General features: G+C 44.6%; 1 protein-coding gene across 1 annotated transcript; it reads left to right on the top strand.

Moving 5' to 3' along the window:
* The first annotated feature begins 32185 nt into the window (after positions 1–32185).
* Positions 32186–111789, top strand: RAB2A (RAB2A, member RAS oncogene family). The gene is made up of 8 exons (XM_032768957.2): positions 32186–32527; positions 55286–55357; positions 58803–58870; positions 76665–76747; positions 81441–81533; positions 86719–86830; positions 101556–101624; positions 110544–111789. The coding sequence occupies exons 1-8, from the start codon at positions 32482–32484 to the stop codon at positions 110637–110639; spliced, it is 639 nt and encodes a 212-aa protein (XP_032624848.1). The 5' UTR covers positions 32186–32481; the 3' UTR covers positions 110640–111789.
* The last annotated feature ends 3858 nt before the right edge of the window (positions 111790–115647 follow it).

A 115647-nucleotide genomic window follows, 5' to 3' on the forward strand; every position in this document is an offset into this window, starting at 1 on the left:
CCTACTCTTAAATATCTGCCAGAATAGATTCCACATCCGCCCTTAGGCATATTATTCCATGTTAACTACCTGACAGAGGAACTTTCTATGTCCACAATCTCCTGCTGCTATTAAGCCAGTGCTTTTTGTCTATCTTAGAGCTAAGTGAATCAGTTTTCTCCTGCTCCTCGTGACCCTTAGATACCTAAATCGCTATATGTCCCTCTACTAGTCTTCTACTTTTCCAATATAACACTTCTTTCCGTCTTCTCAGTCTTCTCAAGCTTTAATACATATATTTGTGCTTTCTCTGGAACTCTCCATATTCTCCACATCGTTCTTGAATGCCGCCTGATGGACACACTGCTCGTTGAGGCCTACCGATGCAGAGATAGAGCGGTAGAATGCTTATGTCTTGTTACAACACACCTATTATGCATCCAGACGATCGTTGCTTAGTTTGCAACAGGTTAGATAAATGTCTATCAGGGATGGTCTAGACAGTATTTGGTCCTGCCATGAGGGCAGGGGACTGGACTCAATGACCTCTCGAGGTCCCTTCCAGTCCTAGAGTCTATGAATCTATGAATCTCTGATGTGCATTCCTCAGGAAATCTTTGGCAGCACACCAAATAACTAACATGATCATTCTAAGATTGGGCTCAATCCCTTACTGGAGACGGTGGGGAGTTGCCACCATTCTATAGCTCCCTTCTCAGACTTGCCCATGGCCTCAAAGGCCCAAGACTTCCCATGGGGGCACAACTCCCTCTCTGTCCCTGCACCGAATGGCCTATCCCCCCATTGTCTTGTCCTGCTACCTGCTATCATCTAAAGCAGTCTTTCTTGTACCTCATATGGTAGAACTCTGTTCTGTAATGAAGGTTTAGACTTCAAACCAAATGTAGGGGAAAATCTAGAAGTTTCATTTTGTTTAAGCACTTTGCCATTTTGTTTGTGAATAGTTGTTGTTTGTCTACCATGTTGGTGACCTTCTTCTTGAGACAATTGACACCATTTTCCCTGTGAGGAGAGAAAAGAGCAAAGGTCACATGGTATTTGTTCCGCCTAGTAACGGGAGAACATAAGACTGCTGCACCTAAGAGAAGGAGCTGTCCTTCCTGGTGGCAGCACAGTGCATGTTCTAGTCAAGACTATGAGGGATCTACAGAAGATCACAGAAGAAGATCCAAACTCCTGTTCCAGTTACCTGTTCTTGATTAGTTCCTATCTTAACTGTGTTCAAGAATCCTGTTGTACCTGGTCTATGAAGTCCATTGTCATTCCATTCCTCTGAACCTGGTGTAGTATGTCTGTACCTTACCTGCAGTAAACTCCCTTGTCTTGTGGGTTTGGGACCTTGACTTCAGGTACAGGTTGGCTTAACAAACTGACATGAATACCCTTTGTGTACTGTTGTATTTGGGGGTCTTACTAGTTACTATTTAAGTCTTTGTTAAATAAATCAAACTGTTTCATAGTTAGGCTTGTCTGTGATTTCTCGCTGATGATAGATGTGTTGGGGCAATGAGTCTGCTGGGTGGGGCTTTCAGGTGTGGAACCTAGGGCACATCAAGCTAACCACTGGCAAGATAAAAGCAGTGATTATTCCTGGTTAACACCAAGTGGTGATGATGGGGGACTGTTACAGTTGAACAGAATATGACCCTAACATGTAGAACAGAATAGGATTGTTTATCTTTTCTTTAAAAAAAACAACTCCCCTTCCCCACAACTACACACATTTAAGAATTACATTTTAAAACCCTATTTTAAAAGAATGGTATTTCGATTGCAAAGTCAATGTATTTAAATGGTAGCAAATGCCATATTTACAGTTGCCCATGCATTCTTAATTCTGCCCACTTGTATGTATTCAGTATATCTTCAATTAAATATTCACTTTTATGGCTCCATGGAGAGCTCTACCTTTGACACACCCCCCCTCAATTAATCTCAATGTGGGCACCCTGTCCAAATGATAAACCCACACATGAACTTCTCTTGGGGCAGAGTCTTGCAGTTCATCCCACTTTTAGACTGTGTCCTCGGGTCAGAGAACCCCTGTTCACCACCCAGGTCCTCAGCAAGTCAGAATAGACCAGATTGGAAATTTTCTAATGAAGCAATTTTCCATTGGAAAATACTGATTTGACAGAACTGAAATGTTTCACAGGAAAGTGTTTATTCTGCTGAACCTTTTGGCAGAAATCAGGCAGGCAGGCCAGCCCACCTCGCCACGCTGGTTTGCTGGGCAGCCCGATCTCCAGGTGGCCAGCTCCCTAGCTGCCTGCCTGGCAGGTGGACTGCTTGGCTTACTGCCTCCTCAAGCTATCCAACCAATGGGGGGGCAGCTGCCTGACTTGATGGCTGGTGAGCCAGCTAACTGGACAGCACCTCACTTGGCTCCCTGGCTGGCTTGCCAGAGAGCCAGCAAGCTGACCAACTGTCCTGCTCCCTGGCAGCTGGCTTAGGCAGGCTTCCCGGCTCCCCAGCCAGCATTCTGGCCTCTTGGCTGGCACGTGAGCTGCCTGGTTACCTTGCTGAGCAGCCAGTCAGCAGGCAAGATGGTTAGTTTCCCAGCTGGCAGACAGGCATATGCCAAAATGGATCCCTCTATTCTGTGGGAAATTCTCCTATGTTGATGTTTTGTTCTGATATAAAACAAAATGTTGAGAATCCAGAATTTCCAGTGAAATGGACATTCCCTTTTCCATCCAGCTCTAGTTCACAACCTTTGCCTGCATTTTGCCAAGTTTTTGCCCTAATGGTGTCATAAACAGATAGCTAAGGGTTAATGTTTCTTTCATCTGTAAAGGGTTAACAAAGGGAATCAAACACCTGACCAGAGGACCAATCAGGAAACCGGATTTTTAAAAGCTCAGGGAGGGAATGTTTGGGTCTGTGTCTTTTGTCTGTCTCTCGGCTATGAGAGGGATCTTTCTATAGTCAAGGATCTAACTTCCCGTTTCCAAGAGTAAGCTACAAAAGTAAAAAGACAATAGGTTTTATGTTTTGATGATACAGTGTAAATTCGAATTAAATGATATCTTTGATAAGGACTGATTCATTTCTTTTGAAAGAGACCCCTGTGTTGAGTCAAACTATATTCAGTTTTAATTTTCTTCTTTATATAAGCTATTTCTTTAAGATGTTTGAGTTTTACTCGGTAGTCTAGGAATGAAGGAGGGAATTCTCTTTGGTTAGATTTACCCGGAGGGTGATCCTGTGCACCAGCACTCCATGGGAAAGGAGGGGAATGAAATGCCCTCTCGTTTAGATAATTCAAGGAGTTAAAAGTCAGTAATTCTCCAGATAACCACGAGGGGAACCGGGAGGAAGAAAGAGAACAAAGGAGGGTTATTCCCTAAATCAGGGCTTCGAATCTTGGGTCCGCCCAAAAAGGTTTTGAGGAGACCAGAAGGGAGACCAAGCCCTGGAATCCGCTGGTGCAGCGAGAATCAGATCTAAGCCTGAAATAAGCCTTAGAGGTCCATGCAGAGCATCTCAGTGATAACGCAAGTCAAATCGAGTAGAAGCTACGCAAATGGCTTTCCTTTTCATATGTTGTGCCCGCTAGCCACGCTCTCCATGTGAAACCTATCCATTGAGAAGGCTGATACCAAGGCGCCATCGTTCCGTGAGGAACTGATAAACAGATAGCTAAGGAATGGCACTTTCACCGGTAAAGGGTAACAAACAAGACCCCAACACAGCCAGAGGACACAACAGGAAACAAGAATACTTCAATCTCTGGAAGGGAAGCCTGTTGTGGTTTTGGGGTTTGCTTGTTCTCTTCGGGTCCTGAAAGGACAACGAAACCAGTTTCCAATCCTCTGCACAGTCTCTTATATATTTAAAATAGGAATATAAGTAGAAGCGGTTACGTCTTTTAAATTTTTGTATTTGCAAAGTGTATGCGAATATTTTTAAATGATTTTTGCCTGGGGGAGCTTCTCACATGGTCTATAACGAAAGACCCTGAATATTACATTTAGTAATACAGAAAGATTTCCATTTTCTTTCTTTTTATAAACACCACTTAAATACCACTACATTGATTTTTCACTCTGATCAGGCCTAGTTTGAGTTAGTACTCACCAAAGACTGGTGGAGAAGAGAGAAGGAGTGGAAGCCACTGTTTTAAGATTCAAGAGTTTGAACCCACGTATCTTCCAGGTAACCCAGGAGGAAAGCCAGAGAGGCACTGAGGAGGAAAGAGTTTACTTTCCTTGTGTTAGGATCCAGGGGGTCTGGATCTTGGGGATCCCCAGGGAAGGTTTTGGGGAGACCAGAGTTTATCAGACACTCAAAGTCCTGATTGGTGGCAAAGTATCAAATCTAAGCTGGTAATTAAGCTTAAAGAAATTCATGCTAGTACCTCATTTTTTAAACTCTAAGGTTCAGATTGGGGAAAAAATACTATGACAGGAACCTATGTCCAAAATGGACCAGAGCACTTTCATTGTTCTGCCTAAGGGAGGGGTATATTGCCAATTGATGCTTCATGTCAGGCTTTCTCTAACCACACAAAGACCTTAAGAAGTCTGCCTCAAACTTCACCTGTTAGATATCACTATCAAGACTTCATTTCCCCCTTACCTATCATGTTGAATACTAAGATGTTTCAATGTCCAGATACTTACTTTGGTCCACTGAATATGGTGCTGGTAATTGGCAACTTTGTTGCTCTAAAAGGAGCATCATGCCTAAAGTACTCCCCAATGTCAACCAAGAAAACAAGCTCTGCAATGGAAGGTTGGCCTAAGCATCCCTTAAAGAAATCTTTGACTGAAAGTTTTTACTCCCCTATATCTGTAAATGCGAATCAGAATGGGTTATCTGCATTTCATCCTATGCATCACTAGCTCTCCTGTCCTACTGGCCAAAGTAGGCTCACTAGCCTGATGTACAGCGGCAGTTCCCAGGAAAGGCAACTAGGAGACCATTTCCATGTCAATTTCATCTTGCAGTCAAGCTCCCTTGAGAGCTGTCTCCTCATAACTATCTGGAGAATTAGGATGTTGATTTAATAGGCAGCAGGGTTAAAACAAACATAAGGAAGTCATTCTTCACAAAATACACAGTCAACCTGTGGAACTCATTGCCAGAGGATGTGGTGAAAGCCAAAAGTATAGCTAGGTTCAAAAAAGAATTAGATAAGTTCATGGAAGATAGCACCATCCATGGCTATTAGCCAAGATGATCAGGGGTGCAATCCCATGCTCTGAGTGTCCCTAAACCTCAGACTGCCAGAAGCTAGGTCTGGACAATAGTTGATAATTGTCCTATTCTGTTCATTCCCTGAAGCTTCTGGCACTGGCCACTGTTGGATGACAAGATACTGGGCTAGATAGACCATTGGTTTGACCCAGTATGGCCATTTTTATCGTCATATGATGTGGTGGAAGAGGACACAACACATGAGTCAGTGCCACCACCTTCCTCCCCAAAGGCTGTTACATGGTCTGAAATCTGTCCTGAAATACTTTTTTTAAAAGTCACGATCTTCAGAAAAGGCACATTCCAGGTTAGGAATTGTCAGTAGTGATTGAAAAATACTACTGACCCTTCAACATCCTGCAGTTCCAGCAGTTGGAAAGTGGTCCTTCCTATCAATTAGGGCATTTTATAAACAGCAAAGGACTTTTAGCTGACTCTGACACCCGTTACTCCCATTTCCAGGCTATTTCTATCAGGTCTCACAGAAGCAGTTTGAGTAATTTGTCACACACTTGTTGTCTGGTAGCTCATGAGAGGTCAAGACAAACTAGTCATCTTAGCTCACCACACTCAGCAAGGCAAAGTGCCTGGATCTCCTGGACAGGATGCTGTACTTTGAACCCTTCAGATTAACACAGCCAATTACTAAGCTGTCCTGAGCAAGTATGACTTAATGACTTGGAAAAAGCTGCCCTTTTTATATGATGAGCTGCTTAAGGAAGCCAAAGTTGTCATGATTGTAGGTCAACAGGTCAAGAAACATATACTCTGAGCCACTTATGATTAAGGCTGTGAGTCTGCCATGGAGGTCACAGATTTCATGACCTCCATGACTTCTGCAGCAGCTGGTGCTGGCTCAGGGGCTGCCAGAGCCAGGCAGCTCCTAGGCCAGCACCAGCAGTTTGGGTGTGTAGGAGGGGGCTAGGGACAGGGGGCTAAGGTGTGCAGGGGGGCACTAACCTCAGGGTGAGGCCCCCCTGGCTCCCACTGGTATGGCCCTGCAGCTCCTAGGCAGCAGAGGGCTGGAAGGATCCATGCCGCATTCTGCCCATGGCCACAGGTTCCACCCCCACTGCTCCCATTGGCTGCGGTTCCCAGCCAATGGGGATTGCGGCAGCTGACACTTGTGGTTTATTTTTTGTCTATACACTGGGAAATTCTTGTACCCATGGATCACTAATGGAGGCCATTCTCCCCCAAAGTTTGGAGGGTTTGCAGCTCAGCTTGTAAGAAGGGATGAGTTAATAGTCCCTTAATGACAGTGAGACCAATTCCCAGTGAAATGCGGGAAACCTCATTGTAGAGCTCAGGATAAGTATTAAAATGTTGTACAGTCCATATAGGTACAGTCAACTTAATATCACAACTAACCATGGTGTTTACATTACAGAAACAGTGAATAATGTAAGACACCATGGGTTGAATCCAATGTCCATTAATCAATATAGCATTACATCTCGTTCTCACACACACACCTGCTTGACCAACATAGACAATAACAGACCCAGCTTCCTGGGTAACATTGAAGGAATAGTGAGACTTATTCCCAGGTTGTGGGAAGAACCATTCATCATGTTCCTCCAGTGCTTGGTCTTCACAGATATAGCTCAAACTTTCTTGTCTCCTACATCCTTTTACATTTACTCTGTTCCACACATTAACTTTCTGCCAAATCCAAGCATTAGGATCTCTGGAGTACATTACTGAGTTATCATTAATCTGTAATCCCAGTGGGACTACTAGGTGGATTACTGTAATTTTTTGCCTACTAGTTATCAAGAATAACTGCAAGCTTTGCTGGTAGTGATTGTATGAAGTGTTAGTTCGTCTCCACCAGGGCTGGAGTACTAATTCTTCCTCTGTTAAATGGGGCTGAATCAAGTTGATTGCCTCCATGGGAACTTGTCCTGCTATGGCTTGCCAAATCATTCCCATGATTACGTTCTGGGTGAGAGCCTGAGCTTGCTCACACGCTGAGGTCAATGAGATTTATTCTGGAGGGATTGTACACCAGACATTAATAACTCTTGCTCTTTTTCTCTGAGTCTCTCCTACCCAGGAAATACCTTACTTATTAACTGCTGTTCCTCACTTAACTGTTTCAAAGATGCTGTTAATGGAGTTCCCATCTTTTTTATATTTTCAGTGGCATATGATAGTTTATTAGCCAGAACTTCTATGTTTGCAGCATCAGCAAAAGAGATTTCTGTTCCTACAGGTGCAATCCTTTCACTTAGTTCTCTTTTTACTCTATTTATATGGTCAGCCTCTTGCCACATTCTTATCCATTTATCCCAACCCTTATGGCTAGTTCCAATCAAGGGAGCACACAGAGGTGCAATGTGAAAGTTATTCATGCTTTCTTAGTCAATCTGAACCTCCTTCAGAGAAGTCTGAGGTTGAAGAACCCAATGTTCTTGTTGATCCAATTTCAGCACATGGGGCCCTGAAACAGGGTCTCTTAAACATCAGAGGGGAGCAAGGTTTGTGATCAGAGGGTCAAAATTTAAAACTGTTTTTTTTTGTTCTTGGCCCAATTCCATTCTGTACAATCTGGGCTCATGGAATCCCTCCAAAATGGCAGTGTGCCCATAGATTTAAAACCAAATTGTTGGCATGAGCTTCTCACAATGTGTGCCTTTTAATGGGACTGCCCAGTATGGGGGACCTTGCTGAATCAGGTCATGTCCGGCTAAAGTCCAGTTCAGCAGTTCCAAATTTATGAGGAATCGTGTGATATTCTTGCCTGCTGGTGTGATCAGAGGCAATTGCAGTTCATCTCCAGGTAATGGAGGTGTCTGGGTTCTGATGACAATGATGACATGTCGGGGCATGATTGCTCCCCAAACAGCAGAGAAAACCAGGATTATCCTGCACCTTCTGGTACCCAGGAGGCTGTCACTGGTTGTGTTTGATGGTATATGTCTGTAAGTATGTGCAGACTCACCCCTGCGGTGCCTCCTGCTGGTCATCTCTGGGAATTAGCTCTCCAGCCATTGGAGCGCCCTCTGCAGGCCGGTGATCTGCCTTACCTCACTCTGGCCCCCGTGTCCGTCTCAGGACCAGGTGCCCTGTTATCTGGAGTGCTGCCCCCTGGCAGTAACCCCACAGTTCTGGATATCCCCCTCCCAGGGTAACCCCCACCAACTATCCCCACTTCACCTCAGTCTTTGCTACTGCCAGTCATCACTTAGCCCCCATTCACTGGGGCAGAGTGCAGTGTATCAGCCACTCATCATAGGCAAAGAGGTTTGGACTTACTGTCTCTGCCTACCCATGGGCTGCCCCTTTGCAACCCCAGTAGCCAGTTGGCCTTACCCTAGGCCTGCAGTCTGGAGGGTTTCCAGGCCAGAGCTCCCCAGCTCCCTTGCTCCACTTAGGTACCCTGTGTAAACTCCCTGCAACCAGGCCCTTCTCCTTCTACAAGCAGAGGGAGACTGCCTGGGCCTCTGACTCACAGCCTTTCCTAGGGGCCAGCTGGGCCTGATTGGGGCATGGCCCCAGTTGAGCCTAATTTCCCCCAATCAGGCCAGGCTTCTTACCCCAGCCACAGCCCTCTCCTGGGCTGTTTCAAGTTCCTCAGGGCAGAGGTGGGTCACCACCCTGTCACTGTCTGGGCCGAGTCCTTGCAGGGCGGGGTCCTCCCTCTCTTGTGCAGGCGAGCCGTGCTCGCCTTACTGCCGAAGAAGGGGGACCTATGCAATTTATGGAATTGGAGTCCCGTCTCACTCCTCAGCACGGACTACAAAATCGTAGCCAGGCCATCTCGCTGCAGCTGGGGGCCGTGCTGGAGGACGTGATCCACCCAGACCAGACCTACACCGTCCCGGGCCGTAGCATCTTTGATAACCTCTATCTGGTCCGGGATCTCCTGGAGCTTGGGTGCAGGGATGGTCTGTCGTTCACCCTCCTGTTCCTGGATCACGAGAAGGCGTTCGACAGGGTGGACCACGGGTATCTCCTGGGCACTCTGCGAGCATAGGCTTCGGGTCCCATTTGTGGGTTTTCGGTGCGTACCACAGAGTTGTCGGTCAGGCTCAACTGGACCTGACTGAAGCCGGTCAGCTTCGGCGGGGAGTGCGGCAGGGGTGCCCCTCTCGGCCAGCTGTACGCTTCTGGCCATCGCCTTCCTTGCCTCCTGCCGGAGTTGATGGGTTGGTGCTTTGGAGCCGGGCGTGGCTGGTCTGTCGGCGTACACCGACGATGTGTTCTCGTGGTCAGGACTGGCGACTTGGCGCGGTGGAGGCTTGCCAGGCGTGTACTCGTGCCTCTCTCCGCCGGGTAACTGGGTCAAGACTCTGGCCTGGTGGTCGGGGTGGAGGCGACTCCCTTTCCGCGCTTAGGCATCGGTGAAGCGCGGGTCCGCTGCTCTATCTCGCATTTACCTTTCTGCCACACATCCCTCTCCAGCGAGAAAGGCAAGTTTGCAGGCAGAGGTGGCGGAGCGGCTCAGAAATGGACAGGATCCCTCGTGCCTTCCTTCGAGAAGGTACTGGGCTCAATCAACTGGTCCTGTCATGCTCTGTACGGGCAACACTGGGGGGTCCCGCCCCGGGCTTCCTGGCCGAGCTCTGGAAGGTGTTTCTGGAGTTCTTTTGGCCAGGACTGCACTTGGGTTCCGTGCAGGGTACTCCACCTGCCCCTGGAGGAGAGGGCAGGACTTGAAGGCCTGCGCACTCAGGTCACGTCTTCCGTCCGCACGGGGCCTCCTTGGGTGGGTAGTCCAGCGTGGAAAGTCCTGGCGCGCGCCTTCTTGTGCCGCTTCCGAGGGCTCCGATACGACCAGCAGCTCCTTTATCTTGAACCAAGGGGTCGTCCACGAGATCTCCTCCGGACTTGGAAGCTGTTCTCTGCGACCAGGTCCGTGGCAGCCACCGAGGGGGCAGATCTCCTCGCGGAGCCCCTGCTCCACAATCCCCAGCTCCGTGTGCAGGTGGCGGAGTCCCCCGCGGTGCGCCAGAGGTTGGTCCTGGCAGAAGCTACCAGGGTTGGAGACCTCTTGGACTACGACCGGGGAGACTGGCTGGATCCCCTGACGCTCGCTCAACATATGGGGCTCTCCAGACCTTGTACTCCCCGGCGCGTACTACAGGAGGTGGAGGCCGCTTTGCCTCCCGCTGCTCAGGCCTACCTCGACCAGGTCCTGCGGGAGGGCACTCCCTGCCCACCCCCCACCTCAAGCCCTCTGGACCTTTTCATCCGCCCCCTGCCCCGTAGACCCAACCGGACCCCCTGCCCCTTCTCCACAAGCCAGCTGCAAGATCTGCAGCCTGTCCGTTTTCAAACTGTGCCAAGGAAACAACTCTACATGCTCGTGCTCCATACCCTTCATTTCCTCACCCTCGTGTCCCACCCCGACACAAAGTGGCGGGTCCTCCTGCCACCCCTGGAGGGTGAGGACCCCCGGTGGGCCAACCTATGCTCCACCCTGGTCCCCAGGCCTGCCGGGGATATCAGTTGGCGGCTCCTCCATGGCGCTGTGAGCACGGGCGTGTACTTGGCGCGGTTTACCCCTGTCCCGGACACCTGCCCCTTCTGCAACGTGAGGGAGACCCTGGCACACGTCTACTTAGAGTGCGCCAGGTTGCAGCCCCTATACCGGCTCCTCACCAATCTCCTGTTGGGTTTCTGGCTGCACTTTTCCCCTCACCTCCTTCTCTACACACCCCCTATCCGTGGCCACACAAAGTCGCGGGATCTCCTGGTCAACCTCCTCCTCGCCCTGGCTAAAATGGCCATCTACACAACCAGGGAGAGGAGGTTGGCCGATGGAGACTCCGGTGACTGTGGGACTTGTTTCCGATCCATGATCCTTTCACGTATCCGGGTGGAGTTCCTTTGGGCGGCATCCACTGGCTCCCTTGACGCTCTCTGCTCGGTGTCCCCGTTCGGCTCCCTTCTTATGACCCTTTGACCGCACTCCTGTCCCTGTTCTTTTATTAGTTGTCCCTCACCTGTGAGGGGTCCTTCCTGCCTGGCCACCAGGGTTGCCAGAGGAGGAGGAGGAGCTGCCACTGCTGCTGCAGCTGTGTTCATCCTGGGGAGCTGCTGGAGCCTGGAGGAGGAAGAGGAGTGAGACAACCACCGGCTGCTAGGGGAGCGCATAGGACTCTGAAGACCACTGTGGAGGGGGCCATTAAGGACTAAGTAACTCTTTGACTGTGCTCTAGTGGTGGGGGTGTAGACTGTGTTTGTGGGGGCACAGAGGGTGTGGAGCCTGCTCCCTGGTCCATTTGTGTCCTGTCCCCCCCAACCCCCACCATCACCGCTGCCCCCTCCACCACCCCCACAGACCACTTACCATCTGCCTCGGTTCCTGCCTCTGGGACTCAGCTGCTCGCCTGGCCTGCCACAGTTTGGGCCTCCAATAGCAGCCAGCCAAACATTTGACCTTGCACAAGTGCTCGTGGGTGCACGCACCCCCGCATTCCCTGGACTGACCCCTTCCCCTCTGCAACAGGCCCCCTAGCTTTGCCCCTTGTTGCCTGCCCCATTTGCCCCTCGTAGCCTTTTGCCCCCCCGCCCGCCTAGCTTCAGTTTGCTTGCCTGCCCCACTCGTCTCCCTTTGCAGCCTTATTTGTCCTGTCCCAGCCCTGAAGCTAGCCCTTTGGTCCCTCTGCCCCGTTCCCAGCCTTGTTGCTCCCTTTCCCCTACAGCCCCCTCAGCTTGCTTAGCCCCTCCCCTCGTGCGCCCATGCCCCCTTCGGTGCGCTTGTGCTTTCCCCCCGTTTGAGTTTGCCCCATTGCACTGCACACACCCCCAATTGTTGTTGTACCCCTCCCCTCCCCTAGTGTAGCTAGAGGAGCCGGTTTCGATCCTGTCGGTGACTGACCCCCCCCCCTAAGTCCTTGATAGTCCCCTTCTCTGCCCCCTCCCCCATTTTGGCACCCTCCTCCCCTGCCTACTGCCTAGCAGGGAGGAGTGGTTGCCCTGCTTTCCCCTCTCGCCTTCCCTTTCTCTAGTATTTCCCCTCCCTCCCTATTTACCATGGTGGGAGACGCAGACAGTGGGACTCCTGGGACAACCCCTGTCCCCTGTGCCCCGCCTGCTCCCTCGACGACCCCGCTATTCCCCACCACTACCGCCGCTGCCGGACCACCTGCCACCACTCTCGCTGGGGCGCCGGCAGTGGCGGGCGCAGGGGTGACCTCCGCTGCTGCCACGTCCCTCGCCCCCTCCGATTCTGGGGGAGCTCCCCCCAGCCAGCAGAAGGGGCCAGGGCAATAAGAAGGGAAAGGGCCCTGCTCAGAATACTAAGCCATCCATGGCAGGGCCTACCACCTCTGCCGCGGCCCCGCCACCAGCTCTAGCGCCCCTCCCTGCTGTTCCCTCCACCAGCTCTGCGGGTGCCCCTCCCCCGCTCCCCAGGGCTTACGCCCAGGTGGCGGCGGCCCTCCCGCCTGCCGCTACGTCATTTCCCCCGACAGCCACCTCCGCTACCATCTACAGCGGCCGGGGCCCCTTCCCCACCTTGACCAGGAAGCACGGCGTCCGTTGCCTCCTGGTGCCCACCTTGCCCCACGTGGAGGCTTACGTGCGGGCGTTGGCGAGGGTGGTGGGGCCTACGGCCATCATGGCAGCCTCCAGGATGTACGGCAAGGTGGTCTTCTTCCTTGCATCGGAGGCCGCCGCCCAGGAGGCGGTGGAGAAGGACCTGGCGGTGGGGGGCATGTTTGTCCCCCTGGAGCAGCTGGAGGACCTGGGCGTCCGTGTTGTCCTGACGTCCGTCCCTCACTTCCTCCCCAATGCTGCCCTGTTACCCGCCCTCTCGACTCTGGGGAAGCCCATCTCTGTCGTGAGCCCTCTCCCCTTGGGCTGTAAGGACCCCGCCCTCCGTCACGTCCTCTCGTTCCACCGGCAGGTGCGGCTTCAACTGCTGCCAGCGGCAAGTGGCGGAGAGGCGCTCGAGGGGTCCTTCCTGGTCCCCTATCAGGGGGCCCATTACCGGGTGCACTATTCTACGAGGGAGGCCCGGTGTTACCTCTGCCGGGCGACAGGGCACGTCCAGAGGGACTGCCCCTTGGCCCAGCTCGGAGGAGCGCCCGGGACCCCCGAGCCCCAGCAGGGTGCTGCCCCCCCCATCACTATTCCCGCTCAGGTCACAGGGGGACCTCCTCCAGTGCGCCCGGCTGAGCGGGTGGGCCTCGCCTCCGCTGCCTGCGCTCTGGTGGGGCCTGTGGAGGAGGGTGCGGCGGGGTACCGCCGGGCGTGGGAGAGGGCCCTTCCCAGGGGGAATCTTCCCTTCCTCCGGCTGTCCCACCAGTGCCCCTCCAAGTCCACGAACCACTATCCCTGCCCTCCAACCCAACCCCTGTCAACCAGCCTGCAGGTGACGCCATGGAGGGCTGGACCCTAGTACAGGGTAGGCGGGGCAAGTGGAAGCCTCGGGCCCCGCTCGCGCCATCTGATGCGGAAGCCCCCCGTAAGACCAGGAAGGGGGCCATGGACGCCGAGCTTTCCGCCATGCCCACGGAATCGGTCCGTGTGCCGGTTCCAGCTGGGGAAGACGTGGCAGCACTGGAGAGTATCAGCATCCCTCCTCCATAGTCACTCTCAGTGGAAGCCCCGGATGAGGCCCCTCCTATCCCCGTGCCACCTGTGCCCCCTACAACACCCACGGTGAGCGTCACCTCGGGTGCGAATGAGGACAACCCCGGGGTGGTGGGAGGTGAGGTCCCACCATTTTTGAGGAGATTGAGGCCCTGGGTCTGACCCCGGTTACCCAGGGGGAGGACGACCCTCTGTCAGCGGGCCTCGACCTAGCCGATCTCCCCCCAGATTCCCCCTCCCCATGTTCCATCGCCCCGACTGCTGCGTCTGCTCCCGCCTCCGGGGGCCCCCTGGACTCTTCCATCTTCCCGGCCGCGGATGGCACCTCGTTGACGGCCGCCGAGCCTGTTGAGGCGACGGCTGGTCCCTCGCGGCCAGGAGGCAAGCCACCAGGGGTATCCCTCGGTGGCCCGGGGCAACCGGTTTCCTTCCCGGGCGGGGGCCCCATTGATGGTTCTGCATCCCTCACCGCTAAGGCTGCCCTGCCTGCGGTTGAGCCTGAGCCCGGTGTCACCGGGGACCCCCTCCCTACCCCTCAAACCCCTGTGCCTGATCGCGAGGAGCCGCCTCCTGACGATTCAGCTCCTGCGGTCCAGGGTCCCATCTCTGTCCCTCCTCCCAACCCTGTTCCTGACCCCAGCCCTGCCCTTACTCCTGACCTCATCCCTGTCCTCTCCACCTCCCACGATGTTTTTGCCGCCCCTGGGGCTGTCTCCTTCCCTTTCCCGGAGGGTGCCCCCGAGGGAGCGGCCTTTGTGTTTCACAGTCCCGACCCCCTAGGGGCTGCACTCTTCCCTCCGCCGCCCCCCATCAAGCCAGGGTCTGAGGCGGACCGTGTGGCGCCGGCCTATCGGGTGCCATGTCGAGGGTCCACCCCTTGCCTGCCTGTCTCAGTAGGCCACGGGGCTGTGTCAGAGGCCCCACCAGTGGATCACCGGAGGCCAGTGACCCCACCCCCCCATACACTGCGAGAGGAGCTGCAGGAGTTTCTAGAGGATGTTCGGGGCTCCTGAAACAAGGTAGCGCTTGCTCTCCAGCGATTGGGGGATTTCCACCAGATCCTCCGGGCCGCGAGGGCCCTCATGGGGGAGGGCAAAAGGACTGGGAAGCAGGGTGCCGCGGCTTACCACCGGGTCCGCAGCTTCCGTGACTCCTTGCTCACCTTCGGGGTAGGTCACGGTTTGCTGTGCAGCCCAAGGGGGGCCATGAGTGCCCCTGCCGGCAAGGATCCCCCCCAGCCCTCCTCATGGCACTCGTCACCTTTCCCACATGGAACACCCGGAGCTGTAGGGTGGGTTTCCGCAGGAGCCAGGTGCTCTCCTTCCTTTGGGAGCGGGGGTACTCTGTGGTTTTCCTGCAGGAGACCCACACGGATCCGGCCGCCGAAGCCAGCTGGCGGCTGGAGTGCGGGGACGGGGTCTTCTTCAGCCATCTCACAACCCGTAGGGCTGGAGTGGCTACCCTGTTCTCCCCTGACCTACAGCCCAAGGTGCTTGGGGTAGCCGAGGCTGTGCCGGGCCACCTGGTGCACCTCCGGGTCCACATGGAGGGGCTCGTGGTCAACCTCGTGAACGTCTATGCCCCGACATCAGCCCCGGAGCAGCTGCGGTTCTATTAGCAGGCGTCCACCTTCCTCGGCTCCTTGGATCCTCGTGAGTGCCTGGTCCTGGGCGGGGACTTTAACATGATCCTTGAGAAGCGGGACCACTCAGGGACCGAGCAGAGCCTGGCCGCGCGGACGTCCTCCGGGAGATCATCAACCATCTCTCCCTGGTGGATGTCTGGCGTGACCACCACCCAGACGATGTCTCTACGTTTACCTATGTCCGGGTGGAAGCCCATCGGTCGTGCCACTCCCAGTTGGACTGCATCTATTTGTCACGCTTCCATCTTTCATGGCCCCAGTCCTCCAGCATCCTGCCGGCCCCTTTTTCGGATCACCACCTCGTCACCATGACGTCCTCTCTCTGTGTGGAGAGGCCGGGGCCGGCCTATTGGTATTTTAACAACAGCTTGCTGAAAAACGCGGGCTTCGTGGCGTCCTTCCGGGAGTTCTGGCTGGCCTGGTGAGGGCAGCAGCATGCCTTTCCCTCGGCGCGCCGGTGGTGGGACGTGGGAAAAGTGCGCGCCCGGCTCTTCTGCTGTGACTACACCCGGGGCGCCAGCCGACGGAGGGATGTGGTGATAAAACAGCTGGATTGGGAGGTCTTAGAGCTGGAGAGGCTTCTGGCTGCCAGCCCCGAGGATCCATCCTTTTGCGGAGCGTGCCGGGAGAAGCGGGAGGAGCTCTGGGTCCTCGAGGACCATCAGGCCTGGGGCACCTTTGTTCGATCCCGCATCCGCCTCCTTCGGGAGATGAATCGCGGCTCCCGCTTCTTCTACTCCCTGGAGAAAAGGAGGGGGGCCAAGAAGCACGTCACCTGCCTTCTGGCAGAGGACGGCACTCCCCTCACGGATCTGGCGGAGATGTGCGAGAGGGCCTGGACCTTCTACGCGCACCTTTTCTCCCCGGATGCGACTGATTCTGCCACTAGCAGAGTGCTCTGGGACGGGCTCCCGACGGTCAGCGCAGGCGACCAGGACCGGCTAGAGCCGCCTCTCTCTCTGGCCGAGTTCTCGGAAGCCCTCTGTTGCATGCCCACTAACAAGTCTCCAGGCATGGACGGGCTGACCGTGGAGTTCTACTGCGTGTTCTGGGACGTCCTCGGCCTGGACCTGGCCAGTGTCTGGGCCGAGTCCTTGCAGAGTGGGGTCCTTCCTCTCTCATGCAGGTGAGCCGTGCTCGCCTTACTGCCGAAGAAGGGGGACCTCCGCGATTTACGGAATTGGCGTCCCATCTCGCTCCTCAACACGGACTACAAAATCGTAGCCAAGGCCACCTTGCTGCGGCTGGGGGCCATGCTGGAGGACGTGATCCACCCAGACCAGACCTACACCATCCCGGGCTGTAGCATCTTTGATAACCTCTGTCTGGTCCGGGATCTCCTGGAGCTTGGGTGCAGAGGTGGTCTATCGTTCACCCTCCTGTCCCTGGATCACGAGAAGGCGTTCGACAGGGTGGACCACGGGTATCTCCTGGGCACTCTGCGAGCGTTAGGCTTCAGGTACCAGTTTGTGGGTTTTCTCCAGGTGCTGTATGCTTCCGCAGAGTGTCTGGTCAGGCTCAACTGGACCCTGACTGAGCCGGTCAGCTTCGGGCGGGGAGAGTGGTAGGGGTGCCCCCTCTCAGGTCAGCTGTATGCTCTGGCCATCAAGCCCTTCCTCTGTCTCCTCCGCAGGAGGTTGATGGGGTTGGTGCTTTGGGAGCCGGAGCTGCGGCTGGTCCTGTCAGCATACGCCAACGATGTGCTTCTCGTGGTCCAGGACTCGGGCGACTTGGCGCGGGTGGAGGCTTGCCAGGCGGTGTACTCAGTGGCCTCCTCCGCCCGGGTCAACTGGGTCAAGAGCTCTGGCCTGGTGGTCGGGGATGGGTGGCAGGCGGGCCCCCTCCCACCCGCGCTTAAGGCCATCCGGTGGAGCGCAGGTCCGCTGCTCTATTTCGGCATTTACCTTTCCGCCATGCATCTGTCTCCGCCGGAGAACTGGCAAGGTTTGCAGGGCAGGGCAGCAGAGCAGCTCCAGAAATGGACAGGACTCCTCCGGTGCCTTTCCCTTCGAGGGAGGGCATTGGTGCTCAATCAACTGGTCCTGTCCATGCTCTGGTATCGGCTCAACACCCTGGTCCCAGCCCCGGGTTTCCTGGCCAAGCTCTGGAAGGTGGTTCTGGAGTTCTTTTGGCCAGGACTGCACTGAGTCCCTGCAGGGGTCCTCCACCTGTCCCGGAGGAGGGAGGGCAGGGCCTGAAGTGCCTGCACACTCAGGTCCATGTCTTCCGCCTCCAGGCACTGCAGAGGCTTCTTTATGGTGCGGGTAGTCCGGCATGGAGAGCACTGGTGCACACCTTTCTGAGCTGCTTCCGAGGGCTCCGATACGACTGGCAGCTCCTTTATCTCGAACCGAGGGGTCTTCCGCGAGACCTCTCCAGGCTGCCGGTCTTCTACCAGGACCTCCTCCGGACCTGGAAGCTGTTCTCTGCAACCAGGTCCATGGCAGCCACCGAGGGGGCAGATCTCCTTGCGGAGCCCCTGCTACACAATCCCCAGCTCCGTGTGCAGGTGGCTGAGTCCCCCACGATGCGCCAGAGGTTGGTCCTGGCAGAAGCTACCAGGGTCGGAGACCTCCTGGACTACAACCGGGGAGACGGGAACACTTGGCATATGGGGTCTCCAAACCTTGTACTCCTCAGCGCTTTGCCGCCCGCTTTGCCGCCTTGCCGCCCGCTGCTCAGGCCTACGTCGACCGGGTCCCGCGAGAGGGCACGCCCCGCCCACCCTCCACCCCGGGCCCCCTGGACCTTTTCATCAGGCCCCTGCCCCATGGACCTGACCGGCCCCCCTCTGCAGCCGGTCCACTTCCAGACCACGCCAAGGACACATCTCTACACACTCATGCTCCACACTCTTCAATTCCTCACACTTGTGTCCCACCCTGACTCAAAGTGGTGGGACCTCCTGCCACCCCTGGAGGGTGAGGAGCCCCGGTGGGCCAGCCTATGCTCCACCCTGGTCCCGAGGCCTGCCAGGGATATCAGTTGGTGGCTCCTTCATGGGGCTGTGAGCATGGGCATGTATTTGGCACGGTTTACCCCTGTCCCAGACTCCTGCCCCTTCTGCGGCGTGAGGGAGACCCTGGCACACGGTTACTTAGAGTCTCCCAGGTTGCAGACCCTATACCAGCTCCTCGCCAATATCCTGTTGCATTTCTGGCTGCACTTTTCCCCTCATCTCCTTCTCTATGCACTCCCTATCCGTGGCCCCACAAAGTCGCGGGACCTCCTGGTCAACCTACGTGTGAAAGTGTGGGACCGGGGCTCGACCCTCTTCGAGGGGTGAAAGGGAGCCACACAGGCTCGCTACACGTTTTCTGGCTGGGCAGGCCCCCTGGCCCCGGTCCTGAGGCAACAAACACAAAGTCACAGGTCTCGGGTCCCCGGGTTAAGGCAGAGCAACACTACAGAGTCAAAGCGGCTCAGGCCCTCTCCTTCAGGGCTGAGCAGCAGTACAGTCTAAAGGGGGCCCAGCCCTAAGTTCGGGTGGGGCACCAAACGCAGAGTCACAAAGTTCAGACCTTTTGGCTCAGGGCTGAGCAAAGCACAGGGTTAGGAAGCTCAGTAGAAAGGCCTCCTCAGGCCAGCGAGAGGGGGAGTCTGCCACCCTTGCAAGGGTGGCAGGGGGGTGCAGGCACTCCCACTCCACTTGTTCCAGCCCGAGGCCCTAGCAGCGGCCAAGACTTGCTGCTGTCAGTGGGGATCCTGGCCGCAACACATTGACATAGGCTCGGATATAGTTGCAGCCTGACCTGAGTTGGCTGCCCCCGGGCTACTTCCGACCTCCCCCTTAGGGCCTACCTGGTCCGTGGCGTCAGCCCCCAGGAAGTCCAGCAGCATGGGCTCCTCGTGGCCAGGGCTGGGTGGCAGGTCCGGCACTTCCTCAGGGAAGTCCGACCAGGCTTGCTCCGGTGGTTCCTCCGGGTAACAGCAGAGATGGGGAGGCCCCAGCGGCTCCTCCGGGTAGTAGACACGGGGAAGCTCTGGCAGCTCCCCCGGGTAATGGGCACGGGGAAGCTCCAGCAGCTCCTCCAGGTAGCGGGTGTGGGGAAGCTCTGGCCAGTCGCGGCGGGTGTCCTGGGTCCTAGAGGGTTCCCAGTCTCGAGCTCCCTGCGGCACATCTGCTCCCTGCGGCAGCTGGGGCCTGACTGAGCTCTGACGGCCGGCTTTTGCACTTCCGGGTCATCGCCTGATCCTCTGAGGGGCAGGCTCACCACACCTCAGCCCTGCCCGCTCAGGCTACTGGCTGGGCACTCCCACCCCTGGACCTGAGGGGAGCCACACCGGCTCGCTACACATACACCCCCTGAAGTCTGGCTCCCGCTCATCGGGGCCAAGCTCCTCCATGCCCCAGAGGCGGGATAGGAAGTCCGCGTTGGCATGGTCTTTACCCACCCGATGCTGAACGGCAAACGCATAGGGCTGTAAGGCCATGTACCAGCACATGAGACAGGTGTTGTTGTTCTTCATGTGCATCAACCATTGGAGGGGGGCATGGTCTGTGACCAGTGTGAACGGGGCACCGAGGAGGAAAAACCGGAGGGCCTCGCAGGCCCATTTCATGGTGAGGGCCTCTTTTTCTATCACGGCGTAGTTCCTCTCCCGGGGGAATAATTTCCGGCTGAGGTACAGCACTGTGTGATCTCCTCCATCCACCTCTTGGAACAGGACCGCGCCCAAACCCACCTCTGACACGTCCGTTTGAAGGATAAACCTCCGGCTGAACTCTGGGCTGTACAGGACTGGCTCCTGACACAGGCATCTCCGGAGCATCCTGAAGGCTGCTTCGCATTCCGGGGTCCACCGTACCTGTTGGGGACTGTTCTTAGTCAGCAGCTCGGTTAGGGGGGCTGTGATGGAGGTGAACTGTGGGATGAATCGCCGGTAGTATCCAACGAGGCCCAGAAACTGCCGAACGTGGCATTTCATCATTAGCATTGGGCAGTCCGCGAGGGCTTGCACCTTCCCCACAAGGGGTTTTACTTGTCCTCCCCCAACGGTATAGCTGAGGTACGTGGTCTCCTGCCAGGCTATACAGCATTTCTTGGGATTGGCCGTCAAACCCGCCTGCCAAAGGGATCTCAGGACTGCGGTGACCCGGTTTAGGTGGTCTTCCCAGTGGCGGCTGTAGATTACAAAGTAATCCAGGTAGGTGGCTGCGTAATCGTGATGAGACCGTAACAGGTGGAAGGTCGCGGGGGCTGGAAGGTCGCCGGGGCCCGATGGAGACCAAAAGGCATTTGGGTGAACTGGTAGAGTCCCGTCGGGGTGGCAAAGGCTGTTTTTTCCTTCGAGGCCTCATCAAGGGGGATCTGCCAGTAGCCTTTGCTGAGGTCAAGGGTGGTAATAAATTGGGCTTCCCCGAGGTGCCCCAGCAGCTCGTCCACGCGAGGCATCGGGTAGGCATCAAAGCGGGAGATGGCATTCACCCTGCGGAAGTCTATACAGAATAGGCGGGTGCCATCTGGTTTGGGCACCAAGACCACCAGACTGCGCCACTCGCTTCGGGACGGCTCGATGACTCTCAAGGCCAACATGGCCTGGACCTCCTCCTCGAACTCTTGGTGCATCCTGTACGGCAATGGCCAGGTTGTGTCTCAGATGACCTTCCCCAGCTTGGTCTGGATCGAGTGGCAGGCCAGAGATGTGTAGCCCGGTAGCACCTTAAAGGTTCTCCAGAAAGCCTGCAGAAGACAGTTGGCCTGCTTGCGCTGCTCCTCCATAAGTAAGCCCCCAAGGAGGGGGGCCGCGGGGTCTTCCGTCTGGGGCGCCTGGGGTCCTAGCTCCGGCTTGGGCGGGTAAGGGTTGATTAACAGACCTTCCCGGTCGCACCAGGATTTCAGCAAGTTGACATGGTAGCATTGTGTCTTTTTGCGTCTGTCCGGTTGGCGAACCTCGTAGGTGATGGGCCCCACCTTCCGGGTTACTTCGTAGGGTCCCTGCCAGCGGGCCAATAACTTTCACTTGCTAGAGAGCAGGAGGAATAGGACCCGATCCCCGGGAGCGAACTCCTGTACCTGTGCCTCCTGGTTATAGGTCCGCCCCTGTCGCTCCTGTGCTGTCCTTAAGTTATCATGCGCCAGGGCCCCCGCCTGAGCGAAATACTCCTGTAGTTGGAGGACATACTTCAGGAGGCCCTGGGTCGGGGAGGCAGACCACTCCCAGGTCTCCCGCATGAGGTCCAGGAGGCCTTGCGGCCTGTGCCCGTACAGCAGTTCAAAGGGGGAGAATTTCATCGATGACTGGGGACCTCCCGGACGGCTAACAGCAGGGGCAGAAGGAACTGATCCCAATGGCGTAGCTCCTCCGGGGGGAACTTCCGCAACATCTCCTTGAGGGTTCCGTTACACCGCTCCACCAACCCGTCTGTCTGCGGGTGGTACATAGAGATGCGGAGTTGTTTAATCCCCAGCAGTTCACAAGCTTGCCTCAGCAGCCGGGAGGTAAAATTGATACCTTGGTCGGTTAGGATCTCCCTGGGCAAACCCACCTACGCAAAGATTTTCACCAGCTCCCCCGCAATAGCCTGATCCATGATGCTCCGCAATGGGATGGCCTCTGGAAAGCGGGAGGCATAGTCTACCAGAACCAAGACATACTGGAAGCCGGTAGCGCTCTTCGGGAGCGGGCCCACTAGGTACATGGCCACCCATTCAAATGACGCCTCCATCAGGGGCATGGGGACCAGGGGCGCCTTCGGTACCCAGGGTGGAGCAGCTAGCTGATACTCCGAGCAGGAGTTGCAGTAGCTCTTCACATCCTGGTAGATCCCGGACCAAAAGAACCGTGCCAAGATCCAGATGAGGGTCTTCTCATGTCCCAGGTGCTCAGCGGCCAGCATGTCGTGGGCCAGTTTCATCACGGCCCGCCGGTGACACCATGGTACCAGCAGCTGGGTCTGAGGTTCCCACATGTGGGGGTCCTGGTCGACCCAGTAGAGACGGTCCTGACGCAGCTCAAAGTGGGGCCACTGAGTTGCTCGCTGAGGATCAATAATGGCCCCATCGACTGCAGCGAGTTGCTCATAGGCCCGGCTGAGGATAGGGTCCGCCCGCTGGTCCCGGCAGAAGTCGGTGTCAAGGCGGGACTTGGGTGTGGGCTCCCTCCGCGGCTCACCGGCTGCCTCCTTCTCTGCCTCAGTCCCCTCGTCCACCTCTGCGGCCTCTGGCGGGGGCTCCCAGGGGTTGGCTTCTAACGCCGGCATCAACCAGAGGACATCCTCAAAGGCGGGCCAGTCCCGCCCCTGGATTACTGGGTATGCTAGTCGAGGAGCTAAGCCGACCACCAGCTGTTGGGTGACGCCAGCTACCGTTAGCAGGATCCGGGGGCTTGGGTAGGGCCGAAAGTCCCCATGAAGACACTGCAAGTGGATCGGCCCCAAGCGGGGGTCGGCCAGGGGTCCCAATGCCTGGAGAACCAATGTTTGGCCGCAGCCAGAGTCAATCAAGGCCTGCGTGGCTTGGTCCCCAACGATCACCAGGACTGTGAGCTTGGGAGTCTGCAGCAGTCGGGCCCGAGTGTGCCCCACACAGACTTGCCCGAAGCTATAATCCATTTCTGGGCAGTCTCTCTGGAGGTGCCCCGTCTTTCCACAGCCGAAGCAGGGGCTGAGCTTGGGGCGCCCATCCTGGGAGGCTGCCGTCCTCGGGCTTCGGGGATGGCTCTGACGGGCCCTTGGGGGCCCCTGGCCGGGAAGCGTCGATGCAGGCCAAGGGGTCAAATCCGGGCGCCGGACCCGAGACCTCGGCCGGGTGTCTGGTCCGCGACCCGGGTGTGGTGGCCTGGTCAGGGTGTTCCCCTTCCTCTCACCGTCGGGACGTTCAGGTCCCGAGTTGGGTGGCCGGACGGTGAGCCCTATGGAGGCTTCTGCGGCGAGGAAGTCCTCCATAAGCACAACGTCTGCAGCCAACATCGCTGGCCGGTGGTGGAGCACCCAGGCCCTTCGCTGGGCAGGCAGAGTGTGGATGTACTGCTCCAGGACGACCTGTTCGGTTACCTCCTCGGCCGTCCTGGCTTCCGGCTGCAGCCATCGCCGACACGCCTCCTTCAAGGTTTGGGCCACCATCTGTGGTCGGGCGCCCGCAGGGTATGTCTGGCTCCAGAACCGCTGCCGAAAGGTCTCGGGGCTGACGTCCAAGGCGTCCAGAATCGCGGCTTTTACCTGGTCATAGTCTCTGGCTTCCTCTGCCGCCAGTCCGCAGTAGGCCGTCTGGGCCATTTCGGTCAAGTATGGGGCCAGAAGCGTGGCCCATTGGTCTCGGGCCCACCCCGCGATGAGGGTCACGCATTCAAAGGTGACCAAGAAGGCCTTGGGGTCATCATCTGGGTCCATCTTGGTAAGCCGTAGGGGGCGGCCGAGTGTGGCCCCCCAGCGCCATCCCCAGCTGGCTCATTGGCAGGGAGGGGTAAGGTGGCCACGAGCTGCTGCAGCTGGCTCCCAAGTTGCTGCACCAGCTGCTGCTGCTGCTCGAGCTGAGAAGCGTGCTGCTGCTGCTGCTGCTGCTGTAGGAGATGGGCGGCATTTCGCTGCTGCTGCTGCTGCTGCTTGAGTTGGGTGGCATGCTGCTGCTGCAGCTGGGCCGCCTGCTGCCGCTCCTGGCTTTCCGCCAGCAGCTGGAACAAGCGCTCCATGTCCATGCTCATGGTTGGGAGGCGGGTGGACAGCCGCCCTCCTTCTGGCCCCTTCTCACAGGGGCAGGGGTTCCTCTGTCCCTGGTCAGGTGCAAGTGTGAGACGACCATCTCCGAGGAGCGGAGGGGAGCCACACCAGCTCGCTAGATGTTCTCTGGCCGGGCAGGGCCCCTGGCCCCGGTCCTGGGACGACAAACACAAAGTCACAAGGCTCGAGTCCCCGGGTTCGGGGCAGAGCAACACTACAGAGTCAAAGGGGCACAGGCCCTCTGCTTCAGGGCTGAGCAGAAGTACAGTCTAAAGGGGGCCCAGCCCTAACTTTGGGCGGGGCACCAAACGCAGAGTCACAAAGTTCAGACCCTTTTGGCTCAGGGCCAAGCAAAGCACAAGGTTTAGGAAGCTCAAGCCCTCTGGTTCAGGGTTGAGCAGCGGTACAGTCTAAAGGGGCCCAGCCCTAAATTTGGGTGGGGCACTATCATAAGCATTCCCAAATCTGGACCTTAGTGTCCAGAAATCTGGGTGCCTGCATGAACCCTTCTAAGCTTAATTACCAGCTTAGATCTGATCTCGCCGCCACCAGCCAAGTGATTTCCAGACTGCGTCCCTTCTTGTCTCCCAAACACTTCTCTGGGGAACCCAAACCAGAACCCTGAGTTGTCAAAGGATAAACCTCCCCTGCTCCTCGTTTATCTAGCCAGCTCCCTCCTGGGTATCTTGGCGGATACGTGTACTTAATCCTGAATGCAAACAGAGACGGCAATTTACCTTCCCCCTGAGGCTATGCAATTCAAAACCTCGTCAGCTACCAAAGAGATTTCCCTCCTTCTTCCTTAGCTTACCAGAGAAAACTCAACAAGTTTAAAAAAAAACTTTAATAAAGAAAGAAAAGACATAAATTATGATCTCTGCATCAGTTAACAATACACAGGCTCTTGCTTAAAACCTAAGGCGGACGAGAGAAGCACTTAGAAAATATGAAAACAGCCTAATTCAAAAAGAGATACATTAAACAAACTACAACATGTAAAACAAAAAAACAATAAACAGCTTATTGTTTTTTTACTTTTTATTACAACTTTAACTGAGAGTAGAAGCTTACAGATAGAAAAGATCCCTCTATGTGAGAGCCAGACAAAGAAAGCCAAAAAGTCCTCCCCTGAGCTTTGAAAAATCCGGTTTCCTGATTGGTCCTCTGGTCAGGTGTTTGGTTCCCTTTGTTAATCCTTTACAGGTAAAAGAAACATTAACCCTTAGCTATCTGTTTATGGCAGGCACCAAACGCAGAGTCACAAAGCTCAGACCCTTTAGGCTCAGGGCTGAGCAAAGCACAGGGTTTAGGAAGGTCAGTATAAAGGCCTCCTCAGGCCAGCGAGAGGGGGAGTCTGCCACCCTTGCAAGGGTGGCAGGGGGGACGCAGGCACTCCCACTCCACTGCGTTCCAGCCCGGGACCCTAGCACTGGCCAAGACTCACTGCTGTCAGTGGGGATCCTGGCCACAACACAGTGACGTAGGCTCGGATATAGTTGCAGCCTGACCTGAGTTGGCTGCCCCCGGGCTACTTCCGACCTCCCTTAGGGCCTACCTGGTCGGTGGCGTCAGCCCCCGGGAAGTCCAGCAGCATGGGCTCCTCGTGGCCAGGGCTGGGTGGCAGGTCCGGCACTTCCTCAGGGAAGTCCGACCAGGCTTGCTCCGGTGGTTCCTCTGGATAACAGCAGGGATGGGGAGGCCCCAGCGGCTTCTCCGGGTAGTAGGCACGGGGAAGCTCCAGCAGCTTCTCCAGGTAGCGGGCGCGGGGAAGCTCTGGCCAGTCATGGCGGGTGTCCTGGTTCCTAAAGGGTTCCCAGACTCGAGCTCCCTGCAGCACATCTGCTCCCTGCGGTGGCTGGGGCCTGACTGAGCTCTGACGGCTGGCTTTTGTACTTCCCGGGTTGTCGCCTGATCCTCTGAAGGGCAGGCTCACTGCAACTTACCCCGCCCACTCAGGCTGCTGGCTGGGTACTCCTGCCCCTGGGCCGGAGAGGAGCCACACCAGCTCGCTACACTCCTCCTAGCCCTGGCTAAAATGGCGATCTATGCAACCAGGGAGAGGAGTTTGGCCAATGGAGACTCCGGTGACTATGGGGATTGTTTCCGGTCCTTAGTCCATTCACGTATCCGGGCAGAGTTCCTCTGGGCGGTGTCCACTGGCTCCCTTGATGCCTTCGAGGAGCAGTGGGTGCTGTCTGCAGTTCTCTGCTCGGTGTCCCCGTCAGCCTCCCTTCTTATGACCCTTTGACCTCACTCCTGTCCTTGTTCTTTTATTAGTTGTCCCCTGGAATCAGTTGGGTTCTGAGGTCCTGTAGATCCTCCCCTTAGGCTGGAGGGGGGATCCGTTAGCAATGGGTGGGGTTCCGCCCGCCCAATTCCCAGAACCCAATAGGTACAACATCCCTTTTGAGACCACAATGGCTTACAAAAGAATGGGACGGAGTCTGGTGTGGTCTTAGTTTCATAACAAAACTTGAGTGGTTTCCCGACGGCTCTCTGCATGCAATTGGCAATGCTTCTCCAGGGGCAATCCGAGGAGTTGCTGACAGCATAGAACTGATAGCTACGCTGCGGGGCCAGGGGGTTGCTCCCATTCCCATAGAATCCATGCATGTGGCACAGCAATTTTACTTCTTGGGCTCCAGCTGTCAAGCATCTCCTCCAGCAGTTCAGAGGGATTACAGGTTCAGCATAGAACCTGGACAGCATCAGACTCCAAACACTTACGAATAGCCGGGTGCTGGTGCAAGGGTGGCATGTCATGGCTTGTGTTCAGGACCTGTGAGGCAGCAGAGAAGAGCGAACATGAAGCAGTGACCTATGCGAGGGTGGCCATAATAAGCTGATGACTTCTTTGGCTTTATCCTGCCTCAACATCAGGGTAGGCACTGAAAAGCCCACCCAACATGTGTTTTCCAATGGCCCCAAGCGATTCCTGCTTGCTAGCCAAGACGGGTGGCTGGCAGAATGGAGAAGATAGTTATAATATTCCTTGTGGGTCAGGTGGTTTACCCTTCCACTCTTTGAGCTGTGATGAATGAAACCATTTCCGCCAGGGTTTCCCATTTTTTCCATTCAAGATTTTTCCCTGATAAACAATGGGGCTGGCTCGATTCACAATAAAGCAGGAGCCATCCCAGGTGTGTGTCAAAGAGTGCTCCTTCACTAAAAACCTTCTGTATATTACTGGTTGGTCTAATTCCCATATCAAAGAGGTTTTCCCCAGTCTAGTTTTTTGTCCGTGTTTTGCTGTACTATGCCCAGCTGTGCTGCCATTTGCTTGTGTAAAGCAGCTGTCGTCTCTGTTAAGGTTTGTACCCATTCATCTTTTACCACCTTCCCTTCCCAGGCACCAGGCAGTTCCACTCTCAACCACCAACTTTCAGGCATGCGCATTTGCCTTCCAGTCATAGCTTCAAAGGGAGTGTACCCATGTATCACCTTAGAGCCTCTTAGAGCCATTAAGATGATTGGTAGTTTTTCATCCCACTCCCTCCCTGAGCTCTTTACTTGTTCTCTCAAAGCTTCCTTTAGCGTGCAATTGGTTTGTTCAACTTGTCAGGAGGACTCAGGGTGTCCAGCTATGAGGAAACGTTGCTTAATGCCTAAAGCCTTACATAGCTCTTGCATAACATCTCCCACAAAATGGGATCCCACATCTGAAACAATTACTCTGGGAATTCCCATTCTTGAGAAAACCATGTTAAAGAGCTGCGTAGCAGTGACAGAGGTGGTGTTAGTTTTAGTAGGGATGGCTTCCACCCATTTGGAGAAGGAATCTACTATTATCAGGCAGTATTTATTCCCTCTACTGGTGGTGGGTAAAGAGCCTATGTAATCTATCTGAATCCAGGACCAGGGACCCTCTATTCTTTGGTGCCCCGATACATTTTTTTGAACCTGGTGATCAGCATTAACCATGGTGCACTGCAGACAATAATCACACCACTGATCTAAATCCGCTTTCATGCCTGGCGACCACCCTATATCTTTAACCCTATTTAAAGGATCCTGTTATCCTCTATGCCCTTGCTCATGCACAAACTGAATCAGGTCCCCCCTGGTACCTGGCTGGGGACTTTCAAGTGCCTTTGCCAATCTGCATCCACTGCCCACCAGACTTCTCCAACCTGCCCAGTCCTGTGGGATCTTTCCCTGTCTTGGCTAAGGACCTGATTTCTGTATCCCCATCTTGAAGGGTACTGCAGTCCAAGGTATCTATTCCTTTGCCTAAAGTTTTCCTCTGGGTAGCTACTGCCTCTATTTGCTCTACCTGGTCTGTGTCTCCAGTGTGGTTACTAGTAGCAGCAGCTTTGGCTAAGGCATCAGCCCTATTTTTCCAGTGTGCTTCTGAGTGATTTTTCCAATACTCCTTTGTGTGACTCACCCAGCTGCCTCCAGTTCTTCCCTTGATCAGATTTGCAATTTGTCTCCATTTGTCTGAATGAGAAAAGGAGCGCCCATCTGTGGCTACCGTTTCTCTACTCAACCAAAGGGGGAACCACACAGTGATGGCTCTGGCTGTTCAGTCAGAGTCAGTGTAAATAGTAACAGAAGTGTCCTGAGATTCATAAGCTAGGACAGTTCTCACTGCCTTCACCTCCGCAGCTTGTGCAGAATAGAGGCGAGCTGGTCTTTGGAGCATCTCTCCCTCATTTACACGGATGGCTCCATACCCTGTTCGGGGATGACCTGTATGGTAGAAGCTTGAGCTATCTGTAAACCAAACTGCAAACCCCTTCTGTTTAGTGTCTGCAAGCCTCATGCCTCCCTTGATTGGCCACTCAAGGTATTTTAAAAGGGGGGGCAGGTATACTCCTCTCCTTCTAGCCCATACGGGGCTGGCAAAACGACTTGCTCTTTTTCAAACTCAACTCTTCAGTTTACTAGGATGAGGTGCCACTGAGCAATGCGGGGGTTAGAGATTTTCCATGATATTATGTACTTGAGTGGAGAATGCAGTTTGAACAACGACCTTTGACCCTCCAATAATAAATTCCCAATGCGTGAGGCTCCAGACCAATGCAAGACACTCTTTCTCACAGGGGGTAAAGCCTTGCTCTGTTTGATCCAGGAGCCTGGAGGCATATGTGACGACTCTGAGCTTGTCACATTGCCTTTGGTTGAGAGCAGCTCCAACACTTGTCTCTCAGGAGACCAACTGAATCACAAAGAGCAGGGCAGAGTCCAGATAAGCCAGGGCAGGAGCACTAATCAAACCTTGTTTCAAGGTGGCCAGGGCAGTCTATTGGTCTGATTGGGGCCGGCTCCAGGCACCGTGGCAGCAAGCAGGTGCTTGGGGCGGCCAATGGGAAGAGGCGGCACATCTGGCTCTTTGGTGGTGAGTCCCTCAGTCCCTGCCAAAGAATGAAGCAGTAGCAGTAGAAGAGCCTATCGTGGCTTTTTTTTTCCTGCTTCTTGGGGCGGCAAAAAGGCTGGAGCTGGCCCTGGGTCTGGTCCCCTTTCCCAAATCCTGTCTTTCTTTAATAACTGGTTCAGAGGCTTGGCTTTGTCAGAGAACATTTCAATGAACTCTCTGGAGAAACTGAAAGTTCTCAAGAGAGCTCAGATGGTGTGTGTGTCGGTAGGAACAAGTAGCTTTCTTATCATTTCTACACTTTCTTGATCGGGAGTCCAGCCATCCTCCCCAAGACGCACACCCAGGTATTTCACTTGTTGCTGTACTGACTGAGCCTTTTCACGATTTACCTTAAATCCAGTTGCCTGCACTATAATGAACACCTCCCTGGTGATTTCCTTGTTCATTTCTGAAGTGGGAGTGCATATTAAAATGTCATCCACGAATGAAATTACCTGTGGGTGGTGGTCAGGGCACAAATGCTTCCACATTTTAGTGATGTGGGCATGACAAATACTAGGGGAAGAATGGAAACCTTGGGGAATCCAGCTGCAGGCATATTGTTATACCAACATGAAGAATGGAGGGGTATAGCCATGAAAGCATTAGCCAAATCCCACTGTGATGCTGGCAAGCCAGATGTCAGTTCTTGCCCGGGCTGCAGGCATTAAGAACTGACTTGTAGCTAGAGACCAGACCAGATCACTTGTTATGTTAGTTTTCCTCAAAATAGGTATTAGCCTTATAAGAATGTATTTAGTGTTTAGACTTTATGAAAAACTTGTATGTTGCTGCATGTATTAATCTCACATAATATCTATATCCCATGTTATAAGGTAATATTTAAGTGTTTGCTCTGAATCTGTAAACCTCCATAGTCAGGTGAGAACCATTACCAAATGTGAAATACTAGTTTGCCACAAGAGGTGTTATCTCCGGTTCAACAAAAGAAGGCCCATAAACATCAGACAAACCATTGTGGAACATCAGAGGACAAAAGATTTTGTTGATTGCTCTCCCCTCCCCCCCAATGCCCAATGAAGAGGAGATGGGCACATGAACTCATCCCATCAGCTTGAATTCTGGGGGAAGGGAATAAAAATTCTTGACAAGCAGGAACTGCCTCTCTTTTGGCTGTTGGAATTCTGAAGGGCCAGAGACTCTAAGCTGAAGCCAGAGATCCCCAGGGGTTGCCTCCCTGATCTGCCCTGAAAGCCACTTTGAATAGATAGACCACTACAACTCTGCCACTCTTAAGATTTAAATGGTAACTCATTTGTATTGATACGGTTATTTGATTTAACCTGTAAGTAACTCTCTTCTTCCTCTTTCCGCGTTAATAAGCCTTTAGATAGGTTATTACAGGATTTCCTATAGGCATTGTCTTTGGTATAGGATCTAGAAGAGGGGTTCTCTCTGGGGGTGGGGGGTCAGGATCCCTCAGGCGGTCACAGGATTCTTACATGGGGGTCACGAGCTGTCAGCCTCCACTGTAAACCCTGCTTTGCCTCCAGCATGTATAATGGTGTTAAATATATTTAAAAGCATTTTAATTGATGGGGGGGCACACTCAGGGGCTTGATATGTGAAAGGGGTCACCAGTAAAAAAGTTTGAGAATCACTGATCTAGAGTATTAGCTGATCTGGGGCAAGGGATTGGTCTCTTGGGACTGGAAGTAACCTAAATGTGGTGTGATTTTTGGTGTAAATGACCATTTATCACTAAATCCAGTTTTTGTGGGTGGCAAACTAGACAGGAGAGTATAACGACTGTCTGTGGTGGTAAGATTGTTATAGTGATTCAGGAGTTCACATTTATTACTGGCTTGGTGAAATCCAATCATAAAACACACTACCAGTTTGGGGTGTCTGCCCTGTTGTTGGCCGTCTGCCCTGATGTAGGCGCTCACATTTGTGAACAACTCCAGATAGCATGACACCTTCCTCCACATAAAAGCCATAGGAAAAAATCCAACTGCAAGACCAGGGTTCAACTCTTTACTTCCAGAAAGGAAAATTAAAAAGAATGGCCACTTAGGGTACACCTACACTACGTGTGCTATAGCAGCACAGATGCAGCTACGCCACCGTAGTGTAGTCCATTGCCACAGTGCCGGAATCGGTTTTTCCATCACTGTAGTAAATTCACACCCTTGAGGGGGGAAATTCACCCACCTACCTAGCTGTGTTGACAGTGGGTGGTCGATCGCCCACTTACATCACACAGGGCAGAGTTTTCACAGCCCTGAGTGCTGGAGCTAGGTTGATCTCAGTTTGAGGTGTTGACCAGGCCATAGCATGTAGCCCCTCTGGGGCAAGAACCAGCTGTTTGGTCTGTGTGGCCAGCGCCTAGCGCCTTGGGGTCCTGGCCCGTGCACAGTGTCCTAGGCCGCCGAAGCAATACACATAACAATATCTCATAACGGATCTTGGCCGTCAGACCAACCAGTGACATCCATGGCCCCTTCCCTCCGCTCACGGGCGGGGGCTGCCACGCTCGTCCCAGCCCCGGGTACGCGCAGGGCGGTAGGGCACCACAGCCAGGCTCCAGGCCCCGGGCGGGACAGCCAGACCCGGCACCTACTGCCTCAGTCACGGGGTCCCGCCTGAACGAGTCTCTCGCCCCTCAGGCACTGGGGGTGCAGCCGCACCAGGAACGTTTCCCTCCCAGCCTCAGGCAGGCGCAGAGATCCTCACGGGGGGGCCGGGGTAAGAGCTGCCCGTCACACGAGCCCTCCCCAAGCACCGGCTGCCTCAGCACTTCCGGGTCGGCGGGGGCGGGGCGAAGGAGGTTGCCTTGCGTGACGTTGCTGAAGGGTTCGTGCTGCTGCCGCCGCTGCCTGTTATTGTTCCTGCTCGTGCAGGGTTGTCGTCTGCGGACGCTGAGCAGCTCAAGACGAGGGAAAAGCGCTCAGAGCGCTTGAGAAGAGGGGAGAAGGGTTAGCTCGGTAGCCGCTAACGGTTTGGAACTCTCCGCAGCGCGAGCCCTGACAGCGGGGGTGGGGCGGAGCGCGCGGCACTGAGGAGCGAGAGAGACCGAGAGGCGGCGGCGGGGACTGGGCGGCCATGGCCTACGCGTATCTCTTCAAATATATCATCATTGGGGACACAGGTAAGAGGGCAGGGGAGCGGAGACCTTTACTGCGGAAATGGGGGAGGGTTGCGAGGCGGGGAGAGCGAGAGCGTCAGCGCTAAGCCCGACCTCGGCTGACCCATTTCCGCAGTGGTGGTGTCGCCGACGTGGTAACTTGCCCCGCCTTGCGCTCAGCAGAGGGCCCCGCCCGACGTGGCTTTGGCCTGTGCTGCTCAACCCCGCGCCCGGCTGTCCCAGCTCCGCAAGAGCTCGCGGTGCCCCTCGCTGGGGCCTGTTGTCTGTCCGAGGCGTGTGCGGGGCCTGAATGCTCCGGGCCCGGCCGGGGTCCAGCCCGCGGCTTTGGGGACCCGAGTGCTGGGGGCGGGAAGAGCGTCACGCCGGAACATACGAGACGGGAGCTGCCTTCCCGGGGCTCTGGTGGTGGCGGCTGATGCTGTGCGGCTCCCAGGGGCCTTGCAGAAGCGTGTGTCAAAGCCCCTGCCCCAACGAGCCTCCACGTGCGAGAGCTTTGGCGCTTAAGGTCACTAGCCCGCCGCATGCAGTGTAACCTCAGCACCAGGCCGCCGTGGAAACCAGCCATTTAACCAGGCATGTTGTTTTCTCCACCTGGCACCAATAAGGGCCTAGTCCAGCTACTTGAGGGCAACTAAAATGCACCTCTGCTTCTGTCACTAAATGTCCCTGTAAATAGACTTTAAATGTTGCCTTCTGCCAGGTCACCATCTGGCTTGGTCCCTTTCTCTTGGTTAGGCACATCCTTGCTCCTTCCCATAGCCCAGTGGCCAGTGTGGGTTCTTCTCTAGCTTTGAGAGGCCTTGAGGCTACTCTCTGTGGTAGGGCTGAAAACAGCTAGCCACAGGTGTTAAAATCAGGTTTCCCAAGTGAGTGTGCTTTCCTTCCCAGTGTGGGCAGGGCCTATAGCTAATCAAAATTCCACAAAATTATTTGATGTAAGGTATTATGTTTTGATTGTATTAAAATTGATTTCGCTATAGTCATGGCTAACTTTTTTTTTTAAAAATCTATGGTGTATCTACCTGGAAAGATTTTCTTTGATATTTTATCAAACATGTAAGTGCTCTAAAATACTTTACTAAATATAAAAAGGCATTTAGACCAGGGATTCTCAAACTTTATTGCACTGCAACCCCCTTCCGACAATTAAAATTACTACATGACCCCAGAAGCGGGGACTGAAGCCTGAGCTCACCCGAGCCTAAGTCTGTTTTAACTTTAAATGCTGAATGTGGCACAATATGACAAAACTCTAAGATGGAGGAAAATACATGTGTGACGGAAACAAGTTATTAATTTAAAACTATTTCTTGTAATTTGTTTCAGGATTCATAATTTCTGATGGAAGCTTATAAAGGACATAAAATCATGGCTAAAATAAATTTGCTTTTAAAGTGAGGCATTCTGCTTATAAAAGAAGGGGAGCCATATTTCTGTAAATGGCTAAAACAGGTTTATTGTGGACAATCTTTTGTGAATATGTGGTGTTTAGACCCCCTGTGAGCACTTCAAGAATACTAGTATGGCATCAAAGAACTGGCTTATCTGCACTAGTATTTTCATACTGATCCAGAGATTATTTCAAGGATTTCCATGTAGAGTCTTCAAAGTTGAATGGTGATTCAGCAATTATTTTTCAGTGTGTTGTAGAAAGAAAAGTTAAAGGGAGACATTGAACCCTATCAAAAGATTAAAATTAAGTTGCTCTCCACTGCTCATTACTTCATAACAGAAATCAGGTTATGCAAGTAGTAACAAAAATGGTATGCAGTTATACCAAAACTGCATGTCTCTGATCTGAATCACGATGCCGAATGCTTTTATTCACTTAAGTGCAGGTATCATAAGTGCTTTAAAAAAAAAAAAAATTAAATTGCAGCTACAGAAAATTGACTAAAACTGGCACTTCTTACTCAGCCGATCTCATCCTTTTGTGTTCTGCTTTCTCTAGTGGCTTCTTACTGTCTGAAGCTAACAGAAGCAACAGCTTTGGTAGAGTGATATGATCTAGAACAGAATCCATATCTTAGACAGAATTGTTAATGTCCAGTGGCAGAGTTTCTGTTGTGGGTGAAGCACATGCCAAAAATAATGTATCTTGGCTTTCAGATCCCAGATTGTGTTGGAAGGACTGTGAGCTAGGAAAAGAGAACGAATTTATAAAACTGAACAGATTTTATCTGGAATAAGAGAGGCAGCAAGCATGGAACCCTATGATGTAATTTTTAGATATTTTTCAAAAGAGATACTTAAAGTATCATTGCTTCTAAACAGCAATCACTAGAGGAAATGGGCCTCTCTTTTATGGCATTCTAGAAATACTTAGATTCAGTTTTCAGATACATTGAATTAGCTAGCTGTAGACCACGAACTGTGAAGCAAGTAGTAAACATTTAAGGTAAAATAACATTGTGCTTCTATATTAATAGATAACTAAGCGCTCTGTATAAGATCATTTCAATCAGACTTTTAAACTGGCAGGTGGTTATTGAATAGTGTTCTGTTTCAGTTGTTTTACATTTGAATCTGTGACACAGGATGCATCATGGACACATTAAACAGACTAGTTTCTAGTTTCTCTGCGCTCCATGTCAATGCACGAGGGGCCTGTTGTACTATTGAACATCTCCTTTTAAAGAGCACATATTAAATCAGACCCAATTAAGATGAAGAAACTCCTTTTAAGTTTACATGTAACACAAGCATCAAGTTCCTCACATAGAAAGGTTATATTCCTGATGGCAGTGACTTCATCTTATAGTGCATAATGTGTCGTAGTGATTGATCATCTTACACTAACTTTTCAAGGTTCTGTGGATACGTTGTGAATTCCTTCCAAATATGGTGATGGAGTCCCATCTTATAGAGTCATTCATCCTGGAAAGGTACTTCTCCCCTCCCCCACCATAAGCTTGAAGGTCCCTTCACTTTTATCAATAGGTTAATTGAAATCCTGGAGTCTACCCAGCTTTTTAACATCAAATACAAAAATTTGGATTTCCTGTTTCCAAGAGGAACATCTGTAAACAGCTGCTGATTGTATCTTTCTTTTTCAGCCTGACAGTCTTGTAACTTGACCATCATGTCAAGTCTGATTCCATTTGGGGCTGTGAGAGGTTATACTTTCTCTCTGCATTCCAGACAAGTGACCAGGTTAGAAAGTGTTGGGGGGCCTCCTGGTTTCTATGCAAGGAAGCAAGAGTTAGCTAGGAGGATCATGCAACACCTAGAGTGCATTAGCTTCACAGAAAGCCAGCATGGAGCATAGGAGAGGTAGTGCAAGCTAATAAGGAGGTTGGGAGTATGGGTATCTCAGGCTTCGTCTGCACTACAGAACCCATACTGGCATAGCTGTGCATGTGTAGCTCCTTAGTAAAGACGTGGCCCATGCCAACAAGAGTTTTCTGTTGGTGTAGAAATGTCATTGACTCCCTGGATGTCATTTGCTACATTGACAAAAGTCCTCTACCATCAACATGACTGTGTCTACACTAGAGGTTTTGTCGGCATAGCTATGTTGGTCCAGGGTGTGGTTTTTTCACACCACTGACAAATGTACCTGCTGACATAACTTTTAAGTGTAGACCAAGCTTCAGCAACTGTACTGGAAATCTACTTTTCATGAAGATAACACTACTAATCTGGTTTTGTTTAAAGTCAGTTTAATGTTTTTTATAAACTGTTTTGTTTGGTAGTCTTTGAAAGTTTTGTTTTCTCTCTTTCTAAAAGAGGCAGTACAAAGACTGTTTGTTGCCTGATTAAATACTTTTTACTTGTTCCGAAGAGGAAAAGAAATGTTGTTTCAGCACATTTGAAGTTACACATACTATGGGACAGAGACCAAGAGAAGCAGAGACTGAGGAGGAGGAGGTAGTTGTAGGCAGGCAGGAGAGTTCAGGAAACGAACAAAGACTGTTGCCTTGAATTCAGGGTCTGACTCTAGAACTGCAAGCTATAAGGTTAGTTCGAATTTCCTTCTGCTCTCATTATTGAGGGACTAATGGGAGACTACTCAAGAACATGACTGAATATGCTTTAGCTGCCAGCCTCAAGTCTGTTCAATAGATTTCAGTGATGCCAAGTAGTCGTCTCATAGTATGTAACCAAGCATTGTTTAGATTTGGCTTGTAAACGAGTTCAGGTTTGCTTTCTTTCTTCGCAAGGTGTGTCCAAACTGTTGGTCTCTATCTTGAATTAAGCAGGAACTCAGGCTATCTCAAATGTTGCCCCCTTCAAGATGTCTTAACCAAATATGTATAACAACATTAAAATAATGTTATGGCAACAAAGTGAAGAGCACACCAATTAGGAAATAACAGAGTTAAGGCCTGTGCCATTTTAAATTTGCCCCTTTGTTTTTATGTGTTATGATAGTAATTTATTACAAGATCACATACTGTTTTTCCCTGGGACTTCTGCTTCATTTCACATACTACAAAACAGTGCTGAATGAATGAGACAGCTGTTCAAAATTTTTTTTTGGTCCTCGTTGTTCTCTGTGCCCCATACATTATTATAGCATACCATCCAAACACTGCTGGGCCATATAGTTTGCTACCTCACAAACATTAATGAATCTATTCTCATGACACCCCTGTGAGGGGGAGGGATAGCTCAGTGGTTTGAGCATTGGCCTGCTAAACACAGGATTATGAGTTCAATCCTTGAGGGGACCACTTAAGGAACTGGGGTAAAAATCTGTCTGGGGATTGGTCCTGCCTCAAGTAGGGGGTTGGACTAGTTGACTTCCTGAGGTGCCTTTCAACCCTGTGATTCTAAGATCAGGTCATGAAATGCAATCATCATTTTACAGATGCTTAAATGAGGCACAGGAAAATTGACTCTCAAGTTGCATGGGGAGTCTGTTGCAGAAGCAGGGATAGAACATGTTTTTCCTGGGTTCCAGTCTAGCATATTATGTGTGGATTGTTCTCAACCTCTTGTATCCAGAATACAACTGCAACAAATGTGGCAGACATGCTGTGCGTCTTGGAACAATTCACTATGCAGCCCTGCCTAATTCTTGGTCTTATGTGATTATGTAATTTAAGATTGTGTCGTATATACATTCAAGAGGGCAGAGTTAAGTTTGAGCAGGCCACCTTATCTTTGTTATGTCCTGACTTTTGACTGCTTCGTTTTGCAAACTTAATGTTCATTTGAGGTCTTAGGGTAAACTCCACAAAATTTTATACCCAATCTAGCTGTGCAGTTAATAAGGCAAAAGATTTTATCTTGTTCCTTGCACACTTTTCTGCACCAATTCTCATTTGAGATCTGCCTTCTTCCCTGCATATCTTCATTCAAATTTGCTTAAACAATATTTGCGTAGAATGTTGACAAACCACTGGGAGGTGGTTTGTGAACAGGGGCCACTAACAGAGAGTTTTGAAGGGGAGTGGGACGGGGGCAAGGTATACTTGCCAATCTTTAAAGCCTTTAAACTAAACTATAATCAAAACTTCTTGATTTAAACAAAAACCTTATCATTAACCCAGATAACTGTAGGAGAGAATGCAGCCAGAAGCCCAGCAGCAGAGTGGGGGCTATCCTGTTTATTGCACTCAGTGTAACATGTATGATTACCTGCCCTGTAGTGTATGTGTGCATTTGGTGCAAAGAGCTCCTGACCCTCAGACACTGCATAGGGCAGTGGTCTCCAATGTGGTGCCCGCGCCCATGAGACATTTATGTGCGCCTGCCTAGTGCCCGACAGGGGAGAGCAGCCGTGGCCCCGCGTCTGCCGGGGACAGAGAACTCCGGGGCTGTAGGCTGCGGTCACCGGCGTTCTTTGTCCCTGGCAGGCGCGGGGCTGTGGCTTCTCTCTGGCTTTCCCGGGGCTGCTTTGAAGCCAGAGAGAAGCCATGGCCCGGCACCTGCCGAGGACAGAGAACCCCAGGGCTGCAGGCTTCATTCTGTGTTAAAGTAAGAATAATAAATGTATTTGGACCAGCAATTCAACAATGTTTAACTTTTTAAAAATAAATAAGATGAAAATTGTTTAATTATTTTGTAAAAACTCCTTAATTTTTCTTACAGGTAGATAAAAAAGAGCAAATTCACATGGTAAGGTGAAAGAGTAATTGCCTAATTATTTAATATCTTTTACCTGTAAAATTACCCTTTTTATCTAATGGATTCATATATTATGTATATTAAATATGATGATTTTCATATTATTTAATGTGCAAATACAAAATAAGCCTTGAAAAATTGTTGGCACCCACCACACTCTCTTCTGAAAACATGAATGTGCTACTGGCCACAAAAAAGTTGGGGACCAGTGGCGTAGGGGCTTTGGGAGCCAGGGTGGCGGAACTGGAGGCCCTAAGGGAGACAGAGAGAGATGTTGATGAGGCTTTCTGGAACACTGTAGATTTGTCCCAACTCCAGTCAGACAGCTCCTGCGCTGTTAAGAAGGATGACTCCTCTCCTTCCCTGAGCCTTTCAACAGGAGTAGAGGGAAACCTTCCCACAGTTGGGACCCTCCTTCCGGATGATGTTGGGGTATCATTTTGCCCTGAGGTTACCTCTCCGGGAGAGGGAACTCCAGTCATTCAGAAAAGGCAGGTGTTAGTAATGGAAGATTCGATCATTAGAAGCATAAATAACTGGGTTTGTGATGAGTGGGAGAACTGTGTGGTGACTTGCCTGCCTGGTTGAGAAGGTTGTGGATCTCTCGAGGCATCTGTATAGACTTGTATGTAATGCTGGGGAGGAGCCGGAGTTTGTGGTACATGTAAGTACCAGTGACATAGGAAAGGGTATGAGAGATGTCTTGGAGGCCAAATTTAGGTTGCTAGGAAAGAGACTGAAATCCAGGATCTGTACGGTAGCATTCTCAGAAATGTTTCCAGTTCCACGTGCAGGGCCAGATAGGCAGGCAGAGCTTCAGAGCCTCAATGCGTGGATGAGACAATGGTATAGAGAGGAGGGGTTTAGGTTTATTAGGAACTGGGGAAACTTTTGGGGGTTGGGGGAGCCTATACAGGAAGGATGGGTTCCACCTAAACCAAAGAGGATCCAGACTGCTGGCACTTAGTTTAAAAACTGCTCTGCAATCTTTTTAATATTAAGAGATGGGGGAAAACTGATTGCTGCAGAGGAGCACGTGGATCGGACACAGACTTCTCTTAAGAGGGGAGCCTACTGATAGAGATTTTCTAGGTTTTAGTCAGGAGAGGATGGAAGAGGATAAAGTCTGGGCTAGATCAGATGAGAAACATTCACATAAAAAAGAATCTGACACATCAGAAAAGGGCAAACAAATAAACAGTGACAGGTTTTTCAAGTGCTTGTACACGAATGCTAGAAGTCTAAATAATAAGATGGGTGAACTAGAGTGACTCGTGTTAAAGGAGGCTATTGATATAATAGGCATTACAGAAACCTGGTGGAGTGGGGACCATCAGTGGGACACAGTCATTCCGTGGCACAAAATATATCGGAAAGACAGAACAGGTTGTGTGGTGGGGTGGTGGATAAGTTGGGGTGAGAGTGGCATTATATGTGAAAGAAAATGTAAAATCAAATGAAGTAAAAATCTTAATCCACATGTTCCATAGAATCTCTATGGATAGTAATTCCATGCTTTAATAAGAATATGACAGTAGGGATCTACTGTTGACCACCTGACCAGGACAGTGATAGTGATGCTGAAATGCTAAGGGAGTTTAGAGAGGCTATTGAAATAAAGAACTCAGTAATGGCGGGGTGGGAGATTTCAATTATCCCCATATTGCCTAAGTACATGTCACCTCAGGACAAAATGCAGAAACAATATTTCTTGATACTTTAAATGACTGCTTCTTGGAGCAGCTTGTACAGGCACCCACAAGGGGTGAGGCAGTTCTCGTTTTAGATCTGAGTGGAGCGCAGGGTCTGGTCCAAGAGGTAACTATAACAGGACTGCTTGGAAATAGTGGCCATAATATAACAACATTTAACATTCCTGTGGTGGGAAGAACATCTGAACAGCCCAACATTGTGGCATTTAATTTCAGAAAGGGGAACTATGCAAAAATGAGGTTAGTTAAACAGAAATTAAAAGGTACAGTGACTAGAGTGAAATCTCTGCAAGCTGCATGGATGCTTTTCAAAGACACCATAATAAAGGCCCAACTTAAATGTATTCCTCAAATTAAAAAACACAGTAAAAGAACTAAAAAAGAGCCACCGTGGCTTGGCTTAACCATATGAAAAAAGCAGTGAGAGATAAAAAAGGCATCTTTTAAAAAGTGGAAGTCAGATCCTAGAGAGGTAAATAGAAAGGAGCATAAACACTGCCAAATAAAGTGTAAAAATATAATGAGAAGAGCCAAAAAGGAGTTTGAAGAACATCTAGCCAAAAACTCAAAAGGTAATAACAAAATGTTTAAGTACATCAGAAGCAGGAAGCTTGCTAAAGAACCAGTGGAGCCCCTGGACGATCGAGATGCAAAGGAGCACTTAAAGACAATAGTCATTGCGGAGAAACCTAATGAATTCTTTGCTTTGGTTTTCACGGCTTAGGGTGTTAGGGAGATTCCCAAAAGTAGCCGTCCTTTGTAGGTGGTCAATCTGTGACAGTTCCTCAGATGGAAGTGTCACTAGAGGAGGTATTGGAATTAATTGATAAACTTAACAGTAAAAAAAGTCACAGGGACCAGATGGCATTCACCCAAGCCTTCTGAAAGAATGTGAAATTGCAGAGATATTTCTATGGTTTGTAACCTGTCCTTCAAATCATCTTCTGTATCCAGTGACTGTAAGATAGCTAATGTAGTGCCAATATTTAAAAAGGCTCTAGAGGTGATCCTGGCAATTACAGACCGGTAAGTCTAACATCATTACTGGGCAAATTAGTTACAACAATAAAGAAAAAATTGTCAGACAAATAGAATGTAAATTGTTGGGCAAAGTCAACATGGTTTCTGCAAAGGCAAATCATGTCTTACTAATCTATTAGAGTTCTTTGAAGGGGTCAACAAACATGTGGACAAGGGGGAAAATGAAATGTAATGTGGATAAATGTAAAGTAATGCACATTGGAAAAAATAACCCCAACTATACATACAATATGATGGGGGCTAATTTAGCTACAAAAAATCAGGAAAAAAATCTTGAAGTCATCGTGGATAGTTCTCTGAAGACGTCTACACAGTGTGCAGCAGCAGTCAAAAAAGCAAACAGGATGTTAGGAATCATTCAAAAAGAGAGAGAGAATAAGACGGAGAATATCTTATTGCCCTTATAAATCCACGGTGTGCCCACATCTCGAATACTGTGTACAGATGTGGTCTCTGCATCTCAAAAAAGATGTACTGGCATTAGAAAAGGTTCAGAGAAGGGCAACTAAAATGATTGGGGGTTTGGAACAGGTCCCATAAGAGGAGAGATTAAAGAGGCTAGGACTTTTCAGCTTGCAAAAGAGGAGACTAAGGGTGTATAAGATAGAGGTATATAAAATCAGGAGTGATGTGGAGAAAGTGAATAAGGGACAGTTATTTACTTGTTCCCATAATATAAGAACTAGGGGGCACCAAATGAAATTAATGGGCAGCAGGTTTAAAACAAATAAAAGGAAGTTCTTTACACAGCGCACAGTCAACTTGTGGAACTCCTTGCCTGAGGAGGTTCTGAAGGCTAGGACTATAACAGGGTTTAAAAGAGAACTGGATAAATTCATGGAGGTTAAGTCCATTAATAGCTATTAGCCAGAATGGGTAAGGAGTGGTGTCCCTAGATCCTGTTTGTCAGAGGATGGAGATGGATGGCAGGAGAGAGATCATTTGATCATTACCTGTTAGGTTCACTCCCTCTAGGGCACCTGGCATTCGCCACTGTCGGAAGATAGGATACTGGGCTGGATGCACCTTTGGTCTGACCCAGTATGGCCATTCTTATGTTCTTATGTGTATTATAAAATCTAGTACAGTGGTGATCAACCAGTGGCCCATCAGGGTAATGTCATTGCGGGCCTCGAGACACTTTGCTGATGTTAACGATCCGCTGGCACGTCTCCCTGCAGCTCCCAGTGGCCACGGTTTGCCATTCCTGGCCAACAGGAGATGGAGGAAGCAGCGGCCAGCATGTCCCTGCCACTGGGAGCTGCGGGGGGCCGTGCCTGCGGACAGTCAACATCAGCAAAATGTCTCACGGCCCTCAGTGAGATTACCCTGATGGGCCACAGGTTACCCACCACTGGTCTAGTGAATATGTGCAACATCCTTCTTAAAAACCTTTATGATTTTCAAAAATCGCAGTTAACTTTTCCTGGACTACAGAAAGGCATATATGTCCCATAGACACTTATACAAATTGAAATTTTTTTCAAATTGCCAATTCACTATAGCTGTCCCACCCCAAAAGTAGCTATTGTATATTTTTACTCCACTTTTGTTCAAACTTTGATTTATTTTTTTAAATTATAAGCAGTGGAAAATGTAAGTGATCCCTCAGAATAGAAACGCTTGTGCAACTTTAATTATGTGTGTCACTTACTAGTATAAATGCTAATAATGAGTGGAAGGACTGTCTTGTAGTTAAGACTCTGGGCTGGGAATCGGGAGATCTGTGTTCAGTTCCTGGCTCTGCTACAGACTCAGTGTGTGACTTTGGATAAGTCACTCACATCTATGTCTGTTTCCTATCTATAAAGATACTTTTTTCCCCATCTTTTGTCTTGTCCATCTGTGGGGTAGAAACTGTTTTTTTTACTCTCTCTCAATAGTGCCTAGCATAATGGGACCTGATCTAAGCTGAGGCATCTAGACATTACTGTAGCAAAGTAATTATTAACATAGTGTAGACTTCAATCTTGAGGATGAGGAATCCACTGAAATTGGTTTATTTTCTTAAGAGAAGAGAATTACTTGTATATCTTTATAGAAGAAATGCCTCATTTCAGTGGATTTCCACTTGACCAGTGTCCTTTCCGTAGAATTGATGGTATTGTTCTCCTGGGGGAATTCTGCAGCACTGTGCATGTTCAGAAACTTCCCTTTCTTCCCCCTATAAATTCTCTTTGCTTCCCTGCAGAAAAATGGTTTCTGTGGGGAAGCAAAGAGAAGCTGCAACAGTGCTCATTCACCCCTCCCAAGTAGCACAGGCAGGGGAGAGAGAAGTCACTGTGGGGGAGGGAAGGAAGTGGGTTCTGTGGATGCCTCAGCTGCCCAGGAACATTAGTCCCAACTGGGGGGAGAGAGGGATGAGGAGGATGTCAGAAATGGAGTTCCCCCTCCCCTGCACAGAGCAGCTGGGCTGGGTCAGATCAACTCCAGAAACCTCCCCTGGCTGCAGGAAGCTGTGCATCATGGGGGAATGGTAGAATTTGGCAGGGAGGTCTGAGTGCTAGGGGTGAGACTCAGCGGTGCAGGGAGGTCCAGATGCGTAGGGGTTGAGTGGAGAGCGGGAGCAGCTCCCTATACAGTGACCCTTTCCCCCACTTCCTTGCCCTATTGCTCCTCAGCTATGGAAGGAGGGGTCACTGTATGGAGAGCTGCTCCTCCTGTCCACCCAACCCCCGAGCATCTGGACATCTCCCTCTGCACCCAACCCCTCCTGCTGAGCCTCACCTTCCCCCACAAGCGGAATTCCCCTGCCAAGCCTCATCCCTGCATCAGGAGCCTTTGATACCCAGAACCTCCTCCCCCAACAGAGCCTCACCCCCTGTATCAGGAGTCCTCCACCCCAGTTAGCCCCAACCAACTGCACCCTGACCCCCACCCCACCAAGCCCCACTCTCCCAGCAACCAGATCCCTTGCTGAGCCCCCTATCACCTCTGTACCAAAAATATAATATAATATATATATATATACACACACACACACACATATACACACACACTTTTGGTGGGGAACGGCGAACAGCAGCCACTGGGAGCTGCGGGTGGTCGGTATAAACAAACTATCTTGTGGCCACAGCAGTTTGCTCACCACTGATATCAATCATAAACAAAAAAGGGCAGACACCTAAAAGGCTGTGTTTTAAGTGTTTTCTGCTTGTTTCACATTGTAAATTTAGGTACAGTGTAGTCTAGAATACTCTGACTGGAGAGCTAGTCAGATGTCTCCACAAGAGCCAAGAGTAGAAACTGAGCAGTTGAGGGAAAGAGATTTTTAGTGAGACTTTTAACATTTTGGTGTTTTTAATTTTTTTAAACACCTACTTGATTGAATGACTAATATGATAAAAAAGGAAGTCTTGGCTGAAGATTCAGCACACTTGCCCTTTTAGTTGAGGTGGCAGAACAAATGATGTCTCCAAGTCTTCCATCAAAACAAGTAGGGCCCCCTCCTCCCACCAATCTTTCATGTTGTCTTTATACTTCAGAGAAACACATGGAATGGGGAGAGGATACATCACTTTTAAAATTTCCTGTTATTAAAATGGAATGTCTATGTTGAAAACTCATTTACTTTTCATTATCTATGCTGTTGGTGTTTTGCCTTTCAATCAGTTTGACAGTGAAAACGCACACTAGTTAGTGTCACTTTCTTGTCTTCGTGGGATAGATTACAGATACTCCCCGGGTTATGCAAACCCGATTTACACAAATCCGCACTTACGGAATAAGTTCCATAAGCTTTTTTTTTTTTGGGTGCATAATTGTTGGGTATATGTTCCCAAATTACGCAAAATTCGACTTATGCAAGGCATTCTGGAATGGAACGCTTGCATAAGTCAGGGAGCATCTGTAATGCTACGATGTTTAGGTTGCATTCAAGGCATGGCATTCTGATATTTTCTATCTTAGTTTCTCTTTCCTAATGGTTCCTAATATTGTTAGTTTTTTTGACTGCCACTGGATATTGAGCAGATGTTCTCAGAGAACTATCCATGATGACTCCAAGATCTTTCTTGAGTGGTAGCAGCTAATTTAGAACCCATCTTTTTGTGTGTATAGTTTGGATTGTTTTTCAGTGTGCAGTACTTTGCACTTATCAACACTGAATTTCATCTGCCATTTTGTTGCCCAGTCACCCGCTTTTGTGAGATGCCTTTGTAATTATTTGCAGTCAGCTTTGGACTTAATGATCTTGAATAAGTTATTGTCATCTGCACTGTTTACTCTTTTTCCAGATCATTTATGAACATGGTGAACAGCACTGATCCTAGTACAGATCCCATTTATCACTTTGTAGTTTGAACACTGACCATTTGTTCCTAACCTCCCTTTCCTATCTTTTAACCAGTTACCGACCCATGAGAGGAGCTTCTGTCTTCTCCCATGACTGCTTACTTTGCTTAAGAGCTTTTGATGTGGGACCTTATGACAGGCTTTCTGAAAGTCCAGGTACATTATATCAATTGAATCACACTTGTTGACACTCAAAGAATTCTAATAGATTGGCGAGGCATGATTTCCCTTTACAAGAACCATGTTGACTCTTCCTCAACATATCATGTTAATCTACGTGTCTGATAATTCTCTTGCTTACTACAGTTTCTGCTAATTTGCCTGTTACTGAAATTAGGCCTACTGGCCTGTGATTGCCAGAATTGCCTCTGGAGCCTTTTTTAAAAACCGGAATTGCATTAGTTATCTGCTGGTCATCTGGTACGGGAGCTGATTTAAACAATGGGTTATGTAACACAGTTAGTTTTGTGATTCCACATTTGAGTTCCTTCAGAACTCTCTGGTGGATACTATCTGGTCCTGCTGATTCATTACTATTTGTTTAATCATTTTGTTCCAAAATTTCCTGTATTGACACCTCAATTTGAGACAGCTCCTCAGGATTGTCACTTAAAAAGAATGGTTCAGGTATAGGAATCTTCCTCACATACTCTGCAATGAAGACCGATGCAAAGATTTCATTCAGCTTCTCAATGGCCTTGTCTTCCTTAAGTTCTCCGTTAGCAACTTTATTATCCAGTGCCCCCACTGATTGTTTGGCAGGCTTCCTGCTTCTGGTGTATTTTTTAAAAAACAACAAAAAAAATTTTTAGTTTTTGTGTGTCTTGCTATTTGCTCCTCATTCTTCTTTGGCCTGCCTAATTATACTTTTATGTTTGACTTACTAGAGTTTGTTCTCTTCTATTTTCCTCATAGTATTTAATTTCCAATTTTTAAGGGATGCTTTTTTGCCTTTAATCGCCTTGTTTACTCTGCTGTTTAGCTATGATTACATTTTTTGCTCCTCTTACTGTTTTTTTTGTTTGTTTGTTTTTTGTTTTTTATTTGGGGTATGTTTAGTTTGAGCCTATATTATGTGTTTTAAAATAGTTTCCTTGCAGGCATTTCATCTTGTGATTTTTTTTTTTATGTGATTTTTTGACAGTTTCACTGCTGTCCACAGGATTTTGAATAGCAAGTGTGGAACTAACTGGAGTTTTGTTAGGGCACGTCTACACCGGCAAAGTTACAGTGCCAGTCAGAGAGCACAGAAGGAAAATCGCTGTTAAGTCACTGACAGCTGCCTGCGCAATAGCGTGTTCACTCTTGCAGCGGTATTTGGAGTGGTGCACTCTGGGCAGCTATCCCACAGAGCACCTCTTTCTCTTTTGCTGCTAAGAGTTGGGGGAAGGTGGAGGGGGTCACGTGGCATTCTGGGTCCTGTCCCAATGCCCCGTGATGCATTGCTTCGCATCCCAGCAATCCCTGTGCTTCCATCTGCATTTGGCACCAGTTTTCAACAGTTTGTATGCTGCGCACCCTGGCTCTTTCGGGTTGCAGAAATAGATCCCAAACTACTGATCAGTATGCTGCTCGCTCTGATCAACATGTCACAAGTGGCAATGGAGTTATTCCTTAAACTACAAAAGCAAGAAGAGTGTGACATTGATCTCGCCACGTGTAGCAGCTATGACACAAGATTGCTTGTGGCATTTATGGAGGTGCTGACCACAGTGAAACGCCGCTCTGGGGCTTGGGGAAACAAGCACTGAATGGTAGGATCACATGGTGATGCACATCTGTGGCTGCAGAACTTTTGCATGATAAGCTCGCCCCAGCCCTGCGGCACTAGGACATAAGAACTGCCCTATCGCTGGAGAAGTACGTGGCGATTGCACTGTGGAAGCTGGCTACTCCAGACTGCTGCCGATCGGTCGCTAACCAGTTTGGAGTGGGAAAGTCGACCTCTGAAGTCATGTTGATGGAAATATGCAGGACCATTAATTGCATCCTGCTCCAAAAGACCTTGATTCTGGGCAGCGTGCATGACATTGTGGATGGCTTTATACAAATGGGCTTCCCTAACCGCGGAGGAGCAATAGATGGCATGCACATTCCAATTCTGGTACCAGCTCACCTAGCCACCAAGTACATTAATCACAAGGGGTATTTCTCAATGGTTCTCCAGGCACTTGTGGATCACCATGTGCATTTCACAGACATTTCCAGACCAGCCTGCGTTAAGGTGCATGACGAATGCATCTTTCAGAACAGTGGGCTGTTCAAGAAGCTGCAAGCGGGGACTTCCTTCACGGACGAGAAGATCACTGTAGGGCAGGGGTGGGCAAACTTTTTGGCCTGAGGGCCACATCGGGTTTCCGAAATTGTATAGAGGGCTGGTTAGGGGAGACTAAGCCTCCCCAAACAGCCAGGTGTGGCCCTGCCCTGCCCCCATCTGACTGATTCTTGCCCCCTGACACCCCTGCCCCATCCACATACAGATGCACCCCTGCTCCTGACTGCCCCCCTGGGACTTCTAGCCCCATTCAACACCCCTGTTCCCTGCCCTCGGACTGCCCTGACCCCCGACCACCACTCTGAAATCCCCTGCCCTGTATCCATCCCCCCTCCCCCCCCTGCCCCTTACTGCGCTGCCTGGAGCACCGGTGGCTGGTGGTGCTACAGCCTCACTGCGCGACTGGAGCCAGCCATGCCACCACGCAGCACAGAGCACTGGGTCAGGCCATGGCTCTGCAGCTGCACTGCCTGGCAAGGGGTCGCAGCCCCGCCTCCCAGAGCATTGCGCTGGCAGCGCAGTGAGCTGAAGCTGCAGGGGAGGGTCCAGGGGCTAGCCTCCCAGGCCAGAAGCTCAGGAGCCGGACAGGAGGGTCCCGTGGGCCGTAGTTTGCCCACCTCTGCAGTAGGGGAAGTTGAAATGCCCACTGTGATCCTGGGAGACCCCGCCTACCCCTTAATGCTGTGGCTTACGAAGCCATACATGAGGCAACTTGACAGCAGCAAGAATTGGTTCAACAGGTTGAGCATGTGCAGAATGACTGAGTGTGCATATGGCCATTTAAAAGCCCATTGGCAATGCCTGTATGGGAAGCTGGATGTGACCGATGACAGTATTCCTATGCTTATAGCCCCGTGCTGTACACTCCATAATATTTGTGAAGGGACGGGTGAAAGCTTCACTCAGGGCTCGACCGCAGATGCTCAGTGCCTGGAGGCTGAGTTTGAACAGCTAGAGACCAGGGCTATTAGAGGGGCACAGTGTGGGGCCATAAGGATCAGGGATGCCTTGAGGCAGCAATTTGAACCTGAAAGCCACTGATATTTGTTGCAGGGCTCGGGATTGCAGTGCTTGTAATGTTAGGAGGTGATTGGTGCCCCTGATGCAAGAAAAGGGCTTAACATTATTATATGTTGCTTTGCAGTGTTCCTTTTGCTTTCACTTAATAGAATAAAGATTGTTTTCAAAGAAACACAATTCTCTTATTGAAAGACAGCAACCAGAGGGGAGAGTTAAATGAAAAAAATGATCAGCAGTGAGGGGGATGCAGGAAGGGAAGGTCTCAGGAGGAGGAGGGGTCCTGGGACAGCTACAGATTTATGTATGTCCAGAGATCATACCTGACCTCCTTTGGAGTACAATGCAGTGGGTGCTGTACTTCAGCAGGGCCAAACTGCAGAGGGGTGGGCGTTGAGTGCAGTGGGTAGTGGGAGTCCGCAGTGCTGGGCTATGAGGAGGGAGGAGTGGAATGCTGCGGGTAGAGAGTGGAGCCAGGAGGTTGATAATAGTGTGTTGGCGGTGTGTGGGGGACACATGGGAAAGAGTTTTGGGACAGCAGCTGCAGGGGAGGGCAGGTGCGGAGCTGCTCGGTTTGAAGAGCTAGTATCATAGACTATCAGGATTGGAAGGGACATCAGGAGGTCATCTAGTCCAACCCCCTGCTCTGAGCAGGACCAATCCCCAACTAAAAAACTAAGGAAGGAGATTCCATCACTTCCCTAGGTAACCCATTCCAACGCTTCATCTTAATGAAAAAGTTTTTCCTAATATCCAACCTGAACCTCCCCTACTGCAACTCAAGACCATTACTCCTTGTTCTATCATCTGGTACCACTGAGAACAGTCTAGATCCATTCTCTTTGGAACCCCCTTTCAGGTAGTTGAAAGCAACTATCAAATCCCCCCTCATTCTTCTCTTCTGCAGACTAAACAATCCCAGTTCCCTCAGCATCTCCTCATAAGTCATGTGCTCCAGACCCCTAATCATTTTTGTTGCCCTCCGCTGGCCCTCATCTCCAATTTCCACATCTTCTTTTGTAGTGTGGGGCAAAAACTGGACACAGTATCTCGATGAGGGCCCAAATAGAGAATATGAGAGAATGATCACTCCCTCGATCTGCTGACAATGCCCCTACTTAATCAGCACAAAATGCGTCGTAGCTTCTTGCAACCAAGGGACACGGTTGACTCATATCCGCTTCTTTGTCCCACTATAACCCAGGTTCCTTTCTGCAGAACGTTGGCCAAGCCATTGGTCCTTCTGTGCAGCAATGCAGGGAATTCTTCCATCTGAGCACATCTGCAGTTTGCTTGTTGAACTCCGTCAGATTTTTTTGGGGGCTCCAATTCCTCTATTTTCTAAGTCCCTCTGTTGGCCTATCTCTACCTCCAGTGTATCTACCACTCTCCCCAGTTAGTGCATATGCAACTGCTAGAGGGTGCAGTCCCGCATCATCCTCCCAGGCACTTAATGAAGATATGAACAAACCAGCCCAGGACCACCCTCTGGCACTCCAACCTGATACCGGCTGCCAACTAGACATGGAGCCATTGATCACTACCCGTTGACTCTGACAATTTAACCAGCTTTCTATCCACCTTATAGTCCATTCATCCAACCTATACTACTTTAACTTGCTGGCAAGAATACTGTGGGAGACCCTATCAAAAGCATTGCTAAAGCCAAGGAATAACATGTCCACTGCTTTCCCCCTCATCCACAGAGCCAGTTATCTTGTCATAGAAGGCAATTAGATTAGTCAGGTATGACTTGCCTTTGGTGAATCCATGCTGACTGTTCCTGATCACTTTCCTCTAAGTGCTTCAGAATTGATTCCTTGAGGACCTTTTCCATGATTTTTCCAGGCATTGAGGTAAGGCTGACTAGTCTGTAGTTCCCTGGATCCTTCTCCTTCTCTTTTTTTAAAGATGGGCACTACATTAGCCTTTTTCCAGTCATCCAGGACCTCCCCCAATCACCATGAGTTTTCAAAGATAATGGCCAATGGCTCAGCAATCACATCCACCAACTCCTTTAGCACCCTCAGATACAGTGTATCTTGCCCCATGGACTTGTGCTCGTCCAGCTTTTCTAAATAGTCCTGAACCACTTCTTCTCCACAGAGGGCTGGTCACCCTTTCCCCATGCTGTGCTGCCCAGTGCAGCAGTGTGAGAGCTGACCTTATTCATGAAGATGGAGGCAAAAAAAAGCCTTGAGTACATTAGCTTTTGCCACATCTGCTGTCACTAGGTTGCCTCCCTCATTCAGTAAGGGGCCCATACTTTCCTTGACTTTCTTCTTGTTGCTAACATACCTAAAGCAACGTTTCTTGTTACTCTTAACATCTCTTGCTAGCTGCAACTCCAGGTGTGCTTTGGCCTTCCTGATTTCACTCCTGCATGCCTGAGCAATATTTTTATACTCCTCTCTGGTCATTAATCCAATCTTCCACTTCTTGTAAGCTTCTTTTTTGTGTTTAAGATCAGCAAGGATTTCACTATTAAGCCAAGCTGGTCGCCTGCCATATTTACTGTTCTTTCTACACATCGGGATAGTTTGTTCCTACAACCTCAGTAAGAATTCTTTAAAATACAGCCAGCTCTCCTGGACTCCTTTCCCACTCATGTTGTTCTCCCAGTCTCTACCCAGGCCTTTTCCTTCCACAGGGAGGATGGACGAGAACACCACTTGCCCCTCAAACTCCTTTATCCTTCTTCCCAGAGCCATGTAGTCTGCAGTGATCTGCTCAAGGTCATTCTTGGCAGTATCATTGGTGCCAACGTGGAGAAGCAGGAAGGGTTAGCAATCTGAGGGCTTGATGAGTCTCGGCAGTCTCTCCGTCACATCGTGAATCCTAGTTCCTGGCAAGCAGCACACTTCTTGGCCGAAGTGTGTCCACTTGGCGCTCCATAACGTTTAAGAGCCGCTCCCTTGCTTCTTTCTAGTGTTCCATGTTCTCCTTTTGGTCCCTCTTCTCTCTGTCCCACCACTCCTTCAATTTCTTTTTCTTGTCGGTGGAGTGCATCATAACCTCACAGAGAAAATCCTCCTTAATTCTTGGCGGTTTTCTAATTCTCCACAGCCATTCTGCCGCCCATTACAAAGAGGGAGGCTGGGCTCCCAAGATCATCTCTGTGAAGTTTAAATGTAACATTTTACAGAAGCAATATTGTTTGCAACACAGACAACACTGACTCAGTGCTTTAAAACAGCCAGTACACTCTCACTTGTCACTAACTGGCTGACCCCAGGCAAGCGCACACAAGCCACAGAACCCCCAAAATGGTGAGTAGCTGCTGGGGCAGTGTAAATCACTCTTCCCGGACCCTGCTGTGCATGGGGCTCGTGGGGACAGCCAACACTCTAGGGGGGGGCTAATAATCATTCCTGTTCACACACTTTCCACAGGAGGTGATCATTATGGAAGATATCTCACTGCTGAGGGCAAGCAGGAAATCAAGGGAGGGTCTTCTCCAAACCTCTGGCTTCTGCACTGGCACCTATGCAGCTCGCTTGTGTACAGCAACTGTTCTCCCATCCATCCCCCCCCGTGATGGCACAGTGATGTGGGAAAGTTACCATTAATGGGGCAAGAAACAAAGCAGCACTGCTGAGGAATATGGCAGTGGATTGCCCAGTACCTCCGCAAGAGTTTCCTGGAGATCTGAGGGAGATTCCCGTGAAGTGAGGGAGTCTGTCAACAGGCTGTTCTGCCACTCAGACTGTGCATGTGGTGGGATACAAGCCTTCTTTCTGCAACCCTCCTATCCCCAACAACTTGCTTCAGCAATTCACAAAAACAGATCCGCATATCAAGGGCCTCCTCTCCTGTTTGCACTTCATCAAGATCCGACTGCTGTGAGTGGCTAGGCTCCTCTGGGGTAGAAAAGAGCTCCTGGTTGCATGCACCTCTGGCCTGCAAGTCGTGCTCTGCCTCTGGATCCCCTTCCCTCTCTTGGTCCAAGATTTTCTCCTCCTGGCTCGGTCCATTCTCAACTGGCACATGAGCCAACAAAGTATCCACAGGGTCCTTCGCAGTGGAGGTGGGGTTGCCACTGAGTATCGCGTCCAGCTCTTTGTAGAGCCGTCAGCTCGTGGGCGCAGCACCGGAGCAGTGGTTTGCCTGCTGTGCCTTGTCAGTGGCATTCCACAGCTTCTTCACTTTTACCCTACTCTGCAATGTGTCCCAGTCATGGCCCCTTTCTGTCATGCATCATGAAATCTGTCTGTAGGTATCATAATTCCTACAGCTGGAGCGCAGCTGGGACTGCACAGCCTCCTCTCCCCAAATGCTGATGAGGTCCAGCAGCTTGGCATTGCTCCAAGTGGGGGATCGCCTGGTGCTTGGAGCAGGCATGATCACCTGGAGAGATGTGCTGAGACCACTGTACGCATTACAGAGCAAACAGGAAGGGGACTTTCAAATCTGCAAAGGAATGTACGGTGTAGGGCTGACGATTGGTCACCTGAGGGCTGGGCAGTAGCATTCAAACCGATGACCAGCGAGGTGAGAACTGGTATCATGGGATACTTCCCAGAGGCCAGTCACAGTGCTGTAAACACCACGGTGTCTACACTGGCACTGCAACGCTGTCGTCCTAGCGCAGAAAGCTGTACATCTCTCATTTGGGTGGCTTTTTAGAGCACCACAGCTGCGCAGTGTCTATGCACTAAGTGGCTTGGCAGTGTGTACACCTTGGGATTTACAGCGCAGAAAGCTGCTTTACTGCACAGAAACTTGCCAGTGTAGACAAGGCTTTAGTTTCATTCTCCTGCTACTTAGTAAATCTGAGCTTAGTAAGTAAGTAGCAGAGTGACCACAGCTGTCTGCAGTTTTAGAAGACAAAACTACATTGTTTTATATTAGATTCAATTTGGAAGGATATCTTAACCGTAAGTTCTAGAAATTTTATTTATTTCAAATGTAATCCCAAATTCAGCAGACATTGATGGCTTGAGCCTCCTGCGTTCTCCATGAAAAACTTCCCCCTTACCATAAATGATTTTTTTCAAGCTGTGGTTTAAACTGCCTAATAGTGTCACTTTGTTTAGCTAAGTCTGAATTAATTTTCAATTTAATTTACATTGCTACAAAGGAGCAAGGGCAAGACTTGTGTGAAAACTTGATCGGTGACACAGTTAGCAACTCAGACATTTGGAATTTTACATCTTAGACTTGCATTAACATCACAGAGTGGTTACATTTCCAACAAGGATCCTCTGTCAAAAGTCTTCCTGTGGCTTTAGTTAGACAAGCTACTTTTCTCTACCCTGATGTCCACAGTTGCTATGATTCCTACATGCAAAATGCTTGAAGGATTTCAGATGACTGTATAAATCTATTAATAAAAATTTGTCCCTAGCCAACTGCAAAGATTAACAACTGATTGAATGAAAAACTGCAACCAAGTATTAACTAAGGAATCTTGCCTCTTAACTGTCCCCCTCTATCCCTTTCTGAGAGACTTCACTCCTCTTACATTTAAATTTGCTTTAGTTTTTCACAAACCTATTTACATCCTCCTGATATTTTTGATTAAAACTAGCTGAATTATGTAACTGAAGCAAAATACCACATTTCCTAGAAGTGTGTAAAACTTAAAGAAAAGGAAGCTGAAAGATCAGTGTTCTACACTGTTAGCAGGCAGCAGCTGTGTCTGTGGATGAAGTTATGTCTTAAGTGCATTTTTTTTCCTGGCCCTTCTACTTTGTGGTGTCATTCTTATGGCTGCCTTCTGCCATAATGCAACAAAATCTTGTAAGGGTGCTAGTGATTTTTGCCTTCACATTCATGTAGGCTGTTCAATTATGTTCCCTCTGTTCTGCCCCCACCACCAGGGTCGCTGTCTCAGATACACTGAAAATCACTGTAGTTCCTGGTGTGCTCTGCTTTTTCTTTGTTTGGTAGGTTCATAATCAGATTATTCTGGCCACATTTTAAAGGTTGCAGGCATGTATCTGGCAATATGTGTGAAGGAAGGGATATGGAAGAGCGAAAGGTAAAAGTAGAAGTGGAAGTGATGATAAACTGTTGTAGGGTACTGAGAGGGCAAAATGCCATTCACATTACAGTATGAGGGAATGAAAGATAGATTGTATTATTTAACTGTTAATCTTAAAATTGTGGTTGTCACTTTCCAGACACTTGTGAATTTTTTTAAAAATATGTAAGACAAGGATATAATTATATTCTAATATAATATGACAAGGATAAACAAATGTCAGGTCCTGTATATCAAAATGGGTCTAATGATAAATTGGTTAATGATATATATTGTTTTAAATGAGTTATAAATTAGGTTTTAATTGCTGCAGCTTAAGTAAAGTTTTTTAATTTGCTTGAAGAAAATATTCTCTCTTTCAGGTGTTGGGAAATCATGTTTATTATTACAATTTACAGACAAGAGGTTTCAACCAGTGCATGACCTTACTATTGGTAAGTTCTTCCTATTAAATATTCTATTCAAAAGGTATTTAAAATAAGGATATATTTTTAAGGGTGATGGACAACTAGGTGCCTCAGCATGTTGGTTATGGGTTGTATATCCTTTTACTCAATTGCCATTTGTTTTATTGTGATACAAATCACATGTCTTTGCTGTTTGCTGGCTATATCATAACTGATGTGAAATAAGATGCTAATCCAGTTCCTAGTGGGTAAATATTCACATCACAAAAGTGCTCCACAATCATAATTTGCAGCCTCCTTTGCTGCCTCTGCAGGAAGGCCATAGAAACTGGTCAGGCTTGAAGCACATTAGTAGAATGTTGTGAGAGCTTGCATTTACTCATTGGGTCAGACTTCAGTCTCCAGGGCTCTCTGCCGTTTGCCACGAGCATAAAATTAAGATTAAAAACAAAGCAGACTTCAACAAATAAAAACCTTTGTGTTTACTAGATGAGCAACTGTATAGAGTTTCCTGATGGTGAAAGGTTGAATTGTGAATATAATTATCACCTGGAAGGGACAGGTTTGAGGCCTGGGCAGGCAGGATGGGGAGGCTGCACGTGTAAGAGGTGTGTCTGATGGTGGGAGAGGTAGATGCAATGAGTGAGCTGAGAGGGAATATATTAGCTGTGACTTGACTTTTATTTTTTCGTATGAAACAAATTTGCAATTTTTTACTTTCCACTGTGAAGGAGATGGATACTTCTGATGCATGGTATGGGAGGTAATTTTTCTCTTGTGGAGAAGGCTGGTCTTCAGATGAGTTTTACTTTGGCTAGTGCCTGTTCAAGCATAGCTTATGATAAAATTGCAGAACCTTTTAACTACAATTCAGGTTATTTCAAGGTCCCTGTTAAGGTACCATCCCCAATTATGCTCAGCCTTGCACAGGACAGACAACATGAGTCTGTACCCACTTTTGTTTTTCACTTTCTAGCATAGTTTCTCTTAGATTAAAGAAGCTCCTGTCCTGTGGGAGTACTTAAAATGGCCAAGCGCAAAACAACCAACCATTCCTCTTTTAGCAGAACAGTGCAAGATGAGCTGTCTCTTGACAGACCTCCAGTCATTGTATACAGCTGTCTCTGAAGTACTTCAAACTGTCAGCCTTAGCAGCAGCTTTGTTCCCCCTAGTTTTGGAACCAGGTAGATTGTTTGAATAAAGAACCAAAACTTGTCTTTGGAGGCAGACTTCTTGTCATCTTTCTTTCAAGACCAGGGCAGTTAAGTATGTCGAATCTTGAATAAGATTCATGCATTTGCCGCCTTGTCACACATTTCTGTAGCTAGCTGTATTCTCCTGCTTCTGTCTGGGTGATGGTAAAGAGCTGCAGTTCTCATGATGGCCACAGTGCCTGCTCTGCCTACCTCACCAGCAGCCAGCATTGGAGACCTGAAAGAAGGCAGCTGCTGACAGGAGGGGTGGCGGAGGGTTGAGATCTGGAGTTGTTAAAATGTCTGGGCCTACAGAAGGACAGTGGGGGATAGGAACAGAACTTAAGAGCCTGACAGAGAAAGGGAAGAATGGGAAGATTTTGCCCCAGGTCCCCTACCCACCCACCACAATTCTCTCAGGCTGTGCCACCCACGTGTACTTTCTCCCAGCATGCTTTTACTATGTTAACCAATTGTAGTTAATAAAATAGCAATACTTGGTCAGTCATTTTGCTGTGAGTGTAATATATTTATTAAAAACCTAAATGTTTCCACTGTCATACTATTTAAATATTAATATCTAGTACTATAGAAAATGAAACGATGACTTCACACTACTTGGCTGTTTCGGGTAAAGTTGATTGCTAATTTGGCTCCTGAACCACTGAGGTCTGAGTATCACTGCTATAGAAAGAGACTTAGGCTGGGATTTTCAAATGTACCTCTGGGTATTAAAGTTCCAACTTCCAATGGGATTTGGTGTATAACTTCCTTAAGCTCCTTTGACAATCCCACCCTTGCGTGTCTGCAGACACTAGCCAAAATTTTCAAATTGAGTGCCTAAAACTAAACTACGAAATCCTTATTTTCCAGTAGTAATGAGTACCTGCAGAACCCATTGACTTCGTTATGACAGTGAGAGTTCAGCAGCTTTAAAAGTAAGATCACTTCTGTTTAGGTGCCTGACCCTGAGTTGAGCATAATCTGACACCCAAGTTCAAAAACTTTGCCCACAGTAATTACCAGAACTGTTGAAGCATCTGTTCTTAAGAAATAGACCTGTGCTTATGTACTGAAGAAATGCCTGAGATCCCATCTTGTTGATGTGACATGTCCACTCAACTAGTCTCTTTCACATGTAAATAGTGCTGCTCAGATGGGCAGCATCAATCTTTTTGCTGTTATGATCTGTTAGTACTATTGGTACAGTTTATAATGTTTGTTAAACTGGCCTGTTAGTGAAATATAGCTCCTTGCTCGTCACTTGGTCACTTTCACGATCTCTTTCTCGCCAATAAACATTGTCAACTTAATCCAACCTTGAACAGAATTCATTTTTTTCAAACTAATCTCATTTTTACCACTGTCTCACCCAGGTTGTTTTTGTTTTTATTTTGGGTATTTAGCAGTTACAGTGGGGGAAGCTAGCAGGAGCCTTGAGATACTTTGATTAGTGCTCAAAAATTCTACAATTTTACTTTGATTCATCAAGCTGTTAAATTGTAATATAAGCACAGACTTCTCTAGTTAGAAATTGACCCTGTCCATCAAAAAAAAAAAGTACTATTTACAGGTGAGAAACTATGAAGTTCTTTACAAATATCGATTATACAGTGGTAGCAATATTTACTTCATGCTTTTATTGCTGTACTAACGACAAATGGTCAGAATTTTTACTTTCAGTCTTTGTTGTTACTGTTTGAATTTCTGTGGTTTAGCCTTGCTTATGTAAAATGCATATGAATCTATATTTTGAAAAAGTAATAAAAATCAACATTATAACATTCCAATAACAATCTTAGGTATAGAGAACAAAAATGAGTAGTGTTGTATGTTTATCTTTAATTTCCTCTGTTAGCCTAAACAGATACATGGGTGGTTTTTGTTTTTCACCCACTTGAACTAAGGAAACAAACACCTTTTTATTAAGACTATTGGAAGATTTAGAAGAAGATTTAGAAAAAGCAATGCACATTTAAAGCAGTAAAAGCAATATAGGAAACCAATTAGAGCAGTGGTTCTCAACCTGTTTAACACTGTGGGCTTCATATATATGCATTGTGTGGCCCTGAGAATGTCAGATGAGTTGTAGCTGTGTGCTGATTGGGCCATGTGTTGAGAACCTCTGAACTGGAGTATAATATAAAGTTAAAGTGCACTGCAAGATTGCTTCTTATGGTTAAAAGTTGAGTTAAGGCTACCCCACCTGTTCAATTTCATGTTGGATAGATTTTTTCCCTCTTGGGTAGTAACACTGTATCTCTTAAAATCTCTTCAGGTGTAGAATTTGGTGCTCGAATGATAACAATTGATGGAAAACAGATAAAACTTCAGATATGGGATACGGTAAGCATTATAAAAATGTGTTCTTTGTGTATATATATTTAAATGCATTTATTTTCTGTAAAGATTAAATATTCACTACGGTTCCTATAAATTTTTATATTCAAAGTACTTCTTAAAAATTGTGCAGTTTCTGCTGTTAAATGAATTTAGCACTCAGGAACAAAGACAAAACTCCATAAGAAGATGGGAAGGAATAGAGGCTCTCTGAGCTCAGATCAAGTGTAGTAACTCGCTAGGTATAAAATGTATCTCTAGCTGTACTTCTGAAGCATTTTGTGGCAGTGTGAACCTTTCATAGACATGAAATCATTTTTTCCTATGTATTTAAAGAGAGATGCTACATTTTTAATATTCAGTTTTGTTTCGTTATGAGGATAACCAATTTAATTACAGCTGAGTGTTTGTTTGCTTTTTAACTGTGGAGTTTCCTCCACTGCTTCTGATTCTGTCCAGGAGGCGCTCAAAAAGTTATTTATTTTTAAACTTACAAACTTGCTACTGACAGCGAATTTTTCTGTCTCCCCATTTTTCTGCCTCTCATATTTGTGATGGACAGACACGTGGCCCTTACGAAGTTCGTGTTCATGTTTCCTCATTTGGTTAAACTTTCTTAAATGTGAATATTTCCATCATTCATGTGTTTATTTTTTTATTTTCTATTTGAAATTTGTTAAAATATAACTTAAATTCAGGAACAAGTAATTGGTGTTGGTCAGGGGTTTATTTATGGTGACAGTGGCTTAAAAACTGCACTCAGTTTAAGGACCCATATTTTTCTAAGTCTAAGAAATAAGTGATTTGAGAAAATTTGTCACATAACATAGATAATGAGAAAAATATCTATCTCTCTTAATAAATACCCTCCTGTTCTTGGAGCTTGTGGCATCAAACTCAACATTTCCTGTATTTCCAAATAGAGACTCTCCAACTGAATAGTGTTATATGTATTTATTACCTTTTTTTAAAAAAAAGTGAATTTCTGCAAGAGAAAGCATAACGATCACAAATGTTTTCATTCATGGGACCCATAGTAGGATTTTTTTTCCTAATATACTTTGCAAATGCTCTGGGTTTGGATGGAAATGCCAGTGCTGGCTTTGGCAGGTCAATTATTCAAGTTCTAGTCTCTTAAAATCAATTACTAAAAATCAAAAGATGTTTACTAACACAAGATAAAGTTCATCAACAAAAACACTAAGTTAACACACACGAGAGTCTTCATTCTGTGAACCAGTTTTTGTGATCTTTCTGTAAATATCTTTTTACAATTCTTCACCTATTTTGTGGTATTTTCTTCCTATTTTGTTAGTAATATGCACTATCAGAAAGTGTTCTGCAGACCATAGTCTGAGAACTCCTACTCTGTTGCCTTGGACTTGCTTCTGAACTTGGGAACTGCAGGTTTATATCTAAATATTCTGGCCTAAGTTATGGCTGTGGAAGGCTCTGAATTTAGTTAGTGTAATTCTGCTTTATAGCTTGTACAGTTAATATAAAGAAGTTATGCTGAGAGTCTGAAGTGGGGCAGGCTCAGTCCAGGGGATAAGTTTGGTTGTGAACCTGCTGGCCATATCTTTGACCATAAGTAGGGCCCTTCCAAATTCACAGCCATGGAAAAATGTGTCCTGGACCATGAAATCTGGTCTTCTCTGTGCTTTTACCCTACACTATACAGATTTCAAGGGGGAGACAAGTGTTTATCAAATTGGGTCCTGACCCAAAAGGAAGTTGCAGGGGGATCAGAGAATTATTTTATGGGGGTTGTGGTATTGCCATCCTTACTTCTGCGCTGACTTCAGAGCTGGACAGCCAAAGAGTGGTGGCTGCTGACTGAGGGCCCAGCTCTACAGGCAGCAGCACAGAAGTATGGGTGACAATACCATACCGTGCCATCCTTCATTCTGTGCTGCTGCTGGCGGCAGCTCTGCCTTCAGAGCTGGGCTTCTGGGCAGCAGCTGCCACTCTGCAGCTGCCCAGCTCTGAAGGCAGCGCCAGCAGCAGTGCAGAAGTAAGGGTAGCAGTCTCTCCCCTTCTCTTCCCCTCCCCCCACGCGTGCATGTGTACACACACACACACACACACGCGCGCGCGCGCCTTGCAAACCTGGCCCCACAACTCCTTTTTGGGGCAGGACTCCTACAATTACAACACCATGAAATTTCAGATTCGAATAGCTGAAATTATGAAATTTACGATTTTAAAAATCCTATGACTGTAGAAATGGACCATGAATTTGATAGGGCCCTAACTGTAAGCTTATTTTGTCTTTAACCTGGGTTCGCAAGGGGAGTAGTCGATACTTTCAAATAGTTTTTTCCAATCCACTTTTTTCCTTGTGTGCAAGGACCAACATCTGAACCACAATGAGGGTTTATAGCTAAGTTATAATCTCTATTTCACCTATAAATACCTCCATCCCAGCTATCTTTTGAGGGATCCTCTAACTTTGCATTCACATATTTTTGGTTATACATTGGATTCCATCCTGATAAAGACAACTTTTGGTTATTAGCAACATTTTCCCAAGAACCAATTCTGTCCCATTGACTTGAATGTTAATAGAATTTGGATATTAGCAATTATCGTGCTGCTTATTGACAACTTCTTTGGAAGAGGTGTTCCCCTAGTAATTTAATTTATTGGCTCTGAGTCTGCAACCTGGAGATTACAAGAAGAGGAACTGTGCAGCCTTGTGGGGCTCCCTGCGTGCCCCCTTCCCCCCACCCCCCAGTGTCCCTGTTCCCCGTGGAAAGCCCCAGCTGCAGGCAGGTTTTCAGGGCTGCAGCCAACAAAGAAAGCACTGGGACATGCCACGCCTGGCCGCTCAGTGCCAGGGCAAGGTGCATTCCAGAGAGTGCAGGGAGAGAGACAATGGAAAGCCCTGGGAGCCCTTGCTAGCAGCCTCCTCTTCCAGCCTGTAGGGCTGGATCTCCATCAGAGGCTCTCCTGGCATTTGGACTGCAACCACCTTCTTTTCTGTTGCCCTGCCTCCACTTCACTTAATGGCAACTTCTAGAGAACGGCAACTTTTTGCTGGCAACTAGCATCCACGGTAGTTGTAATATAGGTTCAGTATCTGGGAGCACACTTGTTCCTGTTTCAGAAGCTGTCTGAACACCTCCACAATGGAAGAAGATTCTTTCTGATTCCTTCAGTGGTGGTGTATCTTCTTGTGTTCATCAGGAATTTCTCCAGAACTCTCCTGTATGTGTCAGCAACAGAAGTAAACTAGGTCCTTGCTTAAGATGTGGGCTTAGGTGGGAGAAGAGAGGAAAATGTTTCCTGTTGCCCTTACCAGGTTTTTATGACCTTGTTAAGGAAGCTAAAATTGCTTCTGCAGATAAGTGTAGGCTTTATTTAAAACCTGAAGACCTCAGCAGTGTTCATGTTTTCACACAGTGATCTCAGTCTATTTTACCAGTAGTAAACAGCAGAAGCTTTTGGTTTCTGTGACTTAAAGGAGATCTCTTTAATATGTTCAAAAGAATGGATTTTAATTTCACAACCTGAACATAATAGGCACAGATGTATCTAATTTAGGGTGGGAAGCACGGGCACTGGATTTTGCACTTGGATATCTTGTTCTCTCTAGAAATCCAAACTGTGTTTGAGATAAGGATCTCAGAATGCTGAGGATTATTCTGAACTCATATGTTACTTTCTAGGTACTAAAAAGTGTCCTAAAAAGATAACTTTATCTGTGCACAATTCGGCAGCTATTTGTTTTACAAATCTTTATGGAAAAGCTTACTCTTATGAAAAATGTGTGTCTTGAATAACTTTGCAGGTAAGTTACATTGCTTTTACATAGGTTTTACGAGAATACCCTGAATTAGTTGAAAGTGAACCAAATTTTTCTGGAATAAATTATTGCAGGGTGGATCTGTCATTTATTCCTGGTGGAATTCTGTGCCAAAAAATTAAAAATTTTGTTCACAATGTTTTAAAATTCTGCATATTGTCAAAATAACAACATAATATAATCACGCCAGTTTCAATTATTTTGGTAATTTATTTCAGAATACCTGTCAGCAAGTATGTCTGTAACAGTACAGACCAAAAAAAAAAGATTCAGGAAATGTTTTTTTTGACAAATAGATTCCTTACTAGGCAAATTGATACAGAACTTTGAGTAATTAATTTAAACTACAATACAGAGAGGTATTTCCCACACCCCTCAGAAGCAGTGCAAAGGCTTGAGAGGAGTTGGGGGTAACAGAGGACCAGAGGGAATGAACCTAGAGGACTATTGGGTGTGGGTGGGAAGTATGGAACAGGTTTTTTTTTGCAGAGGAGGGTGGGATTGGTAAGGAGTTGGGGAGCCTTGCCCATGCTGACCCTTACTGATTTCTAGCTTCTCCCATTCAGTCAAGCACATCTGCCTGTGTCCCTGTGTGGTCCTGCAGCCCCCCTCCCATTCAGCCCTTGGCTTAATGCTGTTATCCCACTAGCTCCTGAGTTCCACAGGCAGGTAGCTGTGATGGCCATAGCTGGCTGTTACTGACGGTTAACTGGCTGCTGGCTGTTCTGGCGCCACAGCAGCCTCTAATGGGGGAGAGGCAGAACTGCAGAACTTCTTGGGCAGAATCTATTTTCTGCACAGAAAAACGGTCTGCGCTGGACATGAATTCTGTGAGTGCGCAGAGGTGCAGAATTCCCCCAGGAGTAGTCATTGCATGAAAGTGAGGCTTGTGTGTGGTTGGCTTTGCTAATTTATTTACACATCTTGAGTGTAAAAATATTTCAGAACTACAGTTTAAGGGCACATATCCGTTTCCCCTTTCACTCCATCTAAAATATTTTATTCCATAGTGCAGTTGTGGGGAGCCAAAAATCCCTGCCATGTTATAGCTGAAACTCTGTTATATCGGGGTAAGGGAGGCAGGACTCTGGCAGTGATTTAAAGAGCTCCGAGCTCCAGGCGCTTTGGGGAGCCCCAGGCCCTTTAAAGCGCCGGTGGAGCCCTACTGCCACAGCTCCAGGGTAGGGGCGGCAGGGCTCCTGTGGTGATTTAAAGGTCCTGGGGCTCCCTGCAGCAACCGGAGCCCTAGGCCCTTTAAAGCGCTGCCAGAGCCCCGCTGCTATCACACTATACGTGAACCCATGTTATATCAGGGTAGAGGTGTATAAGGCCAGGCAATAAGATCCATTTATATGTCTCAAATGAAAACTGCAGGTGTGTATTATACACTGTACAGTGTGGTTGATAACAAGCATCTTTCTGGGGTAGTAGGAGGGGTAAGGTTCACCACTGTGCAGGGGGCCAGCATATGTCTAGTGCACCACTTATATCCCACTTTAAATCTTCAAAATAGAGCTTAGGTGGGATTTAGTGAAGGATTAGTGAATGACCATTTAGAATTGTTTAAGAATATTTTATAGATGTCCAAAAAGCCATAATCCCAAGATCAAAGAAGATAGCCATGTGTGATGGGGAAATGAAGGAATATTTAAAAAATATTTTAAAAAAAAGCACATGGAAGAAAGGGGGAGTTTATGATGATAAATATAAATCAGAAGCTAAAAATTGTGGGAAATTAATAAGGGAAGGAAAGGGGCAGAACGAGAAATCTATGGCCAGCAGCTTTGAGGACAGAAAGGAGGAGTTCCTTTAAGTGTAGTAGGAAAAAAAGAATCCTAACCATCATACTGGTTCATTGCCATAAGGATAAGGTAGAATTATCAATAGTAATGCAGAAAAGGCTAAAGTGTTCAATAAATATTTCTGTTCTGTGTTTGCAGGGGGGAGGGGGAAACCAGATCACGTCGTCCTATATGATAGCACTCGTTCTATTCCACTAGTATCTCAGGAGGATGTTAAACAGCAGATTCTAAAATTAGACATCTTGAAATCACTGAGTCCAGGTGGCTTGTATCTAAGTTCTAAAAGAGCTGGCGGAGGACCTTACTGGACTGTTACTGTTTATTTTTCAGTATGTCTAGGAATACCGGGGAAGCTCCAGAAGACTGGAAGAAAGCTAATGTATGCTATTACATAAGAAGGGTAAACAGAATAACCTGGGTAATTATATGCCTGTCAATCTGACGTCAATCCTGGGCAATATAAAGGAGTGACTGATATAGGACTTCTTTAATGAAGAATTAAAGGAAAGAAATATAATTTAATGCCAATCAACATGGCTTTATAGAAAATAGACCCTGTAAACTAACTTGATATCTTTTTTGTTTGAGGTTACAAGTTTGGTTGATAAAGGTAAGAGTGTTGATGTAATATACTTAGACTTCTGTGAGGCATTTGACATAGTACCGTAGGACATTTTGATTTAAAAAAAAATAAAAAAACCCTGGAAAAATATCAAATCAAGATGGCACATGTTAAATGGATAAAAGCTGGCTAACTGATAGGTCTCAAAATGTAAATGTAAATGGGGAATCATCATCAAATGAGCATGTTCCTAGAGGGGTCCTGCAGGGATTGTGGTTCTTGGTCCTATGCTATTTAACATCCTTATTAGTGACCTGGAATAAAACATTAAATCATCACTTGATAAAATTTGCAGATGACATACAAATTGGTGGAGTGGTAAAAAAATGAAGAGGACAGATCATTGATTCAAAGTGATCTGGATTTCTTGAAAACTGGATACAAGCAAACAATATGTGTTTTAACATGGCCAAATGTAAATGTATATATCTAGGAACAAAGAATGTAGGCCGTACTTACATGATGGAGGACTCTATCCTCAGAAGAAGTGATTCTGAAAAAGATTTGAATTGAGGTGGATAATCTGCTGAACGTGAGTTTGTAATGCAGCGCTATGGCCGAAAGGGCTAATCCAGTCCTTGGATGAATAAACGGGGGGAATCTTGTATAGGAGTAAAGAAGGTATTTTATCCATCTATTTGACACTGATGCAATTGCAGTTGGAATACTGATTCCTGTTCTGGTGTCCACAATTCAAGAAAGATGTTGATAATTTGAAGAGGGTTCAGAGAAGAGTCATGACAATGATTAAAGAATTAGGAAAATATGCCTTATAGTGCTCGACTCAAGGAGCTCAATCTATTTAACTTAATAAAGAGAAGGTTATGGGGTGACTTGATTATAGTCTGTAGATACCTACATGGGAACAAATATTTAATAATGGGGTCTTCAGTTTAGCAGATAAAGGTATACAGATCTGTCGCATCTTATGTGCATTTAACATGCGCAATTTCAGCTTTACGCAGTCAGGAAAAACAAAAAAAGAGAAAAATAACAATTTTAATACTGTACCTGTAGTGTGGGCGATTCCGCCCGCCGTTACACTCAGTGTAATTTTGACTATACGCAATTTTCGTTTTACACACTGACTGCGGAACGTAACCCAGCGTAAGATGTGCAAGACCTGTAACATGATCCAATGGCTAGGAGTTGAAGCTAGACAGATTCAGTCTGGAAAGAAGGCTTAATTTTTTTTTAAATTGTGAGTAATTAACCATTGGAACAATTCATCAAGGTTCATTGTGGATTCTCCATCACTGACAATTTTTAAATCAAGATTGGATGTTTTTCTGAAAGATATGCTCTTGGAATTATGTTGGGGAAGTTCACCTCCTGTATAGCACAGCCACTGAGACTAGATAATCACAGTGGTCCTCTCTGAGCTTGGAAGTTATGAGTAGGTGTTGTGCTGGCCTTCTGCATGGTGGTGAATTTAACCCTAAAAGTCTAACTATACTTTTGACACATAATAAACTTGTCGCAAAAAAAATTATTTTTTAGTTTTGTGGTAAGTTTAGAGCCTAATAGCTCTTGAAATCTTTAGTAAGGGCCCTACATTTCTAAGGTACTTTAATGACATTGGGTTGGTAGTAGTCTATGGAGCATCTTGCCTGAAGCATTTTGAAATTAAGATCCTATTTTGATCAGAAGTTACCATTCTACAGATATCCGTGGGTCTGTGTGAGGCAAACTGATGGCCTGTCTAGTTCATAAGAACAGATTGACAGTATTGCCAACTCCAACAGTTTTGAGTCTTTGGGCTTTTTGGACTATTGGAATACATAAAAATCTCCATCTTTCATTTTAAAAAGTCTCTAGTCTGCATGGTAGTTGGGTGACCAGCCAGCAAGTATGAAAAATCGGGACAGGGGTGGAGGGTAATAGGAGTTTATATAAGAGAAAGACCCAAAAGTCGGGACTGTCCCTATAAAATCAGGACATCTGGTCACCCTACATGGTAGCCTAGCAAAACTTAGGAACCTTAGGCAGAGGATTACAGAATACCTATGGGAAAGTTTCCTAGAGATCACTATAGAGGATTCCCAGGACATCCCAGTGTACATTAACAAACTTTTCCTCCAGGCCCCACATGCTGTTGTTATTTTCTGACCCTTATCCATCCCTTTTCCATGTAACAAAGTAAATGAGAGGTCAGTCTCCACACATCATGCCATATTAAAGCAGAATAAGCACTTACTGGAGCTCCCCTCTCCTGAATTGTGTGTATCAGAGCTGGAGTGCTGGGACTGGCTAGACTCCTCCAGAGTCAAAAAGAGGTCCTGATTTGCCATGCCACCAGACAACCTTAGTGACTTTTGTCGACAAAACCTGAGTCAGTGGGGCTGCGACAGCTGGGGTGCAAAGAGCTTCCTGTGCTGCCCCAGGAGCCTTTCAAAAGCAGAGTAGCTTCCCCCATGGCTGGGGGCTTATCATCGTTGTCCTCACAGCCCTAGCCAGGGGATTGCTGCTCTATCCGAACCTCTGTATTATTCAAATCCCTTCCTTGTCCTGTAGCATAAGAGACGTGCTGTGGAGGTTTGGATAATAGGGTTCTGGATAAATGGGAATATACTGTATTGGCTTTTACAGGGAGCCTGATTAATCCTATTTCTTTGTCTATTCCATATGAATGTATAATACAGTGTCAGACCCATTTTTAATTTTGTATTCAGCTTCCAGTCTGCTCTTTTTTCATAAATGTCGTTCTTGGCATCATAAGTATTAAACTCAAATTGGTCCCACCTGATCAGACTTGTAAAGTAGTAACATGAAGTCTTTTTATAAATGTGTGAATCAATGTATTTAATATAAGGTTATTGGACAACTGTAAAGCTTATTTTATGGCTGCTTAATAAACGTTGCTTTTCTCTCTTTTTTTTTTTTTGCTAGTATCAAGAAGCCTTAACGTGTACGTGTTTCAGATTAGCAGGGCTTAAAATTATGCATATTTAAAAATCCAATTGTAGGTGTGTATCTACCTGCTATTTTGGCCTTCTTTTTCAAATGTGTTTCTGCAGTATATTTGATACACACTTTTTTTTTAGAATAAAAGACACTACTCCATTAAAGAGCAAGATAATTTCATATAATTCTAAATTTATGGTCTTCTCTATAGAAACTTATTTATATACACTCATTCTGTTTAGGGTAAAAAGAAACTACATTTAGGTAGAGTGTTGAGAACATATATCTGTCTATCTGAGGGCATGCTTGATGTAGTGGCTGATGGTTGTGCCCTCAAACAAGTGTTAAGTACTGATCTGTAAATTCACTTAGCACCTCTGTCAGGTGGCGTTGGTAATAACTGAGGTTGATCATTTGTAGCAAAAAGTGGCAAAAGTGATGACTATTCTGGCAATGAAATAAAATTATAGACTTTTTTGTAGCTTTTTTTTCTAAGTGGAAGTCATGGCGCACAATATTTTTCATGAAGGGAAGTTGCAATATGACTTACAGCACATGGGTTTTGAAGTTATTGTATGTACATGGAGCCAAATTTGTAAAGCTTCATAGAACCACTTGCTCAGTAGCAGGCTAGACAGGGTGACAAAGACTACGACTTTTCATGGGGTAGAGGATGGAGAAACCTGTTGTTTTTTTGTGATGGCATTTATGATCGTGACAAACAAGCAACCTTAATGTAGAAGTATTTGTGGCAAATGCCTAACCATGTCAGACTAGCATAAATATGGTCTGATGTGATTTCAGCATATCACATAGTACTTTGGAACACTAATATTTCTGTTTGGGAGAAAAATTTCTTTGAGTAGATACATCCCTAAGTGAAATGTATGTCTGTATGTGCCCAGCATGCAGGAGCTGGAGATTTTTGCCTAGCACTACTTATAGAGGGTCAGCACTCGCACCTTGTGGCTTTGACTCTTCTCCTGGCTACATAAGGCAGTGCCACCCTGATCCTCCTCAGTTCCTTCTCACCACCTGTGGCTGGAGTTGGAGCTCTTTGTGGTTGTAGTCTCTCAACCTTGCATTTAGTCTTAGCCTAGTTTTATTGTAGTTAATGTTAGTTAACAGTGTTGCCCAGTGATACCCTCACTAGGGTTTAAACACTGTTCTTCCTATGTAGGGGTGATCCCCAATGGCTATCCCTACCTGCGGTGCTTGCTTTGTCTCAGCGAGGCCCACCTTTAAAGAGAGGTGTTCGATTTGTAAATCATTTTAAAAATGGACTCAGGTGGTGCAGGACCTTTGCCAGAAACAGCACCTGCCTGAACAGGCTATGCAGCCTGATCCAGTACTGAGGCCCTCCTTGGGCTGAATATCATCCTCTGGCTCAGAGTGCTGCCACCTCTTGTTCCGGAGTAGGCGCCTTGTCAAAGGGGCACAGGAGTCATTCTCTGTTGTCAGTGCTGAGGAAGAGGTTTCATTAAAAACAATCTGGGCTGCTCCAGGTTGCAATGTGACACCTCTGCCTTCCCCAGGAAAAGCACGGACTGGCACAGGGCTAGTTCCAGTGTATGGGATGGCATGGGTACCTCTGACCCTTCCCCAGCACCAGGTTGGAAGGGCAGAAACCCCATACCATTGACTCCAGTTCCAGCCTCCAGGGTCTGGGTCCGGTACCAATGAGGGAAATGTCAGTCATAATTGTGTCCATGTCATCAGTGTACCAGGCAGTCGCAGACCTCTGCCTTTCAGTCCCAGTGGCACCAATGGTCCAGGAATTCCCCAGGGCTGTGCCACCTATGGTCCCGCCAATGGAGTAATCCACTGAACCTCCGTGTCTGTTGACCCTGCATCCTGATACTCCCCTTCCTGTGATGGCGATGAAACCGGTACTGGAATCGGTGCTGGGGACCTATGGCACCAGGACTCTTTGGCCCCGCGGCGTTCGATGATGCAAATGCTCTCATGGCGGCTCTTGCCACCTTTGATGCATTTGGGCACTCCAATACTGCTGTTTCTGCAGGGATCAACACTACTTGTGTCCACCGGCATGCTTGATACTGACAGTACCACTTTCAGTGAGGGTGCCAATTCACACCTCATTCTGGGCGTCAGATTAATCAGGCCACTTGTTGGCTCCTTCAGGAGTTGCTCCACCCATGTTGCTGAGATTCTCAGGCTCTGAGTCCAAGTCAGAGTTGTCATCCTCGCACTCTGCATCACGCAGTGAACTTGAGGACCTATCAGTGGACCAGTATGGTTCCCCAGGTTGGCGTGTGCCCTGTGTCCAGGACAGAGGTCCCTGGCCTGGTCCCTACTGGCCACCAATATCAGTGGCCTTGAGCTCAGTGGGATGCTCCTCATTTGCAGAGATCCTGTTCTTTGTCCCATTTGAAGCCGAATTCTCTCACTAGGTTGATAGTGGTGACTTTGGACTGCAAGCCCAAGCATTGGTAGTCTTTCTATGCGGAGCCAATGGAGTCTTCCCTCCTGGGTAAATCTTCCCGGGAGCGAGAGCCAGTTTTGCCTGAGCCAAGACCTTCATTCTCGTAGGCAGCACAGCATTGTCTGCTTGGTTCATCCTCCCCTTCTATTCCGAAGGACATCTAAGGCATACCAGGACCACTTATACTGCATAGCTGCATCCCTGGGTAGAGTTTCTCCAAGACAAAACGCACAGACTGGTGGACATTTTACAACCCACTGTCCTCAGAAAGTGTCCCCTCCCAATCAATGATGCACTCCTTGAACCAGACCAGCGAGAGGTCTGTGGAGTACACCACCCTCTGTATCACCAGTGGCATAATGCATGGAAAAATGCTACTTTGTTCCCAGGGATTTGAGGGGTTCTGTTCCCTCCTGACCTCAAATTTCCTTGTCGTACTGGCAGTAAACAGGACAGGTGCAAGTCTATCCTCAAGGACAGAGACTCCACTTCATAGTCCTTACAGATAAGGATCAAAAATCACAAGCTTTGTTGGCCAAGTATAACTTCCTCAGTTGGTCAGCCATGGCTAAATTCTCATGTGAGAAGTTCCAGGCATCCCCTGCAGAAAGCTGTTTCATGGACAAAATGTCCTTGCAGTCCACCCTTATTGTTCCAGACATCTTGGCCAGAGTTATGGCTTCAGTGGTAACTAAGAGGGTGGGCTTCCTGGTTGACATCCGGAGCAATCCCAGTCTAGGGCTTGCTCTTTGACAGCCAAGTCTTGTTCTTGAACAAAACCGATGACACTTTGCACTCCTTCAGGGGTTCCAGGGCTAGCTTGAGGTTCTTGGGAGTATACATGCCATCCACGCAAAGATGCCAGTATGGAGTACAACAGCAACAGTATTGCCCACAGCACTGCTTTGTGCAACCTTTTCCCTCTGAAGCAACTTGACTACTCTAGAGAGAGAGAGATCCCACAAGAGGAAGCAGTCGGGCTTGGACTTTGGACATTTGCATGTCTTCCCTAGGCACAGGCCAAGCATCCATTTTAATTCTTTTTTGTCCGGAGCAATGGTCTAGTCATCACCCTGTCCCCTGTATTTTCTCCTGCCCCCTGTCCCTTTGGGGTCAGCCTGGCCTGCTTTTACAGTACTTGGGGCTGATTTACCTCGAACAGGTGGGATCTAGACATTGGCAGATTGTGCTGTGTAATCCACACCCCTTTCCTGACCCCTCTCATGAGACACTGCTCATCAAGCAGGTCAACTCTCTGTTGAAGTTGGGAGCGATGGAGGAATTTCCCCAGAAACACTGGGGCCATGGCTTTTACTCTGGGTACCTCCTGATACTGAAATCCAGGGCAGGATGAGACCCATTTTCAACAATTCTGGCCTCAACAAATTCATCAAGTACATGAGATTCCACATGGTCATGATTGGCTATCCTTCCACACTGTCTCAGAAAGACTGGTTCACGGCTCTCAACCTTCAGGATGCTTATTTTCACGTGATTCTACTGAGTCACTGGAAGTTCTTGCATTTTGCAATAGGCGAACGACACTTTCAGTATATGATTTGCTGTTCGGCCACATCTTTCTAATTGGTTGCTGAAGGATGGCTGCAAAAAGAAGGGTCTCGCCCATGTCAACACCACATTGTGTTGCTGAACTGTCCAACTCATTTTAAACTCCAGAAAGTCAACCTTGGCTGCCACTCAAAAACTTGAATTCAGTGGGGCCCTGTTATAGTCCCTGAGATTGAGGGCATTCCTGCTGACCAGCCGCTTCCAGGCAATTAACAGCTCTGCCTCAGTCTGCAGTCTCAGCCATCAACAACAGTCTGTGTGTGTCTGAGGCTGTTGTCCAAGCAGACATGTGGCACACAGATGGTCCAGTTTGCCAGGTTGCGCCTTTGCCCTCTTCAGATGTGGTTGAGGACAGTTTACCGCCCTCCCCAGCATTCTCTGGACAGGTTGGTTCACCTTCCTCCACTAGTCCTGGATTCCTTGCATTAGTGGGAGTCCCTACATAATGTTGCCAAGAAGTCCCTTTCACTCAGCTCTCTCCAACCAAGTCATTGATTACCAACGCTTCCCTTCTGGGTTTGGGGGAGATGGGGCACATCTGGACTCATTGAGAGTGCAGGGCCTGTGTTCAGAACAGGAAGCCTAAATCCATACCAACATGTTGGAACCTTGGGCCATCCACAGTGCATGTTGTGCCTTCTGAGACTTCATCATACACTCAGTGGTTCACATACTCACAATACAATGTACCATGTGAACAAGCAAGGGATAACATTCCATGTCACTGTTTCTGGAGGCAGTCAACCTATGTCAACGTTTTGCATCAAAGATGACAACATTCTGGTAGCAATCCATTTGCCAGGGATGTAAAATCATCTTTCAGACCCTCTCAGCCACAAGTGGTCCTTGAAGTGTTCTCTGGGTCGTCGTTGCAACATGGGGCATCCCTGTCATCAAGCTGTTTGTGACGGGGGAAAACAAAGTGTCACCTGTTCTGCTCCCGGAGAGGCCTCAGTCCAGGCTCCCTCTCCAACAGCTTTCACTGCAGCTGGAAGTAGCCTCTCTTGTCTGCCTTTCCACCTATTCTGCTCATTCCACAGGTCATCCTCAAGCTCAAGGTGGATCGGGCCAAAGGTCATTCTCATTGCTCAAGCTTGGCCGAGACAGTACTGGTTCTTAGACCTCCTTGCTCTATCAGTTCAGCCTCCCGTACTGCTTCCTCTCCATCCCAGCCTCCTCACTCAGGACCATGACTGCACCCTCCATCCTGCGATCAGCTCCCTGCACCTTATGGCATGTATGCTACATGGCTAAATGAAGAGGAGGAGCAGTGCTTGTTGGCTGTCTGACAAGTCCTCCTCAACAGTAGAAAGTGCTTCACTAGGACAACCTACTTAGCGAAGTGGAAGAGGTTCTTGGTGTGGTCCTTGACCTGTGGGATCTGACTGACAGGGCTCCCTTCTGGGACATCTTGGAGTACCTGCTATATCTTCGGAAATCAGGCCTTGCGCTCAGTTCATTGAGTGCATTTGACACAGATATCTGCATTCCACCCTCTGACTCAGGGGAAGTCAGTTTTTTCCAATGCCATGCTGACAAGATTTCTGAAGGGGCTTCTCTCCTCACATCCACCAGTCTAAGAACCAGTTCCCTTGTGGGACATAAATACAGTCCGGGCAGGTCTGATAGGCCCTTCATTCAGTCCCTCCTGTCTCAGAAAACCGTCTTCCTGATTGCCATCACTTTGGAAAGAAGCGTATGAGAGTTGCAAGCCCTAATGGCTGAGCTGCCTTATACTTAGTTCCCTAAGGACAAGATAATGTTACCACACCCAAAATTTTTATCCAAGGCAGTCTCTCAGTTGCATCTGAATCAAGCAATGTATTTACCTGTGTTTTTTCCCTGAGATGCACTCTTCCCCAGAAGAACAACGCCTTCATACTTTGGATGTCAGATGATATCTAGCCTTTTACCTAGACAGGACCAAACCATTTTTGTGTTTCTCCTTGCTTGTTTGTGTCAGATGCAAATCACATGAAGAGGCAAGCAATCTCTGCACAGACCACCTCTAGATGGATACCATCCTGTATCAAGGCTGGATATGAGATCGCTGAGGAGGCGTAGCCAAAGCTCACATGGGCTCACTCCACAAGAGCACAAGCGACATGGATAGCGTTCCTCAGTGACATTTTCATACTGGACACTTGGTGAGCAGCCACGTGGTCATCCATACATATGTTATGGGACCATTATGCTATTTCTGCATCTTCCAGGGTGATGCAGGCATAGGAATTGCAGGACTGCCCTTCTAATTGCAGTAAACTCCAAACCCCTCTGGATTGGGGGTACTGCTTGCAGCTCACCTAATTGGAATACATGCCTGCATCTATTCAAAGAAAAAGAATGTTGTGTTGGAGTCTCCTCTCAGGCTTTTGGTGTGAAGGAACTGAGGGGGGATCAGAGTGGCACCACCTCATATAGCCAGGGGAGGGGCTACAGTCATGCGGCGCAAGCACCAGCGCTCAAAGGGTACTGCTAGGCAAAAGTCTCTGACTTGGTGCACTGGCACAAACACACCTAAGTGGAATACACGTCTGCATCACATCTTGAAGAATCACAGTTACAGTAAGTAACCCATTTTTTGCTAGTGTTTTACTTTATGTGAGTTTGAGAACTATTCAGTCACTAGGAAAAATATATTTGTAGAGTTCATGAAGCTTCTGGGTTTAGGACTTAGGACAGAGTTGTAAAATCTTATTGGCATCCTGTCTGTGGTGCATATAAACTTTAACAGCAAACTGAGAGTAGCACTTTTTAACTTTGTAAAGATGTATGTGTGGGCATAGCACCTGAAGAGTGGCTAGAGTCCTGTTTGTTACAATTGTTCAAGAAAGCATTTTAAAAAATATAATTTTTAAAGTGTGTTTGTGTTACCCACAGTGTGGTTAGGGCATAAGCTTTCAGTAAACAGTTTAAGGTTACTGGTTAGCCTGGGAGGTCATAATGTTAGTTGAGGAAATCCATATACACCCGCAGCAAAACTCTGCTAACAAAGTATTCTTAACAATGTGTGTGTGTGTTTTGATTTTATTTTTTAATATTATGGATTCTTTTGTAGAATAGGTACGGCCTATGTCATTTTTGCTAGTGAACTCTTCTCCCTGATTCAAGAGGGCCTTTCTTGGAAGATAAGCTTATTCAGTGGGAGTAAGTTCCCTACATACCCAGTATGCATATCTGGCAGAAGCCTCTCTTTTGATAAAATAACAGATTAAGGATACATGATTTCCTTTTTCAAAAATCAGTCTTAATTTCAGCTGAGTAACAATATTTTACTACCTGTAGGGCCTTCTCCACATAAATGTTACTATGTCCTAATCCTGCTCAGTGGCATTTTCTGACATCACTAGAAGACATATTGTATGTGGCTTAGAATTGGAGGTGAACATTTCACATCTCAGCATTTATAACATGGTTGTCAGATGCTGGTGAGCCTTTCTCTTGGGAACTGGGGGAAGGGAGCTCAGGGTTTGCTCCTGTGCATTTCTGCATTTTCCAGGAGCTGAATCTTGATTAGGCCTACTCTTCTGTCCACTGAACCTGTTTAACTTTCTGTATATTGTTTTCTTACTGTACAGTTGACTAAATACATTCGTCATTAGTTCCCTTGCCCTGAAGAATTTAATACTGTTATGTATGCAGAAATGGATCTTTCCAAATAGAAATAGTACAGGTGAATCTTCTCTGAAAGCTGCATGATGACCCTCCCTGGGGGTTAGGGACATTTTGGACTGCACAGAGGGGTAAAAACAAACTGAAGAATCTTACAACTATGACTATATATATGAATCAGTGGGCCACATCCCTTGTGCTGAGAGACCTTTGTAACAGAAATTCTTATCTACAAAAAAGAAACTGCCTAATTTATGCAGGATCTCTGGTATTTGATTCACCAGTGGGTATGAAGATGACTGTTACATCTTGTTGCCTTTTGACAAGCATTATATATCAAATAGAAAGGAAACTGATTAAGTGTAGAGCAGAATGATATGAAATTAAATTCTGAACCATTTTCTGTTTTTCATAATAAAATGATTACTGAAAGAATTCCATCTGAAGACTGTTGAAAGCTGGCTGCAGTTTATGATATAACGGATAAAATCTGCATCCTTGGCCTTCCAACAACCTTTACACCAGCAGATGGTGGGCGTAAAGATGTCATTCATCATTTATTTACAATGGGCTTTATTTATTCTAGTGTCAACAGCTGCCCCAGGGAGCGGGTTATTGAATTCAAATGTGAAGCTCTGGGTTATTTGCTTCCTTTCAAATTTGTCTTCAGAGCTTAGTTGCTAGGAGTCCATTCTGTGTTCTAATAATGATTCATGTATTGTGAAGCCATTCAGTAAATTGGGTTGTCAGGGATTGCCAAAAAAGGTTTAGAGGTCTTGTTCCTGATCTTTCTTTCTTTCTTTCTTTCTTTTTTCTTTGTTTTAATTTTTTTTTATTTTATTAATGACATTCTGCTGTAGTCATCTTGTTATATGGGACTTTTCTTTCTAGAACTAGTGAAGTTTTGTTCACCAAGCTCTCCTCCCCCTAAAAACAAAACAAAAAAAAAAACCCCTCAATGTAATTTAATAAGTTGGTAGCTTTTGTCACAGATGGTAATTTAATAAATGAAATAACTGTACTTTGTTTTCCTACAGGCAGGGCAAGAGTCCTTCCGCTCCATCACAAGGTCATACTACAGAGGGGCAGCAGGGGCTTTACTAGTATATGACATTACAAGGTGAGAAACTTAATGAAGGACATCAGAAATATTTTAGAATGTACAATTAGATTTTTTTTTTTTTTTTTGGTCTGTAAAAATGTTATAGATATGTTTAGGTGTGAGTGAGTAAAATAAACTGAAATACAAGCCATGCAAAAACTGTAGTAAATGGTGTATTAACATCATCTGGTCTAAATCTTCAAAAGCTAAAATGCCAAGTGAAGGTTGAACCTTACCTCCGTACCATATGGTCTTTAATGTCATGATTTACTTTTTTTCCTCAATTATAATACATACGCACCTGAGATCCTGGGTGGGCTTGTACTTGGGTGGCTAACCTTTGTTGCCACCCGTGTTGCCACAACTTTACTCCTATTTTTAGTGAGCTAGCACAATCAAAACTAGCTCAGGTATACCTGTATGTGTTGTAATCATGTCTCCTATGCAGTATAGCTATACAGTAACTCCTCACTTAAAGTCATCCCAGTTAATGTTGTTACGTTGCTGATCAGTTAGGGAACATGCTTGTTTAAAGTTGTGCAATGCTCCCTTCTAATGTCGTTTGGCAGCCACCTGCCTTGTCCACTGCTTGCAGGAAGAGCAGCCCGTTGCAGCTAGCTGGTGGGGGCTTCTAAGCAAGGTGGACCAGCAGCCCCCCTATCAATCAGCTCCTCACTCCCCTAAGTTCCTTGTGCTGCAGCCGCCCAGCAGGCTGTTGCTGGCAGTTCAACTGTCCCTCCCCACACTGCCATGTGCTGCTCCTGCCCTATGCCTTGGAGCTGCTCCCAGAGACTCCTGCTTGCTGTGCAGGGAGGGAACGGGGGGGCTAACGTAAGTGTGTCCCCCTCCTCCCCTGCTCCTGCACCCCGCTTACCCCTTCTCCATATAGAGCAGGGAGGGGACACAGATGGAGAGAGACAGAGAGCGCCTGGGGCAGCAGCTGCTGTCTTAACTTCCTGATCCACTTAAAAAGACAATGCACTTAAGAGTGGGTCAGCTTACTTAAAGGGGCAGTATGCATCTCTCTCTCACACACAAGGTGTGTGTCTGTCTCTGTCTGCTATGCTGTCTCCCCTCCCTCATGTTCGTGCTCCCTTGTGTGAGAGGCTACATTAACAACAATATATTAACCCTTTAGAGCTCAGCCGAGTGCTAGTTCATCATTTAGCAGCAAGGCATTCCCTGGGAACTATCCCTCCCTTTTCCACCCTCTAACCTGACCACCTCAGCCAAGCTTTACAATCATCATAGCTGTGAACAGTATTAAATTGTTTGTTTTTGAAAATATACCGTGTGTATATTTATATAATATATAGTTTTTTGTCTGGTGGAAAAAAATTTTTATGGTACCTAACCTCCCCCTCCCTCCTATTTACATTAATTCTTATGGGAAAATTGGATTCACTTAACATCGTTTCACTTAAAGTTGCATTTTTTCAGGAACATAACTACAACGTTAAGCAAGGTGTTCCTGTATCCTTAGAAGGCCTGCAGGATGTATAATCAAATTTCCAATTATGGAATTTACATATGGTATTTACTCATTTATTGTAAACCAATGGAGCTTCCAAGTTAAGGAGAGTAAAGTGCTCATCAGTAGCTTTCTTTTGCCTGTTTCTTTTAAACCCAGAAAACTAGAAAATTAGGACTGTCAGTCACAGTTAACGCAAGTGATTAACTCAAAACAAATTAACTAGATTAAAAAAAGTGATTAATCAGTTTTAATCACACTGTTAATAGAATACCAATTTAAGTTTTATGATAAATATTTTTGGATGTTTTACTACATTTTCAAATATATTGATTTTGATTACAACACAGAATGCAAAGTGTACAGTGCTTACTTTATATTTTTTCTTACAAATATTTGCATTGTAAAAAGGATAAAATAAATAGTATATTTAATTCACCTCATACAAGTGCTGTAGTGCAATCTCTTTATCGTGAAAGTGCAACTTTCAAATGTAGAATTATTTTTTTACATAACTGCACTCAAAACAACATAAAACTTTTAGAGCCTACAAGTGCACTCAGTCCTCCTCCTTGTTCAGCCAATTGATACGACAAACAAGTCTGTTTGTATTTATGGAAGATAATGCTGCCCACTTCTTATTTACAAGGTCATCTGAAAGTGAGAACAGGCATTCACATGGCACTGTTGTAGCTGGCATTGCAAGTTATTTACATACTAGATATGCTAAACATTCGTATACTCCTTCATGCTTCCACTTGTAGATGCTAAAGTTTTATATTGTTTTGTTTCTGAGTGCAGTTGTAGAATTATTATTTTATATACTTGTAAGCTGCACTTTAACAATAGAGATTGCACTATAGTACTTGTATGAGGTGAACTGAAAAATATTATTTATTTTATCTTTTTACAGTACAAATATTTGTAATTAAAAATAATATAAAATGAGCACTGTACACTTGTATTCTGTGTTGTAATTGGTATCAGTATATTTGAAAATGTATAAAAATATCCAAAAATATTTAATAAATATTTGTAATTGGTGTTGTTTAATGGTATGATTAAAGCTTCGATTAATTGCGATTTTTTTTTTAATAATATGACAGCCCTATAGGAAATTCCATACAAGATCTTTTAAAAGTTGTTACAGCTTCATGGGTAAGCACTAAGAAAATATCAGAGTTTGTGCTGAAAGCAGAATGCTGCTCTCTGTATGTGTCCATTATAAAGTCAGCCTAAATACCTCCCAGTTGCATTTTAGATATACCCTAAGACACATAGCAGGCTTGTGAACTGCTTACTGCTTGAAAACTATGTAGGTAGACATGAGGTTCTGAATTCAGGATTAAAGCATTAGTGTAGGGGTCGGCAACCTGTCAGAAGTGGTGTGCTGAGTCTTCATTTATTCACTCTAATTTAAGGTTTTGCCAGTAATACATTGTAACGTTTTTACAAGGTCTCTTTCTATAAGTCTATAATATATAACTAAATTTGTTGTATGTGAAGTAAATAAGGTTTTTTAAATGTTTAAGAAACTTTTATTTAAAATTAAAATGCAGAGCCCCCCGGACCAGTGGCCAGAACCCAGGCAGTGTGAGTGCTACTGAAAATCAGCTCATGTTCCGCCTTCGGCACATGTGCCATAGGTTGCCTACTCCTGCAGTAGTGTTTTCAAAGTGTGCCGCAGACCTCCCTTTGCACCTTACAACCTTTGCAGAATCCTTGCTGTGGTTCATGCATGTTTTCATTACACTTTTTTCACTACATATCTAACTTACTCACATTTACAAGCTAATAGTTGAAAAGTGCAGTATGTAATTTTTTTCAAGGTTCATAACTACTGAATTGAAACAAATTTCATCACAACGGGTAGCAGCTTTTTCAGTAAGGGCTATTTCCGTGCTAAGTTTCATCTTTTGCAGCGTCAGTTGTACATCTGTTGTAAGTGTTTTTTTTTTTGTGATTTTGCTTATATTGGAACAAGCATCTTTGTGCAAAAACTGTTTTTGTGGGGGCAGGTTGTACAAGGAGAGTGAAGACTATATTTTTTTTTTCATTTTTCTTAAAAAACTTTTTTTCTTAAACTTCCTAAAATATGTATTCTTTTAGGCAGAGACTGAACCTGGAAATCTTGACTGTAGCAGTTGCTATTGTATCCACTGTATTAGTGTGTTGTGGTGTTTTTTGTTTTTGAAGTTGGAATTATTTAGGTCGTTTAGAAGAATTCTTTACAATGTGTGGGGCCTTTTAGTGATTACTCTTAATGAAAGTTATGGTCATGAAATCTACAGTTATATTGCCGAAAGCATCCTGTGTGAACTTGCTGATTTTTAGGTGAAGACAGCCACCATTTTGTTCTTGGTTCCCTGTTTACTACTACTTGTCTGCCTGTTCCTTTCCCCCAGGGGGAATTCTAACTGTTTTCAGCAGACGTGTTTCAGAGCTTAATGAGTTTACTGTTTGAGTCATGAGGTGGAGCTTCGGAGGCAGCAGTCTTCTAACTGGCACTCTGAACCTTGCATGCTGACGCTCTCTGCCAATAACGAAACAACAACAAACCTTTGATCGTTGAACTTTAGGTGTCTTTGAACTTGATGAGCTTTCCTTTCCATCATCCACCTCCTTTATCCATCCCTTTACCCCTGGTTCCCTTAAGCTAATAGCTAGAATGTTATCAGAAAGAAGGAAAGATGCAGTTAAAACCTCCCATGCTCCTTATTGCTGAGAAAAGGGAAAGGTAGGTATGGAAAATAGTGGATCTTGCAGCAGAATGGAGCAGCAGCCTGTGGCATAGCTCAAACTGGAAATCTTCATTAAAACTACATAAATGAATAACAAAATTAATATATATATATTAGTTCAACAAATCTTCATTTTCTGCATTCTTTTCAATGCATTTCATGCTAATATAAAAGTGTTTTGTTTTTTTTGTCGTGTCCCTCCCCTTCGAATGCCAGGGTGTACTTGCCACAGAATGAGTGAAATCTTGGCTCCATTGAAGTCAGTGGAAGCTTTGCCATTGACTTCATCGGGGCCAAGATTTCACCCTTTGTCTTATGTGTCTCAGAGTATATTGAACTTTGATTATGCTTACAGTATATTGGCTTGTGTGTGAAATTAATGTAAGAAATCTTGTCATTGAAGTAAATTACTAAAGAAAAATCTGTGGGTAATAGCATTTGGACAAATACTTTTTTTCTTGAAGCATCACTCTTAATTTTCGTTCTTGTTCAAATTCAGGAGAGACACTTTTAATCACTTGACAACCTGGTTAGAAGATGCTCGCCAGCATTCCAATTCCAACATGGTCATTATGCTTATTGGAAATAAAAGGTAAAAATAATCCTTTATGAAATAGAAGCTAACGAGTTCGCAGGTAATAAAGCTTTATGACCTGGTTGTTTAGGTAATAGTTCTCCTCTGATATTTGTGATTCTTTGTAATCAATGTGCTAATTTTAGATTATTTTCATTAAAGTTTAAAAATTAAGATTTTTCAGTGCACAAAAAAAAGTAGTTTTCTAAATAGTCTGGATGTAATAACCTCATTCATGGATGAGCTGTATGCACTCCTGCTCTGTCTAGATCATTCAGAAGTGATTTTAATTTAAAAAGACAAAGTCCAGTAATTTTTGTTTAGGTTTAGTTTTTGATGCTGTTAATTAATTAACTGAGCTTATTTGCATTTCTTTCTAATACTACTTGAAATGTAAATTTTTGCATGTGTATGCCAGAGTGGTTACAGTTTTTCCCCAAATTTGACAAAAATCTGTCTTTTCCTGAAAGAATGGTGAGGAGGGGGAGAAAAAGCATTTTTATATATAAAACTCGAAACTCATACTATGCGGTTCACTTCATAAGCACATTTACGCTGCAAAAATTAAAAAGACACACTCACTGTCCAAAATGGAAATTGTGTTCAGTAAGTGAAACTAAAGTAGATCTGGTTACACTTTTAAAAAACATGTAGGTTTCTATAAGCTGGTTGGAAAAATAGAAATGTTTGTAACAAACTGATATAGTATCTGATTATCTAGACCTATTTTTCTTGTGTCTGGCATTAAATGAAAATGCAAGTAAGTAGGATAAAAAGTATATCGCAACACCTAGCCTATTAATTTTCAGTCAAAGCAATCCAAATGTGCTAAAAATGCTCTCTTGATTCTGAAATGGTTGAACAGGAACGTAGATCTTCAGAAAAATAATTATTAAATCAGCACGCTTCTTGAGTTTTCTACCATTTTAATTCAGCAAACTGTGACAGCATATTGGCAAACAGATTTTTTGGTAAAAATCTGGAACTTCAATTTCAAATACTAAAGGAGAAGATAGAAGTTCAGGATTTATGTGATCTGTCAGCTATGTTACAGCTGCCTTTTCCTGATCTGAGATCAACCCATCTCTGTGCCTGAGAAATTCTACAAAGGTGTCAGTTGTAATGGTAACTTTTATAATGTGGATACGTGTCCACTCAGTTGAACTGACTACCAGCTCATTTCACAATCTGGCTCATTCATCTAATATTTTTCCATGAAATCTTATTTCCGTGTAAAATTAACTTTTAACATGCTCTGAAGTCAAGTAATTGTGAAAGCTGCCTAAAAATTTTATATTGCATATAATCTGGAAAAAGAACTGTATGGCTAACTGACAATTTTCCATTAGCCAGTGAAATGGATTGAGTAGTCAAACTGGCAAACGCTAACTTTTCTGACTTAAATGTACAAACTACACCTATTTTACTTAAATGAGTGGTCACACATTCTTCTGGTCATGTGAGCTAAAATATGGCAGTGGGGGAATTAGCATATCGTGTGGCAAATTAGATCTGCATTGTATGTATGTGAGAGATAAATACCACATCAGTTTGCATAATATAACTTCTCTTTGTTCAGCCATGTTAGAAGAAAGACAAACAATGATAAATGTGGCAGGCTGCAATTTCATTCACTTAAAATATCCAGGAGTACCTGACAATAAATTGTACAGTGCAGGTCATCATGTTCTTAATAATTTCCACGTAATCCCCAGCCATCCCATTGCTGGGACTCTGCTTCCATCACCTCATATAAGATGAAATGGAGGCTATAAAAGATCAGCGCCCTGCTGTTCAAATCATTAGGAGCCCCCAAACCCCCTTTCTCAGGTCCCATAAGGGATGCTTTCCTTCAAATCCTTTTTTCCAGTCCATTTTGTCAGATAACCATATCCCTTGCATACCAAAGACCTGCACTAAACGTCTGCCATGAGTTTTATGTACAGTGTTGCAATATTGTACCATAAATCCCCTGCTCTACCTCACTGGGTCCCAGACCTGCTGGTGGGAAAGGCAAAAGAAAACGTCCTGTCCCAGCCAGTCTGGCAGTGAGGAAAAAATTCATTTCCAACCTTCAAAGAAATGGGTGACTATTGTAATACCCACAGCGGGTCGTGAGAAAAACACCTGATCCTTTTTCATAATTGTGGATGGGTGCTACAAGCTCAATCCTGGTAAAAAATGCTTTTCTGGAGCTGCCTATGGTATAAATATCCCCCATATACACTTCATCTCATCAGCAGGAAAATCAGTGACCAAACGCTGACTTGGCCCCAGATGCTTCCTGCCCATCATGTAAACTTTCCGCCTCCTTCCCACCCATTGTAGGGGGGGATCCCTTAAAGGGGCAGCATCCCTTTTCCACCGACCAGCAAGATAAAGACCTCTTGCATGAAGGCTACCATGAGCATGTTTTCCCAAGCTGCTAGGGGACTCATCTGTTTGTGTTTCTCCTGCTAAAATATACTGCATATTTTGAATGTATTCTTTTCCAGTTAATTGCTAATATGTTTACTAACACATAACTGGGAGTGTGATGATCCATTAGTTTGTGTGCCACAATCATTAATATCACACTTAAAACTCCTATTGCTTAAACATAATCTGTTAATGTACAGATATCTCATAACTTTGTTACTTTACAATGTGGTGAGATTTTTTAAATGCCTTTAGAAAGCTACAATCCTAAAGCAAAAGGAGCAGTAATCTTCAAGAAACAACCTTTCTAATTTTTCTTTAGATTTCACTAGGCTTTAAAGGAAAAAATACACCCAGCTGAAATGTATGTACTACAACAATGGTTTTTTTCTTTAATTCTGGTAATGGAGAAGATTACTTAAATTATGTATGTATCCTTAACACCATAATCCAAGATATTGCTTAAACTGATGTTTCATTGTAAACGTTTGATAAAGCATAGGCAAATAATATAATCAGAATAAGACTGTACAGTGCAAACTGCATTGTTACATCTGCACAGTAACAAAGCACCAAAACAATACAGGTCCTATCACTTAATCCTTTCAAAAGAAGAAATAATGGCAAACCTTTACAGCTGTACTAGTCTGACAAGACCAAATACTTTAAATCACTGGAATGGGTGGGTAGGGATAGGATTGCGACCTGGCGTACCAGAAGATACAGATAAGACTTCTCTTCCAAAAAAAAGTTGAGAAATAGTGGGTTTGGACTGGATTCACCCGTCGGCTTACTCCAGTTTTAAACTGGTGCAACTGCATTGAAATTAATGGAGGAGTTGTACTAGTTTAAAACTGGCATAACGCTGCTGTGGGTTAATCTTATATTATAGTGGCTGAGACTTAATACCTAGCATTTCTTTTCTTTACCCCTTTCTCCTCCCCATTCCTCAGGTTTTAGGAAATATTCCTTTACTTTAGCCTTTAAAAAAAGGGAATAAATAGAATTTTGGGGAGTAACTCTGACATCTCCTTAGGAAGATTAAGTTGGAAACAAAGAAGCCTAACTCATTGAGTTAAGAAGATAAAGTACAGGAGAATTTTCAGTCTTTATAATTTTTATAATGATGCACACATGCGCACACACAGGGGTGTGTGTGGGTGGGTATGTAATATCAAGGCAGCAACCTTTTCTATCAGATATTTGCATGAATATTTGAAATCGTTACTTACATTTAGAGCTTTGTTCTGCATATGTGTTTTAACATTAATTGTAAGGACATTTTAAAATATCCTACAAATTCTAAACCACTTTTGAAACTTGCAGATCTCAACTGACTGTCAGACACTGCATGTACATATTAGCTCAAGCCTCAAAGTCATTATCAGGGCTGGTATCCCAGGACTTCCAGAACCATGCTAACTTGCCCCAAACTTTGAGTCAAATGTTTAATATGATGAAATTGTTGTTGTTTTTTTCATGTCATATTAATTACACAGCATCTCTTAGTATCTTTATAAATGCAGCTAGTCTTAGTACATGTACTTAGCCAAAGAATACAATCAAAATTGTTCTATTAACACAAGACAGTCAAAATACCAGATACGTATCTTGTAATGCAAAATATAAGTGCAGTGGGCGAGATTAAAAAGTAAACATGAAAATAAAATATTATATAGATACTTCACTCTTGTATACATTATGTTCATCAAAATTGTCATTATAAAGTCAATATGGCACTAGTATTATCCGTGGCTGACCACTACAAGATTTTATCTTTTTAAATGGGTGTTCAGTTTACAGTTAGCTATTTTACTTGGAACACTGTTTGCAAACATATTTTACATGAACAGTTTAGGTACAACTTTAAAAAAGTGTAATCCCTCCTGTCCAAAATGAAGGTAAGCAGAATAGACAGGAAGTAAATATATCACTCTGCATACTAACAAAATCAGAACTCTTAAGAATGAAATAGCCACAGCTATTAAAATTACCTTATGTAACTCACAACATGTGATGTCATTTTTTTAGTTGTCCAATCCAAGTACGCTATTTCCTAACCTAGAATAATAAATTTTCACTTAGACTTCTTCAGAAGTAGAAAATGAGTAGTTTTGTGTATCAGTCACTCAATTTCACCTGTCTGTTGTAAAGGAGTCTTTATGAGTATGCAGCTTCGAGACCAAAAATTAGGTTTTGTCAGAAACAAGTTTTAACGCAACATAGAATCATTTAGAAATGTTTCTCTTTATGATTTGTAATACGTTTTTTGTCTGAATATAAGATTTCTTTTGTTGCATTTGCAATCCCTACATCCCAATGTTGTGTTATTGCATGTGAACTCCAGAAAATGAAGCTGTCTGGTCCCTTTTTATTTCACAAATTTTTTTTTGTATAAATACATGCTTTTTACCAGTTTAAATTTCTGGAGGGTGGATCAATTGATGAGGAGAGATACTTGCCTCTAACAATAGTTCTCTAAAGTTAGTGTCTATGCATGCATGCTCCCCTATATTTTCCTTCTGGAAGCTGGTTCATCATAAATTTCATGCTATGTCTAGGTAAAAAATAACTTATTACTTCAAACAGATGTGGTATGACTATCCCTTATGGTACCACTGTGGCCTATTTGACTTGAGGTAAAGATTTCTAACTAATAGATGTGAATAGTTCCTTTGATGAGAAGCACATGAAAGCCATGTGAGGTACATCTCTAAAGAAACTGCTTTTGGAGTCTTCTTACATGTCCAGGTAAGTAACTCTGTCTCTTGTTTGGTCATCTTAGTGACTTAGAATCTAGAAGAGAAGTGAAAAAAGAAGAAGGTGAAGCATTTGCACGAGAGCATGGACTTATTTTTATGGAGACATCTGCCAAAACTGCTTCTAATGTCGAGGAGGTAACTGCACTTACAATTGTTCTTGATAAGGTTTTAATTAAACGGTTGGTTTTAAGCTTTTAATCTTTTAACATACGTTCCTACTGCTTTATACTGAAAGTTTTTTTTATCTCATTTTACTCTCCCTTTTAGAAATATAACTTGAACCCTACTCTTCATTTTTCTATTTTGTTTTTTTAAAATATTCTGAGACGATGTTCAGTAAAACGTAGTGAACACATCAGACTGAGTAAATTGGTGAGGTTGCAGTGTTTAACTTCCCTGCTATACTACCTTTCTACAAGAATTTTCAGATATTGATCAGTTTAAGAAAGCTAAGATGTACATTTACAGCATTTCAAATATAGTGTCAAAACACTGAGTGTTGTAATACTGTGCCTCTTCCTTGAGTTTTTGTTAGCAAAAATCATGGGTCACCCGATGAAATTAATAGACAGAAGGTTTAATACAAAGAGAGGAAGTACTTTTTCCACACAACTCACAGCTAATCTTTGGAACTCATTGCCCTGGGATGTAGTGATGGCCAAGAGTATAATTGGGTTAAAAAAAGAATTGGATAAGTTGATGGAGGATAGATCCATCAATGGCTAGTAGCCAAGATGGTCAGGAATGACCCTAAACCTCTGATTACCAGAATCTAGGAGTGGAAGCTAGGAATGGATCACTCTCTACTTGTCCTGATCAGTATGCTCCCCCTGAAATTCCGATATAGGCCATTGTTGGAGACAGGATACTGGGACGTGCTCAGACTCTTCTGTTCTAGTATGTATTTCTGACTGTTTAGTCTGATTTTGGTACTTTTCATATTGTGTTCACTTTTGATGTGTGTTTGTTGCCCATTAGTTGTCTGATATCAAAAGGAAAAACAAGGTAAAACTTCTTTCCGTGGAAGGAAGCTGGAAATAGAACCCACAGCTGCCTTACTCCCAGTTGAGGCGTAGGACTTTCATGTCCTGCAATCAGAAGTAGTACAGTCCTGTCTAGGGAAGTTGAATACAAACTTCCTAAACTATGTAAGATATAAATTCTCTCTGCCTGCTGAAGGGATCCATACCTTGTGTGAATCAAGCTCACATCTAGAGCCACTAAACAGGATCCTATTTATATTTTCCCGGATTGGTCAATGTTTCCTGTGGTCTAAGGCAAATGTTTCCTGTGTTCACCAAAATAAACTTTTTCACAATGGTGCAAATTCAATGCCTGTGAAGTTTCAGGTGAATTTGGTTTCACAATGGCAAAATTGAGGTGAAAGTGTGAGGGTGAATGTTAAATCAGGTTTATAAGTGAAGACTTGCTTCAGCTTTAACTAACCCGGCATGTCTTCATAATATGCAGATATAGAGGATGTGCATCCCAAGGTAAACAAATTTTGAAATATATTTACCTCATCAGTGGCAAGAATTTCTGAAAATGGGGAGGCACTAGAAGAATGTGAGGGAAGCAGTGTGACACTGATAATTCTTCTCCACCCCCACATAATCCCTCAAAAGAATTTTGGGGTAGTGAGCCTGATGATGATTATCCAGGAAATCCGATTTCAGTTGCTAGTAACATAATGGAAGAAATATTGAGATCAATAAGCCTCTAGGGAATAATAGTGCCATGAACAATAAACAGCATGCATTCATAAAATAAACATTTTAAAAACAGAATTAGGCTATTAATGGTCCCTAGTGAATTTAGTAGCGCTGTTGATTAATCGCAGTTAACTCACACGATTAACTCAAAAAAAAATTGTGATTAATCGCAGTTTTAATTACACTGTTAAATAATAGAATACCAGTTGAAATTTATTAAAGATTTTGGATGTTCTTCTACATTTTGACATATATTGTATTCTGTGTTGTAATTGAAATCAGAGTGTGTGTTTTTTATTACAAATATTTGCACTTAAAAATGATAAACAGTATTTTTCAATTCACTTCATACAAGTACCATAGTGCAATCTCTGTCGTGAAAGTGCAATTTACAAATGTAGGACTTTTTTTTGGTTAAATAACTGCACTCAAAAATAAAACAGTGTAAAACTTCAGCGCCTACAAGTCCACTCAATCCTACTTCTTGTTCAGCCAATCGCTAAGACCAACAAGTTTGTTTACATTTACAGGAGATAATGCTGCCCTTTTCTTATTTACAATGTCACCAAGAAAGTGAGAACAGACATTTGCATGGCACTTCTATGACGAGCATTGCAAGGTATTTACGTGCCAGATATGCTAAACATTTGTATGCCCCTTCATGCTTCAGCCACCATTCCAGAGGACATGCTTCCATGCTGATGACGCTTGTTTAAAAAGTGTTAATTAAATTAACTGTACACTTTGTATTCTGCGTGGTAATTGAAATCAATATATTTGAAAATGTAGAAAACATCCAAAAATATTTAAATAAATGCTATTCTATTGTCTGTCAGTGCGATTAATCACGATTAATGGTTTTAATCGCTTGACACCCCTAGAATTTAGTAAATGGTCTCAAAAATCATACCAGAAATATTTTCATTGTGACTTGGATGTGAGCAAGAATACATAGAGTGAAAACTATCTAAAGGGTAAATTATTATAGTTGTAAGCTGTAATGTATCAAATTGAGAGGAGGAATCTAGTTGGGCATCAGGGTTGGGCCCAATCTTTATTGATGGACTCAATCAACCCCTGTGGGAGAGGAACTGCACAAGAAACTCAGTGAGCTCCCAATTATCCTTCTGTGGGTCAAAAATAGAGAAGAGAGGTGTCAAGGAGTGAGCACATCCTTCCCTCATTCTATTCCCTTACCACAACCACATTTGGTAGATTAGGGTTCCTTCCATTTATAGATACTCTAGAAGAGTGAGTATCTCCATCTGTCTATCGTAATGTTGCACCTCACTATAGCATCTTAATGCCTTCCACATAAAATAGATTGGCAATGCAAAGTCTCTAGAGGACTTTGTGGACTCCTTTACAGATGTCCTTCGGAGTTCTGAAATCTCTGTCTGGGTCAGGATGTCTGTCTTCAAGAGTCAGGAGGATGAACAGGGTTATAATTAGGTCTATCGATTAATCACAGTTAACTAAAAAAAAAAAAAAAAGGAATTAAAAAAATTAATCGTAACTAAATGCAGTTTTAATCGCACTGTTAAACAATAGAATACCAATTAAAACGTATTAAATATTTTAGATGGTTTTTCTACATTTTCAAATATATTGATTTCAGTTACAACACAGAATACAAAGTGTACAGTGCTCACTTTATCATTTTTACAGTGCAGATATTTGTAATAAAAATAGAAACAAAAGAAATAGTATTTTTCAATTCATCTCATACAAGTACCATAGTGCTCACTCTTTATTGTGAAAGTGCAACTTACAAATGTGTGTTTGTTTTTTGTTACATAACTGCACTCAAACAAAACAATATAAATCTTTACAGTCTACGAGTCCACTTGGCTGAACAAGAAGTAGGACCAATCACTAAGACAAACAAGTTTCTTTACATTTATGAGAGACAGTGCTGCTGGCTTCTTATTTACAATGTCACCTGAAAGTAAGAACAGGCGTTCACATGGCACTTTTGTAGCTGACATTGAAAGCTATTTACCTGCCAGATATGCTAAACATTAGTGTGCCCCTTTATGCTTCTGCCACCATTCCAGAGGACATGCTTCCATGCTGATGTTACTGAAATATCGGGTCTGCCTAGCTGAGAGCCAATTAACATTCTGACAGGGATAAGGAAAAATGCTTCATTCTGCAGAAAAAGGAGAGCCTGTACCTTGGTACAAAAGACTCTGTCTTACATAAATTTCACAAACCTTTTATACACATTCAGACAAAGACCCTTGCGTATTAATACTTGATAAGTGTAAAATCTCATGTTCCCATTATCTGGGTAGTACTGACTGGTTTGGAGCAGGATTTTCCTGCTTTGATGCAGAGGAAAAGAGAGAATGCAAGAGTTCAGGCGACTGTGTCCATGAGCAGTACTTACCCCCTTCCCTACTGGCCGCTTGTAATCTATTAAGGAGGGTCAGCCAGCTTTCACACTGATACTCTTTAAGAAAAAATGTGTTGTTTAAATTTGTGACTGAACTCCTTGGGGGAGAATAGTATGTTTCCTGCTCTGTTTTACGTGCATTCTGCCATATATTTCATGACCTAGCACATGTTCATTTTAAGAACACTTTCACTGCAGATTTGACAAAACGCAAAGAAGGTACCAATGTGAAATTTCTAAACATAGCTACAGCAGTCGACCCAGAGTTTAAGAATTTGAAGTGCCTTCCAAAATCTGAGAAGGATGAGTTGTGGAGCATGCTTTCCAAAGTCTTAAAAGAACAACACTCCTGTGTGTAAACTGCAGAACCCAAACCACCAAAAAAGAAAATCAGCCTTCTGCTGGTGGCATCTGACTCAGATGATGAAAGCGAACATGTATTGGTCTTCACTGATTTGGATTGTTATCAAGCAGAGCTCCTTATTAGCATGGATGCATGTCTCCTGGACTGGTGATTGAAACATGAAGGGACATATGAATCTTTAATGCATCTGGCATGTAAATATTTTGTGATGCCGCCTACAGCAGTGCCATGTTAACACCTGTTCTCACTTTCAAGTGACATTATAAACAAGAAGCGAGCAACATTATCTCCTGCAAATGTAAACAAACTTGTTTGTCTGAGCAACTGGCTGATTAAGAAGTAGGACTGAGTGGACATGTAGGTTTTACATTATTTTGGTTTTGAGTGCAGTTACTTAACTTAGATTGCACTGTGGTACTTGTATGGGGTGAATTGCAAAATACTGTTTCTTTTGTTTATCATTTTTACAGTGAAAATATTTGTAATAAAACATATATACTTTGATTTCAGGTACAACACACACATCTATATATGTCAAAATGTAGAAAAACATCCCAAATCTTTAATAAATTTCAATTGGTAGGACTGAGTGGACTTGTAGGCTGTAAAGTTTTACTTTTTTTTTTTTTTAAATGCAGGGTATTTTGGTACATAATTCTACATTTGTAAGTTCAATTTTTTAATAGTATTACAGGACTTTTATGAGGTGAATTGAGAAATACTATTTCTTTTGTTTTTATAGCACAAATATTTGTAATAAAAATGAATATAAAGTGAGCACTGTACACTTTGTGTTCTGTGTTGTGATTGAAATCAATATATTTGAAAATTTATAAAGCATCCAAAAATATTTAAATAAGTGGTATTCTGTTATTGTTTAACAGTGTGATTAATCGCAATTAATTTTTTAAAATTGCTTGACACTACTAGTTCTAATAGGAATGCTTTATGAAATAGGAAAGCTTTGCAGAGTTTCCTAAAGGAGGTAAAGAGCACTTTTTAATTATCTTTTCATGCAGTACTAAATTAAGAGGTGGCATGAACAGGAAATAATCAAAAGGATCTAGAGAAGTTAAAACTGTAAGCAGGAAATAATGAGCTTTGGCTTATAACACACAAGATAATGGATATGGGAAAAATTAGGGAAATACTTAAGAAAGCATGATGCTAAAAGAAGTCTAGATGAGATGGTGAACACAAGTAAAATTAGATTTTACGTTGAAGGATGGGCTGGCAGTGCTGTTTTGAGCTGCATAGGCAAAAGGTGTCACATTATGAAGAAGTGAGGTGAATAATGGCTTTCCATAAAACATTGTTGAGGCTGCACTTATCTGCATTCAATTCTAGATACCAGTCAGTAACAAAAAGATGTCAAGAAATTGAAGGGTGTCCAGAAAGGTGGTGTTTCTGGCCTGGAGGGATTAAATTATGAGGAAGGAATTATAAAGAACTAGAGGGACAAGGTCTTGCAAGCCCTCTTTATTCAGAGCTCCCATTGACTTCAGTTGACTTCACAACTAAAAGGTGGTGAAATGATAGTTTAATTCTAGTTGGATCATCTTCAAATACACGTAATGAGATGAAATGAAGCAAAAGTCATGTGGGCCAGATATCAGGAATGTTTATCTTTAATGGTGACCTCTAGATTATTTTTCCAAAGGGAATAGTGAAAACATCATTGCTTGAAAAATAAATTTGGACTGTAAAATGCCTTAGTATATGTACTGTTTGGAACAGTTCTGCATTGACAGGGAGATGGATGTGATGACCTAACAGATTTTCCATATTTAACTTCCTTAAGGATCTGAATTGTTACAGTAATATCTAATTTCCAAATTAACTCACATCAAATAACTGTCAAAACAGATTTACACTACTCTTTCCACTTTTTATGTCTATCAGAGACATTGTCAAAATGACTATTGAACCAAGATATGTTTTTACCTAATTAACCATAACTATGCCAAGAGCTATTGTAGCCCCTACAGAGGTGGTTCACCATCTTTTCCACATTGGTTTGGAAATGCACAGTTAGTCCACTATACTAATGCACTAGTTATTCTTTGTCTGGTCATAGATCTAGAGAGTTTTTTCTGTTTTTCCCCTTTTTTTAAAAAAATAAAATTGCACTAATGCCACATTAAGGTCATACAGTTGTGTTAAAATGTAATGTTAATCCTTAAATTTTTTCCTCCCTCACATATGCATTACAACTGGATCTTTCAATTCTTGATCACATTACCTTAGATATGTGTTGTTGTCTTTGATGTGTGTGAACGTGTATATAATGCACAAGTATAAAGGGGTAAAATTTAACTTCAAACCTTCTTGAGTGTGCACTGTACAGCTGTAATCTTGAATTAGCACGGCATTATGCATTTAACAGGTGACATAAAAACATTTTGGATAAAGGGAGTACCAGGTTGAGTTCTTGGTGTTCGCTGTAAGCAGCATGGTCCATTAGACTAGGAATCAGGAGACTCTGGTTATATTTCCTGGTCTGCTACTGAGCTGCTGTGTGATCTTGGGCAAGTTGCTTCACCTCTTGTGCTTCAGTTTCCTCATACATAAAAAGGAGATAATGCTTTACCCTGCTTTGAAACTCTTTGAGAGCTATAGGTGAAAAGTGTTTTATAAGAACTAAATATCCTCTCTTTTTAAAAAGTGAAGTAACAAATTCCTCCTAGCATCTAATGGAGAGAGAAATGTTTAGTCCTGAACCTACTGAGTCTCTCACACCAACTGAACCTTGAACTTTCAAGAGACTGGGTCTCTGCTCCCAAGAGTGTTGGTTAGTGTACTGGGTAATCCCAAGTAATGATGAACGATATGTTCTGTCTCATGCCATTGTCTCTTCATGTTACCATGATCAGGTAGTAAGGAAGAAGGGGGGCAAAGTTAGCAGAGCCCAAGAAGGGATAGAGTTTTACAGCAGTTATTGACATATTGAATGGTGGAATAGTATCTGGAAATGAGGGATCAGCAGATGATTCATTGAGAGACAAATAGCAGAGCTATGAGGGAGGAATGGATAGTTCAGTGGCCCAGTAACACCTACAAAATCTTGGTTGTTAGTTTGAACACAACCCAATTCATTAATGTCCAAAAGCTGCTAGTATCTTACTTCTGCACAGTGGCTACTGTGAAACAAATCAGTGGTCAGTACTTCCTGTTAAGGTCATCACAAGAATTGCAGTCACCACCTACTAGTACAGAGGGGTAGCCATGTTAGTCTGGCACCCACGAAAGCTCATGCTCCAATACGTCTGTTAGTCTATAAGGTGCCACAGAACTCTTTGCTGCTTCTCTTAATACAGTACACTTGTGGACAGTGCAGGGAGATAGGGCACAGTCATGAGGTCACAGTCTTGGGGACTGAACTGTCTTTCACTCTGGTGAAGTATACGAGGACAGAGTTGATGCACATTGACAGGGTGAAATAGGGATGTTTATTGAAGATTTGTCCTATGCTGGTCATATTTTATGGGTACTTCTGGCTCCAGAGCTGCTGCTCCAACTGTCTTCACAAGTACTAAATTCATATTTAGAAAATTATGGAGATGTCAGGTTCTAAGTTCCGTTATTTTATGGGATAATAAAGGGACTGTTCATCCTAAGCTAGTACCCTTCTTCCTTCCTTCCTTTTTCCCTCCCCCCAAGTTAAATGAGTGAGTTGCAAGTGAGATGGGCAAGATGAGAGTAACATTTGATATTAGATGGAATATATTCCTCCTAGAGTAGATAGGGGAGATGGAGATGAACTATAAGGAACCAGATGTCCAGTGGGAATAGACTTCAAAGGCAAAGTGGTTTGTCAATATGGATATTGAAGTCTCCTAAGGTAAAGGATTGTGTCTCTCGGGGGTGTCAATAAGTTAATATTAAGGAGTTGTTTAAGGGAAAGAGACCTTGAGTTCCAGGCTGGGTCAGTCAAATATAACTCTAGCTTTTCAGAGGTGGTTTTGTATCAGTAACATCTTCTTATTAGTGGATTCGTTGTCTAGGATCAAGTGCATGGTATGTCTGCATTTTAGTCTTAGCCTGTGCTCCTTCATGGATTTGCATAAACCTTCCTTCTGTCTACACACACAACTTTTGAGTATGTGCTCATTTGTGCTTTGAACCCATGCTTGCTTTCATGGCTGGGGGTAAAAGCCTAAACTGCACTTTTTAGCTTTGGCCAGAATGCGCCTACGTTGCAGTGAGAATGCAGGCAAGTGCCAGTCCTCCAGTGCCCTTCATACTGTTTCCCCTCCCCCAGGAGCTCAGGCAAGTTCTCCTGCAACTAATAATTGACTGGAAAGAATCCTAAACTATCTCAACACAGAGAACCATGGCATATGCCCCCAGACACACACAAACAAGTGTAGAAACAGTAAGGACACAGAAACATGGAGAGGGCTTTAATGTGGGAATGCTCATACTCAGGCTGTGCTAACCCAGGTACTCAGATCTTGGCACCAATCACCTGGGTAATTATCAGATTGATAGTGGAGAACTGACTGGTCACATGATGCTGGTTCTCCTTGTTTCCAGCTTTTAAATTGCACTAAAGGAAGCTTAAAAAAAACTTACTCTTTTCTAATATTAATTATCCATGTAAGTAATTAGTGTAGCTTCCACATGGATAATATCTGATAACAGATGGGTTGGAAGGTGGCCCTAGAAACTCTCCATTAAGAAGTGATGCATATTATTTAAAAAGAGGGGGAAATTGACAACCGCTGAACAAGACTGAACTGCTCTCAGAAATGAGTCTTTTTCCAAAATAAATTTATTTTTTAAAAGCATGCTATATTCCACTTCTGCCAGTTAAGCTTGCTTGGTTGGGTGATAGGATACGTGTTTTAAACTTTATTCATAGAGTAATAAACAGCTGTTAAACATTTTGATTTGGCTAGCAGAGATTCTAGTTAATGTAACTTGCAGAACCTCATGCTAACATTAGGGGTCTTAAACCTCATAGCTGGACATACTAAATTCCCTTTTTACAGAATAGGGGACACTTAAGATTTGCAGTGACAGTGCATATGCATGTTCACTGACAAGTTATCTCGATTTCCAATATGAAGATATATGGCTTCACTTCTTCCGCACACACCCTTTTGTTCTAGAATTAATGTATGACAATCTGTGCTTAATTGCATCTTATTATTTAATGGTGGAAAATAAGAATGAAACTTTTTAATTCCAGGAATTGGCTGAATAGAGATGAATACCATATTTCACATTTATTGCTGGCTGACTAAAATTCCGACTTTATTTTTAAATTTTCTTGATTATATATTCTCAAATTTTATAGCACATTACCTATACATTTTTGACAGTATATCAGATTGTTGACCCGGTCAGCTGAAAATTTGAATTAACAATTGATTCCTTTAATGTAGCCACCAGATGGCAGCATGTTACATAAACAGAAAACAGGTTGATGTATTTCAGTTTTAAGCAAAAGAAGAGTTTGATTCCTTTTTATTGCTGTATTTCTGTTTAATTTTTCCACTACTTTTGTGTTCATGAAGCTTCAAAGATCAGCAGTGATTGATTCATGTGTTTATAGGCTTTTCTGTAGCTCTCATCTTAGCATCTGAGACTCTCACAAACACTAAGCAGGATTTTTCCTTGCCATGAACTTCTAGGGTAGAGAGATGATATTATCTCCACTTTACAAATTGGAAAACCAAGGCACTGTTTTAAGTGACTTGCCCAATGTCTCTCTCAGTTGCAGCAAAGTTAGGAATAGAATCCAGATTTCCTGAGTCCCAGTCAGTGCCTTAACCTCAAGATCTCTCAATTAATGGATTCTTCTTTATTTGTGGACTCATGAAGTATTAAGACAGCTGCAGGCAAGCTGTTTACTTACTCCAGATCTAGACTCCCACTAGTAATAGGCAGAGCGAGTTCATGCTTCCTGCTTGTTAGTGGTAGGGTCCAGTGAGCAAAGGCTACCTATCTTGCTTGCGTGTGATAGACAAAGTGTAGATACTTATTGCACTTGATGTCCTAGATGATTATTAAGGTGAGTTGGATTGTTGGAAATATTGATCTCACATTGCTTATCCAGTAAGCATTTGTGTGTGTTTTGCTTTAAGGGAATCAGAAGGTCAGTGTGCTCCAGAAATTCATGAAATATCATGTTGTTTTTTTTTCACCCCGAGATAGTTTTCCAGTACAGACTGATCTAACACCGTTCAAATAATCTCACTGATGACTTCATGCTTAATTATGAAGATGAAAAACTGAGGCTTAAACTTGCACATGGAGATCCCTGGTTGTAATTATTTTTGTAATAGTTGTGGGACATTTTAGTCAAATGGAGGCTACATAAATACATGACATTTCAAAATATATATTAACTGTTCCACATAGTACAATCAGCATATAAATGACTTTTGGTAGAAAGTCAGTTATGCGAGTTCACCCACTTTTCCTTGCTAATTGGGGCACTATAGAATACTGAAATTGGTATAGAGTTCTTAATGTGAGTCAACTACAATTTTTAGTTAGTTTTCTTAAGACTCATATTTTTAAGTCAACCTATGGTTTGAACCATGGGCTGACTTTAAAGTATGATTTTCTAGGAAACTAACTGAAAATTGTAGGTTTCTTTATTTTATTTATTTTTAGTGGTAGATATGAAGTGTTTTACTTCCATACCTGACTAGTTCTTTCAGAATCAGTGCCACTGAAGAACATTTTAAAAAGTAAACTTACAAACTATTGTTATAGTACATGAAAAAAAAAAAAGTTGTTTTTTCAAATCAGGATTAAAGTTAATATATAACTTCATAGAAGTGGTTATTTCCCAATGTGCATTAGCCTGCTGCAATATATTACCACTAATAGTTGGTGCTGCAGAACCACCAGTGCCAAGTGGTTAATCTGTTAATTTTTTCTAAAGATAACCAGTTGAATTAGAATATTTTTATTACTTTTTCCTACCATTGTTAATCACACATTGTTGTAGGCCTCAGTTCAGCAAGTGTGTGCCTAACGTGAAGCACATGAGTAGTCACATTGAAGTCAAAAGGACTACTCACATTCTTAATGTTAGGCACATGCTTAAGTACCTTGCTGAGTAGGAGACCTGGTTGTGATCCGGATTGCAAGGTCACTGAACAAAAATGTTTTATATTTGATTATTTCATATGAGTGACAAAAAAGTACTCCTAAAACAGTTATCTGCTGAATGTTAAGTTTGAAATATCTGTATTTTCTTTAGAGAGACTTACCCCACTGTATCTTGTAACTTTTATGCTCATAAATTATAATGCAGTTTTCTTTGTCTAAAATAAACTAATCCCTTGGAACTTAATTTTGATAGATTACCTTTTATTTTAATAGAGTTAACAGTAAGAGGTAGGCATGCTCAGATAGTGACTTCTAGGACTAGTCGTCTTGTATGTTCCAATTGTTAAGTGCTTGTTTACATGAAGTTATCATAACACATTTTCAGGACTTCATGGTTCTGTTTAATGTTCTAGTTTAATGGGAACAAGTGAATATCCGCATAAGAGCTTCCAGCTGTGTGAATTTCTCAAGCTTTGACAATTCTTTTCAATTAGTCCAGTGTATGTGGCCATTGCAATAATTGGTCCATTATCGGAAACAAATATAAGTTTCTTCTTTATATTGAAAACTTCAATTTCTGAGGAATGTGAATCAGTTCATAGTTGGCTGAAAGCCAGTTTCTTCTCCTCCTCAACTCTTACACACGTTTGAAAAACGTACTCTCTTCCTAAGTGCCTTGTGAATCTGCAATGATTAATTCTTCTCATTATTTTGCTGCAAATTCTCATGACCCTCTGTGATGATTCGATCACCCACTTAGAGTTTATGCATATTCATATCTTTCTGCTCCTGCTGCAGTCGTTCAAGTCTCCTTCCCTCGCTGTGGTGTGTGCTTGGTGCAGTAATTGAGCTGCAGTAGATTGATTACTCTGGGGAGCTGTAAGGCCTTTAAAGGTGAAAACATATCAGTCCTGTTAATTAGGAAACAAAGCTCTGGTGGCAAGTTCAGCAGTCAAATGCTTCCAGTGTAGAAATGAGGAAAGGTATGATTTGTTCCTCTCCATGAACCCTGTTTACTTTTTTATATTTGAATTAGATCCACATCAGCTGTGGTGGGCTTGTGCAGAAGATAGAATCCCTTTTATGATTGAAACACCATCGCTGTACAATCTGAAGAGAATTTGATTTGTAATATTGATTGTAGATATTATCATCAATCAAACCTTAAATTATACATTGTCTTTCAGGAGTTACTTGCCCTATAAAGCTAAGCAGGGCAAGATTACATTTTGTATCTCAATACTAATGCTAATCTTTCTCCAGTAACTCCCTTTCATTTGACTAATGTGTTAGTTCTGACCTTAACTGTAGTATAACTAAGTCATTACTTTGAATTCAAAGATACATTTTCTGAAGACGGTATAAAAAGCCCAAGTTTTTAGCTTTTTAATATTCAAATGACTGCCTATAGCCTCCCAAGTACAAGATTAATTAAGAGAAAAAAGTTAAAATTGGATGAATATTAAATGATAGTATAAGATTTTGTACAACAGACAGAAAGCATCCTTACAACATATTGTAAGCACCCTGTAGTTTTACATTGCTAAGCACTCTAATCTAGAGTGGAATATTACAAAGATATTAAGGGTGGGAGAACCATCTGCCACATTATCTGTGCATAAGGGTCAAATAAATTATTTAAGAGTAACTTATATATATTTTAATAACAACCTTTCTCAGTAATTATTGGATGCCCAGGTTTTGGGCTACACGTGCTACTACAAAAACCACTGTTTTTGTAAGTTGTGTGTGATACATGCTATTTCGGATGGGTAATGGACATGATCTTCATTAGGGCTGTCTGTTAATCACAGTTTTATTCATACTGTTAAACAATAGAATACCAATTGAAATTTATTAAAGATTTTGGATGGTTTTTCTATACTTTCATATATACTGTATTCTGTGTTGTAATTGAAATCAAGGTACATGTTTTTCATTACAAATATTTGTAAAAATGATTATTTTTTACTTCACCTCATACAAGTACTGTAGTGCAGTCTTTGTTGTGAACATGTAACTTATAAATGTAGATCTTTTTGTTATATAACTGCACTCAAAAACAAAACAATGTAAACTTCAGAGCCTACAAGTCCACTCAGTCCTACTTCTTGTTCAATTAATCTCTAAGACAAACAAGTTTGTTTCCATTTACAGGAGGTAATGCTGCCTGCTGCTTGTTGACAATGTCACCTGAAAGTGAGAACAGGTGTTCACATGACACTGTTGTAGGTAGCATCACAAAATATTTACATTGCCGTCTCGGATGATGACCCAGCACGTTATTCATTTTAACATTTTCACTGCAGATTTGACAAAACACAAAGACGGTACCAATGTGAAATTTCTAAAAATAGCTACAGCAGTCGACCCAAGGTTTAAGAATCTGAAGTGCCTTTCAAAATCTGAGGGATGAGGTATGGAGCATGCTTTCAGAAGTCTTAAAAGAGCAACACTCCAATGCATAAAGTACAGAACTCGAACCACCAAAAAAGAAAATCAACCTTCTGCGGGTGGTATCGGACCCCGATAATGAAAATGAACATGCATCAGTCCTTACTACTTTGGATTGTTATTGAGCAGAACCAGTCACCAGCATGGACGCATGTCTTCTGGAATGGTGGTTGAGGCAGGAAGGGACATATGAATCGTTAGCGCATCTGTCACATAAATATCTTGTGACGCCAGCTACAACACTGCCAAGAGAACACCTGTTCTCACTTTCAAGTGACGTAAAGAAGAAGCAGGCAGCGTTATCTCCTGCAAATGTAAATAAACTTGTTTAAGCAATTGGCTGAACAAGAAGTAGGACTGAGTGAACTTGCATGCTCTAAAATTTTATATTTTTATTTTTGAATGCATTTTTTGTACATAATTCTACATTTGTAAGTTCAACTTTCATGATAGAGATTGCATTGCACTTGTATTAGGCGAATTGAAAAATACTATTTCTTTGGTTTTTTTACAGTGCAAATACTTGTAATCAAAAATAAATAAAAAGTGAGCATTGTACACTTTGTATTCTGTGTTGTAACTGAAATTACTATATTTGAAAATGTAGAAAACATCAAAAAAATTAAATAAATGATATTCTGTTATTGTTTAACAGTGAGATTAATTATGATTAATTTTTTTAATCACTTCACAGCCCAAATCTTCATACGTTATTGAGGTCTGTGGTAAAATTCCCACTGAATTTAGTGGGAGCAGAATTTGACCTTTCATGAGAGTATTGGGATTTGTAGAGTATCTTATTATGTCCATATTTGTTTTGTCTCATTAATATGATCTAATTTTATATTGTTTCCATTTCAGGCATTTATTAATACAGCAAAAGAAATCTATGAGAAAATCCAAGAAGGAGTCTTTGATATTAATAATGAGGTAACATTTATAGTATTCTGATAGCATGCTCTAGTGAGTTATTTTTTATTTTTTTTTTAAAAAGCACAAAATTACAAGACCTTGGATCGCTTTTTAAAACACGTATATTACAGTATTCTGCACACACTGCAGTAAAACATTTGTACATCCCGTTTTTACACAGATTCACTATTGTGATGAAAACAGATTAGAATTAAGTGACCCTATCCATTCATGAAGCATCACAAAATCATGTAAATCCCCAAAAGAGAGAAGAAAATCCACTTTCATTCACTTCCCCATATGGTGTCATCTGCTTTCAGAGATAATTTTCCAGTATGCAAACGGGGAGACCATGTTAATGTGCCAGACATACTAAATGAGCTGTCCAGTGTGAAAGAGCTGGTGTGGAAGCATAATGTAGTAAAATCTCATTCCGTGGGCAAATTAGTGTTTGGAAAAATAAAGGAGAGATGTCGTCATTTGATTTGTAAAAATCTTACAGAATCATATTTTCAATAATGAGGACTCGCTGCCCTCCCAGCTCCAGGTCCTCCGATTTGTGGAAATTTTGATAGTACAGTGTCATCAGAAATAGGTCAAGTTGTCTATCATTCGAAAGCCATTTCTCCAATGAAAACAGTGGTACCACACATGACAAACCTAGAACAATTTATGTTGGTATATATTCGAGAAAATGTTTAAACATCATTTTTTTTGTTAATTCTATGTTAATATGGAGATGCATTGTTCACGTAAAAGGCATTGATCTTTGTTAATTCTAGGGAAGTTAGTCTTGACATGTAGGACTGAAAACATTTATTCTTCAGTCATTATCAGTATTTCTATCTAGGACATCACTGCTAGACACAGGTCACACTGATCATCATCCACACTACACTTGCACGTCTCTGTGCAAGGCAAGCTGCTGGCCAAACACGTGCAGCATGATGAGCATCTGGTCTTTTACACAATCATTTGATAGCTGAAGAATTGATTCATGAGCACGTGGTATTTCACACATAACTGGTGTGACTAGTCCATCCTCCAAGACCCATCCAGGAGTAATAGGGAGAGTAGTTTTGGATGTGCTCAATTTTCCCTTGGCCATTCTATTACTTGACAGTTTGCTCTCTTCATAGCAGGTATAAATACACCCTTGGTCAGTTTGTCTGCTTCTTGGAAAACATTCAACCACATAGCTCTGCAAGGTGTCATAATGTTGGTCTTCAAATGGAAAACTTGGTACATGAACACCTCCAGTCCATTTATGACCTCACCAATGACTGCTCAGCCATTCTGAACACCTTCACAATGAGGAGAGAGTCTTCAGGGGCTGAATCAAATGCCTTTCATTAAGAGAATTTCCTCTTTCCAGCCAACCTTCCAGTAGTGTCACATCCTTCCTTTTGTTGAATAATTTTTCACATAATGGAGCATTTTTCTGCAAGGTATTTGGTTAACTCATCCTTCATGTGAAGAAGCTAGTGTCTCACACTCATTGTGACATTGGAGATGTTTGTGGAGTCACGGATTTTGTACAAAGCAGTGCAATACCTTGAAGTCTCTTCTTTCTAGTAATATTTTCAGTTGACTCCTCTGCAAATGTGTCAAACATGAGGTGAACTTCATCATAGGTACAGTATTTTTCTTTGTAGCCTCATAATGAGGTGTTCAGCCAAGTCTCAGCAAGTACTAACAGTTTCTGGTTTATCTAGAGCTTGTACCTCAACCATACCATCTATGAATCTGAAAGGTTTCTGCTAGCATAAGCTGTCAGTCACATTGTCAGTAGATGCTGGCTTAGGAAGACCATGCAAAATGTTTGTTCATTTGCTTTTTTCTTGATGCACATGCATTGTTCTGTGACCTTATACATCCATCATGCTGCCACAGAGAACTCGTACTTTCCAAAGTCTGACACAGATCAACATCTTGCTACAATCTGGACATAAGCAAACAGTGACCTGTCTGTAGTTAGCTCTGTAATAGTCCCTGCCACCTTCACTCTGACTTTCTTTGCATTAAAGCACAGCTTTAGTCTGTTCTCCTTGATTGGATCCCATAGATTGACAGAGCCTTGGATAATTCTTTGGGGTTTGAAGGCCACATTCAAGTCATGACCCAAAGTATCCATTCAACTGAAATCTTGGATATGTCTGAGGAAGTCATCCTAGCCATGCTTAATGTGTCATTTTAAATTTGATGGAGCTCTGGGGTGGTCAGGAAAAACTGGGAAGGAGTAATTGGAAGCTGTGTTATGCCCATCAGCCTCCCCAACCGCCCAATTATTTTCATTGCTCTATTTTCGCATTCCAGTGCTTCATCTGAACCAAGTGCACAGAAGCAACTCTGAAGCACCTGGCATTGGCCACTGTCAGAAGACAGGATAATGACCTAGGTGGACCTTTTGGTCTGACATGGTATGGCCGTTCCTATGTTCTTAAGGGTACTGGCAACCTTTTTACAACCCAATTTCCTTTTCAAAATTCCTCCCATATGTCAGACGTTTTTCTACACCTTTTATTTCAGCAAGGTACCAAGAACATCACAGAATAGTTGGTTAGATCAAAGCAAAAAAGTATTTCACAACATCTTGGAATGCTTCAAGGTGAACATTCTAATTAGAAGTCCTGAGATATTGAATAGAGCAGCAAAGATTCAATCATCTACATGTATTGCTGCACCATCCTGAAAGTTGGCTTTGTCATCAGTTCAACCTCATTGAATTGCTTCATCTGTTCTGTGATGATGTTGCAGCTCTCCATTGTGCTCAACAGACCATTATGAGTAGAATGTGTACTGGATTTGTGGAACTGGTCTTGCAAGTCCTGTACCCATTGGGAAATGACTTCAGGCATATCAGTATGCTTTTCAAAGAAGACATGTAGGTAGCATTTTTGAAGGGCAACAAGCATTTGGGTGTGTGCTTCCGTAGCGCGTCACATCATTTGCCTTGCAAAAATTTGGTTTACAGTACTGTCACTGTTCAAAATCCCCCCCCGATCTCAGGAATACCAGTGCCATCAACAAAGGATCCAATTATATGTATCACTGTAAAGAATATGTACGATTCACCAGGACAGACCCCACCATCCTCGAAGATCATCACAGGACATTATTTGATGTCGAACAGGCCTGTAAAGGCCCATGTCTAGTGTCATGACACATTTGATTCAGTTATGCAAATATTTGTTCATGTGTTCCAGCTGCATAAAGAATGTTACCTGCTGGCCCACTGATTGCTCAGTTATGATTGGCAGGATGCATACATGGGTCTTTCTCTGACCCCATTTGTAATGTCGTATTAAAGGCTGACCTTGTTGGAGAATGTATCTTTCTCCTGAAATGTTGTAGTATGCTGTCCTGGGTTTCCAACTCATTTGAGGGTGCATGTTCTAGCTCTTCAGCCGAAGCTGTACTCAATGATTTTTTGCCTTTGAAGTGCATCTGACTTTAGCACAAACCAAGCAAGGTCAAGGTTAGTCAATGTAGAAAACTCTGCTATAGCCTATTTAACTGCTACTTCATTGAAAACTGGACTCCTTGGCTTCAGAATTTTTGGATCTTGATAGGAAAGTGAGTGAGTTATGAAGTTAGTATGCTCCTTCAAGGACCCAGTTTTTTGCTGGTTCCTATAGCACTCAAGGAGGGGACTGATCCCCATTAATTCACTTCTAATAGCAGACCATCACAGTAGCATAAAGAGTACCTTTGCCATCTGCTGTATCTTCAAGAAAGTCCAAGTTCTCAACAGCACTAAATATAAAACTATCCTAAACAGGGTTTGGAGGAAGAGACAATTCTTCATTCAGTTCCATGTGGCAAAGAACCTCATTTTCAATTGCAGTCTCCAGGGGAAGTACTCTGTTTTGGAATGAATTGATAAACCAATAGCTACTTATGTGTAATCTACCACAATGTCTCAAAGTTGTCGTGCATGTGTTGGAAACCTGCCTTTCACTCAAACACATGTACATGAGGCTTGTGCTATGCTTGCTTATTAATATACTTGTGCTGAAGTCATTGAAACTACTGATGCACTTCTTAAAGAAGTAGAACAGGGCACACTATTTTTTTATAGGCTTGTCATCCACTACGGATCTCTGAAACTTCCATACACTCTAGGACAGAATAGTTTTCCACATAAATTTAGCAGCTGAAAACAGTTTTCATATTACAATTAACATCAGTGATTTCTTCTGCTTTTGGTATCCTTAAAAGCTGCAAAAGATATGGTGTTATGTGCTATGATTCATTTCGCCGGATAGGATTGCAAAAACTACGTCCATATCCCACAGCTCATCTTCAATAAGTTTTTAAGAGCCTTTCTGCTAAGCACTTGTACCTCTTCAATCCCATTCAAAGCACGCTCTGTGCTTAGCTCTGCGTTGGCCATCAGCACCACTTTCCCATCCATTAGAGCCCTTTTGAGGCAATTTATGAACTCCAGCTGAGTCGCACAGTTTGCAGTAGTAAAATCAGTATTGGTTTCTGTTGCTTCGCCCTTTTGACATAACATTGTATACATTACTGGTGTAGGGCTTGGTGTAACACATTGCATATCACATCCTACGCCAGAAATATATGTAATGTCATGTGCGTGGTTGTCTTTTGGGTCAATGTACCCACTTTACTTTCCCTGCAGTGGTCTTACTAAGAGTGACTCCTTCATGTAGTTTCTCATCTGTTGAAACACGCTTAAGGGATGCCTTTGAGCTTACTGCAGAAGAAGTAGTTCTTTTCAAAATGTACTGTATATGCTCATTCATAAGCTGAATATTTTTGGTGAAAAAATGACCCATCAAAGAGTAGGGGTTGGTTTATAAATGGGTCTACACCAAAATTTGATTATTTTAAACTCTATGGAATCATTGAATTGAACATCTAATACATTGTTGTTTTGTTTACCTGGAGCGTCTGCAGGCATGGAGCCCCTCAGTTCCCTGTGGCTGCGGTTTGCCATTACCAGCCAATGGGAGCTGTGGGAAGTGGTTCCTGCAGCTCCCATTGGCTGGGAATGGCGAACTGCGGCCACAGGGAGGTGAGGGGCTCCATGCCTGCAGACGCTCCAGGTAAACAAAACATCCCGACCTGCCAGCAGCTTACCCCGATGGGCTGGGAGCCAAAGTTTTCCACCCACTGAAATATAGGGTCAGCTTATGAAAGGGTCATACAGTTTTTGCTATTTTTACTTACCATCTTGGGGAGTCTGCTTATAAATGAATGGGCTAATCAATGAGTATATACGGTATATCTTGGGACCTGCTATTAGGTGTCTCGCCCACAAGTAGCACTTGTCCCAGCATCCTCAACTTTTTCCTGATGCTCAACGTACTTCCTCCTAACATTATCAGATTCACTTTATGGGTGCCCTTAAAGCATGTAAGGTGCCAATGAGCATTGTGTTTACCACTGCAGAGGAACTAGTTATTCTCCAAAGAGTCAGCTACTCTTCTTCATCTCCCCATTGATGCCTAAAAATGATCAAGACCAAAGTAAAAACAAGGATTTTGTAATAAATTACTTCGGGATTGTAATTAATTATGTTATATAATTATGTGCATACTGTTTGCAGATGGATTCCAGTAATTTCTGTCTGGATGCTGACATCTTAACTGGTGTCTCATTACTGAGGCTACGTTTTAGTCACGGGTATTTTTTGTAAAAGTCATGGACAGGTCACGGCCAGGAAACAAAAATTCATGGCCCATGACCTGTCCATGACTTCTGCTATATACCCCTAACTAAAACTTGGGAGGCAGGGGGAGGTGCCGTGGGTGCTGGGGGGGCAGAGGGAGATGCCGCAGGTGCTGGGAGGGCGTGATTGGGGGGGGGGCCGGAGGCGTGCTGCCTCCGCCCTAAGCCTCGGTTCTACAGCTCCCATTGGCTGGGAACTGCGGCCAATGGGAACTGTGGGGGCAGTGCCTGCAGGTGGAAGATGCATGTGGAGCTAGGAGCTGAAGATGAGGAGTTCCTATCACCCTTCTGGTGAGACACCACCACCACCCAGGTAAGCACTGGCCCGCACCCTAGCTCCCAGCCCTGAGACCCCCCAAACCCAAACTCCTGCTGCTGGGGGGCAGGGGAGCCTGAGACTGCCCCAGCAGTGGCCAGTGTGCCTGGCACAGGGGCTGCTCAAGCTGGCCAGGCAGCCCCTGGAGCAGGTGCACCAGCTTCTGCAGAAATCACGGAGGTCATGGAAAGTCACAGAATCAGTGACAAACATGAAGCCTTACTCATTACAACTCTGTTGGCATAATAAACCAAGCTGATAATCAATACCACTGAACGGCTTCTTTTTTTAACAATGATAGCAAATAAACTTGAGATGCTTCTTCCATTTCTAGTAATCTGCAACATTAAAAAATATAATCAGTTATCATGTTCTGAGCGTTATCTGATTAAGAGTACCGTTAGTCCAGGACCACAATTTGACTTTGAGAGGACTGCATGTTTGACATGCCTCTGTTAAAGTATAATTTAAGAAGTGTTGATTTTTTTTAACATTTTTTCAAATGTATATCTACAGAATTGTTCTAGGATTGTCATGTTTGGTACCATTGTGTTCATGGGAGACAGGGCTTTTGAATGTTACCAAGCTTGACCCATTTCTGCTGACATATTATCAAAATTTCCACCAACCGGGGGATTAGCAAATACACCCATTCACTCCAGATAGGGTGATACCACTGAAATTATGATTCTCTAGATTTTTTTTTAAATCAAATGACACCTTCCTATAATTTGTCCAGTAATTACATGTACTTCTAGACTGAGAGAGGAAGAACTAACTTTGAGAATTACATGAAATATGACTAAATAATCCAGATTTAGGTAGCTGGATATTATAAGGAGTAAAATACTGCCCACTGTTAGGAATTTGTGTAGGCAAAGTAAAGATTATGGCTTGTTCTTTTTCTGTAGTGAAGAAATTCTTAGAGCCAAAAAAAAAACATTTTGTGTCTTGGAACAACTGAAAATTTCTGCTCTGGATCAATGTGTACTGTCTCAGAGTAGATCTTTGTGATGTATGTCCTTAAATTCTCAAATACATCATATGCCTTTACGTTGAAAATGACTATGTGAGAGTGCTCTGAGTAGCTTAGGGAGATAGAGGGCCTTTCATGTCTGATCACTGGTTCAAATTCAGTACAGGTTAGTAATCAAAGTTATCATCTAATATAACTCTGCATTCGTCTTTTGAAGTAAGTTGGTGGGATCAGTCATGTTCTTGGTGGACTAATGTCCATATCACAAAGCAACAGCACAATCAGCACTAATGGGGCACCTTGTTGGCAGTCTGAGATGTCCTTTTAGTCCTTGGCACGTAGCCTTTTCTTTCTCTATAGAGGTGTCCCTTGATATCAGTGCAAAGGCCAGTTGGTTGGAACCACACAGAGGATTGTGCACTGCCACCAGCCATTCTGTATCTGTTCTGTGAATAGGGCTTTCATTTTCTAGCAGTGTCAATCTGACTGCTTTTAATAGACATGAAAGTCACTGAATTGTTGGGGAAGATGGGGCAAAGGAATTAGCAGAACTGCATTAAGTTGTCTCAGCTTAAAAAGTAAAATGGAAACTTAAAAAGTAAAAAGTTACTTCTAGTTATAGTAATAGATGTTATTAGTAAGGCATTAGCGAGAAGCTTCACTACCACTCCAGCTGCTTAAACTATGTGACCTGTAGCTAAGACCTTCAGTCTTAAGCATGGGATCTTTGTTTTAAGAACCTAACTTCTCAGATTATTTATAAATTGTAATTAATATTTCATTGTTAATATCCTTTTTTTCATCCAGCTTCTTCAGTTTTTCAAAATTCTTCAGGGGTAATATAACAAAGTCTTGAGTTGGTTTAAAGGAGATGCCATTCAGTTAGAAACTGATGCTTTATAAACTGGACAGTAATCAGGGCCTCTGAAGAGGCGTGCTCATTGTATCTGTCGAGTTTCATATACTAGCTGACTGCTTTAGTGTGCCTTATGGAGCTTTGATTGCAATATGCTGTCAAGAGCCAACAGTCCGTGCTGTTTATTTGGCTTAATGCCAAGTCTGGCTCCTTGATTCTTCAAGAAGTTGCTACCAGCCCAGAGGGGGCAAAACCAATGAGCCATAGGGCATGCTTTTTATTAAAGAGGAGTCAAAGAGCGAAAATAAACCACATCAGCTGCTGTCAATACTGAGCTAGTGCCAGAAACCCCAAGGCTACTACTGTTGCAGAACAACTGCCAAGCACTATAAATCTGAGATTTACTGTGACGCAAAGTTTCCTTAAGAGCTTAATTTCTGAAGCTACTGTATTACTTTTCTCAAAGTGCTGTATTTTTAGGTAAAATCCACTTGAGGGAGTGAGGGTTAAGATATAAGTGTGAGTTTGATGAATGAAAGAGCTACGCTGTGTGTGGGTTCTTGGCAAGTTGCCATGTCTTTGGGGATCATAGAAATTATTGATGACACAGAACACTCATATGCCCTTAGCCTGTACAGCTGATTCAACATGGAAATAAATGCTGTCTAGAGAGAAAAGTTTTTACATTGTATTAAACCAGTGCAGGTTTTGAATCTCTCTTAAGTGTGTATTAGAAATGTGTATATATATTTTTAAAAGTTTGCTACTTTATGTGGAATAGCATTTAAATACTATTCTTCCTGTGTGTTTATGTTAACAGTTTGAGAACAGGCAGAGTTCTGTTTATAGCAATGAAATGGAGAAAAACTGAAACGAGAAGGAAAGCATCTTTCCCTTAATTTTATTTCCTTATTTGCATCCAGGCACAGTTTTAAATAGGATTTTTTTCTGTGGTTTATTGTATGTGAAACTAAAAGGAGAACTACTTTTAGACATGTGCATAAAGAAAAATTAATGGACTAATTTTAGTATTTTCCAGCATATTGAAATGTTTTTTAAATAATAATTGCTGTGTATTCAACTTTATTTCAGGCAAATGGTATTAAAATTGGCCCTCAGCATGCTGCTAGTAATGCAACACTTGCAGGCAATCAGGGAGGACAACAAGCTGGTGGAGGCTGCTGTTGAACCTATTTTTACTTTCTAGCTTCCCAAATGGGGCCCACTAACTTGTTCTTTCACCCCCCCCCCACCGCAGCTCAACTGAGACATGAAACTATTGTAAGTTGGTTTCATGTGGCAGAAGAAGACTTTATCCTTCAACTTCTTGTATAACTTTGAATAAATGGTTAATGTTCACTTAAAGACAGATTTTGGAGATTGTATTCATATCTATTTACATTTGATTTCTAGCTCAATTGATGTGATTATTTTTGTTAAATGTTGTCTTGTGCCCTTGACTACAAACTGAATTGTATTAAACACTACAAAGTCATCTGAGTATTTTAATCAGTTTGTGTAGTTAGGTTTCCCAGCTACTGTGGTTACCTAATGTTTAATATTGTAGAGCTGTCCAAGTTTTTTGTCAATTTTCAAGGCTATAAAGAAAAGCAGAAGGACTCTTTTAATTCTGTATTTATCATTTACTTTCTGTATATATAGTTTAATAACCTGCTTGGGTGTATTTGCCAAGCTATAATTCTTTAATGCATTTGCATAAATTCTATACTATTTAGAGCTTGAAAACTACAGAAACATTATTAGAAATCGCTTGGATGCTGAATTTTAAACCTTTTTGACATTATTAGCATGTTCATCCTCTCTGCCATTATCCTCAAGTCCAAGAAAAATGCTTAATGTATATTACTGGAAGCTACATATGTGTTAACTATTTTAATGCCAAATGTTCGCTGTTTTGTCCACAATTTCCACAGCACCTCTTCAGAAATGGATAGTTGTTTGCCTTAATGAATACTGTAGGTAAAAACACAGTATAATGAATGAAAAATACAGGCGGAATTGATGCCCTTTTAAAATGACACATTATGAAGACTGATGTTTTTCTTTTTTTTCTTGTTTACTGCTTGATTTCTCAGTATATTTTTCATGCAGGACAGTTTTTCAACCTAGTTGTACAGTGACTGTGTAAAGTTTTCTTTCAGTGGCAACTTGTAATCCTAAATATATGGTAAGCATCTTGTCTGTTGTGAAAGGGGTGTGATAAAAGCCAAAACTGGAAATGCTTTGGTACTTTACTCAATGTGGTGGTTTATTTTATTTTTTCTCACAATGAAATAGTTAACAGTGCAAAATAAAATTTTGTGTTTAAGTATTTAAACTGGTTAAGGTGCAGAATATTAATGTTGGTCTGACTGTAAATGCGGAAACAACTTCCCATTATTTTTCATATATATATATACACATTCAGAAATAAAGGGGTGACACCGATGCTAGCTCATGCTTCATATACCTCCCTAAAGAGAAGAATTTCAGCTACAAGTTTTGTTTTAATGGACCAGGAGAGACTGAGGCATAAATTGGGGGGGGGCACGGAGTCGCCCTCAATTCACCTACACTTACTGTCAAGCTACAAAAGGGAACATTAACATCAGAAGTGATAATGCTCAATCTGAGAAGCGTAACATAGCAATGGTTCTGAGATTAAATAAAGTTTAAAAGTATGTGGGGTCTTTTGCAATTTTTATAAGGGGGGGTGTTATTAATGAGCAAATGATCATCACTGATTCTAATTTTAGACCCCTTTCTATCCAATTATGGTTGTAGAAGTATTGGAATCTGTCTGTAATACATTGTTCTTCACCTATATTTTCTACTAGTGAACATTGTGAGACCATTATGTCATTCATACTTATCTCAGTTATGAATATTAATTATTTGTAATATAACATCATTTGAAACCAAAATTGTGTACAACTTGAAGCATTTATAAAGCACACAAGAAAAGATTTCCCTTGTGCTGACTCAGAGGTGCTACAGTGATTGAATCCATTCTAATCAGTTATATGGGTAATGGTGGTAAACAATGTGATGATTGGGTAGCTACAGAAGAAATCTAAGAATAAAAATCTCCCTTGGATCTGATTGGTAGTCTAGCAGTACAACTTGCTACCTAATGGGAGCCAAGAGTCTTTTGCTCCCAGGATATTGGGGGCTGCCGGTGCTGCAAAGATAAAATGCTTGATCCTGGAGATGTGAGAAAGGAATACAGTGCTCCATAGTAACCTCAGGCCATTTTGGAAATTGAAGCCAGCCGTCCTTGGCCATAGCAATTGTTAGTATAATAAGTGTTATGGACAAGTGATTCCCCTTCTCCAATACAGCCTTACCCCCAGGAAAAGGGCAGGGGGTGATAGGTTTTGGGTAGAACTAAAGAAGCATCTGGCATCCATTTTACCTGCTGAAGGCTTAGTGGACTCTCCATTTTATAGGATTGGAAATCAGCCTCTCTTGCAGAGCACCAACCTTAGTCTTCAGACTATAGTAGTAGTATTCAGAAGTCTGCAGATTGGAATAAAATCTTCACTTCGATCATGCTGCTAATACTACTCTAGTAGAAGGATGTAGTAGAAGTTCTGCTACAGAATCCACTCCTCTCCTAGTCCTGTTACTGGTCATAATCTGGTACTTTCAAGGAGGCGCTAGAAAAGGCCTAATGTTAGTTCGTGGGGGGTGTCTTGCTGCCCTGCTTTGGCTACCAGTTTCGTGTGAAACTTATCCTTAAAACAAATACTCTGTACTGTAATACACCATCTGCAGCCTTTTGTTGCTTTTCTGTTTTGAGGAATTACCCATTTTTTTTTTTGTGGCTATTCAACACTCCCACGTATAGCTACTGGAGTGAAACACCAGCAGGAAGCTGGACTAGGGTGGTTGTAATTCCACAGTACACTTTACCAAGGTTTTGACAACTCTGTGGCAAATTTTACAACTTTATTTACACCATATTGGCTGTGATAATTTGTCTAATTTCCTAGTTGCATTCAAGAAACCCATTGCCTTTTTATAGCCAAGAAATTGCTTGGATGACAATAGAATTTAAATATTTCATTGTACACCAGGGACTTGAACAGCTGCTGTAATCTAGTGGAAAAATCACTACTAGCAATGGAAAAGTCCTATCAAGGTACACTATTATGCAACTTGCTAACTATTTCTGTTCCTCTCCTAACTTACAGTATGGAGTAGAAATACTGCTGACTACAGAAATGGTAAATTCAGGATGGCAAATTTCCTCAAGCAACTTCTAGGCTCTTCTATATCATTCCTAATACAAATAGTAACCAACCTCCTGGAATTTAGGAACACTCACTCATAAATCCTGATCTTGCCCACAATGGTTTTATGCCAGTGTAATTCTAACAACTTCAATAGTTAGCTTTGATTTTACACCACGGTGAGATCAGACTCAGGCCCTTTGTTAGTTAAAGGTAGCAGTGTTCCCTCAACACTGTTAAATACACCAAATTGTTGGGCTTATTTGTTACAGAGAATAGTGTTATAGATGTGTATGAATAGACCATCTGCTGAATAATTACTAGGAAAAGAAAATAACTCTTAAGTAATTTATTCCACATATATACTTTTACATTTACCTCCAAAAGTTTGACCTCTAGATAGTCTATACATTGGGGGAGAGAAGGGGGTCTTAGGACAACAAATTAAGGAAGTTGGAGGTTATGAGGCCACAAGGATGCTGAAAGCCAGTTCGCTCTGGATGTTCTAGAATAGCAAGGCCTGTTTCAAAAACACTTCAGGTATGACTCTGCCAGGGATTGGCATCAAGTTTTATAGAAACTTTGTGTAGCTTCACACAGTGACTGGGCATTACATTTTGGTTCCATATTGGTATACTGGTTTTTATGCTCTTTTGTTAGTGCCATGGAGTTTTTCAGTAGATACCATTGTAGAATTTAGTGATAGACACCACTTTTTAATGGCTTTTGGTTCTACTAATTAGTACAAAATGTTTTAGAGGGAGTCTTTTATGGGTTATGTGATGGGGCAGCCCTGCCCGGCACTAGCCCCAGCAGTATAAGATCAGTAGCTCTGGCAGTGGAAGTCCCACCCTGCTTGTACTAGGTATGCTCCAAGTGCTCTGGGAGTATAAAAGGAGGGAACTCAGTTCAGTCTGGGCTGGCGGCTGTTGGGGAAGGACCAGCCACCACTCTTGAAGTTGCTGAGACCTGAAGCATCTCCTTGCTGGCGCAAAGACCTATTCCAGGAGGAGCCAGACAAGGCGTGTACCTGGAGATGTGTAGGGGGCCTGGGGATTCATGGGAGCCCCCAGCTCCCAACCCAGTAGGAAGGGTTCCAGGGAGGGGAGTGATGGACTGGTACCTAGTCCCTGATAAGCCATGCCACCCTGTAACCAGGGGCAATTCTATGGACTCTGGCCATTAGGCTGTGCTGCCCTGTAACCTGGGCCAATCCTATGGACTCTGGCTGCTGGGCTGTGCTGCCTCGCAACAAGGGGTAACTCTATAGACCCTGGCCACTAGCCCATATTGCCCTTCAATGAGGAGCATGAACCCTCACAGGTGTCTTTTAAACAGTGCTGTTGTACAAAACATGGCTTGTACAATAGATGAAGAAACTTGTGATCTGTCAAATAATTTTCTCGGAGTTGCTTAGAAATGATTTAATATTGCAAACATTTATTTAAACGGTGGTGCTTTTGTCAATTTCATCCAACAAAAGCTCTTCACAAAATTAGTCTTTTTTTTTTTTTTTTTCCTCATACAGTTTAGTAACTTAATTTTGGTTAGAGGAGCATTCTGTGTCATTCCTTTCTTTGTCTTCAGCCCCCACCCTTTTTGGTAGATGTTGATAATATATTAAGTGATATTTTAAAATACTACTTCTAAGAAAAATACTGTTCTCCTGATTTTTTTGGTTATTAGGATGGGGTGTACCTACCTCACCCTGTCCCAGAAAGGGTTAACTGTGCATTGCAGGCTGAGGAGGCCACGCCCCTCCACCCCTCCAGGGCATGCTCAGGCTGGAGATAGGCTATAAAAGGAAGCAGCCCAGGTCACTCTGGGCAGGTTGCTGAAGGGGAAGCATGCAGATTACAAGTTCTCTCCCAAGAGCTGATACAGCCTCTGGACTACAGAACCGAAGAAGGCCTAGCCCCAGAGAAATCCTAGCCTGCCTGCAGAACCCAGAGTGGGAACCA

Source organism: Chelonoidis abingdonii, chromosome 2 (assembly GCF_003597395.2).
Source record: "Chelonoidis abingdonii isolate Lonesome George chromosome 2, CheloAbing_2.0, whole genome shotgun sequence".
NCBI classification, from domain to species: Eukaryota; Metazoa; Chordata; order Testudines; family Testudinidae; genus Chelonoidis; species Chelonoidis abingdonii.

What these genes read in the sequence shown, in the direction of transcription:
- RAB2A (XM_032768957.2), top strand. Translation starts at nt 32,482, where the DNA reads ATGGCCTACGCGTATCTCTTCAAATATATCATCATTGGGGACACAG. An exon ending in ATGCTTATTGGAAATAAAAG is followed by an intron (nt 81,534 to 86,718) that starts GTAAAAATAATC and finishes TGGTCATCTTAG; the next exon opens with TGACTTAGAATCTAGAAGAG. An exon ending in TCTTTGATATTAATAATGAG is followed by an intron (nt 101,625 to 110,543) that starts GTAACATTTATA and finishes ACTTTATTTCAG; the next exon opens with GCAAATGGTATTAAAATTGG.